A 121,896-nucleotide genomic window follows, 5' to 3' on the forward strand; every position below is an offset into this window, starting at 1 on the left:
TTTAAGAAAGAGGTCCCACCGCCACCAATTCATAGACCTCTTTCTGTACGGACATAACACCGTCCTCCTCACTGATAACGTTCAGACACATCTGTTCACATGAGCATTTGGGGGATGTCAGTAAATTAACAAGGCCGTTTGAGATGCTGCCGCTGGATTGTTTTGAATTGTGTTTACTGATTTACTGTGACTTTAATTATGTTTAAATTGATCGTGTTATGGGGTTTTTCTTATTAGACGTGTTCACTATGGGATCCTGTGGGATGAGGGGCTGTTTATAAATGTAGATAATAAATAATAGAAATGAACTGGCACACCCATTTAGAAGTCCAATTGAATGCAATTGAACCTACCTCAGTATTTCATCAGTCCTTATTATTATCTAAAATTTATTAGACACCTATCTGGCAGGTAAGACCTGTCACTCTAGGCGACGTACAATCAAATACATATCGAAATACAAATTACAGCATACTAAAACAAATTACAGCATATAAGTAAAACAAAAACAACATAAAAATCAGAATGAAATTATGACAGCCAGTCCACAGCCTACACTGAATGGCTATAACAGAATATCCCCACCAACTTAATCAAAAAGCCAGGTTTTCAGCTGCTTCCGAAAACACAAAAGTGATGGAGCTAGGCGAATGGCCACTGGCAGGGTATTCCAAAGTAGGGGAGCCGCAATAGAAAAAGCTTCAGACCTAGTGCCTGCTAGTTTAGCCACTCTAATTGAGGGAACCAGGAGAGATCTAGCTGCTGAAGATCTGGTACGACCACCTTCTCCGAGAAGAGAAAGTTTATTCTTCAAGTAAATCGGACCAGCATCAGAAAAAGACTTAAAGGTTATAACCAGTATTTTGAACTTCACCCTTGACACTATCGGGAGCCAATGTAGTTCCCGAAGGATTGGAGTGATATGTTCTCTCCAATGGCAACCCTTAATGAGTCGTGCTGCTGCATTCTGGACAAGTTGAAGTTTACGCACAGATCTCAAAGGTAAACCTACGTACAAAGCATTGCAATAGTCCAGGCGTGAAAGAACCAAGGCACTAACAACCGTCGGTAGAAGATATCAAGTACGCCTGTTTTCCTTGGTCAGATGTCAAAGGCTTTATGTTACACTCTCCCCCACCACACCCCATATACCTTCATGCCCTTGTGGACTCCCTCCAGATTCCTCAAAGAAAAAATAAACCTCCTTGCACAGAAGCCCTTGGCAATGGAACTTGCCATTCCAAAGCAAAACCTCGGGCCTGTGCCAAGATATTTGGAAAGGGCTGATAACTCTACACTGAGACAGAAGGTAACACATAACATAAATGGGCTGTTTGAAAGAGAAGCAAAACTAGAAGGACCCAATTGTTGGAAAAGGGCAAAGCAACTGTAGAGCATGTGACATGATTTTCTTCTGATGCAACCTGACCATTGCAAGCTATTCATCATTTGGGATCTAGTTTGGAATCAAGAGAATGTCCACGGAAGGGCTGATTAACCCTCCTAAAGGTTTTGTTTTGGAAGGGTTTTTGACACTTTTGCTATTTGTTATTAATGGTCTCCAAGTTGCTGGATTCATTCAGGTGAGATCAACTTTCATTATACAAGAAGCAAGCCCCAAGTCAAAGGCTGGGACTGGGAGTTACCTGCCTGGCTACCTCGGGAGTTTGTTGGCTGAAGGATTGCCTGGGGGATGGAGGAGGGAGTGCTGAAAAATTAAAATCCCTTGCAAAAGAGCACCCTGAAAACAGGCACAAAATGTCATCTGGGCTATTTTGAAATTGCCACCCAAATGTCAGCAGTACATTTCATGTTATAATGTTGCATATATTTAATGAATGGACGTGAAATTTGCACTACAGTAAAAATGCCATTATCTGAAACTTGAATCTCCAAAAGAGATTATTAGTGCTAGGTGTGTTCTGTGTGTCTGCGTGTGAAGTACTGCCAAGTCCAGACTTCTAAATCTGATGCGTAATTTGCTTTCAGATAATGTCTCTTCCCCCTCCCCCCTTTAACCCTTTTTATCACTCAGTTACTCGTGTTTGTGGCTGGAAGAAGTTTAGAGGGGTTGCCGTGGCAGAATGGTGCAAAGGGGGCTTTAAAACAGGTGACCTGTCCGACGTCCACACTCAGCTCCTGCCTTTCTGTCTCTGCTGTGAAGTCACAGAATGTTCAAAAACATTCTAACTACTGAGGATGACGGGCACAGTCACAGAGTGGTGGCAGAAAACATGAAACTGCCTTTCAAGGACGTCAGACCATTTGGTTGTCATTGCTGAATGGCAGCAGCAGCTGTCCAGGGTCTCAGGCATGATTCTCTCCCAGCTGTACCTGGAAATGTCAGGGATCAAACTTGGGACTTTCTGTCTGAAGTCCATATGCTCCACCATGGAGCTCCAGCTCTTCCCCAGACAAAGCCAGTTCAAATATTAAAAAGACGCCTAGAATGCTCAGGAATGACCTGTCGTTCCGTCCTTGCTTTTACTACTAATGTCTGAAGTGGGACCTATGGACCAGGAGCAAAAGAACTGTGCAACTAATTGTCTTTTACTCTATGATTCATACCATGGGGCAAGCAATTTTCAAGACTGAGATCAGCTTCCCAAAATAGTTGGTGATATGGCACAGGAGGATCTGCGCTTCAAAGATAAAAAGTAAAAAATGCAACAGAGGCAAGCTCTCACTAAAGAAGATATTTGGATTCCATTCACAGATCTCATCTGTATGGTAGTGCTTAAAGCTGCTTTCTGCGGAGCTGTTGTAGGAGAAACATAAGGTTGGGGCGGTGGGGAAACCTCATACGTAGCTTAGAACAGCCTTTCCCGACCCTCCAGATATTTTGGACTGCATTTCCCATCAACCCCAGCCAGCACTGCATGCATTCTAAGCTACATGTGAAGTTTCTGGCCATGGTGGCTACATGGAGCATCCAGGCAGTATACCATCAGTAATGTAGTGGCAAATTCAGACGTGCAGGGTGCCTCCACGATAGCCACAGCCACACACCCTACCCTCTCTTTTTTCTTTTGCTGCTGGGTTAAGAATGAGATCTTGTTAATGCCTTCCCCCACAATAACAGATGTCCATAGGAGCATGAAAGGGGAGAGCATTAGCTACTGAGAAGAGTCTTTTCAGTGGCTGACTCACCTCCTTTCACTCTGATTGGCTCCAATTAGCAGGAAAAGACAAGGAAGCAAGTTAGAAGACTCTTCGCAGTGGCTAACATATTCCCCTTTCATGCTGATTGGCTCATAGGACACTGGAGACATTGGGACCCTGCTCCTAAAAAAGCAAAGGGTCTAAGACCCCCAAAACATTGGATGACTACTCCCCTGCATGAATGTCAGTTGCTTCATGCCGTACTTGTGGGGTTGCCCATGGTATCTGGGCTGGCCACTATGGGAATGTTGGATTAGATAGGTCTTTGTTCTGATCCAACAGAGCTCCCCTGACCTCTCATGAGCCTATCAACAGTTGTTAGCCACAAAAGCTGAACCTCCATCTGCAGGAGCAGTTTATCTCTCTTTGTGCCAGATGCTGGGTACAACAACAGGGTATTGCCTTCTTGCCCTGCCGGAAACGTCTGATTAGTCTTAGCCAAACTGGTGCCCTCTAAATGTTTCGGATGACAACTTCTATCTGCACTGCTGATAGATTCTTTTCCAACCCCTCCCCACTTAATTAATTAATTCTCAGATTGTTTCCCAGAGCAGCTCTCCCTCACCCCTTTCTAGTGCTGAAGTGGTGCCTGTCCGCATCCATGTTAGTGATCATGCAAATGTGAGTGTGTGAAGATTCTAGCATGGATCCTCTTGCTCCTCACAGGACTCTGTAGAATCGAGGCAACTGGACAGGAAAGATGATTTGGCCAGAGTGCTGCCTCCTTCCCCGACACACTGCAACCCACTCCCTTGTCTGGCAAGAGGATACCCCCCACCCCCACCATGCAAATGCCTGATCTAGCATTGACACATAAGATAGGAACTGAGTGACTTGTTCTTCCAGGTGCTGGCTGCAGAAGACAATGTTCACGATACATTCCATATCTGTGCGATTGGGTACACACATAGTTGAACTGTACACTCATACAGTTATTCACACGTAATGTCCAATAAGTGTACAGTCGGAGTACCTGCAGACCAATGGCTGAGTTGCACAAATTAACTGTTATCCACGCACACATAGGGACAGTTTGTATCAGTGCAATATGTGAACCCTATTGCTTCTGCTCTGGGCTTTAAGGAGAGAGGGAGGACCCTTGGCTGCTCCTTGTCTTCCAGAAGCTATTCCCATCACTGGTGATTCCCGCCAAGCCCTCTTTCCCCTCCACGACTTGGGAAGTTTTGGTGTTTGAAGCAGACTGGTTTCCCAAAGCTTCTGTAGGGAGCGCCCTACTTCATCAGGTGCATAATACGGATATAAGCAGGAGCAGGTATGCTTGCGTTGCCCTGTGGATCATTGTTTTTGCAGAGGAGGGGAAATACAGCTTCCCACCAACGTCCTGTGGTTGGGCAAAGGAAGCTTTCGACAAAAAGGGCAAATTTGATAGGGTTGCCAAACTTCCTGTGCTCCAAGGACTGCCCCTTCTTGTCAGGACACACCGGCCCCATCGTCATTCCAACTAGGTAGGGAGAGCAGCAACTGTGTCAGTCGCAGAGAATGGGACAGGGAACATGGCTTTTGTTGGGACAAGGAGCATGTGTAAGGCTTTGGGTCGCACAGAGCTCTTCAAGTGGAATGGAAAGTTAGCTTATTCTGAGCAATAAAGGCAGCAAAGTTGGTCCCTACCAATGGCAAGGCATGTAGCCCAGAATAGAGACAGTTGCTGCTACACCATCCCGGATAAGTGCATGTTCACACATGCATGTGCCTGGTTCAGTATGTAATAACTTAATTTGCACTTGAATGACTTCCGTGGAGCAGCATTGCGTTTGAGGGAGATGCAGTGGACAGCCCCGATCTTGTCCCTTTAACACAGGGGCAGGGAACATTTTTTCATCCCAAGGGATGCCTTCCCACCTGGGCAACCTTCCAGAGACTGCATGCCAGCAGTGAGCATGGCCAGAGGCAACAGTGGGTGGAGCAAAGGGTGTGCCTCCTACCTCCAGCCAGGCAGAAGTCAGAGGTTTCTACAGCTGTGCCCACACCCATCGCCCTCCACAAAGGCAAGAGGCATGGTCAGCCTTAAAGGGCACATTCCAGGCAGGCAAAACACTCAAGGAAGGTATGAGACAGGGCCAGTGAGGGGGAGAGGCCTGAGGAGCATCACCAGGCAGAGGGGCCTGCAGGACCATATTCTGGACTTGAGGCTCCCCATTCTGGCTTTGACAGGCCAGCTTCTGTAGAACAGGACACTTGGGCAGGTCCAGCTGGTCACACTGAGTATGCAACTGTTAACTGAGGTTCTGGGGGTCCACCCCATGCTGTGCTGAACACCCCCATTGTCCCGGCCATCTTGCTTCCTTCTGCCCCCGGTGCCCACTGCCCGGGGTGTAAGACAGGTCTCGCTCACTGATGTCCTTTTTTCCACCATTGGACATACGGCCAGCCCAAGACATTTTGCCGCCTGAGGTGAAGGACAAGATGGTGTCCCCCCTATTCCACATACAAATGCTGACTGGACAGGCAGTTGAATTGTCTTTTGAGAACTGGTGATGAGTCTGTGTCCGCCTTGGGGTGGCAGACTAACTTGGGGGCAGGCGGTGCTCCGACACTTTGCCACCACTCCCTGCCCCCAAGCTTTTCCTGGCGGCTGCCTCACTCTGCCTAGTGGTAGGGCCCGTCTGCCAGCGGCTGCTCTGCTCTGCTGCCTCCCTCCTGCTGCCATTGTTGCTGCCCCACTATTTTTCTTTTTCATGAAATTAATCTTTATCAAATAACAAAATTACCAACAATTAGAAAAAGAAAAAAAGGGGGGGGAAGAAAGGGGATTTACAAAGATACTTCTCTTACAGCTTATGTATATGAATAACAAAAGGTATTTACTAATAATATATATCCATATGTAGCATATTATCCAAAATATAAGCATAGTTACATAGATAGACCAAAGCAAAGAAAATAGCTTGTATAGATACTTATTCTCCTGATACATTTGATTCCAACAAATAATGAAAATCACCCAGTTTTCTAAATATTTATTTGCCCATTGTTTCTCTTAAATAATGTTTACTTTGATCAAATTGATAGTATCCCAGATTCTGTTAAACCAGTCAAGAACTGATGCCTCCATTGTTTTGAAATTTCAATTTTTGTTAATGTTAATAATGTTGCAGTAATTTCTAAATCTGTTGCCATAACTACATATTTCAAATAGTTAATAAAATTATGTGCAGTTCCAAGGGTAGTCTATATCCAGTTATTTCATATATATATATATATATATTAGTATATTTTTCCAATATTTTTGAATTTTTTACGTTGCCCTCCTGCTGCCACTGTTGCTGCTCCACTGTTTTTCAAAACGGTTTAGGTGGCTGGGCTCATCCCCCCCCCCACATCAGTTGTCACTCGTTCTCTGGCATTATTTGAAGGCTCCCAGGCTGTGGGCCCTGGACATCTGCACTGAAGTCCACACCTGACGAAGCCACGGACTGCTAAAGGTCCAAATGCTCCGTTTCCTTTTTGGTTTATCGCCTAGGTCTGAACTGTTGTCAGATTATATGAAAGTTCTGTTTGTGGAATGTGATGTGGGAGGGATCCCACAACATACAATGCATGTGAGACAACAGCTGGTATGGTTAGCAGTGAGAATATCAGTCGAGGATGGTGTGGATGTGGTTTCAAACCCCCAACCAGCTATGAAAACTCACTGGGTGAGCTTGGGCCTAGTCATTCTCTCTTGGCCTAAGCTACCTCACAGGGTTGTTGTGAGGATAAAACAGGGAGTGGGAGAGCTGCATCTGCCACCTTGAGCTCCTTGCAGAAAAGGCGGCCCTGAGGGCCGAGATAGGCCTGAACAGCCGCATTTGGAGCACAGGCTGGAACACATCAGCAAAGGGCAGTGTTGGGGGTTCAGGTGTTCCTCCCCAGCCATCCCATGCTTGGAAATTGCCTGTCACCTGCTGTCAGGCCACACCTTAACGCCAGCACGTCAGGTGGGGAATTGCAGACTTTGGGAGGGCGCTGCTGGCCATGCACAGAGATGAAGAAGCTATGTTGGCGTGGGAACTTCTTACTATTTCATACTTTTCCTGTAAACTTTTCTTTCCCCCCCCCAACACCCACTTCCTGTTTTACACTAAAACATCAACAAACCCGGGGTACAGGAACTGATGTCACACAAGGCTTGGCATGATTCAGAAGTGAGGTGATAACCTGTCATCAAGCCAGCTGACGCTCAGAATGATTTCAAGTGACTCTGGATGTGTACACACCATACATTTAAACCACATTCCCCCCACCAAAAAAAAAAGAATCCTGGAAACTGTAGAGCGTTAAGGGTGCTGGGAATTGTAGCTCAGTGAGGGATAAACTACAGCTCCCAGGATTCTTTGGGGGAAGCCATGCACTTTCAATGTGTGATGTGCAAAAATACAGGTAACATTGCTATATCTGAGATTACGCAAAATGTAAGAGTTTTTATTTATTTGTTTGTTTATATATATATATATCCCTCCCTTTGTCCCAGAAGGTGCCCAAGGCAGCAAACTACAGACACACCACTAAAAACATCTTAAAACATCTCAAAAAGAAAACATGTTTAAAACATTTTTAAAAAACACATCTTTTAAAACTATCTTAAAAACAAAGCATCTTAAAAATTATATTTAAAAAAAATCTTTTAAAACAAGGTAAATAATGACTTACAGGCCTTTTACAGTTTGGTAGAACTTCATTTCATATATAACAATCTACGACATCGATTCTCAGCAGTACCTATGGAAATTTAGAGCCCATGACCGTATCTTGGTCTCTTAGACCTTAATTATATCTTTATTTTTGTTATCTTTCTTATGTTTATCAATGGAGGGCGTGTCACTGCCTCCCCAGGGATGTTGTTAAGTTTTACTGTTTAATTAGCTGTTTTTGTATTGCAGAACAGTTCCATAAAAATAACGTTTTTAAAATGTATGGTGTGTATGCAGAACTATTATTTAGGCGCAGGGTCTTCAGTACGGTTTAGATGGTTAGAGCGTCTGACGTAGGACAGAGAAACTGGTGTTCACATTCTCTGAATGGCTATAAAGTTCTTTTGGCAGCTTGGCGCAAATAATCTTCTCTCAATCCATCCCACATGACTCGGTGGTTGTTAGGGTTAAACATGGGACGATCCCTTATCTCAGAACAGGCCCAGATCAAGGCAGTGAGAAGCTGAAGGCTAAGAGGAGGGAAGAGCCTAAGTAGTATGTACTATGTATTGGCCCCCAAAATCATAAAGTCATCAAATAAATTATTTCAAATTAACAAAGGTGTTCAAGTTAAAGAGACAATCTTCAAACATAAATCATTCACTACACTCATTTCTTCAAAGTTCTTTATGAAGAAGTCCTGACAATTAAACCACTTGGGGAATTGTAGCTCTGAGGAAAACAGGGGTCTCCTAACAAGGATTCTTTGGGGGAAGCCATGACTGTTTCGAGTGGAATAAATGTAGGGTGTGAATGTGGCCAGTATTAATAGCCCCTGAGCAGTGAGTCAAAAAACTGTGGAGCAACAGCGACACCATGTGGCAATAATACAGAGTGCATCACGAGTGATATAATCCATTCAGGAAACTATATACAGAGAGGGTTTCCACCTTTTTCCTGGAAGGCTCTTAACTGCTGCACGACAGGAAAGTATTCAACAGGGGTGGCTTCCTCCTTCCCCACCCACAGTGCATGTCAGTGAGGGAATGGGAGAGAAGCTGCTCCTGTTTAATTGCTGCCTGTGGCAAATTGCACAGGTGAGAATGATATACTTAACATTTGTATAGTCTGTCTCAATATTTGTATATGACACTTCAAAATATTGTGAAAGAACTATTAACGTATCATCATCATCTATTTATTACAGTTAATACACCAGAAAAACAATAAATAAATACAAAAATAAAACACAGAATAAAATGCAATAAATGCAATACATAGTCAATAAGCAATCAGTTTTATATTATTTACTTGCCCCACAAGAAACATGTGCAAGTTAAAACAAAAAAACTTTATGCTTGAACTGAATTGAGTCACATGGGTAGCAGTTATAGCTGATATGGATTCTTAATCCATATCTTAATCTTGGCTGATTTTATGAAGCTTGCTAAGATGCATTAGGGAGCCTCCAACCTTTTTGGGCACAGGGGCACATTTGGAAATCTGTGGGCTCTACAAAATACCCATTTTGCAGAAGAACTGGCAATGCTGAGACAGCGGTCTCTGGGTTGCTTGGAACAGTCTCCTCCAGCCATCAAATGCCTGGGTAAACAGGAATATTTTTAAATTCGTCCTGAAAGTCAATAATGAGGTAGAGACGCAATCTCACAAGGAGGGCATTTCACCAGTGGGGAGCCACCACATATACAAAAACCAGGCACTATCACCACCAAACACCCCCCAAAGTAAGACAAAATAAATTTAAAAACATGAAAATTAAAAATTGGGTGGGGCAAAGAGTGTTTCAGCATCACAGTAGCACCATGAAATGGAGATACCATCATCAAAATATAATGTTGAGGACACAGCCCAATATCATAATGTAATCATAATTCCTAGCTCAGGGTGCAAACCAACTGCATCCAGGCTGAGGGGAGCTGGCTATGGCAGACCCCTGGCTGAGCTGGCTGGGTCCTGGCTCAGCCGGGCTGTAATGGGTTCTGCTGGCAGAAGCCTCTCATCCTGTCTACGCCATGGCTGAGCAGGGACCCAGCCGGTTCAGCCAGGGGTCCACCAGGGAAGTCCAGCCTACCATAAGGGGAACTGGCCAAAGCTGGCATAAGGCCCGAAAAAGGGGCGTTCCATGGTCATGCCTGAAGAGGGGCTGCAGGGTGTGTGTGGTAGCCCTACATTCAACTTGCTCCTGCAGGTCCCGATCCAGGTAAAAGTTACACTGGGAAAAAGGTTGGTCTAAGAAAATAATTGCAATGGAAGTCTATAGAGAGCACTTACTCCTCAGTAGAAGTATTGACGAGAGCCAGCTTTTACTTTCCAGTCCTTGAGGGCAGTTCCTGGCTGAGCCGGCATTCGACCAGCCCAGAGACTTCCGAATGGCAATTGGATGCTGTGGATCTTTCTGCCGGCTCCTTTTCTACCAGCAGAAGGCTTTCCCTGAGTTGGATTGCTCTGCCTATCTCTCTTGAGCCACTACCCTAGTCTCCTTCATCCTTATGCCCTCTAGATCAGGGGTCCCCAAACTGTGGTCTGTGGATCATCAGTGGTCTGTGGACCATCAGTGGTCTGCAAGCTTAATTCAAGTGGTCCGTGGCATGCCCACATTAAATATCCATATTGATTTTTAACTGCATTTTCATCACTTCTGTTATATCTTATATTGTATGTTATTGTATTACAGTTTGAATTCTATGGAATTCAGATTGTAATATAAAATACAATATGTAAGAAATAAAAGAAGCGATAAACATACAGTTAAAATCCTACATAAAATCTAGCACAGCACATTAGAATGGTGACAACAGGCCGGAAAATGTTTTAAGTGGTCTGCCACTCAGCAATTTTCAAGTGGTCCATGGGGGGAAATATTTGGGAACCGCTACTGCAGATGTACTGGATGACAGCTCCCACCAATCCCAGCCAACACAGCCAAACTGGCTAGAGCTGATGAGAACGTAGTCCAAAACATCTGAAGGGCACCAGGGTGCAGAAGGCTCTGTACTACAGTACACCAGCTGCTGTGTGTGTCGCCCCATATATAGCTGGCTGTCATGGCCCTAGTAGGCCAAACAATCTCATTTTGACTCCAGCTGCAGATTCTCAACCCGTCTTTTAGTTGTGCTGAATTTCACACACTGATTCAAGAAAACCCACCGGGCACATATTTGACCTCTCTCATTCATTATATGTTTTCATAGTCATTTGAACGTGGAGGCTGTACTTGAGAATATGGGGTGGGGACAGATTGGCTCAAATTAATTTCGTTTTTGTTTTTTTAAATCCCCAGACAGGCTGATAAAAGACAGATCAAACAGTACCGGGGCAATATGCTCTGAAAAAATGGTCTGCTGCTCCCGTCCTGGTTGCCACGTTCTTCACCACCTGCAGCTTCCACTTTTCAAAAGCAGCCCCAAAACATTTGGGGGCGCCTGGTTGAGGAAGTCTGTAACAGGCTAACTGGGATGTGAATGAGAGGCATGTGGGGGGGGAAATAGGCTTTTGCACACTTTTAGGGCACTGCACAGAGACATTGAGTTCCATGATCCTGAACGATCTGTGTAGCTCAACAACTGGAAGGGATGGGAATGAGGATTGTGGGAGTTAATATTTCTGCAACTTTCACGCCCTCGTTTGAGAACGGATACTTTCAGCCTGACCTGTCTGCTTGCTGCTGCTTTATCTCTTCCTGTAAAGAGAGCTGCAGTGTTTTCTCCCGCTGTAGTTCAGCAGTTGTGCTGACTTTACAGAAAGACACAGTTTCACTTTTTGTGACACGATTGTGCCGCAGCAGCTCGCATCAGAATTCGAAGCACAGATTCGGATCGCGAGCAAAGCTTCCCCCTTTGCCTTTTGTGAGCTTCAGTGCGCTCTGTGGGTCCGTGTCATCCCTTCCTCTCTTTTCGCCTTCAAATTCAACCAACAAGACTTTCAAAGACATTCAAGTTCAAAGTCTGAGTTTTCTCACAGAGAGTTTCAGGTCCTGCAAAGTGTCACTGCAGTTTCACCAGCTCCATGCAGTGATCCATGTGCAAGGTGTGAGCGTATCTTAGAGGCGTTGCTAGAGCAGGTGGTGGGAATCTCAGGCCTGGAGGCCACATGCCCCCCTCCCAGCCTGTCTATGTGGCCCTTGGAACGGTCTCCACACCCCTCGCTGCTCCTGCTGCCACACCCCTTGAGTGGTTTTGCCTGGTCAGGATGAGTCCTTGAACTCTGCTAATTCCTCTTGCTTTCTTTGATGGAGGATAGAGAGGGTGGGCGAGTTTGTGTCGAAGGTAACCTAGTGTAAAAAGCAAAGTGGACATTTATCGCTCTGCCCACATTTGCCTCTGGCCCTGCCCATCACCAGCACTTGAGCCTCAGAAGGTTACCCAAAGGAAATGTGGCCCTTGGGTTGGAAAACATTCCCCACCCCAGTGCTAGAGAGAGGCCCCGGGGGAAATTGAGCCCAGGTGTTTTGCAGCAGGACTTTGATTCCTTCCCTTTCCCCCTTTTTAAAAACTTTTTTTTTAAAAAAACTTCGCTTTTAGGGCTTATAGACATACTGCAAAAGCATAATGCTGGTTGGAAGCCACCCATCGTCTTAATTTTCCAGCAGCATCTATACCCCCAAATTAGCATATGCCAATTTCATGCACGTTTCTGTCCCAGCCTTGCGTCTGGAGGCTTTTAAGAACTTTGCAATGTCCCTGCCTTACCTAATTTAGATCAAAAGACAAACAGTGTTGTAGCACTTTAAAGACTTCATAAATTTATTGTGGCACAAGCTTTTGTGGACTAAAGCCTGAGGACAGAAACCTGTCTGTTTTGCTTATGCTATTCTTTAAAGCGTCTTATGGTATCAATAGCATATAAATAAGCAGGGCTCTTAACTGATTAAAGATTTTTGCAGTTGATTAATCATCTGCAGCACAGGCAGGTATTTAAGCTGTTTGCCCTTTCCACTCTCTGAAGTGAGTTTCCCAGTGTCTTGCATTAGGCACCTGACTTCCCAGGCTGAATTTCTGTCCAAAGATCAGTTGGCTATATATATACATGCCTAAAAATATCCCTGCAGTAGTAAATAGGAAATTAGATCTTTATACATAATTGGGGCTGTCACCAGCCTTTTTTTTTCTTTTTACAAAAATACTAATGTTTAATGCAAGAGTGGAATAAAACTAGTTGTATTTCTATGTGCTGTTTTTGAACAGGCAGCTCTGTGTCAACTCTGTCCTAGGGCACAGAACGTAAGATGGTTACAAAAAGGTGCCAAGGGTTTTGTCCTCCCCTGGGAAACAGCGGGGCTTCCCCCTTCAATCCGTTGGCTCTTCTGAGAGACCAGGCCGATGGAGTTGTCCTGCTTTCTTTCTCACTCAACAGTCACCTGGTGGCAGCCATTCCATCAGGCTGCAGCAGAGAGAGATGGGAAGCAGGACCACTCCATCGGCTCTGCTGAGAGACCGGCTCCTGTTGGCTTCTCTCTTTGAACTGTTTCTATCCCAGCTATTTGTTATAAGAACTTTTAGTGCCTGAATTTGCTTTGTGACTCCTCCCTCTCCCCCTCCCTTTATGCTATGTCTTTAAGATTGTAAGCCTGCCGTGTTTTTTAATTGACATGTAAGCTGCTCTGGGAAACTTTCTGGCTGAACAGTGGAATAAAAATGCTAATTATGCTAATGCTAATAATAATGCCTTGCGTTTAAATAAATTTGCTTACTCCTCAGTTTTTGGAGATATTGATGGAACCAAAATCAAGGGGTCAGAGAGACTCCCCTATGAGGAAAGTTTACAATATTTGGAGCTTTTTAGTTGTTGTTTTTAAACAAAGGCGAGTAAGCAGGGACACAACAGAGGTGTATAAAATTATGCATGCTATATAGAAAGTGGACAGGTAGAAGCTTTTCTTCCTCTCTCCTAATACTAAAACTCGGGACTGTCCAGCAAAGCTGAATGTTGGAAGATTCAGGACAGACACAAGGAAGTACTTTTTTCACACAGCGCGTAGCTAAATGATGGTTCTTGCCTGGCTGGAATGCGTCATTGAGGTCTTATCATGCCTCTTGCTTTCCCAGGTGGAGGACAGAGAAGGGTGTGTGAGCATGTGTTGAAATTAGCCTGCTTTACAAAGGTAACACTGTTGTTGCTCCACCCATTTTGGCCTCTGGCACGTGGCCCTTGGAATATGGCCCCCAGACTGAAAACAGATTCCCTGCCACGGCATTAGCTGAATGGCTGTTGGGCTAGCAGGTTGCCACACAACTGGATCTCACCCCTTGAGTTACTCCTGTTAAACAGGATAAAATCACAACCAGAATCCGTCGGAGCAGCAGAGTTATGCCAGACTAGCGAGTTTTCCACAACAGAGTTCAAAGCCTTTTCCTGTAAAGACTGTTGTACGTTGGCTCGACCTTGATTGAGGCTGCGTACACAGCATGCATTTAAAGCACATTTCCCCCTCCCCAAAGAATGCTGGGAAATGTAGTTTGTGAAGGTGCTTGGACTTGTAGCTCTGTGAAGGGTAAACTACAGCTCCCAGGTTTCTATGGGGTGTATGTATGTGTGCTTTAAATGTGTGCTGTGCATGCAGCCTGAGAAAGTGCATGTCTTCAGTTTGACAAAATTCTCAAGACAGCTTACAAGTTAATATAAAAAAATATGGGCATAAAATCAATATGCAAAATAAGATTGGATGGCTTAAAAATAAATGCTTCTGAATACCAGTTGCTGGAATCCACATGAGGGAACAGTGCTCTTGCGCTCAGGTCCTGTGGGCTTTCCATGGACATCTGGCTGGCCACTGTGAGAACAGGATGCTGGGCTAGGTGAGCCTCCATTGGCCTGATCCAGCAGGCTCTTCTGATGTTCTTAAGATGATAAATAGCAGGACTAGCTAAACATCACAACTAATGTGAAGAGTTACAATACTGTTGCGCACCTCCCCAATCTCAGAGCTGTGAGATTTCAGGGGTCCCTGTGCTCATCCAGGGTTTGGTTCCCTTTGGGAAGAAGGTCAGCGGAGACTGTGGTGTCTTTATGAAATATGGTTTATTTATTTACACACATTCCAACCTGAGCTTAGGATGGAGGGTTCAAGGCATCAGCAGTCCAATATCCAGTTTTTCCATCAGTGTTACAGGAGGCACCGCAAATGCCATGGTGCAGAGAGCCAGCCTCTCTGCTTGCCTCCAGTTCCCAGCAAATCTTCCCAGACAACTAAAAACACAAGCCTCTCCTAGGCTCCAGGAGGGGGGGAGGAGGCTCTTCTGAAGAGTTTCAATAACAAAAGGATCTTCCTGGCCCATTCAGCAGTTGCTAGGCACCTGATAGACCCATTACAAACCTGGCCATTCTATTTGTTTAACAAAAGAAATTCATCTGGCCAGCAGAGCCAGCCCCAAGGCACAGGATTCCAAATCAGAGGCTGGAAGGGGACCCACAGGGATAATCCATTCCAACCCCCATGCTCATAACAATAGCTTTCTTGTTTTCCTCTTCCATTTCCGGCCCTTTACCCTTTTGTGTGGCTTCTTTTAGATTTTAAGTCTGTATGAAGGGGCTGCCTGATAAAGTAGGGGTGAGGGGGAGACAAGGACCCAAGTTTGCCCTTCACCATATCATCACGGCCAGCTCTAAGCCACACTTCAAGATGGGTCCCACCATCCTCTCAGCAGTTGAAATTAACTTTCAGTCATGAGGTTGCCGGCTTTGGAGAGGATCTCCCAGGATTGTGTTTCTAAGATTCCTTGCTTCTGGGGGTAATAAAGGATCCTGAGTCTACTGCAAAGGATTAGTCCTGGCATTAGCAGCTGCTGTCATAGCTGAAGCATCAGCCTGCCTGTTGATTAATCTTCCAATGCTCCAGTCCCATGGGCGCTCACTTGAGAGTGCCTTCTGTGTAAACATAGCTAGCCCTGGAACATTAAACCATTTTCCTGCCTCAGCCACCCACCTTGCTCTGCACCAGAAGCTAATCTTTAACTTCCATCCCTTTGGGGCAGAATTCTCTAGGCACAGTTGATCCTCCTCTCTTCCTAATGTTTATCTCCCCATCACAAGGGGACAATGATCAACAAACACTGATAACAGGTCTCAAAGGAGTGGGTGTGTTTGGGAGTGACTGGCTTCAATAATGGCTGAGTGCAAGGGATACAAAAGACCACCCTACCCCATCTTCTGTGGGGAAATGCTATGAATCCATTTGGTCAACAGTGCCTAGAGGGCCTGATCTCAAACTCTTAAAGCCTCCAACTGTGATTCTGCTTTATGTATTCTATAAATCTTGCATTTTTAATTCTGCCTTGCAGCCAGGACCTAGAGAAGGTTCAGAAAAGGAGGGGTTGTGCTTCTGCCTCTTCTCCCATTACAAAATGTGCATGATTCTCTATAACATGATGAGAGAATCAATATAGTAAAATCAAACTTCATCTGTGTTAGTCTGCTTCAGCAAAAACAGCCCTAGGGTTGCCAGGTTCATGGCCTGAGACTGATCCTGTATCTTTAGGAGAAGAGAAAGTCAGCCAAGTGCAGGTGTTCTTGCAACACTGTAAACGGAAGAACCACAAAGTGAAAGAACACCTGCACTTGGCTGACTTTCTCTTCTCCTAAAGATACAGGATCAGTCTCAGGCCATGAACCTGGCACCCCTAAACAGCCCAGAACCTTGTGAAGCCTTACAGAGGCGTGCATCTTTGTCTTCTAAAAAAGATGCAGAATCTGAACGCCAAGGTATTTGGATGGCCGCATGACAGCAACCACCAGAGGGCATGCAATGCTCACAAAATTGGCAAGAGGAGGTGTGTCTGTGTACAGCAGTCACCAGAGGGAAACCAAGCAAGGTGGGGAGCAGAGAAGCAACTGAGCCTAAGCATTCAGCAATATCAAGTAGTTCTGCTGAGCTGACAGAAGAATGGACTCTTTATAACTGCAGGGTGGGGATACTACATTTGAATGCTCCCTATGTAAAATAACAACAATGTTACTCCTTGCAAGTAGAAAACTATCCCCTCCCAGGGAAAAACACTATCTTCCTGCTAGGCTAGCTTTTCACTTGCAAGGAATTTTTTTTTTTATTGGAAGGGCATTCAAAAGTGGAATTGCACACCACTTAAGTGGCACACAGCCTACTCTATTGTCTTAGGATTCCACCACTTAATTCTACTGAATGTGTAGATCCCCTGTGAGGGGGAAGAAAACCTTCAGTGTTCGGTTGGTGAGCACCCATTGACCTCAAGCAATGAGAACAATGCTGTTTCCAGGCCTATCTGGAATAACAGGAAGCCACTATGAGAACTAGCGAATTTTTAAAGTATCAGGGATAGTTGTGAAGTTTTCCAGTGCTACTGGAGAACCATGGTCTTGAGGTCCCGGAAATCCCCTTGGTTAGCATTTCTTAGAAACTTCACCCCTGGCCAGCCTCACCCATAGAATGGCGGGGGTTAGATTAATGACAGGCAAGGCCATGGAGAGTTGCAGGGAAACACAGAGGCACATATTTCTTCCCTAGATCCTTGATGTGCTGCCTCCACCCTGACCCAAGTGCAGAAGAAGCTAAATCAGATGGCCTGCTACCCAAACGAACATCTCAACATCTCACCGATAAGGAAGCACGGTTCCTCAAACTGATGGCCCACTTGTGCCATTGACAAGCGATGAAGAAGAAAGCAGGGCTTGATTTCCAAGAGGGAGAAAGGGAGCTGAGATATCTGTGCCAGACCTTACTTCCAAGCAGACATCAAAGGATTGGCCTGTCTACGGTATTAGGGAGAAGCAGGCCAGGCAATGGGTATTACCACTCTTCAACATGGATTTTTTTATTGTTGTAAAAAAACAACACACCACGTCATAGGCCACCCATAAATCTACATGGTTATATTTAGGTTACAGTTCTGTGCATTTCTTTAGGAAGTAAGTCCCATTGAATTCAAATCATGTCAAATGTGTTCAGCAGTTTGATTGCAGGAAACAAAGAACATTATTAGGGTCGTAATGATATACCTACTTTAGTAAGCTCTATTGAACTCAGTATTATTATTATTTATTAAATTTCATACATAAATAAAATAGATGTGTAAAGGATTGCACTGTCAAAAAAGTCTAATGCATCAAAAATGAATAGGGCAGCCGATTTGAATATATTGTAATGCAAGTGCTCATAACTGCATCTTGCAAGTCCCTCTTAAGAAGGGGTGTTTTCTCACACCCAGGGAGAATTTGAAAAGGGCACCACCAGCTCCAGCACAGGGGTGCATCCTCTGACCTCAAAGCTACCCACAAATTCTTGCTTCAGAAGCATTGCTTTTACAAATTGAATTGGTTACCTGCTTAAGAACTCCGATGATTAATCGACTAAATTTGCTTTCATAGGGCTGCTGCTCTCAGTGAAATGTACAAAAAGATCAGCGGCCCACAGCGGAGGTCAGAGTGATCTCTATGGCTGCCATCCTTTGCAGATGGGATGGAGCTGGACTCAACGGGACTGACTAAACATGCATAGATAGGAGGCTGCAAAGTAACTACAGACGCTGGTTTTGTGTGTGTGTGTGAGAGAGAGAGAGAGAGAAATCTTACCCGAATATCTGTGAGTAGGGACAAATGCCTCCTAACAAAAAAAAAATGGCAATCAGCATACCCCGAGCCGGAGGCAAATCCCCCGCCTGACTCTCACCAAAACACATGAAATCGAAGGGACGATCTTCCCTCCGCCTGTCCGGTTGTGTTTTTTGACACACACACACCTTAAGGTGCAGAAACTGGACCGTGTAACCCGTTCACCCCTGTACAACGTGGGCACGAACTCGACCTAGGAAACTTCACAGCCAGACCGGGGCGCCTGTAGCCATCATTGGCGGAGGGGGAGGAAGGAGCGTGCCCGCTAAAGATCCCGTAAGTGGCAGTGGGTGGGGTGAGCCCCGGCCGTGCGTGACCATCCCTCCCCGCTCCTCCTCCGGGGCGGTGCCAAAGGCGCACCGGGCGATTGCAGCAGGCACAGAGCGCAAGAGGCATCGCTGCGGTTGGAGGCACGGCGGAGGCGCTTCCCTCGCAAGAGACCGGTTCGAAGGGTGCAAGGAACGGTTAGCCCGCCGGAGGGACGCCGCGAGGAGCCAAGGGAGTCGCAGCCGGCGCAGAGCTGTTGTCCGGAGCCGCCGCTGCCCCATGGGCGCGCCTCGGAGTGCGTGTGCGGTCGCTACCCTCCTCTGTTGCCTGCTCTCCGGTAAGCCCGGCGCCGGAGCCATTCAGCCGGCCCGCGGGGGTCCCGAACAGTTCCACCCCCGGCTCAGAGTGGCTGGCTCTCCTAGCCCGACTCCCTCCAGGCTTCTTCCCTGGGTCTTGGGTGCCCTCCTTGGAGAATCCCCTTCCCCAGAAGCCGGATCCCGACTCCACCGCGGCGCTGCCTCCCCGCGACACGTTCTCCCGATCCTCTCCCCTGATCTGGACTCTGACCCCCCCCCTTCCTCTTCTGAACCTCGCCGGCTTTCCTCGGCATCTTAATTGCGGGATAAAGTTTCTTTCTCCTTCCCATCCTCCCAAGATGGCGAGGCCCAGGGAACCTGTTTCTCTGGCTGGGCGCCCTGGGCGAGGAGACGCCCCTTCACACTTTCTCACCTGGCCGGGCCGGGCCGGGCGGGGCAGCAGGGTGAGGGGCTCGCTTCTCTGGGGATCTGCCAGCCCCACGGCTCCCAACGCCCCCCTCCCTCTGTGGTCCTCCCCTACCCGCCTCCTCCCGCAGGAATCTGGAGAATTTCAGGAGAGGTGCCGAAACCCAGGACCACCCCCGGCTGCGCGCCCCCTTCTCGCTCCCATCTCTTCCCAAGGCCCCTGGTGACTACTTGTGGAGCTTCCAGCGCTCCGGTCTTGAGCGGCTCTGCTCCGGAGAGGGGAGCCCAATCCGCAATACGGGGGGGGGGGTTGCCTCCTAAGGGAACCCGCTGCCTTTTAGAATCCGCTGCGATCTTGGCTGATCCAGCTCTGTAATTTGTTTCCTTCCCATGCGGGGGGTTATATCGTCGGGCTCGGAATGGCGGGAACCTTTTTGTGGCTTCTAAATGGGCAGATCTGCATAAGCGCCGGGGGGAGGGGGGCGACGACGATGTACTGGTTGCATGATAAAGGCTGCTACCTGTAGATCTCCCTCCTGAAATCAGTAGTTGCTTGGATATGTTTCCCACCCAGAATCGCAAGGTGTGCCTCGGAGGAGCTGCCCGTGTCTGGTGCACTGCGCGGTGTGCATACACACGCGCGCGCGCGCAGACACCCATATAGCTCTGTTGCTTTTCATTTTGTGCCCAGTAGTGATGCTAAGCAAGATCCACTGTGCAGTCCCTGCTGCTCTTGCTTTGTGAGGAAGGGCTGCATGCGACAGTTTGGTGTAGCTCTGGAGCGAGTGGAGGTGGTTGCTGGGGGGGGCGGTTCCCTGCTCGCCTTGTAAGCGTCTTTGCGAAGGTACAGAAGACTCCGTTAAAAATGTCAGAATTACAACGTCGAGAGCAGCGTTTGCTAACTGGCGCCTTCCAGATGTTTTGTACTACAACTCCTCCAGACAGATGGGAGCTATAGTCCAAAACACCTGGAGCCTGCCAGGCTGGCAAAGGCGGGTCTAGGCGACAGATCACACTAGAAAGATCCGTCTTCTTAACTCGCACCTCTGCCTCTAACAGCGGCTGCTGGGATTCTGCTGAGAAGCGTGGTGGGCATCATCTCTTGCGGCTGTTTTTCCCTGTTGCTTCCGAGAGTGGTTTCCCCTCATCCCTAGCTATCATGGTTTAATAGCTACTTTTTAGACGAGGGTCCTTGAGGAACGGGCTGTAGCTCAAGTGGTAGAGCACATGTATTGAATGCAGTGGGCATCAGGTTGCGAGACATTTTTTCCCGCAAAAAGAAGCCCAGTGATGAGGTGAAATCCTTCTCTGCAAATCATAGCAGACAATACAAGGTTATGTGGATAGCCTGACCTGGCATAAGGGGTTATGGCATAATGGGGTTTTAAAATTCCTTTATTTTGTTCTTTATTTATTTAATTGATATCCCACTATTCCTCCCGAGGGAGCCCAGGGCGGCAAACACAACAACATTTTAACAACACCCCCCCCATTTTTTTTAAAAAGCAACCTAAAAACAGTAACAGATAAAAAGGTGATCTTCAGGTTGCTAGGAACAGTCTCCTTCTGCCATCAAATGCCTGGATAAACAGGAATGCTTTAAAAATTCTCCTAAAAGTAAATAATGAGGGAGACAGATGCACCTCACTCTCTGGGGATGGAATTCCACAAGCAGGGAGCCAACACTGTAAAAGCCCTATTATGGATCAGCACCAACTGGGCAGCCGCTGGTGGCAGGTTTAGGAAACCTTGTTTGCTGCAGAACCCATCAAGGAATTCCTGAGCACCACAGGATTCTGGAGCATTTCCTTAGGTGTACAGTTAATTTGTACTGCCTTCAAGTCAATTCCGACTTATGGCGACCCTATGAATAGGGTTTTCATGAGGCTGAGAGGCAGTGACTGGCCCAAGGTCACCCAGTGAGCATCATGGCTATGTGGGGATTCTAACCCTGATCTTCCAGGTCGTAGTCCAACACCTTAACCACTACACCACATTGGCTAGTTTACAAGGGCAGAATACAAGCTGACTGGACCTCCTTGTTGCTCCAGTATATAACCTAGTGCTTCTGTATGGGTGGAGGGGAAGTTGGGTTGTGGAGGGTGCGTCACTATTGAGGAAAGTTTGTCTGCCATGATGACTCATCTTCTCATTGAGGAACTGTGGACTTCCATGGACTAGACACAGTTCAGAAGCCTCGGGAAAGATGGTGAACTTCTGCATCTGTTTTTGAGGAGCTCCCATCAAATGTTTAGAAGAGGGGTTTCCAGTATGGTAACTTTGGGTGCTATGACACCCTTGAGATCTTCTCCTTGCACCCACAAAGCCTTTTGAGGTGGTGAGGATGGAAAGTACATAGAGCTTTCTGAAGGAGGAAGTTGGAAGAGTAGTTCTCTTTCCCACTTCCTCTTTCACCTCTATGTACTTTTCAAGACTTGGATTAATTCAGCTTTTATTTTGATCCCTTGGAAAAGCAAAGTATGTGCGCATGTGTGTGAGCGCATGTTTTCTCTCCCTCTTGAGGGGCATCCAAGGAAGGGGGGAAAGAGAAGTGACCAGAGGAGGTGCCACCTGCAGCACTTGCTCAGAATTCCAAACGTGCCCACAGACCTAAAAAGGTTGGTGATTCCTGGTTTGTAAGGTAGCCCAGCTAAACAAATATTCCAGATTTTCTAGGTGCCCAGGCAGCCCCGATTTCTGTCTGTAATTCTATGACTGACCTATAACCATTATTATTATTTGTTGCATTTATATAGCCACCCACCAATCAACATACCCTTGGTGGCTTACAACAAAATATTGGTACACAGTAAGAATTAAAAACAGAGAACAATCAGCAAAAGACAGCCCCAAAACCTTGCTTGCATAGAGAGAACATAAAATCATTGACAGCCCAGATCTAAAACATAGTTGAAAAGCCTGGGTGATGTCTGGGTAATTGTTGCCCCTGCCAGAGGGTGCATTCTTGCAGGATATTGAAGGTGGTGGTGGTGGTGGGGGACTTTTGTCAGGCTGTTGTACATGTGCATGTTCTAAGCTTCTGATTTTTCTTGAGGGTTGTTGTCTAATCGTTATGTGTTAGGCACTGAATGCATTTCTCCACAAAAAACAAAAAATGATTTATTGTTGCTCCTGCAGTGTTTGCATGCTCTTCCTGTTGAACCAAATGTATTTGGGAGGAATGCCTCAAGGGCAATTGATTTTTAATATTGATGCCATTTAAATTACCAAGAAAAAAAGTCCAATTCAAAATTGTTTATTTAAACTAACTTTCTAATCTTCTGATTCACATATCTATTCTGGACAAACATGCGTGTTAATTAGTTGCTATAACAATTAAAATATATCTGCTTGTTACCAAATAAAACAAAATAAAATATATTTATGCAGTGGCATATTCTGAAACCTCCAGTCAGGCAGCTCAGATGTCTTTTGCACTGCATACATATATTTGCTTAGAAGTGTAATTGTGAATGAATTGTTTGTTTGGAGTTTTCTGTACACATGTAAGGAGACTAAGCAAAATAATTTATTTGAAGATTATGTGCTCAGAATTTTTCAAAAGCAAAAGATTGGTCACCTGGCTAAAGTTGTCTCTCCATGACATGAAGACTAAAGGTCATTCACGTCTGGCTAACAGTATAAAAATACATAATTTGGGCAAAAATAAACACAATATATGACCCCCAAAGTGCCATGTGCTTCTTAAACATATCCCCTCCCTTTTAGACAGAAAAGTAGGCTTTAACTCTCTCTGTGTGGTAAAGTCATGGATTCTGTTTTTAAGATTGGACTTGCTTCCAGGAAAGTGCATATAAGGTGCATTCTAGGTGTATGTGTTGATATGGATGTTCTGATTGAACAGACCAATGTCATTTTCAAACCCAGTTAGATATAAATTAAGGGAAATATAACTGATTTTCTAATTTTTAAAAATCTGGTTTAATTTTTAAAAACCTGACTTACTAGTTTTAATTGGGGATTTTAATGTGTGTTTCCTTGGTCTAAGCTGTTTACTCTTAAGCACCCCAGATCTCATTTTGAGCGTATCTCTGAGGAAAGTAATAAATTACCAGGCTGTGATGTGTACTTCCCTTTCCCCATGTCCAAGTGCTCAAATAAGTTGTTCTGTGGTACTGGAGCATTTCCTGTTGAGAGAAACTACTTCCTCCTATAACCCATGGGCAATGTTTCACATCTATGTGGGGGTCTACCCCTAAACTGGCATGTGTCACGGTTTCTTTCGGGGTTCTGGAGGCTTGAAGGAGCTGAGGCCTCCTGTTTTCACGTAAGGTTTGAGGCCCGCCTTTCTGATAGTGAGCAGATCAACTCCGGAAAGAAAGGTCACTTGAGAGCACAGGTGTTGGTATTTGGCAATTGCGTCGTTGTGGGGCATCCGGTGTGTCCGTACACACCTTTCCTCTCTGCTCAATTTGGTGAGGTAATCATGAGGCAATTGTCTTTCCTTTCCAAAGGGAAAGGAGTCTCCTCTGGAGTCCTTGGAATGCCACGTGGTCTGTCCACTCATGCAGGCAAGTGACAGTAAGTGTGCTGGAGGGTTACAGAAGCCCCCCCCAAGGCCCTAGTGACTACACTCTTCTTCCACATCCGTGGTTGTTTTTACATTGGTAAACAGTGACAAAGTTCCTGATGCTGCTGCCCATAAATAACAATCTTCACTTTACCTGCCTGGCCCCTTGAAGAAACATTTACCTTTGACTGCACCTTCCTGCACCGCAGCTTGGTATAAATAGGGAATGATGCGGCTAATAGTCATAATTACTTTTTATGGTCTATAGGAGTACTGTGGTCTATAGGAGTACTTTCTCTCTCACCAGGCATCCTGTCCAGATGGCGACTGGTCTAGAGTGCCTCCACCTTGTGCTGGGTCAAGGAGACAGACTGGGAATCCTGTTGGTGTACCGCCCACCTTGCTGCCCAACAGCTTCCCTAGCTGAGCTGACAGAGATAGTCTCGGAGGTATTGCTGAGGTCCCCCAAACTTGTGGTGTTGGGGGACATCAACATTCATGCCGAGACTGTTTTATCTGGGGCGGCTCAGGACTTCATGGCCTCCATGACAACCATGGGGCTGTCTCAATTTGTTAGTGGCCCAACGCATGTATCGGGTCACACTCTTGATTTGATCTTCGCCACTGGTCATGGAAATGGTGATCTGGAGGTGGGGTGTTTTTCATCTACTCCATTGTCATGGACAGATCACCACCTGCTGAGTTTTAGACTTACGACGACTCTTTCCCTCTGCAAGGGTGGGGGACCTATTAAGTTGGTCCGCTCTCGGAGGCTTATGGATCCTATTGGTTTTCAGACGGCTCTGGGAGTTTTTCCAGCTGATAGTACTGGCGCTCCTGTCGAGGCCTTGGTCGAACTGTGGAATACGGAGATGGGCCGGGCTATTGACACGATTGCTCCCGCGCGCCCTCTTCGATGCAGAGCTCATACAGCTCCGTGGTATACCCCAGAGCTGAGAGTGATGAAGCAAGAGAGAAGGAGGCTGGAGTGCAGATGGAGACGAACTCCAGACGGATGCAGTTATGCTTTGGTAAGTGCCTCTACTAAGTCGTATATAAAAGCGGTAAGGGCGGCGAAGAAGTTTCACTTCGCTGCCTCTATCAGGACATCTCTCTGCCGCCCTGCAGAGCTTTTTAGGGTTGTACGAGGACTCTTACATTCTGGTCCTCGAGATACTATTGAAACATCTGAAGCTCGCTGTAACGACATTGCAGGGCACTTCCAAAATAAAATCGCATGTATCCGTAGGGACCTAGACTCCGATGTTATGACAGACGAATCCATTGAAGTGTCCAGAACACGGTCTTGTCTTTCATTATTGGATGAGTTTCAGTTGGTGCAGCTTGAGGAAGTGGACAAGGTACTTGGATTGGTGCGGGCGACCACGTCTGCTCTAGATCCTTGTCCATCTTGGCTAGTGAAGGCTAGCAGGACTACTACCACCGGCTGGGCCAAGGAAGTGATAAATGCCTCCTTGAGTGAGGGAGTAGTCCCTAGTAGCCTCAAGGAGGCAGTAGTAAGACCTCTCTTAAAGAAACCTTCCTTAGACCCAGATGACCTGAACAACTATAGACCGGTGGCGAATGTCCCCTTTTGGGGCAAGGTTCTGGAGCGGGTGGTTGCCGGTCAGCTCCAGGTGCTCTTGGATGAGACCGATTATCTGGATCCGTTTCAATCCGGTTTTAGGCCTGGTTTTGGCACTGAAACAGCCTTGGTCGCCCTGTATGATGACCTTTGTCGGGAGAGGGACAGAGGGAGTGTGACTCTGTTGATTCTCCTTGATCTCTCAGCGGCGTTTGATACCATCGACCATGGTATCCTTCTGGGGAGACTCGCGGAGTTGGGAGTTGGAGGCACTGCTTGGCAGTGGTTCTGCTCCTACTTGGCGGATCGTCACCAGAAGGTAGTACTTGGGGAACATTGCTCGACTCCTTGGACTCTCCATTGTGGAGTCCCTCAGGGGTCGGTTTTGTCACCCATGCTTTTTAACATCTACATGCAGCCTCTGGGTGCCGTCATCAGGAGTTTTGGAGTGCGTTGCCACCAGTACGCTGATGACACGCAGCTCTATTTCTCCTTTTCATCTTCTACAGGTGAGTCTGTGGATGTGCTGAATCACTGCCTGACCGCGATAATGGACTGGATGAGAGCTAATAAACTGAGACTCAATCCAGACAAGACTGAGACACTGTTGGTGAATGCCTTCCCTGCCCAGATGGTGGATGCTTACCCTGTTCTAGATGGGGTTACATTCCCCTTGAAGGAACAGGTTCGTAGTCTTGGGGTTCTTTTCGATCCTTCCTTGTCTCTGGAGGCGCAAGTGGCCACGGCGGCAAGGAATGCATTCTACCACCTTCGGTTGGTAGCCCAGCTACGCCCCTATCTTGACAGGGATGACCTCGCCTCAGTTGTTCATGCTCTGGTAACTTCTAGGTTGGATTACTGTAATGCGCTCTACGTAGGGCTGCCCTTGAAGACAGTTCGGAAGCTTCAGCTAGTGCAAAACGCAGCAGCCAGACTGCTGACGAGGACCAGCCGGTCAGCGCATATAACACCTGTTCTGGCCCGTTTGCACCGGCTACCTATTTGCTTCCGAGCCAGATTCAAGGTGCTGGTTTTGACCTATAAAGCCTTACACGGCGTGGGACCGCAGTATCTTGTGGAACGCCTCTCCCGCTATGAACCGACCCGGTCACTTCGCTCAGCGTCTAAGGCCCTCCTCCGGGTACCAACCCATCGGGAAGCCCGGAGGACAGTTACTCGATCTAGGGCCTTTTCTGTAGTGGCCCCCGAATTGTGGAATAGCCTCCCCGAAGAAATACGCCTGGCGCCGACGCTTCTATCTTTTCGGCGCCAGGTTAAGACCTGGCTATGCTCCCAGGCATTTTAAAGCGTTTAATGTTACAATTTTAAATCTCTTTGTTTCAGTTTATTTATTGTGATATTTTGTATTTCTGTACTTTTAATCTTTTGTACACCGCCCAGAGAGCTATTCGCTATGGGCGGTTTAAAAATGAAATAAAATAAATAAATAAATAAATAATAAAAATATTTATTTAAATATAAAATGCTGAGTAGTGTTGCATCAAACAGTGACTGTAGCTCTGGAGACTAGCTGTTTTCCTGTGCCTGGATCACATTGCTTCCCCCAAAGAATTCTGGGAATTGTAGTTTAGCCCTCAAGAGCTACAATTCCCAGCACCCTCAACAAGCTACAGTTTCCAGGATTCTTTGGGGAAGCCATGTGTTTTAAACGTATGGTGTAAATGTTGATTTCTGTATGCCTTTTCTGACTCATGCACACACGTGTTTCATGCACTCATATTGCCTCCTGAGTGCTCACTTCACTTGCCCGGGAGATGGGGAGGTTGCCAGCCCTCCAAATCTGCTTCAGCCTCTTCTAATTTGCCGTCCTGCCCAGGAAGTGAATCTGTGGTGGAACTGAGGACAAGCTGATTTCCTTTCTCTTCCCCCTGTCTGTCTTATTTTGAAATGAAATCCTCAGGCTGTAAAGAATATGGAAGCTTTTAAATTACGCAGAGCTGGTTTCTGTTTTTTCCCCCCTGCTGTACAGCTCTGTGTAACTTGGAAGCTTGCATGTACATCTGCAGGAGTATATCTGTAAGGTTTACCTGTTCCATACTGCTTGTGACAAGAGTATGGAGAGCGGGAAGAAGGAACCTGTGGCCCTCCAGATGTTGCTAAATCCCAGCACCTACAAGCCCCAGCCAGCATGGCCAATGGTTAAGGGTGATGCTAAACTACAGGTTCCCCACTCCTGAAGTAAGCTCAGTCCAAGTCTGTAGAAGGTTTTTCCCCCTTTCCATTATGCACAAAGCAATTTATTGTTCCAGATATTGACTTAACCTTGCACTTCTACTGACCTGTCTAAGTCTTAGAAGGAAAAAAAAAATTTTTTTTTAACCAGTTTGGTTCGTGGTAGATAAGGGAATAGCTGTCTGAAGGTGGATTCTGCTTCCATTTCATTGTTTGGTTCTGAGGATACAGTACTGAGTAGGGCTTGACAGGGTACACTGGAAGACGCAGATCTGAGGAGCAAGGCTAGCCAGGAGAAGTCCAGGAGCTGAAGGCAAGTCCACACGCTGCGTTTTCCTCTACACGGTGACCTCTGTGAAAATGAGCTTTATGTCGGCGGCTCATGGTGGTGGTGCCTTGTGAAGTGACCCTGAAACATCGCCGGTGCCAAGATGGCTGTGGCTGCATCAAAGGGTTCAGGTCAAGATGATTGTACAGGGCAGCCTGAAACTTGGGAGCCGATTGGATCCTGAGTGGGAGTCTGTATTAATCACACTGCTTTGTCAGATTGCTCACTAGCCAGAATGTTGTCTGCTTTTGACAAGTTACCAGAAAAACAGCATAAATTTAAGGAGGTGTGTGGGACTGTTGTCATTTGCTAGTTTCCCCCCCTTACTTTCTATAAGGTACAGGAGATTTTTGTTTTGTTACAAAAGCAGAGAAGGACTGGGGCCTGTTTAAGTAAGCAAGCAAAAATCTTCCTACCAAAAGGACAGGCACTCTACAAATACTTAGACATACTTTGACCTCAGAAAGAGCTTCATCTTACCAGGCAGGGGAATGCAGTCTGTGCATGATCAGAGGGTCTGAGTTGCCAGAAGCTCAAATAGTAAATGATGGCAATCCTACTGACAAAAAGTAAATAGAAGCGAGATACAAAAGCAAATGGAGTTGGCAGGCTCAAAATGGTGGACTCCTTCCACTAAGGCCTGTGTTGGTTATCACATTTGGAACCATTACTTTGACGTTAAAATGCTTTTTGAGGTTAATTGTGAGAGTGTGAACATTGATTGGTTTGTCCTGTTCCTGGTGTGGCCCCTCTGAAGTTGAGAAGAGGAACCAAAGTTGTAGTAATGATGATAGTCTGTAAACTTTTCAAGGCTGCAGCAGATAACTTGTATGGGAGGAAAGCCTATGAACGACTGTAAACCCCCATACATGAATAGCACTTTTGTAGAGGTATTTCTGTAGCATCTTCAAGAGCCCTCCTAATCCCAGGAGACTACTCCACTATGAGACAGGCTTTTAAAAATGTAAGACCAAACAAGTGGAAATGCTTATTCCACAAGCATTAGCAGCTGGCTGCTGTTGTCTGTTGTGAAAACAATGGAGTGTGTGTGTACATTAAAGCGTCACAAATATGCTTAGATCACACATAGGGGTAAATCCATATGCTAGTTAGCTAACTAGTGTATATAAGCCAGAGCTTGGAAAAGTTACTTTTTTGAACTACAACTCCCATCAGCCCCAGGTAGCATGGTGTTGGCTGGGGCTGATGGGAGTTGTAGTTCAAAAAAGTAACTTTTCCAAGCTCTGATTAAGCTATTCTTGTTTCCCGCTCCTCACTTCCCCAAGCAGTAAAATTGTTAATGCCAACTTTTTACAGGGTCTATTTTCTTGTGAGAATACTTGCTTTTGCAGTTTTAATTGATTTCAAAGACCTACAGAACAAGCAAGTGGAACACAAGTTTTAATTTAAACTAGCAGGGCTAGTTTTAATATAAAACCACTTCAGTCCTCCTCGAAAGCAACAGCACACTCTTGTAGCTCTCCAAGGCTGCTGCTTCCTAATTAGCCAGGTACAAAATCTGGGCCTTTTTTCTGGCTATAATCATACTGTGAAACTGGTTCCGTCAGCACCTCTACCCAGGATGGCATACATTTTGTTAGCTTGTATCAGCCCCCAGGCATCAAAGGCAAGCACCTCCTGCTGATGATTGCAGACACCTAATAATAGGAAGTAACTTACCTTGTAACTTTGTAGTCTATTTTGGCTATAGTCCTGTCTGCACTCACTACCTGAGTTTGCTGTTAGAGGGAATTGTAAGGTGCATTCCTAGATGCGTGGTGAATTGTAAATGGGGGAGACTTGATCCAGTTGGCTATGAACCTCGGTTGGATAAGCCACCATTTTTTCAACTTGAAAGAGGTGCTGGTTGTTTAATTTATATCCTGCCATTCCTCCTAAAGGGAGCCCAGGGCAGCAAACAGCAAGTAATAAAACACTGAAAGCAACATCTTTCTAAAGAAACTTAAAAACAAAACATCTTTAAAACAATTACAGTGTAGAAGCAGATTGGAATAAGATATCTACTTGAAAGGTTTGTTGAAAGTGGAAGGTCTACACTAGGCGCTGAAAAGACTGCAGCTGTCTTAATATTTAAGGGGAGGGAATTCCAAAGCGTAGGTGCCATGACACTAAAGGTGTACTTTCTGTGTGGAGAACAAAAGGAGACAAGTGGGACTTGCAACAGACCCCCCCCCCATTTCTGTTTAGAGTACCAGCAAACCTCCCTCCAGAGTACTAAGCTGTAAGGAACTCGAGCAGGACACTCCACTCCTCACATCTATTTTCCATTTTCCTTTTCCAGCTGATGGGCATGGTTCCATGGCTACTGAGCATACTCAGACGCTTCTTTTTTTAAATGGTTGTGTGTGTTTTTTAAACTATTGCAAACCCCAGATGATTCTTCACTCTTGCATTTCAGTTGCTTTTGGCTGGGGTCCACACTCAATATCTGAGTTTGCTGTTAGAGTGAGTGATAAGGATGCATTCTCAGACACCTTTCAGACTGAATAACTTCTAGTAGTTCCCATTAATTTTGGTTTTTAGCATTAAAGTATGTGTGCAGGATTCATCTAACAATGAAATAGATTTCCCAAATGGGCTATGTATGTATTCTTTCGTATCTGTGCACACACACTGGCAAAGCACAATGTTGTTTGAAGAAGCTTCGCTTCAGATTATGCCTTGCAATTTATTCTGGCATTACTAGACTTGTGTGCCTGTTAAACTGGGCAAAGACTCTGCTCTTGATTGTTTAAATTAAAACTTTGAACGATGTGGATCATTTCCATTTTCCCCCTCATATTGTAGCACAGCAAGACAAGAACTGTTGCAGACTGGCATCTTTTAATCACACATGCACCCGCTTATAAATACTCAAACTATGACTGGTCATTTTTGCTTTTAGAATTTTCTGCATTGCCATCTTTTTCTTCCCTCCTAGGAAATGCACATGCTATGAGCTCATTCACAAACCCTTGGAGCTCCAAACAGGTCTGCATATAATATTTTCCTCTTTCTTCCCAACCCCCACCCCCCACCCCCATCCCCATCCCCCACCCCTACCCTCCCTCTCTTCCTCCCCCTGTCTGCCTGAGAACCAGAACTCATCATTAGCATGAGAAAAGCCATCTGCAAGCCATGCCCCTCTGGAGGCAACTGCAGCAAGGACAGGGTTAACCCTCTCTTGCCCCTGCTGAGTTGTGGCTGACCACCCTAGGCAAATCCTTGGGGTTCCTTGAAAGATTTTATTTTAGAAGCCAAGCGTTCCCCACATGGTGTTTCTGTGCATGCCTCTTCCATTGCACACATCTCAGCGCTCTAGTGTTTTTTCTCTCTCCCCTCTTTTTCCCCCCCACAGAAACGTTTTGGCTCAACCCTTCCCCCTTGAGCCACTGTATCCTGGCAGACAGGCTTTCTTGGGTTTTGTACTATGCACTGAGTTGGAGTTTGCAAGTAGGTGGCTGGCATGTTGTGTTACACTGTGTGTGTGTGTGTGTGTGTGTGTGTGTGCACAACATTTAATGAGAGAGATTTGTCTTCTGGGTCCCTGTTGCTACACTGAGGTTTCCATATATGCAGCCTGTCCCTAAGAAGTGACAGGAACCTCCTTTTGAGAGCGAAGAAGCTATGAACTGCCAGCTTCCTCTATCGTGATTTCAAACTGTGCATAGGAAAGCTGGCAGTGGCTTTCTTGGGTTCCAGACAGGGGGTCATTCCCAGCCCTACCAGGATATGCTGTGGGGGGGGCTGTACCTGTGACCTTTTGCATGCAAAACAGATCCTCTGCCCGTGAACTGCAGTCCGGGTTTGGAGAAAGTCTTCCTCTTATCACACACATATTCAGATGTTGTAACTGTGTTTCCTGTAGCCCTGGAAACTCATGCCACATATGCCAGACTACACTCTTGTGCAAATTAATCTGGGCTAACTACTGTCCCCCGGTGCTGCTTTAAATTTTTCATGCAGGTTAGAAATCCTCTTTCGTGTGCTCATAGTCAGTGCATTCAAAGGGGGCACAGACTCCCACTGCATCTCTCCCCACTCTAGTCAGGGCACCCTTCCCTTGTAGAGCTTAAATGTATAAAAAGAGGTTCCTGGGGCTGGAAGCCCAGGTCCCTAGTTTTCACATGAGGAGAGCTGACTCTTGTTGCAGAGTAGGCTGCCAATACACTCTGTACATGTTTAAGGGCATCCTCTATTTATTCACATAGCCATAAGATGTTGGGACTTGCAAGACAGATTCCTGGGCTGAGTTCCACCCCATCTTTCTGGTAGGCCAGGAGGTGGATTCTGACAAACGAGTTGTGTCAATTTTGTCCTGCAGCTTCCATCTCCTCATTGCTATGGCAACCAAAGACTTTCTCTTGTAGGCCTTTTCTTTCCCCTCTTCTCTGTGAGGCAGATGAGCTTCTTTTTCTTGCAATCCTACAGGGGATCTGAATGCCCCATGAGGCCTTAAGGTGCAGACTGGTTTTTTTTTGCTGAACGTTATTAGATGCAGGTATGGCAATTCTGGTGTTATTGCCCCAAGAACTCTCCTGTGTTTCTACATTTAAGGCATTAACGGAGGACTGAAGGAAGCCCCAGACCACTTCTTGATGCAAATTTGTTGCTGCTGGGTTCACCTTGCCTCTCTCTTTTTGTTGTGTTGAGCTACCTGATGGCTTAAGGCCTTCACAGAGAAATTTGTTGTGTAGAAAGGAACCCCACAATTTCCAGAAAGGGTGGTTATCACTTGGCACCTTGTCCATAGGGTAGCCAAAATGATCCCTTCTAGCTTCCATTCAGCCCCAGCCAGCATGGTCAGTGGTCAAGGATGATAGTTGTTGTAGCCCACAATATCCGAAAGACTGTCTGGAGGACCCCCTGTTGGCTACCCTTGATCGGCCATCCCTGTTGCAACAGCCGTGGTTGGTCTTTAGGAAGAAACTGAGATGGGGGAAGCAGGGCTTGCTATCTATCTATGTAGCCATTCAGTGTGCAGAAGTTTTCTACTGTTCTAGGTTATATCAACCCCCTGAACAGGCCTTTCTTAAAAAAAAAAAAATGCTATATATTGAAAATTGTGTGTGTGTGTGAGTGAGAGAGAGAGCTGCTTATTTAGCATGCTTTTCACTTGCAAGGAACCAGGCTGCAATTGGCTTCCCCGTTTCTCCCAGCTGTGATCTGGGTCGACAGGCGGTGTTAGCTTGGCCTGAATATAAGCTGCCATAGCAAGATGTGTGGGAGCCCTCCCCCCAAAAATATCCCCCCCTGTATAAGCAGTGTGTATTCAGTTCTATCAGGTGCAGAGGTGTCCATGTGGGGCAACCATCTTGGTTTGCCTGGGTCATGTGTGTACATCTGTCTGTCTGGCTCTTTGGCTGTTCTTCAGTTAAAACAAGACCAGAGGAATCTCCTGCCTTCTCTTCCCCACCCCTTCAAACAGACCTTACTGATGAAACCTGTGCCATTCCTGCTTCAGGGGTCTTTCTTTTCCCCTCTGTTTTGCTTCCCATAAACCAAGCTTAATCCCAGCTCCAGCCATTGCTTTCTCTCCTCTGCAGATAACATTCCTCAGACAGTAGTTTGGGATCCCTCGCTCCCCCTTTCTGCATGATTGGCTCCGAGGTGCAAACTTAAGTATGGGGGGGGGGGTTGATGCTCCAGTGACCAGTCCTGACAAGCAGGAAGCAGGAGGCGGTGGCTGGATCCTGGACTCATGCATTCTAGCTGTGGCTTCAGGAGCCAGACTCTACCAGAGGAGTCAAGGAGATGTGGGGAAGGCTTGCTTCAAGACATCTGGAGCTCTGCCTAGCTTAGGAATCAGGACTGCAGGGTTCCAGGGGTTAAAAAACTCATAAGTCTAAAGCAGAGAGGCCAGAGGCTCTAAGGAGCCACAGCCTCTTAGGGCATATCAGTTGCACAATTACAAATGCTTTACGCATCTTTAAAAAGAGCCAGGGTGGTGTAGTGGACTACGACCTGGGAGACCAGGGTTTGAATCCCCGCATAGCCATGAAGCTCACTGGGTGACCTTGGGCCAGTCACTGCCTCTTAGCTTCATGAACACCCTTGAAGGCAGTACATTCACATTTTTAGTGGGAGAGAGTTTTCCTGCCCTGGTCAGCTGCAGCTAACCTTTAAGAGGGGCCATATTTTGAACTGAGCAGGGGCCGAAAAGCCAGGAATGTTGGCCCTCGCCCTTGCCGGTCTCTCTGCTAGTGCAGGAGTGACTCAGAAGGCTCTTCAGGGGCCCCTCAACAGCATTGGAGCCCCTCTCAGGATCCTCCTTTTCTGCCCTTCAGCTCCGCGTAAATGGAAATGAGCAGCTGACCTACATAGTGGAGGCCTCAGTTTCTGTTTATGCTGGAGAAGAGGGGCTTAAAGAGCCCTGTGCTTGTGTGCTTGTATGGGAGACAGTTGCTAAGGAGCAGGGACTGGGGAAGTATGCTGAGGGCCATCTGGTAAGTTCCTGTGAGCTGGATTGAGTGGGCCTGCCCTACCATTAGGCAGAGTAAAGTGGCTGCTTCAGGCAGTAGATGCTGGGTGGTGGGGGTGGAGAAGAGCAGCCAGGTGTTGGAGGGCAGCGCTGTGTGTGCCCTGTGGCCTGCCTGCAACCCCTAAGCCAGCCTCCTCTCCTGCCCTTGGGTGCAGTAGAAGACGCTGTCCCATGAGCAGTGTTGGAAGTAAAGATTCAGTTGCCAGTCTGAGCTTCCTTTTCTCTGAGTGAGGTTTGAGATGGTGAGGCAATGGGAATGTTTGTGTCTCAATAAAGGTTCTTTGCTTGGAAACCACTGTGTTAGTTAACCTTTCATAGTCAGTTGAGTTGCTAAAAGAACAGGTAAAAATGGACTTCTCCCCCCTCCCTTTTCTCAGTGTTCATATAACCAGTGACTCCTCCCTGTACAAAGAACATGGTGATAGTTGGAGGTGAAATGTCTGTGTTGCACTGCAATTTCAGCACCCCCGGTTTAGATTACTTAGCTGAAGGGGCAATCTGGCCTCCATCTCCTGCATTATAAATACCCCCAGCAGAGGTTCTTGCGTTCAGAGTTTTTGCTGGGAAAGGTGGGGAAAAAATGTCTTCAGCTTTGTTTCTTTCTGCTCTTCCACAACTTTGAGGCTTCTCTTTCTTATGCTGGGTGGCAGAGAGGGGGACCAGGAAGAGCAAAAGGCAAAAGGACAGAAAGCTGGCTGCTTGATAGCGAGATGGAAAAAAAAGAACCGCAAAGCGCTGCCTGGGCTAGTTGAAATCTCCACTTGGAGTCTGCATTGCCTGGGGCCCTGGGAAAAGAAGCACCTGTATGGACGTGGATGAGCTAAGCAGACACACACTCCCCTTCACACCCCTGTGCTGAGCTAATGCTTCTTCCTCTTGGAGACTTGGTTGGATCTCCATGGGTACCTAACTAACCACCACTGGCACACAACTGGTGTCTGTTGAAGAAGTGAAAATGAGTGGGTGCGGTCCCGTACGTAGTACTGGTGTAAGTTCGAAGCCCTGCTCAGTTCACAAATGGGTTGTTGTTTGCCTGCCCTTTACCCTAAGGTCCCAGGGGGGACACAGCAACTTAAAATACAACACCAACAGCAGTTTAAAACAAATAAGAACCACAAGAATAGGATGGGTCCTAAAAACAAACACCTCAAGTGTCAAAGGCCAGAGTAAAGAGGTCTGTCGTCAACATACAATGAAAACTGCATAGTGAAGGTGCCCGGCGCATCTCTGTGGGGAGGAAGGTCCACAGCTTAGGGACTGCCACAGGGAATGCCTTCTCCTGGGCCAACACCCCTGAGCTTCTGAGGGTGAGAGAACTGCCAAGAGGGGCCCCTCTGCAGATCTCAACACCCAAGAGGGTCTGTAGGGTACACTGAATTGAGGAGGGGGGTTTCAGACAGCAGCCACATTAGGCCTCTGTATGGCCCTGTGGCTGAACACCCAAGAGGGTAAGGTGATCCCTGCAGCTATGGCCTCCCTTGTTCTCTCCCCTTCATGCATTTAGTGTAACCTGTTCATGGTCTGAACAAGGTGCTGGTGGCTTGGGAGCATCGCTTTAACAAAGGAGTATTTAACAAAGACATTTTGGATCAGGGTGTCAGAATGTTGTTAAGGGAGAGGTAGAGGGGGCTTTGGCATGCATGAGAGCCCTACCCCTTAAATCGAAGTGTGTGGGATGTGGCTGAAGTTGCTAAGCAATGAAGGAAAAAGCATGCTCATTTCTCTATGTGCTTGTGACAGTAAAGAAGGGCATAGGCATAAATCAGGGAACATAAGGCCCTCCAGAAGTTTTTGGGCTACAGCTCCCATAATCACTGGCCATGCTGGCTGGGACTAATGAGACCTGGAGTCCAGCAATATCTGGAGGGCCATAGGTTCCCTACCTCTGACCTAGACAGACAACAGAACTACCTTGGGTAATCAATGTCGCCCTGGCTTCAGCCGTAGGGGCTCATAGCTTAGCCAAGTGGATTAGTAATGGGGGTCTCCATGTTCAAACTTCTGGAGATAATTTGACCTTACCCATTGTTTGATGATGCCATCCTCTTTGGCCAAGGGGTACGTGGCGAATGCGCACTTTTGGATTCCCTCGTTGGTCATGGGGGGGGGCAATGATCAACATGGCATCATCCAGGGTCTGAGAGCTGAAAAACAGCAAAGATGTGCCACCTGTAGAATCAAAGAATCATAGAATAGTAGAGATGGAAGGGGCCTATAAGGCTATCAAGTCCAACCCCCTGCTCAATGCAGGAATCCAAATCAAAGCATTAGTATTATATTATGTATTAGTATTATATGTCATAGTGCAAACTCTTTGATAGTTAAAAATATATATGCTGGAGTGAACTCTTGCCTGAGCATAGCCTGCCTTAATAGAGTGATTTTGAGAATTAAATTAGAGCACATGCTCAACCTGGTTTCTTTTTTGTTGTTGAAAATTAAATTTTTTCCTCTCCCCCCTTTTTTTAATTTCTCATGGCCTGTTGTGTTACTGAGAAATATAGGATCTCTCTAAGGAAAATTACTTTTTGTCTGTTGTTTTATTGTTTTATAATATTTGGTCATGTTTGGAAAATGAAATGGATTGCCTTCAAGTCAATTCCAACTTATGGGCAACCCTATGAATAGGGTTTTCATGGTAAGTGGTATTCAGAGGGGGGTTCCCATTGCCTTCCTCTGAGGCTGAGAGGCAGTGACTGGCCCAAGGTCACCCAGTGATCTTCTTGGCTGTGTGGGGATTCGAACCCTGGTCTCCCAGGTTGTAGTCCAACACCTTAACCACTACACCACACTGGCTCTCTTGTTCATGTTTAGCGGTCTATAAATATTTCAGATCAATAAATGCAGAATCGCTCTCTCTAATCGCTGCCAGTTGAGCATGTTAACAGGATTGGAGCCAAAACAGAGCTGCTGAAAAACAAGAGGGCCGATAGCCCTAACGTTTGCAGAAATATTAACAACCACTGCCACCTTTAGGAAAAAATTACAACCCCTTAAGAAGAGAGCATGCTCAGGAACTGTGCAGTGTTGAGTATCGGTTGGAGATGGGGATGGGAAATAGAGCACCACACCATGCTTGAACTCCTTGTAGTTTTATATTATCCTGGAGGAGCGCCTGGCTGTCTGGAACCCTGACAAGGAGCATTCCTGGGTTGGTGGCGGTGGGGATTATCCTGCAACAATTTGTTTTAGGTCTCGCTTGTATTCTTGGCATTTGTACTGAAGGGAAACTCTTAGTCCTCTGCAAACAATATGCTGGCTTATCCTATATAAACTTGAAAATGCATTTAATAAAATGTAACGACCTCGGGTTCTCGAGAGAGGGTGGCTGCAAGCGTTCCATATGATTGCAAAAACATTGACTCGGCTTTTCTGAAGGCATGTCCTTGTGAAGCATCCTTTCCTCTTATCGGTTTCCTTCGCCCTTTTCTAAGGTAGGGGTGCTGAGTTACGGAACGAGGGAGGGAAGCATAAGGCGCCCGAGTACAGTATATTGAGAGCTCCACAAGAAGTAAATGGTGTCTTTCCAACCCCTCAAGGACACTTGTCCCTTCAGCTTTACCTGATATTCTCTCTTGCTCTTCCCCTCCCCCACAGTTCTTAAGATCCGTCTTGAACATTCCTCTTTGCCATCTTTCTGTCTCTCTTGCAGCCTTAATGTGGGGCTTTGTACCTGCTTTCGCCCTCCGAAATACCCCCCCAACAGCTCGCTCCATTTAACCGCTTTGTTTGCAAGCTGCTGAACATCAAACAGCACTTTAGGCTCTGCCCTTGGCTCTCCCTCTTTCCCTTCCATTCTCTCTTCTCTCTCCCCAGCACCCTGCCCCCCCCCGTGTGCGGTGTCTCTTCTCCCACGTTGTTTATACACGCTTTGCATGCACTCTCATTCTCCTGTTAGCCTGCAAACGGTAGTGATGGTATGGTGACCTAGTTAATTCTCCCAGATAATTTGCATGTCTATTAAGATACGTAAAAATCCATCTCCTCAAGGGATGCGTGGTCTGTGGCTAAGCTGTATTGATTGTCTCTTGCGCCCATATTCTTCTTAGCCACATCGTCTCGTCCAGCTTTTCCCACATGCGAAAGGCCTGGTGAGCTGCTCCCCCGACGGTATGACCTTGTAAATGTGAGGGGCCGAGGATCCTGGAACCCTTGTTCTTCTCCCGCTCACCCTGACCTTGTAGGTGAAAACCAACAGCTCTTCTGCAGATGCAAATTGATTACATTTGTGGTCTGTGTGGCCTTCCTGAGCAGATTTGTGGCGAAAGAAATGTTTCTTAATCCACAGACGAAAGCTGGAAGAGAGAGAAAACAGAACTGGAGGAGAACTGAGATGGGGGAGCAATGTGAAAATGAAGGGGGAGATCAAATTAGACCTAAGCTCCAAGGAGCTTACGACATAAAGCTGAGGTAGCCAATGTCATCCGCTCCAGATTTTGCTGGATTCCATCTCCCGTCAACCCTGATCATTAGCCACAGCTGGCTGGGGAGGATGAGAGGTGGTGTCCAACATCATTTGGAGGATAACAGGTTGGAGAGGGCTGGTGAAGAGGGATGAGAAAAGCACAGATAACCATGTGAGGATTGTGGGGAAATGTGCCGTCACTGGCTGGGGCTGAGGGATGGGCTTCGTGGAAGAGGTAGTTTTGTGGAACCTGTGAGAAGAGGCGGGTATAGCGTGTGGATTGACAGGGAATTGCACTACAACTCGGGAATGGGCAGAATTGCCTAACGTCAGTTTGGGAGCGCAGGAGGGTGCCTGACAGGGTCATACAGTTTGTCCATCTAACTCAGGAGTGGGTGAGGAGACCTCAGGCCCAGGGGCCAAATGCAGCCCTCTCTATCTAACCGCTGGAACCCTCTCCAGGCCACCACCTCCCCTTGGCCCTGCTTTGCACCCGGGGTGTTTTTGTTTAGCTGAAATGTGTACATGAACTCCTATAATGCCCTTAGCTTGCCTAGAGAAAGAATAGAGAGGTGTGTGCGTTTGTGTAGATTGCCTCCCCAAAAATGTGGCTCTTGGGCTGAAAAAGGTTTCTCATCCTGATCTTGCCTGCTATTGCCTACTCTGACTGGCAGTGGCTTTCCAGGGTCTTGGGCAGAAAAGGGACCTTCCTGTTACCTGCTACTTGTTTTTTCTTATCTGGAGATGCCAAAGATTGAATCTGGGTTTGGCTGCATGCAGTGTTTTTAGTCGGCTTCTGATTGAGCTATCCTCCCCCCCCCCCAGTCAGGTAAAACAGTGGCACCCTCACCGTTCTTGGTCCAGTGCTGTGGAACAGGGTTGGATTGGAGCTTGGTGAGGCCTTGAGAGTTCAGTGCAGGGGTGGGGAACCATTTTCAGTCCGAGGACCGCTTCCCCTTCTCGGCAGTATTCCGAGAGCCACATGCCAGTTATATGCGCAGGACCGCAGGCCAAAGTGGCCAGAACAACAGTGTAGATTTCACCTTTGTGCTGTTGTCTGGTTACTACACACACCTGCTGTCCTCCAAGCAAGCAAAGAAGCATTATCCGGACACATTTCAGCCAGGCAAAAATACTTGTGGTGTGAAGCAAGGGCCGGTGAGGGGTGTGTCCTGCAGAGAGAGGGTACTGCCTGGGAAGATCACAGAGGCCTGGACATTCAGCCCTGAGGCTTGAGATTCCCCATCACTTTTAGTGGAACATTTGGTAAATTAAAGTGTCAAGCTGTTTCTTGACAATGAGAGGGTTAACAATGTTGCTTTTGCTTGGAGGAGGAGGAATCTTGTCTTGGTAGCACCTGGCAAATTTGGGGATATTTCTCTTCTTTTTGGCAAGAGTAACAGCTGCCTCTGGCTAGTTTGGTGGGGATGCATGTGTTGAAGCTGAAGGGGCCACCATATTTGACTTCATCCTTGTGTTAGCAAGCCATTTCCTTTCCTCATAGGGGAGGGTGACTCAGATGCAGTAGCTGCCTGGGTGAGAATATTCAGCTTGAGCATTGATAGCCATCAAGGGTAGTGGACCCCCTTATGGAGGAAGTTCTTAAGAAAGATAGAGAGAGAGTTGAGGCTGCAATTAACCTAAAGGCCTTTTCTGGCTTTGGTCAATAGATTGCTTTGAGCTCTACAAGCCCTGGCTCCTTTCCTTGTCTTGAGGATGGAATGTGGAAATCCTGCATCCTAGTCCAATATGCCAAAACTGCAAATGGAACCAAGAAGTCTCTACTTCCAGTCCTAAACTACATGGGATGTTGACTTTCTTCTTTTCCTTTTGGGATCTCTTCTTGTCCGTCTTGAGTTGGCCTACAGACTAAGTTAAGGCTCTCCTTTCACCTTTCAACGCCCATCTCTGTTGCTTCCTCAGCTAGCGTGCCAGGATAAATAAAGTTTCATTGGGTTGCTCTCTTCCACCCCCTTACATGTCTTTTAAGATTAAGACTTTGTTTTTGGATATCTCACAATTATTATTCATTTGACACATAGCTTCATACCCTTCTCCTTTTCCCCTGCCCCTGCTGCTGGGCAAAAGGGAATGGGAGTGTTGGGAGAGTTGTTGACTCAGTTTTTGAAGTTTACACACAACGCACCTTTTCCTTAAAGCTGGGGAAACTGCAAGAGTTTTTATAACTGGAAAAGTGTTGTGTGTTCTAATCTAAATGAAAAAGTCAGCTGGTAGTTTTATCAAACCCATTTTCTTTTATTACCATTAATAAAACTAGATAATACCAAATAGAAAGTAAAATTATGTGGTTACAAAATAATGGCACATATCATACTAAGGAAAGAGTAAAGGGCAATGATTTTTTGCTTATGGCAGGGGTGGGGAGCCTGTGGCCCTCCAGTTGTCTCTGAACTACATGCTGGCTGGAGCTGAAGGGAGCTGGAGTCCAACATCAACACCTGAAGGGCCACATTCTTCTCCTCCCTCCCCCCGGGACTTATGCCCCTCATTTTGGAAGGAGGAAAAATGTCATACAGGACCTGAGTGAGAGAGGAGCCATGTGTGTTGGAAAAATAATAAAAGAGCAAAGAGTAGGATTAAATAAACTGGCAAGCTGAGGGCTGGAAAACAGGGCATAGAGGAACCTGAATTTTTGGAGGGCTGGGAAAAGTGGGACCAGCCAGAGGCAATTAGTGAGCTGTGGAAGTCATCATGAAAGTAGGACATTAATTTCTCAAAAGTGCCTTGAGTTCATTTTTCTTCAAGGTTTTAAACAATAAAAACATCTATGAACCAACTTCTAAATAATTCATCCATATTAAGCAAAAAAAAGTTCATAGAGCAATGGATATTTTTTAAAAAATGAAGTAGTTTATTTGTATATCTTAAAGTGTTTATATTAAGTTAAAATTTAAATTAAGCAATAGCGATAGAAAATGGCAACCCAGTAACTTATTCATTGCCCTTTAAATCCAATGGCATAGAAACAAGCGGAACCCAAAGAAACGGAAACTATAACTCAACCCTTACGTACAAATACCGGTTTCAACCACAGGAAAAAACCCTGTCAAACTCATATTAATAGGGAGTTGAGTAAATAAGCTTCCTGGCTATAAGGCAATATAGCATACCACAGGGGAACTAATGTGGTACCTTCCGGATGTCGTGGATTCCCCGTTCAGTATGGCCAATGATCAGTGATAAGGGGAGCTGTAGTCCAGCAATATCTGGAGGGTACCTTGTTGGCTATCCCGGTCGTAGCAAGCCTGCCCTTACAGACGTGCAATCTATTGGCATGAATCTATAAGGAAGAAACCATTCTCCTCGGGGGGAGCTGCTGTTTCTTTCTTTTAGTATTGCCCTATTTACCAATGTGCCAACCCTATTTGTTCTTAATAAAACTTGGCTTAGTCCTTTTATTTTTACTTTTACATGAAAGAACTCAACAATAGTGGCAGGTTTATGAGGTCTTCGAGGCACAGTGTTGAGTTTTAAAATTGAACATCTCCATCCTTAGCAGATGCTTTGTCCTGTTTTTCAAGCAACTCTGAAAATGTGTGGTTCTCCCACTAAATAAATAAATAAATCTTCACTAAAGGAGTTCCTGGCTTTTCATTTTTAAAAAAATAATAATAGTTTTTTGCTTTGTTTGTAGGTATTTTTAAAAAAACTTTTCTCCCTAACCTATGTTTCATGCATGCAATATGGAATGGACCTCAGGCAGAGCTAGGGATGAGAAGGACCTGTGTTTTGCTGGCAAGAGATGGATTGGCAAAGGAATTTTGGATACTTAGGTGTACAGCAGAACCAAAGACTGGCTGCAGTTGGGTCTTCACAGCCTTACACTGATGTTTGTATCAGCCAATCTCCTCCTTGGCTGTCCATTTCCAGAAGTTTAGCTTGTGCTAAAACAGGAGTTTCCTTGCATGCTTTAGTCCAGACTGCCTAGTCGGTCCCTAGCATGTTTGAGTTCTTCGTCTGTCATACTTTTCCATCCTGCCCCGGGGTATCAAATGCACTGCTAGTTGTCTGCTTACCTAACAATTGCAACTTCATCAAGCTGCTGCCCTGATTTACCATCCTTCGCAGTGCTCGCATGGCAGCTGGCGCATGCTGGCTTTGGGCAGAGGGCTGGTGGGGGCTGCACAAAGGCGACTGACTGCCGCCTTGCTGAGGCGCCGCGGAACCCTGCTGGAGGTGGCTTGTTCACTTCACAGCCGTGGTTCCCATCGTCTTCAGTTAGCTCGGGAAGGACTGGCTCTCCCCGGAAGGGGGAAATGCAGGCAGATGTGATGGGCTTGATGGTTCCTTGCTAGCTCATATTCCTGGGTATCTCTGTATGGTCTCAGAGTGTAGACATATGCTAGCAAGTTGTTAAGACTCTGAAAATTCTTGGGTTCTTGGGTACCAGAATTTGAGTGGGACTGATGACCCATGATTTTTTTTAGTTGATTCATTGTTTTGCCTTTTAATCAACAAATTGATAACATTTATTTATAATGTGTTTGCAAATTACCAAAACATTAATAAGTTTTTTTTTTCCTGGATATACTGGAGAAAACTTAAGAGGAAAGCTGCTGTTTATTATTAAAGAGAAGTAATCTTTAACATTTCCTTAATTCCCTTTCTCATTCCTTATTACAATATGTGACAGCTGAAATGTCCTCAAAAGAGAAACAAGTATGCTCATTCAGATGGGCCATGGCTTCATGGTAGAGTACATGCATTGCATGCAAAAGGTCCCAGGTGCAATCCCTGATGTTTCCAGGTAGGTCTGGGAAATACTCTTTTCGGGAACCCTGGAGAGCTGTCAACAATACTGAGCTAGACGGACCAATAGTCTAACTCTGCACAAGGCAGCTTGCTGTATTCCACAACCTCTCCTATTAAATTTTGCCTCTGCACAATTTTGTTTTGACTAATGCTGTTGACTAAAGCCTACTTCTCACAAGAACCTTACTAGATCAAACCAAAGGTTGGTCTTGTAATAATAATAATAATAATAATAATAAACTTTAATTTATAAGCCGCGTATCTGGCCGATGGCCACTCTAGGCGGCGAACAATAAAACACGATAAAATACAATAATAAATATAGTCAGTACAGTACAATACAAAGTTTACAATATAATAGATTTATCAACATTTTAGTTCAAGGCTGATTCACCTTAGAGGTCTCAAAGGTTGCGAAGGCCTGATTAAAAAGCCAAGTCTTCAGGCCCCGGCGAAATATATCCAGGGAAGGGGCATGACGAAGATCTATTGGGAGGGAGTTCCAGATCGAGGGGGCCGCCACAGAAAAAGCTCTCTCTCGAGTCCTCACCAACCTAGCCACTTTAGTTGGTGGGACTGAGAGAAGGCCCTGCGTGGCAGATCTTGTAGGGCGGCTCAATTTGTGACGGTGGAGGCGCTCCATCAGATATACTGGGCCGACACCGTACAGGGCTTTAAAGGTTAATACCAACACCTTGAATTGAGCCCGGAAAGCAACTGGAAGCCAGTGTAGATTATAGAGCACTGGAGTAATATGATCATAACGGCGGCTATTCGTAAGTAAACGAGCCACCGTATTTTGTACCAGCTGTAATTTCTGAACTGTTTTCAAGGGTAACCCCACGTAGAGCGCATTGCAGTAATCTAAACGAGATTGTACAGCATCCTCTTCTCCCAGTGGCCAAACAGATACCTATTGGAGGCCCACAAACCAGACCTGAATACAACAGCACTCTTCCCATCTGTGAGTCCTATCAACTGGTATTTAGAGGCACACTTCCTCCAACAGCAGAGGTATAGATTTTTAGGTCTCAAAATAATTAATTAAATGAGAGCCACAGTAGTCTGGTGGATAATGCAGGGTTCAGATTTGGGGGGGGGGTTAGTTTTTACAGAAGATATTGCTTCAGTGAGCTGTCTAGGCCCTGGTGAACAGGTAGTTGTTGACCAGAGGCAAGAGACATTTTTATAGCACATGTGTGTGTGCATATTGCTGTTCTGTGCAAGAGCAGAATGTGTGTAGAATTCTACATCCAGAGAATATGAGATACGTTTCTGGCCATTGTGATCGGTTGCAAGTGCCGTTTCCACATCCATCTCCATCACTGGCAGTCTCATATAGTCATACCTCTGATTTTGAGATTGTATCAGGCAATACCTGTGTACTTTCAGGCCCATCTTTTGTAGCCTAAAGGATTAAAACCAGATTTATTTCTAAAATGAATACTTGGATTCTCAGAAAGCCATGTAGTGCACCCAGCACCATAGTCTCTGTATGTGTGTTGAATTGCAGAATATATATTGCCCAGTCTTTAAGTGACTACACCTTTTGGGATGCCTCCTGTCACCAGTGTGGAACAGTGGGGTTTTACCCCACACAGCTAGGTTTTAGGTTACTTGAAGAGATGGGGTAATAAGTCATAATTATAATTCTTGCCCCTCCAAATACACATTATGACACAAAATTAATCTGGATTCCTGGAGGGGGTAGGATGGGTTTGCAAAAATAAAACTGAGGAAAGTGGGCTGAGATGCCCCAGTATATTCTACGGGTAATCCTGCCATCTTCATCAAATTGGTGACTTCCAAAGTGGTGCACAGCAGCTGCTTTTAATGGCTGCAAAGTGACTTTTGAGTAATTCAGGATGGGCTAGAATATAGGGGAGAAGGGATTAGATTTAGAAACTTTGTGCTATGTAGTAATGCTCCAATAGTTATGCAGACTGGGCTGTGTGTACTTGATATTTTTAAAAATTGGTTGTCAAAGAAAATCGTATTGTATGGCCTGGATAAACATATGCAAATTTATACACATGCTTCTTCAATGTTTGTTTCTGCATAACTTATTCTGGTTTGGCTTTTCCAGTGAGGGGCAGTGAAATGCTATGCAGATTACTGAACCCTGGCCTTGTCTGCTGAGATCATGGCAAGTGTCACCCACAAGCATATTTTCAAAGGCATGAGTGCTAGAAACTTGTATGGTTCTTCTTAATGAATTCTGTGGCCAATACCATATTCTGCACTTCTATGGAATTGTAGCAGGCACACAGCCCTGTTCCTGCAACCACATTAAAAGTATCTGTGGCTTAAAAACCAGGATTGTCTATTTATAGCCACTTACGAAAAGTGCATTCTTTGGTATACCCACATCCTGTAGGGTTACTTCTTCCTATGTCTACCCCCTTTATCCTCTTTTAAAAACAACACCCCCACCCCTATGCAAAAGCTGAATTTTTAATGCTCCCGCCTTATACTCTAATGGAGAACATTTACACTCTCCGAATTGCCCTGACTGCAGCACAGGACTATGGACGGGAATGTCGCTTCCCATTAGGGGCAGAAGCCTGTGTGCTTGGCTCCTTGGGATAATTGTCCTAGGGTGGGATGGGCTTCTTAAAACAAAACACAACAAAAAACCGTTCAGAATGTGGAAGCTGCCAGTCTCCGGGAGGAGAGAGAAGGGGTGGGGAGATTGTTAACACTGTGACTATTTTTATAAAAGCCAAAGTGTGGCTTGCCTTGTTTCCTTAGCAAAATCTGTCTTTCAGAGTGAAATTGTCTGGATAAACCAGCCCAGAGCTTTCTTCTCTAGCTCTATACTGGAACACAGAGGAAAATAATTATCGTCTATTTTTAAAACAGAGTAAGGACAGAAGGACTGCCACATTGGGTCAAAGCAGTGGTCCATCTCAATTGCCGTCCTGCATCTCTGATTGTGACTTAACTATTTGTCATCAGATGCATATAGGGTTGCGTGGAACGTTTACCATGGTTGACTCTCAGGTCAAAACTAATGATTTTTAGCAGGGTGAAAACTGGCGTGTGCATGTTCACTTAGCTCAGTATTGGCAAGGGCTATTGCAGCTGCAACTTCCTCCTTCCTGGATTAGTCATGTTGGTGATGCTACTTAATTTGTGTCGCTGTCTCGCTGCTTATGTGCTGACACTGACCAGATTTCAGTTTTTAAAAATGGTGTGGCTCAACATAACCAATAAGATTTGGTTATATGATGACGTCCATGAGGACAAATTAATAAGCAGATGTTATTTTTTGTGAGGAGTACCAAAAAGGAGATGTTCGGGGGGGGGGAGACTTGTTTGTTTTGGCACTGCTAGAAATGTTCCCAGATAATGGCACATTTTAGATTCTGCCATGGTTGTTGGGGCTTTCCCACTCCTCCCATGTTCATTTCTGAGAAGCCTAATAAATTCACCTTGAGTGAATGTTTGAGGGCGTTGTGTACCCATCTTGACAAATCAAAGCTGTCTCTTAAAGGAGTTTGCGTTCTGTGCAGACCAGAGATTTTACGATTTGGCATTGAGCCTGACCTCTGGAGGCTCTTTGCTTCCATTCAGAAACCTACCCAAGCTATAGCTGTTGTGATCGCAGCGTACACTGAAAACGATACAAGCAAGGTGTGAGTGTTAACATTTTTTCAAAATTGCAGATTTTGGTTGTGAGAGGTAAAATTTCAGTGGATTGTATCCAACTGAGTTATACACAGAGTAGACCCATTTTAATTAATGGACCTAATTTAGTCATAGCCATTCATTTCAATGGGTCTGAGTAGGACTGGCACTAGACAGAACCCTGTGTCCTGAGGACATGGGGTGTTTTATTTATTTATTTATTTATTTTCATTTCTAGACCGCCCATAGCTAATAGCTCTCTGGGCGATGTACAAAACGAGATTAAAATACAATATAGAATAAAATCAGTAACAAAGAGGAACACATTAAACTAAAACATTAAACATAAAACATTAAACATTAAAATGCCTGGGAGTATAGCCAGGTCTTAACCTGGCGCCTAAAAGAAAGAACCGTAGGCGCCAGGCGTATTTCCTCCGGTAAGCTGTCCCACAATTTTGTGGGTGGAGGAGAGAGAACATGCCTGCTTGTAGAGATTTTTAGCAGAGGCCTTGCTCGCCACACAGAAAAAGGCTGCATTGCTTATGTCAGTAGTCTCCAGCATTTTCAAACCCAGACCTATCTTTCACCCAAGCATGCATCTTGAAACCCATTCCTTAAGTTTTTATCATATGTCTCTGTGGCCGTAATGCTGCGGTTATTGGGTCTAGCTGAAGACCAATGGCTTAGGGTGTAGAACTTCTGCCCACACTGGAGGCTTTCCAGTGTGCTTTTACAACTGTTTTATTTTGATCGGCTTTTGGCGTTGATTTTTCTTTCTTCCTTGTCATCCATCTTGGGTTTAATTTGAGATTTGCTTTCTGCTGTATTGTGCTCACTAATGTATTCTGTTTTCATTGTTTTGTGATGCATTTCTATATATTTTAAATTCTTTTTAGCTCCCTTGAAGCTACAGGCAGGAGAATAGTTTAGAAATACTTATAAAAGGTTTCCAGTTCTAAAAGTAGGCTTAAATGAGGACTCAAAAGCACAGGGGGCGCTTAGAAGGACACGAGTGCCGCTAGTTTAGTCCTTGCCTCTGCCTGTGTCTGGGAAAAGTGCTCATTTTGCATGATTTATTCTATATCTATGTAAAGTTACTTACTTTGCATATTTAACTCTAGGTTTTAAGATCAAGCATTGTGTGACACAAATACCGGATTAATTTTGACATACAATCTAGACTTAGTTAGGTGTGGAGTCTTTAAATGCCTGTATTTAAGCACACCCTGCTTAAGGGCCAGGTGGGGCCAGGGTTTTGTGTTTGGCTGCCATTTGCCCTCATCTTGTGCAAGGCAGAAAACACTCATCAGAACTGGCCCCTTTGAAGCCAGAAATGGTGGTGTCAGGGGGGGGTTATTACTGGGCAGCACTCATAGTAATAGGACTGAAGAGGCATTTTAAATCTTTCACTGACAGAGCAAGTTACCTCAGCAGTGTGGCACCTGCTGTGGTGTGGCTTCTTCACACCCACCTCTGGTATCCTAGGGACCCCAAGGGAATATGGGAGGGGCCTTTAATATAGTTAACTGCCCCTGTCAGCCTCACACCTCCCCATAGATGGGGGGCAGACTCAGACCCTTGGCCCTTTCACACAACAGCAGCAGCCTCATTCTTCACACGTGGTTTGTTTCAAAAGCACCCCTGTCTGTCAGACATTGCTACCCCAGCGAAGCACTGAGGGTGGTAAGTGTTTTTTTGAGGGAAACTCTTTCCCCGCGGGGAAACTTTTTCAAACGAGTGACTCTGCACATGAAAACCAGAAGGTAATAAAAGTCTCACAAGAGGCTTTTTTGGCCAGCCAGTTTGGGAGGTGTTGACAAGCCAGGCTTAGGCAAGGTTCACTTTAACAAACGCTACTGTTCTGTGGGAATTGGAGGCCTGTTGTCAGGCAGCTGTGGGTGATGCGTTTGACCTCTTGCTGCCTCTTTCTTTCTTTCGTTCTTTCTTTTTTCTCTTTTTAAAGCTTCCTTCCCTTCTGCTTAACTTGCTTGGCTGGACAGGAGGGTGTGGATAGATAGATGAGAGAGAGAGGAAAGCCAGGCAGATGGCAACGGAGACTGTGACTAAGCTAATACTCTGTTTTGATATTTTTATTTTTCAGCCCTGCCTTTCTGTGTGGGGTGCAGATATTAATTGAAGGCCCCTCAGATGCCTTCAGTCATTGTTAGCATTAACTATGGTAGTCACTTAGAACTCTCCTCTGTGTTTTCAGCTACAAAAATCTTGGTGATATATGGCAGCTCATGCCAGAAGGGATCATAAACATGGTATGTTAGAAGGGAACACCAAGGGGGGAAAGCGGACTCTCTTGAGGACTCTTGAGAGCTACTGTCCGATAGTGTCAGAGAGCAGGACTGTCACTGTTCAGATCCCACCTTTTAACCATTTAATCTTAATTTTTATCCTGCTTTTCCTCTAAGGAGCTCAAAGTTTTCTCCTCTCACCCTCCCCACACCTGTTTTTTCCACACAAAACAACCCTGTGAGGTAGGTTGGGTTAAGAAATAGTGACTGGCCAAAGGTTACACAGCAGGCTTTGCGGTCACGTTGGGATTTGAACCCAGGATGTCTGGGTTTGTGGGATGTCATGCTCAGCCACTATACCTCTTTTGTAAACCACTTAGAGGTTTTCACAATTAAGCGGTATATAAATTTGGATAGACAAATACACCTCAGCAGCTGTCTAGAATCACATTTACCAGCTAGCCCAAGAGGTGTTTCCTTCCTTGATTGCTGCCTTGCATTACACTGGGAAGAGTGTTGTAACACTAATGATGGTTGCCTTCTCTCACTCGCTGGGCAAGAAAAAACAGCCATGATATCTTCACAACTTTGAGTGACTTGGTTCTGGTCCTGGATTCGGAAGGACCCGTCTCTGCAGAACTGTACTGTGCCAATTCTTTCATTCCTTCCTTTTCCGTTCTGCCATCCATGGGTTTCAGTAACTACCACTTAATGCTTGAGTATCCTGAAGGCAGGCCAAGTTGAAGAGGAACTGGCATGCAATTACACAGCCATGTCATTAATCCAAAAGGCCTTGGGACCATTTAGAATGCTGGGCAAAAGAATCTTTAGAAGAATAGGAGTGACATTGGCATAGGACTGCATGGACATGCGAGGCTGGGTGGGGTCTTGCATGGGGGAGCTCAAAATAAAGGGTTTTTTTTAAACAACATTTTTTTATTAAATTTTTCAATAAACAACAAGAACAAGAATACAATTTAAACCCAAGAACCAAATACAAAATAAAATAAAGGTTTGATAATGTGGTTTTTGTCTCTGTCTTGCTGTACATATGTACAGGATATATGATTTAAGAAGGTCTGAGCAGCCACCAGTGTGAAATTCTTCATTTTGCGACATTTTTCTTATCACAGCACTGTAAGCATAATTCAGGGAAAACTGTATCTTTATCTCTCCTTGGTGGAATCTGTCATACTGTTTCTGATCTGTCTTTGTATAAGATTATTTATTCTTGAGGCCAGCTGTAAGCCATGGGGACGTCTTCGACAATATACATACACACTCTTCCTGTCTGTTAGCCCTGCAACCACCTCTTTGTGATGTTATTTCTGTTTTGTCCCAGCCTCTTAACTATGCTTCCCTCCTTCTCCCCTTAGTTCTGGAACTGTTGAAAGGCTGGGCTAGGGCTTAAACCTGCAAACTGCCAACCACACATCTGGGGTGGAAGCTGTAGCAGATGCCAAGGCGCTGCAGCAGCGGTGCTTGCCATCTAGTTGGGTTGCTGTCTCCTGTGGGGCTGGTGGGCCAGTGAATACGCTAGTGCCCATGACCTGCATGTAGAACAGAGTCAATGTAATTTTACTCTGAAAGGCTTGAGTTTTAGCATGATGTTACTTGGTGCTTTTTTGAGTGCTCAAAGTGGTTTCATGTACATCATCTGAAGCCGAGAGCACAGTGGCCTTAAGTAATGAGTTTGTGGCAGAGAGGAAATTAGGATTGGGAACTTAGTTCCTGATCTTGCACATTCGAGACTGCCCTTTTTTTAAATGGTGTTGGAGAAAATTTCTGGCGTGCTGTAAAATACCTAGTGAGCTCAGTGCTTGGGCCTTGTTCATCAGCAGCATTTGCTTCAGTGTAATTAACCTTATATTCTTCTTCTTTTCTTTTAACTTCTCCTTCAGTGGGGTGGGTGACCTTGGGACAGTCATTACCTCTCAGCCTCAGAGGAAGGCAGTGGTAAACCCCCTCTGAATACCGCTTACCATGAAAACCCTATTCATAGGTTCGCCATAAGTCAGAATCTACTTGAAGGCAGTCCATTTCCATTTTCAGTGGGGAATAGAGACTCTTCTTTCAGAGCAACACACTTCCTTCCTCATACATATATAGACCCTTCACCCCTTCCGAGGGGGTGTCCATGATGGGAGGGGGAGGCCATTTTCCTCTCTACATAACAATAAAAGGGGAATTGTGGGATGTTCTTGCCACACCTTCTAAGTCCCATTTAAAGTAGTGGAATAGGACTTAGGGCCATACATACATGTATATCACTTAATATCCATATGCTTGAGCACTGACAACAAACGGTGAATTTTTTATAGCGTTGGTTCTAGGTGTTGTATCTGTAGTGGCCCATTGGCACTTAATGGTGCAGTCCTTAAATGGTTTTAGTAGGAATTGCAGCCCAATCTTCTTCTTGCTTCCCCACAAGCAAGCCCTTCTGAGTTTAGTAGGACTTTCTCCTGTGTAGGTATGTATTAGATTGCTGTCCTCCACATGGTTCACTCTTGCTGGATTGGAAGATGCAGTCATGTGAATGCAGCTAAAGCACAGAATGTGCAAACTGATTTTTTTTAATTATTATTTTTGGCCAGAATTCCACCCTTTCCCCTGCAGGGCTTATGTGAGCTCTGTGAAAGAATCATCTCAATAGGCTATATCATGACATAGTGGTAGGTCAGCATTTGCTTCTCTCTTTTTTCTTTGTCCCCTCCCTCTCCCCCGCCCCCATCCTAAAATGTAGGAGGCTGGTGCTGTACCAAATGATCTGTCCTTGACGTGTGATTTCTCTCTGTCTGTTCCCTTTGCTTTTTACATTGTTCTGGGTGTCTTTGCTTTGAAAAGCATCTTCTAAGCCAAACAGGAAACCAGCTGCTATGGTTTGAGAGTGGCAGGGAGAAAAACAATAAATGTGAAAGTACAATCTGAATAGCTGATTGGGGCAAGCAGACTTTCCAGAGGGCTGTGGGAACCCCAGGAGGTTAACCTCTCAGCTTATCTGTTCTCTGGTACAGGTGTTTTCAGACCCTGTGTTCATTGTGTCTGGTGCTGACTGACTGGCTTCCTGCATTTCTGTGTCTAAATGTGCATGCAAGACAGAGGAACATCAGAACTGGGGTGTGGTTTTGTGGTACTCCCAAATCCCATTCCCTGCTCTGGCACATCCCTCCCTCAATTCTATGAGGTCTGGAGCATGGCTCTTTTGCTCCCACCCACCTCCTGTTGATCTGGCTCTTGCAAGCTGTTTTTTGTTCAGCTGTAGAAGCAGATAAAATTGGATCCACAAGTTATACAACTATATGCTATACTTTTTGACCTGCTTCCAAATCTTCTTTATTTTGATCCTATCCCCATTGCTCTCTCAGTTCCACATCTCCTCTTCCATTATATCATGCAGTGGAGTGGCAGCTTGATTCACATGACATTTTAAATAATAGTTAAACAAAATTATGGTTTAAATGTGAATGTTCAATGTGCTGGTGCACCTTACTGAAAACTTGGGTGCTTCGCTGCTCCCCCTCATCCTGCTGCTACCGGCATGCTGCTGAGAGCTAAACCATGTTCTGGCATAGTGTTATGCCAGAACCTGCACTCATGGTTTGTTTCTTCCTAAACAAACCACAGGTGGTAACCAGAATTCTTTTAGTTTGTACTTTATTTGGAGGAACAAACCAGGAGCCCGGGTTTGGATGTCATGCTAAGCTAGACCATGGCTTAGCTCCCAGCAACACAGCAGAAGTGAGGGAAGAGCCAAGCACCTGTGATTTCAGCAGTGTGATGGGCACGCTGCACATTCACATTTTAAACTAAAACTTAGTTTTAACGTGACATGAGGATGAGGCCAGTATATGCTTGTTTGGTGGTGCAAGGAGAAAGAACTATTGTAGTTCTGTGTGCTCACTGAGAGACTTTTAAAACTTTTTTTTTAAGCAGAGTAGGTGTTGTGCCAGTAGGAAGCTGTTTTTGAAACTCTGGGGCCTTTTAACAGTAGCACTTTGGATCCCAACCACCATGTTTGAGCTAAAACACAAAAACCAGGTTCTTTGTCAGTGTGCCTCCTCTTAATTTGTGCCTATTTCCTTTTTGCTGAGGATCTGACCAGCAGGTTCTGGTGCAGTAACGAGTCTTCCCTCCTATCCCACTCTTGAATATGTGCCTGCGAGTTGTCCCATCTCCCATCTCTTCTCTCCCTCTGCCTCCATACAGGCTACTTTGTAACAAAGCTCTATAATGCGAGCCATTGTTCTGCATGCTTGGTGCACTGATAAAATATGACCCTGGCAATCTACTGCACTGGCAGCTTTTGTCAACAGGAGTCTCTCTACACAGTTCCATCTCCTGACAGAATGGAGCTAAAATCCTTTGGCATGTTACAGAATGGGCAACATAGTGTGCCTGTTGGGGATGGCTGGCTAGTGGACTCCGGATTGCTGGATTCTGTTGTAGTCTGCTTTCAGAAATAAAGCAGTACAAGATTAATAACAGCAAGATGCGTAGAAAGGCTTCCCTACCTGTTTCTGCTGGGGTGTGAAGTGCTTATTAGTTGAAATGTTCCTTACCTAACACACTGGCACAAGCACGCAAGCACACAAAAACTGCCTCTAGGGTGAACATTATTTATTTATTTATTTATTTATTTATTTATTTATTTATCGCATTTATATACCACCTCATAGCCAAAGCTCTCTGAGCGGTTTACAACAATTAAAAATATTAAAAACAAATATACAAATTAAAAAAAACACATTTTTTAAAACCCATTTAAAAATTCATGCTAAAATGCCTGGGAGAAGAGGAAAGTCTTGACCTGGCGCCAAAAAGATAACAGTGTTGGCGCTAGGCACACCTTGTCAGGAAGATCATTCCATAATTTGGGGGCCACCACTGAGAAGGCCCTCTCCCTTGTTGCCATCCTCTGAGCTTCCCTCAGAGTAGGCACCCAGAGGAGGGCCTTTGATCTTGAACATAGTGTACAGGTGGGTTCATGTCGGGAGAGGCGTTCCATCAGGTATTGTGGTACCAAGCCATGTAAGGCTTTATAGGTTAAAACCAGCACCTTGAATTGAGCTCGGAAACATACAGGCAGCCAATGCAAGTGGGCCAGAATTGGTTTTATATGTTCGAACCGTCTGGTCCCTGTTACCAATCTGGCTGCTGCATTTTGCACAAGCTGCAGTTTCCAAACCATCTTCAAAGGCAGCCCCACATAGAGCGCACTGCAGTAATCTAACTTGGAGGTTACCAGAGAATGGACAATTGAAGCCAGGTTATCCCTGTCCAGATAGGGGCGTAGCTGGGCCACCAACCCAGTGCCACCAAGGCTACCTGAGCTTCAAGTGACAGAGATGGTTCTAGGAGAACCCCCAAGCTACGAACCTGCTCCTTCAGGGGGAGTGCAACCCCATCCAGAACAGGTTGGACATCAACCATCTGGTTAGAAAAACTACCCACTAACAGCATCTCATTCTTGTCTGGATTGAGCCTCAGTTTATTAGCCCTCATCCAGTCCATTGTCGCAGCCAGTCACCGGTTCAGCACATTGACAGCCTCACCTGAAGAAGATGAAAAGGAGAAATAGAGCTGCGTGTCATCAGCATACTGATGGCAACGCAGTCCAAAGCTCCACGACCGCACCCAACGGTTTCATGTAGATGTTGAACAACATGGGGGACAGAACTGACCCCTGCAGTACCCCATACTGGAGAGTCCAGGGTGCCAAGCAATGTTCCCCAAGCACCACCTTCTGGAGCCGAGCCGCCAAGTAGAAGCGGAACCGCCACGATGCAGTTCCTCCCACTCCCAACTCAGCCAGTCTTCCCAGAAGGATACCATGGTCGATGGTATGGAAAGCTGCTGAGAGATCAAGGAGAATCAACAGAGTCACACTCCCCCTGTCTCTCTCCCGACAGAGGTCATGATACAGGGCAACCAAGGCTGTTTCTGTGCCAGAACCAGGCCTGAAATCCGACTGAAATGGATCCAGATAATCGGTCTCATCCAAGAGTGTCTGGAGCTGGCCTGCAACCACTCATTCAAGGACCTTCCTTGTCACTTTCCCCCCAGACAGTCAAAGACTGGAAGTTTCCCCCCCCCAAATCTTAGCTAAATGCTACAGCATACCTGAACCATGTGAAAAATTGTACTACAAGATGTAATGAGGGTTCGCCACGAGGCTGGCTCTGCTGTGGGCCAGGCCTCCATGAACTTTGAAGCTGGCAGAGTCCCATAGCTCTGTGGAAGGCTTGAATTTCAAGGTGGACCCCTAATTCTGGAGTGGGGGATGCCTTTGTCGTCCTCCTAAAGTGGACTGCTCTATTGGATATTGAGGGTAGCATGCATAACTAGGTATCCTGAGCTAATTCTGCCAGTGTGTGATAACCTATGACATTTTGGCATCTGAAGCAGAAAATAAAGCACACTGAATGATCCCTTCAAAATCTGCAGCTGAGATGAGGATGGCCATTCTGTGGAGTAGGCCACACCCTTGCTTTAGATTGTCCTAAAATTGGGTCACCTTCTTTCTCTTTCTCTGTCTGTCTGTCTCTGTCTCTCTCTCTCCCCCCCCCCCAATCTGCAATGTGTGCCATGCTGCAGTGGGTAGATTGCAACCAGACACTCTTCATCTGCCCCCTGGACTGCTTATTCCCTTTTGGGTGGGGCAGGAAAGAACTTGTGTGCACGGCTACTCATGTTGGGGTGAGCCTCACAGTGGTGGCAGGTGAAGCTGATTAAAAAAAGGTGTAGTTTAGTATTGGGGCAGGAGGAGAAAACAGATTTAAACTTTTGAATTACAGAGCCCTTAATTCTTGCCGGTATATTATTAGGAAACATAAAGCATTTCAGTTAAATCCCTTCATAAACATAACTTGAAGTGCACCTAAGCTAAACTACCCAGCATAAGTGAAGCCATAATGGTTATGAGCTGGAGGTCCCCATTTAAAATCCCAGCCGAGCCATGAACTCTCTGGGTAACCTTAGAAAAGCTGCCATCTCTTATCCTTCCCCCATCCCCCCCGCTTCCTCCTAACTGCAATACGGGATGATAGGTCAGTATTATCTACAGGTTTATTGGAAGGATTATGAAGATAATAATATATGTGAAGTGCTTTGAACAATGTAAATACTAAGTACTTCTATTATTACTGTGAATGCAGCCTGAGTGTCTCCTCCCTAGCCTCGCCCCACTGGAATAGCTCATCTCACTTTCTGAGACAGTGTGTGCTGAATAACCCAAGAGTAGCCAGTTTTATGGGATTTAGTGTGGGCTAGTGAGGAAGATTGAGAGCCAGTGTGGTGAAGTGGTTAAGGTACTGTACTCCGACCTGGGAGACCAGGGTTCAAATCCCCACACCGCCATGAAGCTCACTGGGTGACCTTGGGCCAGTCACTGCCTCTCAGTCTCAGAGGAAGGCAATGGTAAACCCCCTCTGAATACCACTTACCATGAAAACCCTATTCATAGGGTGGCCCATAAGTCGGAATTGACTTGAAGGCAGTGCATTTCCATTTTCACTGAGGAAGATTAGGAGACCTGTGGGCCAAGGAAGAGAGTAGGAAGGGAGTAAGCAGGGCTCTGTTGATGCCATATCACTGTCATAGCCATGGATTTTGGGGTCTGGTGATGAATTGGCATTCTCTGAATCTGTTTAATTTATTTTTAAGTTCTAACCTCTATGGTAGTGATAATGAGCTTTCAAAATGTGTGGACAATGTCTGGTGAAAGCTACCGGTGACTTCTCAGATGAGCTAAAACAACCAGTGATTTGTGTGTGGATTTGAGGGGGGGGGGGACAACAAAATTTTGAAGCTTTGTATAGCTTTTCACTCTGTCACATTACTTGCAGAAGCTGAAACAATATCTGAAAAATGAGGTGGAAAACATGGTTTTTTAAAGTGAGATTGCTGGAATTGGTTCTTTTACAACAGGCACGCTTCATGCAAATATTCGGCTTTTTGTGAGTTAGTGTGAACTACACACACACAGACATGCCCTGTGGTGCAGAGGCTGGAGCACACATCGCTACCTTAAGAGAATAGAACTTTGCTTAAACATTTATCTCTCCTGTCTCCCCTCCCCACTGGTGACTGCATCCTGGGGGAAGCATCCATTTTCGCCGTTTAGCCAGTGAGTGCACTGAACAAAATGGGGGCAGGGTGTGTGTTAAATGGATTTGCTATTGTAACCCAGGCAGCCCAAATGCTGGTGCTAAGAGTCCCCTCTCTGTGTGCATCCCCTCCTTGCTTGGCCTGTGTGCCATTTTGAGTGTGCTTCACCCTCCAGGGGCAGAGTGTGGCAGCACTTTGCAAACTGCACACTCTCCTCCTTTTACTTATTCATGGCCTGCCCGTTGGAAGAGATCCTCATCTGTCGACTGTTGGTTGTCAAAGTGCTGCTTTTGGGCAACCTGGGATTCTCAGAAGACTCCTGCTAACCTGAACCTGACAGTCGGTGATTCAACAGTACCGTTTTAATATGATGAATAGAACCAAGCCTTTTTACTACAGTTTTGCAATGGTTTATCTCCCCCTTCCTCCGAAGCAATCTTCTTTATGTTTTGCTTATTCCCATTTTGGATTCTTCCTAAAGCAGGGATGGAGAACCTGTGGCCCTCCAGACGTTGTTGAACTCTTAACTCCTGTCAGCCCCAGCTAGCATGGGCAATATTCAGGGATTGTGGATGGTGGTGAAATTGGACTAATTTACAATCACTAGTACAAACTGAGATTTTGATGAACATTCATTGGAAGGCTGGAGCGGCAGAGAAACAGCTACTATTGGGCCAGATCTGTCCCAAGTTTGTTATCCACTCAACCAAATGAAGCCCACCAGCCATATACGGTGGCTTGCCAATCTCCTGTCTGATGGTGACTGGCCCAAGATCATTAGCAAGCTTCATGGCAGAGTTGGGATTTGAACCCTGGTCTCCCAGGTCCTAGTCCAACACTCTAACCACTGCACCATGCTGATTTGAAATATTTCCACTCCTAGATAGCACACAACAACAACAACAACAAAACTCCATTGTAGTTTAAAAGGGTTTGTTGTAATTACCCCTTTAGGTCTCAGGTGTTTGATGTGATGGCCCGTCTCTCTTTTTAAAATATATTTTCAAGCAAAGGAATTTGTGCCTTTGGCATGCAAGCCTAAGATACAGACTGTTGTTAGACACAATTAAATGAGCCTTTTGAGTGTGCGTAACTAGTAAGCTGGGCAAAATGTTGGAGTATTTCCTGCACCTGTGACCATGGGCAGAAAGTGGCCAGTGTGTGGTTCTACCTGAGGCAGCTACAGCACAGCCCCATTCTTGAAGGGTGGGGTGAGTCTGCCCAGCTAGACTGCCTTTCCATTGCAATCCTATTATTAAGACGTTGCAGTCAAATATTACTCACCGGCTTTTATGTGGCATGCTTTTGCGTGGTTGGTTGGATGTGAGAGCTGTTTTATGTAGGGATTTCTCACATGGGCCTGAAATGCAGAGCTAGCCTTCTAAACAGGCCTGCGTTGCCCTAACACTGAATGTGGTTGTTCCTGGGTCATGCTGCTTATGGCAATACCTAAAGTCGTGAACCATGAGCAGAACCTCTTGAACACCGTTCTCACCACCACCACCGCCAGTGATGGGGACAAACTGGGGGTGGGGAGAAGAGTCGGATGTCTCTATTACTCTTACTCATAAGTTGGCCAGTGTCGGAGACAGATTGTTGGGCTTGGCAGTACTTGTTTTGATCTAGCTTTAAATGGACGACTTGCTATCCTATGCAAGTATTTTGTCCTGCAATATGTAATTATGTACCTGTTCTTAGTTTTGGCTATTTCTGCTGCACAATAAAGCAGATGTGACCACTTTCTGTAACCATGTGAGTCTCATTCTAGATGTAGCCCTTTCTGGAGCAAGGATGGGGAGCCATAAGAACATACATAAGAAATGCCTGCAGGATCAGGCCATTGGCCCCTCTAGTCCAGCATCCTGTTCTCACAGCGGCCAACCAGATGCCCATGGGAAGCCTGCAAGCAGGACCTGAGTGCAAGAGCACTCTCCCCTCCTGCGGCTTCTGGCAACTAGTTTTCAGAAGCATACTGCCTCTGACTATGGTGGCTATGGTGACTATGGTGGCTAGTAGCCACCGATAGCCTTATCCTCCATGAATTTGTCTAATCCTCTTTTAAAGCCATCCAAGTTGGGTGCCTCTTGTGGGAGCGGACTCTATCGTTTAACTATGCGCTGTGTGAAGAAGTACTTTCTTTTGGCTTACGGTGTCCTGCAAACCAGGCCATTGTTTAATGCAAGGATGAGGAATCTGTGGCCCACCAGATATTGCTGGACTACAACTCCCATCATCCCTGACCATTGGCCTTGCTGGTTAGGGCTTGTGAGAGCTGGGGTCCAACAATATCCGGCCACACGTTCCCTCTCCCTGCTCTGGAGGGCTACTGCTAAGGTAGTCTTTCACCCTAATATGAGTAATATATTCTGAATGCTAAGCTCTGTAAAGTGGAATTTGTACTCTGCCCTTCTGCTGTCAAGCCCCACAATCTTTTAAATATTTGCAGTCAGCTACTGTGCCCTTGACTCTTGCAGCTTTGCAGTGTGAAGTCCTGACAAGGTCCTTCCCACTGTACGCAAACCTTCCAGCCCAGCTGAGCTGTTCTTAGAAAGCTTCTAGGACTGCTTTCCTCAGACTGGGGCCTCCAGATGTTTTGGACTACAACCCCCATCAGCTCCAGCTAACATGCTCCATGATCAAGGATGATGGGTGGGTGCAGTCCAAAACAAAAGTGGAGGGAACCAGGTTTGGGGGAGGGTGTTCTAGGTTCTCATCTAATTTCTTTGAGGGGCTCTTTCGCTAGCCAGGGAGTCCTACCTTTTTCCTCTCTCCTTGGGGTGAGCTAAAGGATGCCTCTAGAAGCTGGTGTAGGGCCTGAGGGGATCTTCCTACAGAAAGGGGAACACACAGGACTCAAAGGACAGAGGCTCTCCAACATGATGCATGCACACCAACGAGGCAGAAGCTCTCCTGTTGAGATCTATGGGTTGTATCCAATGAAGTTCTACTCAGAGTAGACCCATTGAAATTAATGGACCTAAGTTAGTCATCTGCATTAATTTTAATCGATCCACTCTGAGTAGAACTAGCATTGGATACAACCCAGCGTCAACAGCCTAAAGAGGAGGGGATGCATGGTGGAAAAAGAGAGGTTCATACTAATAAAAGCAATTCACATTCTGCTCCAAGAAAAGCTGGATTCTGCAGTCTGTCTAAAGTATACAAACAGAACAAGGTTGCCTTAATTTCTCTCTCTTGGGTTACTTTACGCTGGCTTTGCTTATGATGGGAAAGAGGCAAAGAGCTGAAGCCTATTTCTGCTTCCCAAAAATCATATTCACCCACTCTTCCTGCCTTCCAAAGCTTTTGTGTAGGTATCGCCTGCACACTTTCAAACATGTTTCTGCTGCCATAAGGCTGTATAATTTTAAATTAACGCTTGAAAATTCTTGAAGCTGATTTCTGTACCTGATACCTCATTTGCTCTTTTTCTCTGCTCCCTTTTTGCCAGTCATCTCTGCTTGTGCTGCATTATGCAGTACTTCTGCTACGGGTAGAACCACAACCAGGACTTCAGATGCTGTGACTTTTCCTGCAGCTGTTTACCACTCAGTGCTCCCCCTTCTCATGGATCCCTGAAATCTTCATTCCTGCTCCTCCTTCCTCTCTAGATAATGGCAGGAAAATGTTGGGTTTCCGTTATTGCAAATTCTACATCACTCATTAGGTGGCCTTAGGCAAGGCTGCATACTCTTGGCCTGAGTCCCCGCCATCTACAATATGAGGAATAATGATACTTACCTTACCTTTGAAAGGATGGGGAACCTGTGACCTTCCAGATGTTGCTGGATTCCAACTCCCATCATCCCTCACCTCAGCTGACGGCAGTTGCAGTCCAGAGTGCCACAGCTTCCCCACCCCTCCCTTATACAGTTGTATGGATTACGGCTAGATAAATGCAGGTGAAACATTTTGAAAATTGGAAAGCTACACCAGCAGGGTTATTTGCTCCCAGATAGACATGTAGCTGGGCTACCAGACCAAGCTGGTAGAAGACTTTTGTGTCACTAAGGCCACTTGTGCTTCCAGTGCCAGAAATAGATTGAGAGAACCCCTAAGCCAGCCTTTCCCAACTAGTGGGCCACCAGATCTTGTTGGACCACAATTCCCATCTTTCCTGACCATTGGCAATGCTGGCTGAGGCTGATGGGAATTGTGGTCCAACAACATCTGGTGGCCCACTGGTTGGGAAAGGCTGCCCTAAGCTGTGAGTGCGATCCTTTAGGAGGAGTGAAACCCCACCCAGAACAGGCTGAATGCTACTTATCTGAGGTGGTGAACCACTTCCAAACAGGGTCTATGTCTTGACTGAATTGAGCTTTCAGTTTTTACCATGACCAAATGCTGGTTCAGCACACTACCTCCACATCTAGTTGCGCTGACAAGGAGAAATTGAATCTAGTCTCAGGATATTAGATTCCACACTCATTGTGAAATTCTGCACTTGTGAGGAATTGCAGAATGTCCACAGCCCTGGCTTCTGGTCCAGTCTGGAGCAATTGTTTCATTATTTGGTACCCTTGTTTACACATGTTTGTTGTGTCTAGAACATCCCTGTTACATGTATGTAATGAAAAACATCACAATAGAGTAAGTCTACGGTAATTACTAGCCTGTGTGTCTCTGCTTACTTGTTAGTCCCTTTTGGACCAAATGGACATAGAGAAGAGTTAGAAGAACTAACTACTTGTAAAACATCCCTGCCAAGTTGTCTTGAGGTGCTTCACAGTTGCCACATGTAATAAGGCAAGGGGGCATCTGTGAGCCTGCTTTGAAGACATGAATGCACCAGTTTCTTAACTAGCTATTCTTTTCCTTCTTTCAGTTGTGATCGCCCAGAGTGTGAAAGTTCAAGATGAGGTCACGGGCTACCTGGGGCAGGATGTCACCCTGCCATGCAACTTTGCAAAGACCAGCTCTGCAGTCAAGGTCAGCCAGGTCACCTGGGTGAAGGAGGCAAGGGGCAGGAAACAAAATGTGGCGGTGTACCATCCGGAGCTTGGGCCCAGCTACCCGATGGAGAGGGACAGGGGGCGGATCCGCTTTCGCACTCAATCCTTGGAGGATGCCACGTTGATCATCGGCCCCTTGAACATGACTGACGAGGGTACCTACACCTGCGAGTTTGCCACATACCCTTTGGGCAATGAGGACGGCATCACCAACCTAATAATATTAGGTAAGGGCAAACCATCTACATAAATATGAACGTGGGACCCCATATTACTAAATGCACTGGGCTAGGCTATGAACCTCTCCAGTTCATCAAGCTACCCTGGTGTGAAAGAGTGTGCCTCAAAGTACCTCAGCTGCATGTTGAAGCCAGGAGTAGGGAACCTGTGGGGTCCTCCAGATGTTGTTGAACTCCCATCAGCCCCAGCCAACATGACCAATGGTCAAGGATGATGGGCATCAGAGTCCAGCAACATCTGGAGGACTACAGGTTTCCCTTCCCTAGCTTAGGCTCATAGCCCTGTTATAAACTGTCCTGGAAATTTTTAATGGAAAGACAGTATAAAAGTGTCTTAAATAGCAGGGAGAATTTAACCGTTTTACTGCATATCTATACCAGATGTTTGGTGAGCTGTACCGGTTCTTTTGTCTGAACATGGACAACTAGCTACAATAAGACTGTTCATCTATGCTTTTCATCTGGTAGCAAAATATCCCTGAGCATGGAGGCTCTACTTCTAGCTTATTGGGGCTTGTAGCCACTAGCATCTCCTTCATTATTTCATCCTACTCATGCTCCAGTGAGTTCAAGGCTGCAAAGACTGGGCCACCCTGTGAGGCAGGCTAGGCCTTCTGAACTAAGGTCAGCCAATGAGCTTCATGGCTAAGGAGGGATCTGGATCAGAGTTTCCCACCATGTTGAATTCCTAGCCCATCACTCTAACCACTACATTGTAGAATGTTCTGGGAATTGTTGACTAGGATGCATAGTCAATTGGTTCAAGGTGCTGGTGAGGCCTGTTAAGTTGCGGATCCATCCCCCCATAGCCCAAAACTGGGCTCTGGCTTGCTCTGCCTGTTGTTTTTGGAGATGCAAATTGCCTACATTTGGCTCTATTCTGATGGAAGGGGTTCAGTACATTTTTAAATTGCTTCCTTGGGGCCATTCTGAATCAAGCTGCTTAAATGCTTTCCCCGCCTTCCTGTGTTGCGAGGTAGTGGTGTGTCCTAATTCCTTGAATTAATTATGGCCAATTCATTGTAATGTTCTGCAACCAGGGAGCGTAATAATAGCGGTAACAAGCTCTTACCTAATAGGCTGTTTTGGAGCTAAAAAACAAACAAACCCAAAAAGGCTTTGGGGTACCAAGACCCAACAGCTTTTCCTGTTCAAATTACTGGAGTTTTCTTGCATGATTCTGCAATAAGGTTGCTGGGCTGTCATTTAGGACTCTCTTCTACTTTAATTTGAATGTAGAAGGAGCTCTTGGGGGTGGTGGATTCCCACCGCCATCCTTCCTACCTTGAGATTTCATTAGATTGAGAGTTCCTTGGATTATCTTTTTGTTAGGGGCTTTTTCTCAACTTGTCAAAGTTGATAGTTTAAAAAGCAAGGGCTGTGTGTGCTGTGATTCTGCAGAAGTGCAGAATGTGGTGCTGGGTGAAGAATTCAACTTGCAAAGGATCATGATTTTTCATTAAAAAAAAAGAGAGTGCATTTTTGTAGCTGTTACGGCCTCATGATCTGCATGAAGTATGTAGGCATTACCTGATGAAATTTCTGAATGTGGCGGCGGCTGAATAATGTTTCTAGTGGTTTTCTTGGGGGTGGGGGGCTTATTGTCCTATTAATCTTCTTGCCCCTCCTCATGAGTAGCAAAACCAGAATAACTTATGGCAATTATTTTGCACAAATTTGTATATAAAGGCTGCAGAATTCTAATATTCTAGTGCAGGAGTCCACACAGCCCTGACTGGTTTACAGCCAGGCTTTCCTGGATTCGATCTGGATCATCTGGAGTCTGTTTTTATTTTTGGCCCTTATGATTATGGAGTTTCTAGCCCCTATGATTATGGAGGAAACCTTGGAAACAGTTTCCCCCATCTCTCTGTTTATTTTCTTCTTCTTCTTTACCAGAAACATCTTCTTTACCAGAAGAAGAGAAATCCAAATTAATTTAATCACTTTAGAGCCAGGAATGATGGCTTATTAGCCATGATAACTGCTGCAGTTTTTCTTCCCCAAGCTGGAGAAGGGCTGTTTGGTTACCTCTCTTAGCGCTGGAGCTGAAAATGTTGCAGTGGAGACATGGGTGCTGACAAGCATTGAGGAAATTACCTGTGCTGGAAATTGTGCAAATACCTGTTCATAGTGGCAATTTTTCTGATGCAACTACTCAGGCTTCATGTTTACTCTATGTAAATAGGTTCTAACAGGGGACATGCTTCTGAGCTGAGCAAAGACTAAAGGACCAGCAACAGTGGCTTCTCCCATTGACTTGCACCAATCGGGACATGGGGAAAGGCTTTTAAAAAAACCCTTTCTCCAGTATGAATAGCAAGAGAAGCCTTGACAGAGCCATTCTATTATTAGGCTGTTCACTGCATTTCAAGGCAGAAGCAAAGGGCACTTCAATTCCTTCTCACTCTTGCATGCACACAGGCACCCATATGAAGAACGGCACCTCCTGTCCAGAACCCCTCATTTTATTAATGCTGTTTGCCAGAGGAGCCCAATTTGTATAGTTGAACCAACTGGAGGAGCTTTTCACTGGCTATGCCAGAGTGTGTGTGTGTGTGAGAAAGAGAGAGGGGGGGGGAGAGAGAAGCTCCTTGACTGGTGAAAAAACCAAAAACCTCTCACTGCAACTGATAGGGGAGAGTTCAGCCTAGTCTTCTCTCTGAGATGTAAGTTTTCTTTGTGGAGGGCAATTTTTTCATGTTTTTTTGAAACACGTGCCCCCCTTTTTTCCTCCCCGCAACTCAAAGTAGTACGGTCTAGCATCTCCCACTCTGCTTCACTCACCTCCCCAACTTCTGTCTTTTTTTCCAGCCAAGCCCACAAACACAGCCAAAGCCCAGGAGGAGAAAGCTGGCAACATCGAGCTCCCTGTGGCTGTCTGCACCTCTGCCAATGGAAAGCCGCCTGCCCGCATCACGTGGCAGTCAGGGCTGCATGGCAACCACAGTTCCTCAGAGGTGACCAATCCAGATGGCACAGTCACTGTCACCAGCCACTACAAGATGGTGCCCACCAAGGAGGCCAACGGGCAACGCATCAGCTGTCTCATTGAGCACAAGACACAGACACAATCCCTTCCAGTGGTTCTTTCTATATTGTGTGAGTGGTGTGGCCCTGCTTTAGTAACTAGAGATGTCTTTTGGAGAAAATGGCCTCACATGCCATACTGAACCACTGGTGGGTCGAGTTTGATCCATGGGCTGGACATTTCCCACCCTTTCTGAAAAGCGTGATGTCTTATACTTAGTGGTCAGAGATGAATGAGGGAATCAGGGCCGGCACCAAAGGGCAGCCAGGTCGGGCCCTGGCCGAGGGACCCTATGGCCCAGAGGGGCTCCTGAAGGGCCCCTCGTATGGATGGGAGAGTAGCGCTCCCCTGCCGCGATCCACAGCAGAGTCCCTGCCACTGATCATAGAGAGGGAACTTCTAGGCCATCTGCTCATTTGTTCACTCCACCTGCCTCTCCTGCTGCAGTGTGCAGAGCTACCATCAACCAAGATGGTGGTGGAGGCTTCTTTAAGGGACTGATGCCCCAAGGGATCTTGGTTGATGGCAGGCATGTGCGCTTGCACGTAGCGTACCACGCATGTGTGCCATCAAGCAAGATGGTGGCGGGGGCAGCAGCCCCTTAGAGAAGCCTCCATAGCCATCTTGGTTGATGGCAGCCCTGTGGGTGCAGCGCACACAGCAGTAGGAGACCGGAGAGAGGTAGGTGGAACAGGCAGGAGCTGCGCTTGGTTAGGCTGGTGCTCAAGGGCCCAGTCATGCCTGGCGTGGGCCCTGGAGGGAATGAGGATGGTTCTTTGAAAGTTGGCTTTAATATTTCAAAAAGATATATAACTGTTCTTGATTACCCATCCTGAAATTTGTGTGTGTGTGTGGGGGGCAGTTAAAGTAAGTCATAACTTTGCAGGATGTAGATAACTAGTGTACCTCGGCCTGTGTCTAGTATACCATTGGGTAGTGGAAGTTTGGGGCATGTTGGAGGGTAGGGAGTAAGACTGGATGGCAAGATCTTGTTCCATGGAGTGTTGTAGTGAGGTGAAAACTGAGGAACAGAGCAGGAAAGAAAGTGAATTCTATTCCTTGGCTGTGGGATAGTGAAGGCAAAGGGGAAAGCACCTTTGGGAAAATATAGAGCCTGGCACCAGTTGTGTTTTTGGCTGGGGAGAAAAGGAAGCAGGGTGTTGAGAGTCTTCCTAGTGCCTACACCCAAGAGAGACTGGAGTATTCTCTCTGGTTTTTCCCTACAGATCCCCCCAAGGTTACCATAGAGGGTTACGACAACAACTGGTATTTGAGCCGCAAGGAGGCCATGCTGAAGTGTAGCGCCAATGGGAACCCTGCGCCCATCCAGTTCACTTGGAGCACGTGAGTACCAAGCTGCACTCTCTCACTACCACCCCACTACACACACATGGGTACCAATCTTCAGAAGCATTTAGACACGAAGCTGACAAGGCTTAAGCTTATACACTTCTACACCCACCACAGGAGCGGTGTGCCACTAACAGGGAGAATTGGTACTGTGACCATCTCTTCTCCCTGCATTGGATGGGGCCTTCAGAATTTGAAATTGAGACAGTCTGCTTGGAAGAGCCTTTTCATCCTTCCCCAGTCTGGAACCCTCCAGATGTTTTGGATTACAATTCCCATCAGCTGCACCCAGAACAACCATGCTTTGTGTGGCTGATGGGAGCTGTGATCTAAACATCTGGAGGGCACCAGGTTGGGGAAGGCTGCTGTAGAAAATGCTGACTGGGTAGTTTTCACATTACCCATCTGTGCCCATGAGAACTAGAAACTTGCTGCTTTTCTTTTTAAATGTAAGTTGTTCCTAGTGTTTACTCCTATTTTAAGATGGGCCTGAAGAGCTTATGACCTACCGAGCAAAATGCAGCATTCCAGCCATGCATGAAAGGCCACCAGGGGCTTGAAAAATTGCCTGTGTTTGCTGCCTGCTTTGGACTGCGATAAGACAAACCAGGTGATTTTTCAAAACATAAGACAACATTTAACTTGGTGGGTTGAATGTTGCTCCAGAGAATGGCAGGATCAAGTCTCTGGGCTTGTGCCATTTGGCATATGGTTTTTAAGCCTCTTCCTCCAACCCAGGGAAGGCTGCTTATCTTTTCAGCACGGAATGAGGCTAAGCTGGTTCTGCTGGCTCTCCAAAGAAAAACATCCTTCTTCTCAGTTGACTGTACCTGGGGGCAGGAGAAGGACAGGAAAGCCTGGCTCTGAAGTTCTGTGTGGCCTTCTGTAAGGCACTTGGGGCTGAGGGGTAAAAGCAGAGAAGCACTATGGGGAGTGACCGCAGGAAAGGCTTTGTGTTTGTGGTCTAGTCAGGGCTGTACATATGACATGGCATGTAGTGGAAAAGAAGTATTCCATTATGAATTGATAATATAAACAAGCTCTAAACATTGAGGGCCCAAATAACTTTAAAAAATAATATCAGGGAAGAGTTAATCCATGTGTTACTCCATGTCCACAGCTTGCATGAAGATCCTAGTATAAAAATGAAAGAGCTTTATAGCAGAGACAGGGAACAACCTGTGGCCCTCCAGTGGTTGTTGGACTCCAGCTCCTATCAGCCCCAGCCGGTGTGGCCAGTGGTCAGAGATGATGGGGGCTGGAGTCTTACAACACTGGGAGGGCCACAGGTTGTTCCCTATCCCTGCTCTGTAGGATTATTGGTTTTCTAATTAATTTTCATTGATAGCTACCTAGTAGGCCCTTCTTTCTGGGCATGGCTACCCTTTCTTTTTTCTTCCCTATACCATGTATTCAGATTGTCTTTGCCTGGTTATTTTGTGTAGTATCAAATTCATTGCATTCTTTTTGAAAGAAAAGTGTTTGGTTGTCATGGTTTGTGGAGAGAAATCTGGGCATTCCATACTACAGTGATAGAATAAATTTTATGCTGATAAATGTTAAACATCTTTAAATGCAAAATACATGCTTTCTTTAATGGGTTTCTTTGGGAAACTTTGAGATTCCCAGATTCTGTTTCCTAACTAAATTGTGTCGCTCGCTCATTTTTTCCCATTCAGGGCCAGTGGGCCGCTTCCTAAGTCTGTGGAGGTCCAGGGCAATCACCTGTTGGTGCGTAATGTGGATGCATCTATGAACACCACTTTTATATGCCAGGCCACCAATCGTGTGGGACAGGTCACAGCAGAACAAGTTGTCTTTGTCCGAGGTGAGGATGGTGGGATGGTGGTGCATTGAGCATGCATGGAGCTTTTGGGTGAAGGAACACCTTACTTGGAGATGGGTGCCTGGTGGGCTGATGTTTTGTGCATATTGGGGCGGGGAGTGTGAAATCTTGCTGCCTTTTAATGTGTGTGTTTATTAAATGTCCTTCCTTCTCTGGGCTGAAACAGATTAGAAGTTGCATGTGATTTATCTGTTGTTGGCTACACCATTTTCCATTTTCTATGGAGGACTGGATGTTGTAAGTGCTTCTTCCCCCCTGCTGTCCCCCCCCCCGAAATAAGCCTTGCATACATAATACTTACACTCCAGGAAGAAGGCTTTAAGCCAGGGGTTGGGAATCTGTGCCCCGTCCCTCAAGTGGTGTTGGGCTGCAGCTCCCATCATCTCTGACTGTTGGGCATGCCGGCTGGAGCTGATCAGAACTGGGAGTACAGGAGCATCTGGAGGGGCAAAGGTTCCACATCCCTGCTTTAGGATCTCCTTCCCCTGGTATAGACCATGGGTGTATGTACTGAAGATGTACTGAAAGCCAAGTATATTGTGGAAACAGGAGGACAAGGAATGTCATGAGGCCTATTCAGCCTGGCACATTGGGCATACGTTGTGGCATAGGTTGTGCCTGTACCCAGGTGTATTTTAGGCGCAGAGGCAGCACACTGGGAGAAGAGAGCTAGCTGAGCTGCATCGCACTTGGGCAGACCTGTATGGAAGAGGCCCTCCCTGGACCCTCTTACATCCCAGTTCTCCTTGGACAACAAGGGGACTTGTTTGGCTCCCCTGTAAAAGGATCCCACCAGATTAATAGTGAGGGGGGGGGTCCCTGAGACCCTCCTGTGTGCCCTTTCATGGCTCCATCTGCAGCTCTGCCCCTTCCCCAGTGCTGGCAAAGCGAATGATGCACTTTTCTCTGAGTGACTCCCCCATCTTCCTTTCTTTACTCAGACCAGCCGGCGGAGAGGCAGAGCAGCAGCACTGGAGCCTTGGCAGGGTCCATCGTGGGGGGGATCCTGGCCTTGGCTCTTCTGGGGGCCATAGTCTTCTTCGTCCTGCGCCGTCACCGCCTCCGGGGCACCAAAGGCTCTTACGATCCCAAGATCCGGGTCTTTGGCAACGGTACGGCTCCACCTCCAGTCCGCGAATTTGCTGAACTTGACCGGCCCCTCAAAGCTGCTCCAGGAAGGCGGCCGGAAGAGGATGATGAGTACAATGAGGAAGAGGAGCAGGAGGAGCGCCACCCACCCTATGGCTACCCATCCCGCCACCTGGAGGATGAGGAGGAACAGTTTGATCAGCTGGGTCCTATGTTGCGGCTTGGCTCTGCTCCACGTGGCTATGAGTTTGATGACATGGAGTCCCAGCACGATGGCTCCATCATATCCAAGACAGCTGTCTATGTGTGAGCCCTGCCTCAGCTGCACCCTCAAGAGGAGGGGAAGAGAACTTTGGCCTTCCCAAAGACAACTTAGAGACTGTTTAAGAAGTTTTGGGTTTATTTTTAATTTATGGGCCCTGTGTGGCTGGACTCTGCTAGGGTGGTGTGGTGTGGGAAGCCCTCCCTGCGAAAGGTGAGGCAGCTGCAAAGGACATCCCTTGGGAACCAGGTGGGAGCCGCACAAAACAAGCTGGGGTTGCCAAAAAGGGGAAACTTTTTTTTTTAAGAGCATGGGGAATGCTCTTTGCCCTGAAGACTTCCCTCTTCTGTTACAGGAAGAAGTTTTGTGTGCTGCTGCCTTAAAAAAGGAATTTACATTTTTGTTTGTAATAAATGTTAGAGGAGATGCCGACTGCGAAAACTGGGTTTGGGGTAGCTTGGAAAGGGACTGCAATGTTTCCTGGCACATGTGGAAGGACCTTTGGGTGCTGCCTACCTTGTTTGACATCCCAGGTTCTGGCCTTTTTAAATCTTTCTCCTCAGTGGCTTGTTTCTTTTTGGTGCTATTAACCCAGTGGTCTTGGGTGGTGCTGAATCTCCCCAGCCTGGTGCTTGGGAGGAAAAGACGAGGCTCCTGTCTAAAAGTCTCTCTCTCTCTCCCTCTCTCCCTCCCTCCCTCCCTCCCTCCCTCCCTCTCCCACTCCCTCTCCCACTCCCACTCCCTCCCTCTACCCCCCTTCTATGCACACCCTACACCAGCCTTTGCCAACCTCGCAGATGTTAGACCACAACTCCCATCAGCCCCAGCCAGCTGGGTGGTGCAGGAATTTATAAAAGATTGTAAGCCCCCTTTGGTTTGTTCACAATGTGTTGTGTACATTGAGATGATGATGATCAGTGATATCCTGCTCAGGACACAGTCCAGTGTGGCTGTATGAGGGACTATTTTAGTAGAGATGGCTTGAAGTTAAAATTCTACTTCTTTCCATTGTGAGGAATGTTCAAATGAAGAGCTAAGTTGACTTAAGAGGGGATGGACTGTAGGTGGGAGGGGGCCAGGCCACAGACCTTTTCCTGGGGCTTTGCTTATGAAATGGGACATGCTGGAACCAGTGCTTAACCTGTAAGAGTGAGAGGCACCTAGAAGCCATACTTGAAACCTGGTTATGGTTTCTTAGTAGGGTTGAAAAGGGCCTCTGTGCATTTATTTATGTAAAGAAATACAAGCAGTGGTAGTTGTGCCCGCTGGGGCTGCTGGGACTTGTGGTCCGATGACATATGGTGGGTGCCAGGTTGGCGAAGGCTGCCCTGCACCTTGGCTCTATCTGCAGGTAACTAAGGCCTCTCTGCTCTTTGTACCGTCACCTCCTTTCATCGGAACAAGGCCAGGACTGAAGGGGGAAGAGGGGCTCACTGTCAGCCCTGGGTCTCGTTTTGTTTTGAAAATACTGTATCTGTTTGTCAATCTTGTTTGTAGCTGATTTGGTGTGTCCCACTTTCCCCCTCCGTCTCCCCTGGATTGTTCACCATCTATGTGCATGTGTTGGAGGGGGTTCCTGTTTGGACCGGGGGGAGGGGAAGCAGAGACCTTTTCTTTCTTCCACACTCATATGCTACCCATGCTGTGCCTTGGGAGGACCGGCAGGGGTTGTTTCCCCTTCATACCCCCAAATGTCTGTAAATACCCCGGCCTTTGAAAAAGGCACAGAGTTATTTTCATACTCTTTTTTTTGTCCCCGGTGGGCTCTGTCTTTGCTTTTGTGTGTAATTAAAAGTTTTCTCAAAACCCAACTCTTTGTCTGCCTGTCTTGGATTCACATGGCAAGAGGCGGTTTGGGGACTGGGGCAATGCAAGGAATACCTTATATTGTTGAAGGAGAAGGGATTCTTAGCACGGTGACACCAAATCCCTCATCCTTTGGCTTCTCTAGCCTGGTTGCTGCATGAATTTTTAAAGCTGCCTTGCTTGGCATAAAATTAACTGCAAATGAAATGTCCTAGAGGTTCAGGTTGAGTGTCTGGCTTGTCTGTGTGAGAGGAAAGAATGTGCTGGTTGGGGAAAGAAACAGAATCTCTCCTATCCCAAGTCTGGGGGCAGCTGGCTTTGATCTGTAGGCTCTGTGGGACAGCAGGAAATATTGATCTTGTCTTCTTTTGCCCCAGTCTTGGAGGGCCATCAAAACTGTGTATTCTTCTTAATTTTGAAATGCTGTCTGTTGCATTTTTTTAAAAAACAAATTGCTGCAGAGGCAAAATGTACTTCCTGATATATATTTCTGGAGAAAAAGCAGGGTGGGAGGCACCAGTCGATTGTGAACTGGGCAGTTGCATATGCTGTGAAGTACCATTTTATCAGGATCGGTCTGCATTTTCTGAACTCCTGTACCTGGTTTTGCCTTCCGATTTGTATTTTGGAAATGTCTTTTAGCAACTGACACTTCTTTGAAAGTTGCCATTCTTTCAGTTCCCTCTCCCAGGTCTCTAGAAGTTAAATCTCTGTGGATGCAGCATGAATGTAATGCACAGACATGTAAATTATGTGGTATTAACACCAGGGCACTGTCATCTGTTTCACACATTGCAGCTGGTAGGGATCAGCTTTTGAACAGTTGATAACATGTTGCACACTTATTTCTCTCTCCCCTGCCCCCCCAGTAGATCATTAACCAGAAACAACAGACAGTTCCTTTACTTTTTAAACAGTGCAGGCTGTTGTAAAATACATTAACATAACCAGTTGGAGAGAAGCCTTCAGCAGTGGTGGTGGTGGGAAGTCCTACTGCTCTAAAGCAGAGATAGCCTCCCACTAGCTCGAGCCAGCATGGCCCATGGTCAGGAATGATAGAGCCCATGGTGGAGGGCACCCCTACTGGTTAACGCTTCTCTAAATTGCCTGTACATAATAACAATGTTGAATGTCAATAGGATCTTCAAAGATGCTGGCACTGATGGCCTGTTTTGGCCTACTCTTCACAATCACTTCCCTATCTACCTCTCTCATTCAGTTGGTACTCACTGCCTAGGCCTCGCTGCTCTGAGGGGAGAACAGAACTGGATCAGTAGCTTTGCTCTTGGTCCTTATAAACAGGTCTATGCTTATTCAGCCAGGAAAGGTGTGTGTATGTGTGTGCAGTTTTTTCTCTTGGGTAAAAAATAAGGTGCTGGTATGCATATCTTGATGCCGTGGGCACCAGCACAAAATGGCAGCAAAAAAAGGGGGGTGATGGTACTCCATAATGGTGAGTACTGTCATGCAAAAAAGCACTTTGTGTGTATGTGTAGATAGATACACATACATAGATTTTACAGTTCACTCTATTACACTGCTAAAACCAACCTCCAAAATACCTCCTATTGTTTTAGAGAGGTGTGGGTGTTCCTTGGCAGCAGGTGCCTGTGGTTTAGAACCGGTCTGAGCTGTCAACTTTTGCATGTCTCCATGACCACCTGTCTGCCTCAGGAGGGAGCTCAGATTTCCTCCAACTCAGTAACAGCAGGTGTGGCCTAGGTGCTGCTTGGGAGAAACAGAGGACCGTTTAGTGTCTGCCACTACAGACATCCTTAGCTGCAGGTGCAGGCAGTGAAAATACGCCTTTGAAAAATGGACCACAGTGATGCTAGCATTTCCTTCTGGAGCAGGATTTCTACATTTCAAAACACTGGCCTTGCTCCTGTTCCTCTCTTAGCAGCCTGACGCATTGTAATTTTAGCTATGAATCTTTCTCAGGTCACTTTTTCCCCATGCCAGGAAAAAGCTTCACCAGCTAAACATCTCTGCATTAGGCTACAAATAGAGGAACAGGGCCAGGGAAACAGACAAAAAAACCCTGCTAGTATAATGCTTCTCTACTTTTATAGGAAGTGATCTAAATTTTTATCTTTGTAAACAGCCAGGGTCGTTTTTTCATGAAGAGTTCAGTTTAAGAAATGGTCTAACAGTAGCCCACCACTGACTTTTCAAATGAAGCGGTTGGGGGTGGGGTGGGGTCCTCAGGTGAAACATTTAAAGGGAAGTTAAAATGTCAATAAGACTAGCAAAATGTTCCTGTCCCAGGTTAAATATGCATCAGCTCCTCTTTCAGGGAGAAAAGGAGATGAAACGAGATGAAAGGAGGGGAAAATCTCCTGAACTGCTTGCATTTCTGTTTCCAGGGTTGGGCCTGCACCCCTTCCCAGGATTCCTCTGCCCTCTGTGGAGAGAGAACTGTTTTCTTTGGGCAAGCTGAGTAGAATTTTGGGATATGGCTACATCCCTTGGCAGAATCTCAGACAAGGGTGAGGAACCAAAAGCCCTCCTGATTATTTTTGGACTCCCAACTCCCATCAGTCCCGGCCAGCATGGCCAATGATCCTGGATGAGATGTAGTCCAGCAACATCTGGAGAGCCACAGGTTTCCCTACTCTCGTTTTGGGGGGAATCCTTTCTACTAAGAGCAAACTCATTCTCCGAGTGTAGATCCTTAAATAAAAACGGCACAGCCTATGCTGAAGAGGGAAATATTAGCCAGCTTGGTGAAATAACAAGGTTTGCAAAAATACAAAAATCTTTAACTAAAAAGGGGCAGTGGGGGCAGGGAACACACCCCAAAACAGCTCAATAAGGATGAGAATGCTGGTTGACTGATAGGGAGAATGTTAAACCAGGGGAAAGGAATGAAATGGAGTACCTGAAAGTTGGCATAACTTGCTGGCCAGGATCCTCAACAGGGGCGCTCCCCACTGCAACATTTTGTTGCAGGTCCCCTTTGCTCACTTCTGTACATAAAGCATGAGAGAACAGCACAGAAAAAGTGTTAGCGTGTGGAGTGCTTGAACTTCACCTGTGTCTCTCTGTGTTCACAGCGTGTCTGATGTAAGCAGGGCTTGAGGGAGCATGAATTCCCCAACTCCACTCAGTTAATCATTTTGTCAAGTGGGGTTTTAAGCTCAAAAAGAAGAGACTGGCTGGATCAAACTAAAGCCCCAACTGGTTTAGAAGCTTGCTTCCAATAGTGTCCAGCAGAGCTCATAAGCATGTCATGAAAGGAACCAACATCCCCTTTTGTTAGACACCAGCATCTTGTCTGCTGTCTGAATGGAGAGGTTCTCTGTCTGTCATGGCATGTCAGTGAATGGTAGGCCTGTCTTTCCTGATTTGGCCTGGTTCATACCACATGATATGTCAAGTCTTGGCTTTGCTGAGCATGGCACAGCAGTAAAAAGAACTGGGGATGAGTAAAATGGCTGTGAGTTTTTCTCTGGGAGCCCACATATTTACACAGTCCCTGTAAGCCACTGTTCGACTTGTGTGAACCAGGCCATTGTTTAAGCCAGGGATGGGGAAACTGTGACCCTCCAGATGTTGCTGGACTAGTTTCCATCATCCCTGACAGTTGGCCCAGCTGGCTGGGGCTGATGGGAGTTGGAGTCCAACAATATCTGGTGGGTCACAGATTTGCTACCCTTGATCAAACCCTTCCTTCCTTCCTTCCTTCCTTTCTTTCTAAAAAGGCTATCTAAGGTAGAAGGTACCACCACATCATCTTCTGAGTGAATCCCATAAGTAAATGATTTGTTTGATGGAAGTACTTTTTGTCTGTCCTGAACCAACTCAGTCTTCCATACGCTGGCCGTGCAATGGGCCATGTTGGCTTTCAGCAGGCTGAGAGCCTCAACCTCTCAGCCCAAATACTGGCATCTTTATTTCCCTCAGGCAACCTCATAGAACTTTTAACTGTGATCTCTCTCTCTCTCTCTCTCTCTCTCTCTCTCTCTCTCTCTCAGGATTCCTTGTTCAAAAGCAGCAGAGCTGTTCAAAATTCAAAGTGTTAGGCTTAAGGTATGTATCCCAATATTATGCAAATATTCTTATTTTGCATAAATGCTTTAGCATCCTTTAGTCTGAATTGGATGTGAGGGATGTTGGAGTTTTATTTTGTTTTGGTAGAACATAGATTTTATTTTACTTTTTTCTGCTTGTGTAAAAAGCACAGCTGCTGAAAGGCGCAGGAGGGGAGAGTGCTCTTGCAAGGACTCAGGTCCTGCTTGCGGGCTTCCCATCGGGGCATCTGGTTGGCCACTGTGAGAACAGGACGCTGGACTAGATGGGCCATTGGCCAGATCCAGCAGGTTCTCCTTATCTTCTTATGTTGTGTGGTTGAGGGAATAGTAGGTTAGGTGGACAGAAATGGCATCCCCAACAGAAGCACAAGATAGTCATGCAGGGTAGAGGAGCCCTTCCTAATTAGACTGTTGCTTCTGGAATGTTTTTAAAGAGATGCAGCAGCATGAGGGCTAGAAGCATGCTCTTTTGTTCTTCCTTCAAATCAGAGGTGGGCAACCTTTAGCACTCCAGATCTTCCTGGACTCCAGTTCCCATCAGCTCCAGCCAGCATGGCTAATGGTTAGGGAAGATGGGAGTTGCAGTCCAGCAATATCTAGAGGGCCACAGATTGTTCATGCCTGATTTAAATGAAGTTGAGCTTCTTGGGAATGGATACAAAGACAATACCTTCTATATCAAATACTAAAACTCATGTCTGCATGCTACCAGTACTCTGCCTTGGTAGAATTGACCTTATAGCCTTTATACAGCCCAGAGAACGGGTGAGGAACTTTCTTGGAGACTAGGTTTGCAATCCCTTCCGGGCAGCCTCCTGGAATCCACATGCCAGTTGGCAGAGGAATGGATATAAAACTTTGTACAGTCGTCTAGTTTCTACACACCCTTGTGCACCTTCCTCTCGTATCCTCCACCTAGGCAAGCAGGAGGTATCATCAGAGTTGAAGAATACATTCCGGTCAGCCAAAAAACACTTGAGGTGTGTGCGAAGCAAGCCCAGGGAGGTGTGCCGCCTGGGGAAAGTCCCAAGGGACAGAAAGAGTCCTAGAAAGCCGCATTTGGCTCAGAGCATGGGATTCCCCACCCTTTCCAAAGACTGTTACTAATACTGTTTATTCACTGTTGGTTTGTTGTATAAAATGCAGAATTGAGACATGCAACTGTGGTTAAACAACAAAGTTAACTCTCCCTTCAGGAAAAGATGGTGCCGTGCTCCATATATTCACAGCTAACGCTTATATAGTCCCCAGGCCTTGGTGTGGTCTTGCCAGTCATCTCCTACCACCAGGATGTATGTGACTGACACAAACCCGTATAGCGGGGAGAAAGAGAGCGACATTTAGAAAGGAAGGTGGCTAGAGCATTGTTTGTCTCTGAAACTTTCTTCCCTGCCAAAATTCATGGAGGATAAAGCTATCAATGGCTACTAGCCATGATGGCTATGCTCCGCCTCCACAGTTGGATAACAGGTTCTGAAAACTGCAAGAGGGGAGAGTTCTGTTGCACTCATGTCCTGTTTGTGGGCTTCCCATAGGTGTATGGCTCGCCACTGCAAGAACAGGATACTGGACTTCTGCAGCAGGCTGTTTTTATGTTCACTTCTCTAGAAATCTTGATTTTGCCCTTCAGTGGAGCATGACCATTTCCCATCTGCCATCAGCCCCATTACCTTTGCACTCACCTGCAGGCCAATGCTTAATCTGTAAGCAACTTGAATTACGAGCACAATGACTTCATGATTTCAGACGGCAGGCTTAGTCATACACACACGTTCAGAGGCTAATGTTTGGTAAGGCACTAAGCCCACTTACCTGAAATAACGACAATAGTGAAACTGGCCCTAACTTAAAGGGTTGCTGGGCACATAGGGGCAAATGCTAAAGGTATTATAGAAATGAGATGTTGGGGTTCAGGTTTTATGGGAGGCCCTCCTCCAGGAGTGGAGAAGCTGTGGCCCTCTCTAGATATTGTTGGACTCCAACTTCTATCAGCTCCAGTGATGGATCTAGAGGGCCACAGGTTCCCCATTCCCTGCCCTACATGTGGTTAGCCAGTGGTCTGGGAAAGGTGGTCTTTAGTGGGTTACTTCACATGCCATAATAATAATAATTTGCACATGTTCAGAACCTTTTCAAACATCTGTTTTAAAACAATCTGTGAAATAAGATTTGAACATTGACAAACAGAACATGTTCGCATTTCCAAGTGTTGGTAGCAGCACTTGAGTAGCAGCCAAAAGTGTAGGCGAGACCCTCTCCAGATTACGTTTTGATCCTTTGCCCACTGGCCACCCTAATCTACTGTTGGATCACAGTGGGGTATGATCCTGTTAAACCCTAGCATGAAGATCCAGTTAAGTCCTTCCCCACCCACAGATTTAGGGTTTACCATTGAAGGCCATAACTGATTCTCCTTATCCTTCACCACCCAGGCTGCAGCCTGGGAATAAAGAAGGGGGGGAGGGGGCAGCTGTTTTTACTTAGGCGATAAAAAGGGCTCAAGTGTCGGGCTCTATGAAGAAAGGTCAAAGTAAGGTCAGCTGCCGAAGTTCCTGATTCCTGGCTGCTTTGGGTGTGTGGCCCAACTGGGCACACAAAAGTCCTTTTAAATGAAATAAAATGACGTAAAATTGTGCAGTCTGAGTCTCAGGACTAGCGCTTGGTGCCAGCAGGCACTGCCTACAAACTTGAGAGGTGTAGCAGGCTAGGGCAACGGCTTTCAAATTTCCTTGCCTGCTGAGGAACCCATGCATGATGAAAAGGTTTCTGGCAATGGTGGTATGTTTTAGGGCATGGGGCTCAGTTCGTACTTGGGATGATGGCCAGTCCTACCGACCTGGCCGTCAGTCCACACTGAATGCGAGAAACACGCTAGAATATTTATTTACCAAATGTATATCCTGCCTTTCCTCCCAGGAGCCCAGTGCAGCAAACAAGCAACAAAACACTAAAAACACATTTTTAAAAATCTTAAAAACAAAACATCTTTTAAAAAATGTGCATCACCCTCCTCCAGCTCTACATTTCGGAGGAAGATCAGCAATGGCAGATGAGCTTTTCAAGGAAGCTTGTTTTCCATCGCTGAGAATCCTTTCATAAGCTTCCATGGAATGCTGAAGTTCCCTTTCACCACAGTTTGAAAGCCACCAGCTTAGAGCATGTACCTGTGCCAGCTTGTGCCAGCCTGGTGTCCTCCATATGTTTTGGACTATAACTCTATAACTGGGCTGGGGCTGATGGGAGTTGGCACCATATGGAGGGTCCCAGGTTGGTGAAGGCTGATCTAGGCTAACTGGCAGCCACAGTTAAGCATTCCCTTAGCAGGACTATGACTCAGGATGGGGCTTCTGTCATCCCTGACCATTCGGTATGCGTGCTGAGGCTGATGGGAGTTGGAGTCCAATTGTGAAACAGTGATTCCCCGTCCAGTCTCCTAAATTTTTCCAATACATCCGTTTGTGTACCAGAATACTTAGTCCTAGAACTGGAAGAGACTCGGGCAAATTGTTTAGGTTCCCCCTCCTCAAAAAAAAAACAATTGTAACTGTGTTTAAATTATAGTTAAAGTAGTTTATTGTAAGCTGCTTTGTGATTTTTTTTGCCTTGAAAAGTGAGATGAAAATGGTAATGGACTGCCTTCAAGTCAATTCCAACTTATGGAGACCCTATGAATAGGGCTTTCATGGTAAGCCTTCCTCTGAGGCTGAGAGGCAGTGACTGGCCCAGGGTCACTCAGTGAGCTTCATGGCTGTGTGGGGTTGGAACCTTGGTCTCCGAGGCCATAGGCCAACATTCTAACCACTACGCCACACTGGGTCTCAAAAAGTGATATAAAAGAACCTAAATAAATAATGATACAAAACACAAGAATTAAATGAAGAATTCTCAGCACCCTTGCCAGATCGCAGTGCCTAAGATTTTTGTTATTGTTGTTGTTGTTTTGGAGGGCAGGGGGGAAGGTGGTGGTAATCGTCAGTGCATTTTTGGTAAGAGATGAGGTATCCGAACTCACACCTTGATAAAAGTGTCATGGACGCCAGCACAAAATGGTTGCCATGGGCAGAAAAAAAAGAAAAAAAAGAGGTGATGGCACTCTGTCCCAGTGAGTAGTGTCACAAAAAAAAAAGCACTGGTGACTGTTGAAGTAGTTTTAAGTTTGTTGTAATAGATATACTTGGAAAAAAGACTCCTGTCCAGATACTATCTGAATCAAAACTCATGAGGTGGGGTGGTCTGTATTTTCTCTCCACCCTTTCATGGGAGATATCCCGATCCATCTACTACACAGGAAAGTTTGAAAACATATGGGGGTTGTGCCCTAATGCTAGTCCTACTCAGAAGAGACCCGTTGAAATTAGTGGGTATGCCTAATTCGGCCCATTAATTTCAGTTGGTCTCTTCTGAGTAGGATATAAGCCAGGACTTGATGCAAATGAACAAGCAGGAAAATGAAAATGTAAAAGGAGCCTTGCATGGGCTATGCCACTCTTTGGGTCACCAGAGACGGCTGTTGACATTCTTACACAGTAAATCACTGAACAGAGACTCGTCCCTCTTACAAGAAATCAGGCAACTTTCTTTATAGCATGGGGTGCTGTATGTAGGGATATTAATAGACAGCTTAAGATAGCAGTGTATAATTAACCTTGTGTAGTCATGGAACCTGGCAACTTATCAGGTATTGTAGGAAATGTTCCACATAGGAGCTAACTTGTGGTATGTCAGGGCTGCTGGGCTGTTCCTGAGTGAAAAATCCCACAAATGGGTGCAAATTTTACTGGCACTTTAAAACAAACAGGCTCTGCTGCTCCGCCATTAATTCCAGCTAGACGGACAAAAACTTGGCAGGCCATGCTTTTCTGTTCTCATGGTGGCCACCTTAGATGCTAGGACCTGAATGCAACAGCAACTCTCCCCATTCCTGATTCCCAGCAACTGGTATTCTGAGGCAAATGGAAGGCCACAGGTTCCCCACTTTTGTCTTGAAAGACTGCAGGAAAAGGAGGAATTCAGCAGCTGGAAGCTTTCCATGTCACAGCAAGAGGAATAGAACTTCACCGGTTGAGTTTCTTCCTTTTAGGCAGCTGTTAAAGACCTCTGGCAGCAATATTTATGATTAAGTTATGCATTTGTTTAATATGTCTTTTTAAAAAAAAACATATGCCATTGTAAAAAAAAGTATATGTCACTGTTCATGAAATACCATCGCAAACTGGGGAATGGTATCTTGGCCACGAGGGGGAAAAAAGCAATCCTTTAATTATAAGCTGCCCTGGATGCTTTAGACTGGCCCAGACATTTATATAAATAAAATAATTTAAGATTATAAACTCCTTGGTTTGTTCACAAAGCATCATGGACACTGGAATTATTATTATTATTATTATTATTATTAATGTCCTGCTCAGGACACAGGATATGCAAAGGACTATTTTAGTGGGAATTTGGACAGAAAGGACAGCTTGAAGTTAAATTTTTACTTCTTTCACCACAGAGGAATGTACAAAAGAGTTAAATTGACATAGGGGATGGATTGTAGGAGGGGAGGGGAGGGCAGGCCAGGCCAGGCCACAGACCTTTCCATGGAGCCCTGTTTATGAATGGGGCATAACAGAACCAGTGCTTAGTCTCTAAGAATGGGATGTACCTAAAATCATACTGGAAACCTGAGTATATAAATAGAGTGGGAAAGGATTTCTGCACATGCTCAGAAACACTCCTGTGAAGCAGGCTGTGAGTGCAGGGATAAAACATTATTATGTCATTAGGATAGGGAGAAGTCAGGCTTGGGGGGTAGGGCCCTCTAGAACAGGTTTTGGGGCTGGTTTTAGTGGTAGCCTTTCTCCAGATTGAAGTTGCAGAGGCACTAAAACAGGAGGAAATCCTGTGGCTCTCAGATGTTGGACTCTCAGCCTCCCTCAGGCCCAGCCAGCATGGGCAATGGTCAGGGCTGATGGGCCACAGGTTCCCCACTCTTGAAATAAAGTTTAGTAAGTTGGAGGACAAATTTTGTTCCTTTGGGCTGGGATCTATCCGTACTGTTGGCAGTTACTACTTAAATCTTTCTCTACAAGCAAGGAACAACAGTATTGAGAAAAGGTGCTAGCAGAGGAGTGGGGTGGGGTGGGGGGTGAGCCAATAGACAAACTTCTAGCATTGCCAACTTTTGTAGCGGCCCTTGCTCCTGTGCTTTAACAGCAGTTTTGTTTGCAGACGTTAGCATGTGCTAATGCTTTGTCTTTGTCTTCCTCTGTAGCTGAATGTAACCTTGTTCCATCTATTGATCGTACTATGATGTCAGTGTCCTCTCTCAACGTCTTTTAACATCTGTGTAAAAAGCAGAAATTGAAGAGATGACTATTTCCTGGCATGGAGAAGTGATAAATGGATAAAACTCTGTTTTTTCCCCTGGCTCCCTCCCCTCCCCCTTGTTGCACAGCTATTTAAATGCACACGACTTTTGTCAAGAAAAAGCTGACACCCCTGTAATGTCCCCTGTTAGAGAACTGATTGGGGTAATGACTGCAGGAATAATAATAGATAATAATGAGAGAAACAGCATGCGCATATTATTGTCTTGGTAAACCTTGCAACAGCCCTGTGGGGTAGGATGGCATTACCATTCCCCCATATCACAAATGCTTAGCCTGGGGCTTAAGGAAGTGGCTTGCCTAAGGCTAGGCAGAGACTTTCAAACCAAGGTTCATGCTCTGTGTGAGCTATTATGCTACACTGGCTTCCTGCCGCCAACCTGTTAGGGATGCAGACATGGACTCTGGGGAAGTAACACAAACTCCTTCCTCTGAGGCTGAAAGTGCAGCTTAGTCTCTTCGTTTGTCTAGTTTCATGTAAACATGGGCAAAGAGATTCCCAAGGGTGGGGCTGATACTGAGGGAGCACTTCCTGTTAAGGAAATGCAGCTGAAAGGGATTTTATTTGTACCCAGCAAGGGTGAGGCAGACAAGCCAAACAGCAGTCAAGCGCAGCTAGTCAGCTCCTATATTTGTGGGCTGATTCCTGTCCCAAGTTGGTCACACCAGTGGAAAGGTCTTTGAATTGAATTTTTAAAAATATGATGAAGAGGGGAAGTACAGAGGCAGACGGGTACTGCTGTTTACGTAGAGCAGAGGTGGCTCACCTCTGGCCCTCCAGATGTTGCTGAACTACAACTCCCATCAGCCCCAGCAAGCATGGCCAATGGCCAGGGGTGATGGGAATCGTAGTTCAGCAACATCTGGAGGGCCACACCTGATTTAGAGGCTGACAGCTTAGCCACCGCGACGCAGAGAGCTGTGACAGATGGTGCGTATGCGTGTTTGTATACACCTTTGGTTCTCCAGATGTAGTTGAACTACAGCTCCCATCATCCCTCACCAATGGCCATGCCGGCTGGGGCTGCGTCCTGGCAGGCCACAGTTTAACTACCCTTGTTTAAAAGTGTGTCACTCCGCCTTTCTTGAGAGCAGGTATGTGGGCTTCATCCACACCGGGGGCCTTTTGCCATGTCTTGGCCATTGCTTCTGTACGAGCCACCACTAACAGCAACACATGTATTGGGCAGGTGCCCTTAACAGCTCCTTAACCACCAGAAATCTAACAGGTGACAGTTTTCTTCAGCATTGCACTTCCGGGACCACAAAAACCTTTCCTGTTGAATTTCTTCTTGTGCAGCCATCAGAGACACAGGGATCCTGCTACGAAAAGCAACATTGGCACCTTTAGTCAAACAGTGGGGCTTACCCACCTTACAGTTTGCTTAACTTTAAGTAATACCCGTTAAGGTGGGAGAGACTTGAATCTGTGACTCACGGGATCAGATCTCTGGACATCACCTAAAGGGCCAAGGAGGCGACGTTGTGGTAATTCAGGATGGAAACTTGACACTTGGCTGGCTGCCTTTTCCGTGGAGAGGTGGGTGGGCGAGAGAGAGAAACTGGACTTTGCCTGGGAGAGGGTAGAGCAGAGATAAGATAAGCTTTTGTTCCCAGTTGTGTGGAGCATGAGAGAGAACGAAGGGAGGAGCGGGAGGGTGACTGTTCCAGTAGGCTTTGGGGAGGTGTGGGTTGATGCCCAGGCCTTTGTGTACGAGTGTGGGAGGATATGAGCTGGAATTGTATGGTGTGTATATGTGTGGTCATCCCTCTGGAATTTGAAACCTCCCATGTTCAGTTTTTAAAAAATGGTTTCCATTCTCTTCCCCACCTCTCAAAACCACTCTCCTTCCCTGAATGGAGAAGTTTCACTCTCATACACTCCTCCCCCTCCCCCCTTTCAATGACCACAGTGCGATTTCAAAATCACAGCTCAAGCCTGACTCATCTGTCCCTTTTCTTACTTCAGCCTCACATCACGTCATGCACACACTCCCTAGACAGTTCCTTTTGACCACAAAAGCACCAGTTCCCAATAAGGTAGATGATCCTTTCCAGCCTTACCTGTTTGGCAGGTATACCCAGGGCCTGCTTTCTTACTTTCATCTTCATTTGAAACGCAGCTCATGAAGGATCTGTCCTGGAAGGACCTTGTTACCCACAGCATCAGCCTGCACTTCAGGGAGCAGTATATAAGATCTCTGAAGCTCAGTGCTCAAACCAGGGAGATCAAAATGGTTGGGGTAGCTGTGCTTGAGTCTGAAAGAGAAAGAGCGAGAGCGAGAATAGCTGACAAATGTCACTTGTGAGTATTTCGTATGTCTGTATACTAGTGGCTTGGATTTGCAAGTGGAGAGAGTGCTGTTGTAGCCATATCCTGCTTGCGCAGCATCTGGATGGCCACAGCTGGAACAGCAGCAGGAATGACCAGAGGCAAAAGTGGGCAGAACAAGAAATGTAGGTTTTACCTTTGTAAATGTACTGCCTTCAAGTTGATTCCGACTTATGGCGACCCTATGAATACGGTTTTCATGAGGCGGAAAGGCAGTGACTGGCCCAAGGTCACCCAGTGAGCTTTGTGGCTATGTGGGGATTCGAACCCTGGTCTCCCAGGTCGTAGTCCAACACCTTAACCACTACATCACACTGGCTCTCTTTACCTTTGTACAGTAGGCTAATTTCTGTAGCTTGCCCACCTTGCAGTTTGCTCCCACACTCCTCTCGGTCCTCCGTCCAGGCCAGCAAGAGGCATTATTGGGGTTCAAGGAAACAAACCAGGTGTGAACATTCGGGATGCAAAGCAGAGCCAGGGAGGGGTGTGGCTCGGGGAGAGTTCCAAGGACTAAAGAGAGGTCTGGAGGGCCACATTTGGCCCCCAGGCCTGAGGTCCCACATTCCTGCTTTAGGAGGTGGTGATTGCTGCGCAGGAGTAAGAACAGCTGCATTTGTTGGAGTTTCTCCGTCTGCAGAAGCCAAAAGAACAGGGGCCTGAGCTCCTCCTTTGCATCTGAGCTGCCTAATCCCTCCCTGCTCCACTTGGCTTGGGTGTTCCATAGGAGGGTAATTCAGCGGCCCATCAGCTGAAACCACTTGCTGCTCTGAGGCCTGAAACAGCAGGGTTACCTGTTCAATCTTCTGAGATGCAAAGCGTCGCAGATGCTGACGCAGTCGTCCAGTCTCATCCCGAGTCATACCTGACAGGTGCTCAGCATCACCTGAATATGCTCAGCGCACCAGCATTTTGCCAGCCATGCAACTGGATGCATTCTTGTGCTCCAAGTTGGAACACTGGAGGAATGCCCCAGCAGAAACAGTGGTGAAATAGCACACCATGCCTACCGTGAGAGCCTCGGGGTTGCACCGCCAACCCAGGTGTGTGGAAATCAAACTCCACCCATTTTTTTTCTTTTAAAGCAAGCTCTGCTTGTTTAATGGTGTCCTGTGATGTCACCGCAATGCCCAGTCAGATAGGTGTGGCACGTTCTGAAAGATGATGAATGATTATTAAAAGGGGGGGAAGGGTTGAAGAGCGGACATCACAGCACGTAGCTTGTTGTTGTTATGTGCCTCCAAGTCGACTACGACTTATGGTGACCCTATGAATCAGTGACCTCCAAGAGCATCTGTCGTGAACCACCCTGTTCAGATCTTGTAAGTTCAGGGCTGAAAATCTCACTCTTGTCAGTCAGTGCAGATGACAATTTCACATGTTTCCCTACAGTGGTGGCATGGGATCTGTTCTGCCAGCAACAGCAGAAGAACCATCTCTCACCTGGCACAGAGCCCAGGCTGAGCCGAAGAGTGTTGAGGAACCTGTGGCCCTCCAGATGTTGTTGGACTCCAACTCCCATCAGCCCCAGCCAGCATGACCAATAATCGGGAATGATGGGAGCTGTAGTCCAACAAGATGTAGAGGGCTGCAGGTTCTCCATCCCTGCTCTAACCTACCTAGTTTCTGCGCCAATTGACCCCACCCGACTCCTGCATCCCTTGTGCTATCATAGGACACCTTGGAGGTGGGGCACTATTAGTTCTGGGTAGGTTTCAAGACGATGCTCTGCCGTCAATTCATGCAGGCCTGTGCACATTAGCCCCTTCTCTCCTTCTGCCCTCTCATACGATATACCTCTGGACACATTTAAGGGGGATCCCCTAAGCCAGCTTGCCCAAGGGCTCACAAGCCCTGAACCCTACTCTCTGATTGTGGATGTCATGGCCCAGTTGTGGTCAAGATGTTGTTTGTGATGGATTCTTTTATAGGGGCAGGGGGAGGGATGATGGGCTTGATGAATTTGCAGCCTCTCTCTCTCTCTCTGTGCTTTTTGTGATCCTCTGATTTCATATTCCGGATGTTTGCCTGTCATATTCCCCTGCAGTCATTTGTATTTCTAAGCTTGAAACAGTCTAATCCTTTAAGCCTTCCCTAGTAGCAGAAAACATTTCGTTCTTTCACCATCTTCCCACGTTTCCTCGGCTTCTCTTTTTTCTCACTACCTCTTAAGACACCTTCGCCAACGTGGTGCCCTCCAGATGTTTTATGCTGACTGGGCACTGATCGGAGTTGCAATCCAACACATCTGAAGGGTGCCAGGTTGGGGGAGGCTGCTGTAAGAAAGAAGGTAACCCAAACCACGCTTACATTTGCTTCTTTGTTCTAATGCCAGGAGATTGTACATTTTCTCGTCTTCCCCTCTGGATTTTGTATTCCTGACTGTGCCCGGCTCCTTGGCAGCAGAGCTGGCGTCAAAAGGATTCCTTTGGAAATCTTTTCCTCGACCTGAAAAATAATAATTTTGAGCTGCTGCGAAAGAAGCCACGAGCTGCCGCTTGCTCCAGGCTGGCCCATGCATAATGTATGGGGCTGTGTGTAATTATGGGTCCTCCCAGGAGAGCGAAGAGGGGATCGGTTAGTGGATGAACATGCCAAGCTGGCAGTGAAAAGATGGCCCAGAAAGGTCTATATTTCACTTCTCAAACTTCCACCTCTGGTCCTTTTGCCTCCCCACACAAAGGAAACCCGACAGATGGACTTTGATGGTGAGGAAGGTTTTTCCGCCATTATTGCCTTGGGTGTGGCCCTCCAAACATTGCTGAGCTACAACTCCCGTTATCCCCGGCCATTGGCTGTGCTGCCTGAGGCTGATGGAGCCCAACAGCATTGGGACAGCCACAGGTTCCCCACCCCTGCTCTAAAAGGAAGGTATTTTGGCCAATGGGCAATGAAGAATGGATAATAAATATCATTTATTTCAAGGGTGACAAACCTTTTTCAGCCTGGGGGCTGCATTCCCCTCATGGAGGACCTTCTGAGGGTCACATGCAGTGCTTTTTTGTGATGGAACTCACCAGTACAGAGTCTCACCACCTTTCTTTTGCTGCCTGTAGCAGCTATTTTGTGCTGGCACCCAGAGCACTTTTATCAAGATACAAGTACCGGCATCTCATTGTTTACCAAAGAAAAGCCCTGGCCACATGCCAGCGGTAGGCAGGGCCAGAGGCAAAACTGGGTGGAGCAATAGATGCGATTCTTACCTTTGTACACAAAAGTCAAGAGCTTTTTGCGTGCAACCACAAATACTTCTCTCCATCCACCCTTCAACGATACATCCCTACCAGACAAAAGCACTTGAGGGGTGTATGGAGCAGAGCTGGTGAGGGATACGGCCTAGGGAGAATACTGAGGGCCACATAGAAAGGTGTGGAGGGCCACATTTGGCCCCCAGGTCTGAGATTCCCCCCACCCCTGATTTGGTACCTAGGATTGCCAACTTTTCCCCTTGCGTCTGCTCTTGCGCCTTTGACAGCCACTTGATCTGCAGGCTTTAGAAGCGATGATGTTTATCATCAAGCCATGAAAGGCTTTGCTTACTGGTTTCTACACATTAGAATGCTATTAGAGGCACAGGAGCAAGATGGCTCAGGTTTTCTTTAGTCAGTTGTCAACCCTAATAGAATTTAAAAGTGCTCTGTGAGGTAGATCATTATTATTATTGTTATCTCCATAGTGCGGGATCGGGGGTTGGCCAGGGGTGAGGATCATTTTTTGTAAGGCCACCTAGTTCACTTATGGAGTACACGACTGAGGCAAGGCCTGAATAAAGAAGAGAGAGAAAAGAACATAAAAATAAAGCCCCCAGATAGCCAGAGCAATGAAGGGCAAAGGTGCTAGTCCTGATGGAGTTTCCACTGCAAGGGAGGAAACAGGAACACACAATGCCTGCCAGAACTCTTGCTAGCGTGTGTGTGGGGAAGAGCGGGGTGGGTGGGTACATTGCCTTTCCTTTCTGGATGGACTTCTTGCTAGAAGGGTCAGAAGTTTCTGGTGTGTGATGGGCTGGGATGCCCTGCGCCACGAAAAGCCCCAAGGCACCTGATGGTACTGGCAAACGATGGCTTGTCAGCTGGGCATGTTTAGCTTTGAGAAGAGAAGACTGAGAGGAGATATGATAGTACTCTTCAAGTACTCGAAAGGTTGCCACACAGAGGAGGGCCAGGATCTCTTCTTGATCATCTCAGAGTGCAGGACACGGAATGATAAGCTCAAGTTACAGGAAGCCAGATTTCGGCTGAACCTCACGAAAACCGTCCTGACTATTAGAGCAATACATTACCTAGAAAGGTGGCGGACTCTCCCAACACTGGAGGCAGCTGGACCGCCATCTGTAGGGTATGCTTTAAGTTGGATTCCTGCACTGCAGGGGGTTGGACTTGATGGCCTTAGACGCCCTTCCAACTCTACGAATCTATTATTCTTAAACAGGCAGCAATTAAGCAGCAGAAGGTTGTCCTGGCATGGAAAACAGCTGCAAAGAGACACTTTTATTTGCTTCGTTTCTGCCTGCCAGGCAGCTGTTAAAAGGCACAGAAGCAGACAGATATATAAGAACGTAAGCTGCCTTATAGCGAGCCAGATCAACGGCCCATCTAGCTCAGTACTGATTGGCAGTGAGTCTCCAGTGTCTCAGATGGGAGTCTTTCCCAGGCCTACTTGAAGATACCACTGATCAAAGCCAGGCTCTTCTGCATGCTCTGCCATGAGCTATGGCCCTCCACCCTAAACAAACTGGGAGAGAGAGGTAGCTCATGGCTGTACTGGCTGGGGCTGATGGGAGTTGTACTCTAAAACATCTGGAGGGCACCAGCTGAGAGACATCTGGACAGTCCCTGCCAGTTAGACTACACAATACTGGACTAGGTGAATGAATAATCCAGCCTGATTGAAGGCAGCTCCCAACCTTCCTAACCCTGGAGGAGAGTGACTCTTGGACGCTGAGTTAATTAATCCCGCCGCGATCACTCACCCCGCTCTTCTGTTCTGTATGCATAATGAAAAATGAAGATTAATGGTTTAACGCTGATGCCTGCAAAGCTTCTAAGCCTCACTCACTGCCCCCCCACCCCCTGAAAAGTACACAGAGCTGAGAGAGGAAGAGCAGTGATTTTTTCCCACTTCCTCTTTCAGCTCCATGCACTTTTCTGGGCGCGGAACAGCACATGAGGGACTAAAGGATTAAAAGTAAAAGGGGAGCAATCTGGGGGACTGGGGCAGGTGGGAATTGAGCAACTCGGGAGAGGCATAGAAGAGAAAATGGGGTGCCACAGGAGAGAGCGGGGTAGCACATAAATGTCCACACACATACAAGCTGGATCCAGTAAAGTGGATCCTCTTCAAATTTCATAATTTCCCCCCCTCCCCACCATCAAAGCACAGGCCACATCTGTTTCCATTGAGCCAACCATAAAAATCACTGATCTCTAGCACTGATCTGGTGCAAAAACATGGATCTGAGGCACAGATCCTTATGGATACTCATATTTTTTACAAGGGGACCCCTCAAAACTACGATCAAATAATAGATAATTTCTGTATCTACAGATGTGTTCTGTGATTTATTGGTGGTTTGATTGTCATCATAAGAACGTAAGAAGAGCCTTGATGGGTCAGGCTGGTGGCCCATCTCATCCACCATCCATTTCTCACAGTGGGCTGAGAATACGCACGCACACATGCACACTGTAGCCACTAGGCCTTGCTCTCTTCCAAGCACTGAGGAAAAAAGGGAAAGGCAAAATCCCGGCATCCACTATCAGGGCTGCATCTGCTCTTGCACTTAAAAAATAAATTGTGTGCCAAAGAAAAGCTGCACATTACAGAATGTATGCATTATGCACGTTGAGCTCATTCGCCTCTGTCTGTCTCTATTTTGCATAATTTATATTGCTCCTTGCTAACAGCAGTGAAAGGCAAGGAACTGTCCAGGGCACTGAAACCTGACTTTGCCACTAGCGGAAATCCTGATCTGTGCCTTCTGAGATTTTGTCAGGTGTTGCACATGCACTTTCAAATCTGAAGAATTAGAAACTAGATAGAGAGACAGAGAAAACTAAAAGCTGAGATTCTCTGGGTGCTAAATCCTGCACCTAATGCCTGTTTCTGAAGTTGCACTGTGCAGTTGTGGCATGCTGACTATTCTGTCACCATGCAGCCCTCCCTAACCACTAGAACCCTAACCCTAGAACTGAACTGGGGTCCTGGGAGCCCCACTGTACATTCCCTTTGGCTCAACATGCCACACTGTTTTCACAGAACAGGGGATAGCACCCAGGAATTCTAGCCCCAGAGGGTAGAGGCACTTTGCTCTCTTCCTCAGAGACATCTCCACCCAGATTTTCCAAAGGTCCAATTCCTGAGGTTGTAAGGGGCAAGACAGAACAGAAACCTGGCTGCTTCTGGCCCCTGCTCCCTCTGTGAGGTGAATGACAATCCATTCAATCTTCCTAGGTAGTTGGTGGTAGTAACTAACATTAAAACCCGTCGCTGATCCGCACTGCAAGATTAAGGTGCCACCTAGTGGCTGAAGGGACTTTAAAAAATGTAAAGGGTGGTGAAGGGGGCACAGTCCACACCTGAGCAGCCAATCCACACCTGCTTTGGTTTTGTGTGTTTATATCATAAAGATTAATAAATGTGTTGTGCCATAATTCTTCATGGACTAGAATCCATGCCATCTGTTGCACAAAGCATTATACTGTGGACTTTGAAGAAGCACGAGTACATGGTGAACGGGACAAACAAGCCAAGTGGAAGGCACGTCAAACAAATCCTCATCATTACCATCTTGCATCTGGAAACCAATGTCCTCACTGTGGGAGGCCGTTTGGATCCAGAATTGGCCTCCACAGTCACTTACGGACCCACCGTTAAAGACCTTATCTTGGAAGACGAGTGATCGCCAATGAATGAAAATACTTGGATGACAGGAATATGTGGGCTGTAGCTCCTATCAGGACTGAGTAGCATGGTCAATAGCCAGGAATGATGGGAGTTCTAGTTCATCAACATCTGGAAGGCTACAGGTTCCCCAGCCCTGCTGTAGAGAGACTGCAAGCAGTAGAGTTGCATGTCAATTACATGCCAAAAGGACCAACTGAAAACAGAATTATGGCTTACATTTATGCAAAATAAGCAGAGTGACCATTTGCAATGACAATAATTGGTGACCACCCATTCACCGTAGGATTGCTCAATTGATTAAAACCTGTAGTGGGGCAGGAAACCATTACCCCATTCACACCCAAAGGAATCCACTGAACATTTTTTAAAAAATTGGTTCTATTCCAGCTGTTTCCCTTTAAAGTTCCTGTATAGGAGGATGGCCTGGTTGCTGCAGGAGGTGCTGTGGGTTGCCAAATCCATCTCTTTGAAATTCTTAGCATTCATTTCTAGCCACTATGGTTGTGTGGGGAGGCTTGAAAACCTGTGAGCAATGGCCAGCCGAAATCTCTGAAGCAGTTGTTGCCGAAGGAGACTACCAATAACCAGAGACTCTGTATAGGTCATTTTGCTGGACCCTGTAACTTTGAAGGAAATTGTGCAAAAGAAAGACTAATCATGCAAGCTTAATTTTTTCATTTTTTGCTTATGTTATACAGGTTGCTGAATTCACCTTTTCCTGTTGCATAATTTGGATTACCTTGGTGCAGGGATTTATAAAGTAAATAAATCCAGTAGTGGAATACACTGTCCTGTGTGGTAGGATGGGTGACTCGAGGGAGAGGCGACCATATTGCCAGCACCCTCTGGCCCACTTTTTTAAACGTGTTTTGGTGTCGATGCACCCACACAGACCTCTCCTTTCCCCTTGGAAGCAGCTCAGGGGATTGGGAGCTTGCAGCCATCTTGTTGTTATTGGACTACAGCTCCCATCATCCCTGATCATTGGCCATGCGGGCTGGGGCTGACGGGAGATGGAGTCCAAAAACATTGTGCAATGCAAGTTTGCATGGATCTTCAGTTCACAGAGTTGCTCTCTCTCTCTCTCTCTCTTTTGGTCCAGATAAGCCCAACATAGACAGAGCAGGCACCACAGGGGGCATAATCGGAGGCCTCATTGCGGCCATTGTGGCTGTGGCCGTGGTGGTCACTGGCATCCTGATCTGTCGGCAGCAACAGAAGAACCGGATGGATCGTGAGGAGGAGTGAGTCCATTTGCTCAGGGAAGAGGGTTTGGATCTAGAGAGAGCTCAGGGGGCCTGAGGGATAAGCAAGCAGCAGGGCAAGGAGCACAGAACTCTCCCCCACTCCCCATGGTTCATTTGTGTTCAGACTGACACCTCAGTGGGTGAAGCGTAATCAGTGATAAGGACTGTAGGCTCACACAGTGGTAGCTGGAAGGAATTAAAATGGTTCATTGATGCACAACCCCACCAGACACAAACAGTAGAGAGCCATTATGACAGGTCTACAATGTAGGAACACTAATTCCATTTCTGTGGTATTAGTTCAGCCTTCGCCAACCTGGTGCCCTCCAGATGTTTGGGAGTGCAACTCCTGCCAGCCCCAGCCAGTACAGCCATGAGCTACCCCCCTTGCCAGTTTGTTTTAGTGGGGAAGGCCATAGCTCATGGCGGAGCACGCAGAAGAGCCCCGTTTCAATCACTGGTATCTTCAGGTAGGCCTGGGAAAGACTCCCATCTGAGACGCTGGAGACTCACTACCAGTCAGTGTAAGGGCACCAGGTTGGTGAAGGCTATATTCGTTCTTCATTTCTGTACTTTTCCGTTCTGCATTGCTTGAGTAGATAGTTTACCCTTCCTGTATTGTAGGCCTGCCGTACTGACTTTCTACTCTGTGTGTGGGGAGGACCTGCGCCCCTCCAGACACTGTTGGACTGCCACTCCCATCAGCCTTGACTATTGGCCATGCTGGCTGGGGTTGATGGGAGATGTAGTTCAGCAATACCTGGAGGGCCAAAGGTTGCCCACGGTTGCAGTGTAAGGCATAAGCTTCTTATGTTCTTGTGTTGGTAAACTGTGGCCAGATGCCCTGTGTGCCTGCTCACTTTGCTGTCCAGGTGCTCTCTGTGGGCAGGCAGCTCTGCCTTCTTAGGGTTCTTTATCTTTAAACTGGACATGGACTGGACAGCCCTTCAAATAAAGGACTGTCTTCTGTGAAGTAGGACATGTGGCCATCTTGCTGCTGTCACTTCTAGGACGCCTCACTCTGTCTAACGGTAGGGACGGCCCTGGAAACAAGTGCAGGTGCTCAGTGGCTAGCAGCCAGCTTCCTCCACTGATCCTCTTTCTTCCTGTCATCTTTGCAGTCTGGAAGGCCCTCCAGCCTACAAGCCACCCCCACCCTGCCAGTTGTCTGAGGAAACAGAACCGGTAAGTATCAGTCCTGTTCCACTCCTGGCCTACGACAGTCAGAATGACCTCCTCACACATCCAGGGACAAGGCATTGGGAGGAGGCAGATGTGGATTTCAAATCTCTTGAACTGAGTTTTTGCACACACAAAATTAACAGTAGCCCATGTGAGTTGCAGACCCAAGATATCTGCTAGGATGGCAGCGGGGGTGAGGCGTGACCTCTTTCAGCCCAAGGGCCACATTCCCTTCTGGACAACCATCCAGGGGCCACACGCCAGTGGTGGGCGGGGGCCAGAAGCAAAAGTGGGTTGGATCTCTACCAGGGAGATCTGGATTCAAACCCCTCCCAACAGCCATATAACTCATTTGGACAAAAAGACTGTCTCTCAGCTTATCCTGTCATGATTATGATGATTTACAATTCCCCCCACCTATAAATGGACTCCCCCCCCCCAGCTGCATGAGGTACCTTAGGATGAGAGACATTGACTGGCCCAATGTAGGACACCCATCCCACACCCACCAATGAGCTTTGTGGTTAAGTGGAGATTTGAACCCAGATCCAAGTCCAGCAATCTGTAACCACAACACAACTCCAGTTCCACGCTGGATAACTCCCATGTATACCATGCTGAACTCCAGCCTTTGCCCCCTAGATGTTGTTGGACTCCAACTCCCATCAGCCTCAGCCAGCAGGGCCAACGGTCAGAGATGATGGGAGCTGTAGTCCAGCAGCATCTGGGAGGGCTGCAGATTCCCCAGCCCAGAAAGAGGAAGGACTGGATTAAAAAAAATGTGACAGATTAAGAAGTCTCTAGGGCAGAGCACAGGACCAAGAGGCTGTATCCTTTTGTCCCTTCATTTTTAGCTCCAGGTTTTGAGGGGCAAGAGGTGCTCCTCGCTGAGGGCCCCCTTCCTCTTTGCCACCTCTCTCTGCTGCCCGTTCTCTTGCCCTCTCCCTCTGGGCTTAACCCACAGCATTGCCCAGGGGAAGAGCACAAGGGGAGTGGCTGGTGCGGCTCCTTTTGCGCAATCTTCATTGGCCTTGTCGTTGTCATTTATTTGCATGCTGCCTCTGCATAGTCAGCCATGCTCAAGGCAGCTCACAGCATGAACAAGTTTACATAATTCAGTGAACAGATACAAGACATGAGCAACAGGCTAACAAAATGCTCAGATTAATACAAAACAATCTATCGACAACTCATAATAAGGTCCAAGAAGAAAAATGAGAAAGTGGATTGTGCAAAAAAAAAAAAAGGAAAAAAAAGGCCATCTCCAGAGCTGAATCTACATGCACGCAGCAAGCAACAACCCCTAAGCCAGCTTTCACCAACCTGGCACCCTCCAGAAATTTTGGATTACAACTCCCATCATGGTAGTGCTGGCTGGGGCTGAAGGGAGTTGTAGCCCCCAAATCTGGAGGGTGCCGGGTTGGTGAAACCTGCCCTAAACAATACCCCACCTTGATGGTGTCTAGGCATCTTGAGCAGCAGAAGCAACCTTTGTAGGTGGAGTCAGTCAAGGCCCCTCCCCTCCCAGGCCAGACAAAGCAGAGAACAGATCTGGCAGGACTCGTCAACAGCTACCTGACAGTGCTGACCCTTCACACCAGCCCAGGCACCCTCTTGCAGCGAAGACCCGTCCCTCTCCTCTTAGCCTTTATCAGCATCCTCCTTTCCAGGGCTGTTTGTACTCTGTGCTGAAGGGGGTGGGTTAAAAAAATGAGGCAAGAAAAGCTGGATTTTAGGATCCACATTCAGACATTAAGAAAAAGCAAGTGTGTGAGAGATACCTTTTCTTTTTGCATATTGTCTTCTGTTTCTGCTAGTCTTGAGGCCAGGCAAAGAGATCTGTGGGGCATTGAAGCCCCATTCCTTCACCACTGGAAACCTTACTTGCCCATTCCCTCTGGCTGCTCAGATTTCAGCAGGGATTGTCCACTCTTATTTTATTTATTTATTTATTTTATTTAATTTATATACCGCCCTAAGCCCGAAGGCTCTCTGGGCGGTGTACAAAAAGATAAAAAACAAGCAATATATAAATACAATAAATACAATAAATCAAGAAAACAAAACAAACAAACAATAAAAGAACCAAACAACATCCAAAAATACAAATAATGATGAAAATACCATTAAAACACACATTAAAATGCCTGGGAGTATAAAAAGGTTTTCACCTGGCGCCGAAAAGATAGTAGCGTCGGCGCCAGGCGCACCTCATCGGGGAGGCTGTTCCACAGTTCGGGGGCCACCACAGAAAAGGCTGATCTTTGCAACCATAAGGGCTAGGAGCTGGCTTTTTAAAAAGAAAAAAAAAGGAAAGTTGGAAGTCTCAGGACTATGGAATTTTGTTCTCAGTGCCAAATCCCACACCTGAGCATCCCTTGCATGGCTGAGGATGAAGAAACAACAGAGAGTGTTGTATAACTTGTGGATGAAAGAGTTTTCTTGCAGTGGGTCAGGAGGAGGCTGCTGGCTCAAAAAAGCTCTTTAGAAAGGCATAGGCAACTGGGGGTAGGGAGGAAGTATCTGCAGCCTGGATGTGGTGGTGTCTGTCCATCTCTGGCTGAGAGTATCCTGGAATTTATTCTGACTGGGGAGGGAGGTCTTTCTCTGTCCTGGTTTCCTCTGGCAGCTTGGGCCATCCCCACCCTATCTTCACCCCACATCTCTGGTTTATTCCAGGTTCCTAACCCCACTGAGGCTGAGAGTATCCCGCTCAAAACTCCCTATTTTGAATCCAGCATCACAGACGATCTCTTTGGAGGGGTCACTACTACCACAATGGAGGTGAGGGGAAGCTGGTGCCAAGGGGGTTTTCTTTAGGGAAGATCCCGCGCTGAGCGCAAGAGAGGCGATCAAATCCTCTGAAATGGGATCATTTCAGCCTGAAATGCACTTTCCTGGCCTTGGTCCCATGTTGACCCTGAGCCATTGTGAACATCATATAGCAAACACAAACATACATGCACACACACATTAAGGTCATATCCACACCATACATTTAAAGCATATTTAATGTATCCTGGCAGCTGTAGGTTACCTTTAGTGGAGCTTCAATTCCCAGCACCCTTAACAAGCTACAGTTCCCAGGATTGTTTTTGGGAAGCCATGTGCTTTCAATATGCTTTAAATATATGGTATGGATATGACCACAACACCTCCCAGGGTGCATCCTGCATGCCTGCAATCACACTACTTAAAGGGATTTGGTTGTGGAGTGCACATCACAAAATCCTGAGACTCTTGGCTTTCTTTTTCTTTAACAATGCACATTTCTGGTCCTTATGGCTGTAAAGAGAAGCGATTTGTTTGCAAACTTGTGGGCAAGTTTTGGTGAGCTTTCAGAGTCTGTATAAATCTATGGTGCGGCCGCATTTGGAATACTGTGTACAGTTCTGGTCGCCTCATCTCAAAAAGGATATTATAGAGTTGGAAAAGGTTCAGAAGAGGGCAACCAGAATGATCAAGGGGATGGAGCGACTCCCTTATATGAGGAAAGGTTGCAGCATTTGGGGCTTTTTAGTTTAGAGAAAAGGCGGGTCAGAGGAGACATGATAGAAGTGTATAAAATTATGCATGGCACTGAGAAAGTGGATAGAGAAAAGCTCTTCTCCCTCTCTCATAATACTAGAACTCGTGGACATTCAAAGAAGCTGAATGTTGGAAGATTCAGGACAGACAAAAGGAAGTACTTCTTTACTCAGCGCATAGTTAAACTATGGAATTTGCTCCCACAAGACACAGTAATGGCCACCAGCTTGGATGGCTTTAAAAGATTAGACAAATTCATGGAGGACAGGGCTATCAATGGCTACTAGCCATGATGGCTGTGTTGTGCCACACCAGTCAGAGGCAGCATGCTTCTGAAAACCAGTTGCTGGAAGCCTCAGGAGGGGAGCGTGTTCTTGCACTTGGGTCCTGCTTGCAGGCTTTCCCCAGGCACCTGGTTGGCCACTGTGAGAACAGGATGCTGGACTAGATGGGCCACTGGCCTGATCCAGCAGGCTGTTCTTATGTTCTCAATCTAGAATGAGATGTGCAGGGATCAGGGGGATGCAGCTTCAGCATTCTCGAAAGCTTCATTGGTCCATCCCCCTTGCAGATGCAAACGCGTTATGCTGCCTACAACCTGAGGATGGGACCCTGGATTCTCTGCAACACTGCGTGGGATCCTGGGAGTCACCTCTTTCATTGTGCAGTGTTTCAATGGCACCAGTAAAAGTAGTGCTGCCCTTTAAACCCATTACTGTGTCAAACAACAACTTGTGTTTCCTACCCAGTTGGGCTTGCTGTGGGTATGTTTGACAGGTAACCTTCAATATTGGTGTACTCATTCTGTGCACACCAACATAGCCGCCCTGCATACAGGGCCAGGCCAGCCACTGGGCAAAGTGAATCAGGCATCTCAAGCAGTTTATTGTGGGTGTCATGAAAGGGTAATGAATTGTTAGATGTTGTAGTTTTGCTCCCAGGGAGAGAGACCTCTGGGATTTTCTGCCTTAAGTGCGAAAATATCTTGGCTAGCCTTGGATACTCTGTATCTTGACCTGAGGGAAGAGGCATCATTTGCTGTTCTGCCTTATCCATCAAAATATCTTGGGCCCATCCCAATTACCAGGAAGAACAAGAAATAGGAACCATATAGGTCACAGCCATGCTATTCATTTAAAATGCTTCTCCAAAGAACTGGGAACTGTAGCTTATGCCCGCAGAGCTACAATTCCCAGCACCCCTAACAAACTACAGTTCCCAGGATTCTTTTGGGGAAACCATGTTCTTTAAATGTACGGTGTGGATGTGACCATCGTCTATGACACGAGTCCCTTGTAACAGAGTTTGATAAGGACCATGGTTAACCAGCCCCACAGCTTGAACTAGGTACCTCCTAGCCTGAAAACTCTGGTGTGCCTGTTCTTCTGCGGGCTTTTCAGGCAAAGAAAGGGATGGAGGCCTGCAACATTGGCCCTTGCGATTGGCAGCCAGTATGAAGCCTCTGGATTGGCCAGGCCTGGGATAGATACTAAAGGCCGGGGGCCCTGCCTTTGTTTGGCCATCAGAGCAGTGCCGCTCGCACTTTAGTCTCTTGCTTCCAGATTTGGCTGCTCCTGGCTCTAGGCCAAGCCTCCAGTTCCAGCAACTGACTTCAGGGACCCTGGTCTGCAGTCGCAGCCTCCCAGCATAGAGCTTGGGCCAACCTAACTTTCAACAAGGGGAGATGCATCAAGGAGAGGAGGAGAAAGGGGGCGAGAGAGGAGAGGCAACAATAAATAAATACTTCCCTCCCGCAACCACCCATCCATTCCTTCCCTTGCAGGAGGCCCCACGATATCATGAGCTGCCCACGCTGGAAGAGCGGGAGGCGACAGGTGAAGCTGGCCCCAGCCTGGATGATGAATATTTAGACCAGATCAACCCTATTTATGATGCGCTCTCCTTTGCTGCCACTGAAGACGAGGCAGCCCTGACGCCCATGGCAACTGACAAGGCCTTTGTCATGTCCAGAGCCATGTACGTCTGAGCCTGGAGGCTGAATTTAGGCCGAATTTCCAGTTACAGTCCAGAGGGAAGAATGCTGCTTGTGTGGTCATAACTTGTGTTTGTTCTGGAGAAATGCTGCTTCTTTGACACCACATCCCAGTTAGGTGCCCAGGACGGCTCCTTTGAAATCCCAGGTTTCTCATGTGCCTCAAATGGACAGCCCTCTAGTGCCCTCCATTCCTTCTTCAGCCAGGCCAGAACTAGTGACCCCACGGTGTGCCTGCCAAACATACTTAGCCGCCTCATCCTGAATCTTTTGAAGTCAGCCTGGTGGTGGCTTCCTCCTCCAGCCTGCCCCAAAGTCTAGTGGGCCCTCCTGCCAAGTGATCCTGATTCTGGCCATCTGAGGCTGAATGCTTACGTTTACAAGGAGGCAAGAGCCCTCAAAACCACTCCCAGTGCACAGATGCAGGGGGCAAGTACCTCTTGCAGCTTATCCCCCACAGAACTAGACATTGCCCCATGCTATAGACTCCTACAGAAGCCAGTTTGGAGAAAGAGGTGGATTATGCCTTCTTAGGTACTCCCAATCCTCTTGGTGCCTCTACATCTCCTGCCTGGAAGCAGTCTGGCTGTCACATAGTAAAACTACAGCTCCTGGTCTTCACCACTTTATATTGCAGGTGGAGGTTGTATGATTGCTGCCCCCACCCCCAAAAAGAAAAGAATCCCAAATATCAAATCAAACTAATTCAATTGTACTAGCCAAAGGCCATGAGAAGAATCCCAAATACAGAAACTTGGCATGTTGGGAAAAAGGCTAGGTTAGAATCCTTTATATCATCTGGGGGAGGGGGTTGAGCAGAGAGTTTTACTGTTGGGGCAAAGATTCTGTTATGCAATTCCTCCCCCCCCCCAAGTTCTGTACTCTGAAATGGAACAATCCAGCAACAGTTTTACACTGGATGAGCTTGTTTGTCTCTAGACCAGACTCCAAGATACGACTGGAGTGATCTCACTGCGCTCACGACCACTTTGGAGAATGATTAGGCTCCTGTCAGAAGGCACAAGACATGTCTATGGGGAGCCTGGTGGCTCCTACACAGAGATAGCCACCTTTGGGGTTAGGCATGCTAGCTGTAACCACCATGGGGTAGAGAACTTGCAGCAGGGACTCTGCTTCTGGTAGCAGCCCCTGAAACATTCATGGCCCACCTTCCAACTGCGCCTGGCATATCCCACCCAGCACCCACATCCACGTCCTCACCTCAAGTGCTCTTGGGAGTTAATCACCTGGGGGTATTGCCTCCTCCTTGCCCAAATGCCCTGCTAGTCCTAAGGAGTCGGGGGTTTCCCACATGGATGAGTGCATGATTTTACACTCATGCCAAGTACAAAAGAGTACAGCAACCAGACACTGGATAATGTCTCCTGCTGTTAAAAGCTGGGCCGTCCTCTCCAAGCAAAACAACAGCAACACCACCACCACCACACACAAAAAAACTTTGGGCTGCCAGAGAATAAGCCGGGTGTGTGTGTGTGTGTGTGTGTGACATCTTCAAGGAATGGGTGGACAGGCATTTGCCATGAGTGCAAATTTTTTTTCTTTAAGGGTTAGGACGTCCCACCTTTTGGGTTGGGCCTGATGGCAGCTTCTCACACTGCTGACGGTGCCATTTAGCATCAAGTTGGGGATGTGCGAAGCAAAGGCCCCTAAGCAAGGGACGTGGAAGTGGGATGTGGACTTGTGCAGATTGTATTGCTGCAACACTCTTACTGGGACTGTGCTGCGTAGTTCTGGCAGAAGGCCTGGAACCCAAAGGGTGTTTGGGTGGGGGAGTCTGACTGCATGCTACTGCCCACCTCTGGCCAAATGAGTGAACTGCAGGGAGAACATCAAGGAAACAACTGGCCAGAGTGGGTCATGTGGTTCTCCCTAACCCCCTATAAAAGCTGGCAGGCACAGGTTTACACACTGGTCTGATAGAAACTCTTTTGCCTCCACACCCACCCACCCGGGTCAGACTCAGGAGTGACATGCCTGTGTTGACCTGTTGCCCCAACACAGAGCAGTTTAGCTACTAGGTACTGTCACAGTACAATCACAGTGCTGTGAGGCCTTTGGGTGTCTCGGACACCTCTGGCAAAAGTAAATCATCTGGATTTACTCCCTGGCCAGGAGTTTGAATTAGATTGGGAGTGGGGAACCTGTGACCCTCTGGATGTTGTTGAACTCCAACTGCCACCAGCATTCCTAGTGGTCATGAGTGATGGGAATCATAGCCCAGCAACATCTGGAGGTTGGTCATGAATGATGGGAATCATAGCTCAACAACATCTGAAGGTCTCCCAGCCCTGCATTAGATGATATCCCAGAAACATTCCGTATTTCAGAAAGAAGAGTTTTCACTTTGGGCAGAGAGGTTGGTGTAACAAACTCCTGCTGACTTGATTTTCCTAACATTCTAGCTCAGGCTCTGGTTGCTACTTGAATTTTGAATCTATACCCCAAAAGCTCAGGTACCACCTGATTATGTCTGGGTTTCTGGGCTTCTGATCTGAAAATGTGAAGGTTTTTTTTAGCTTTGCTGTTTTTAGCTTTTTTTAAAACTTGATACAAAATGAGTTGAGTGAACCAATCTAAGGCAATGTCTCCATAGGCTCTTTGCCACTGCTGCTGTTTTCCTAGGGGATACGTACAAGTTGGCGCCATGGGATTTTTATTGCTATTATGACTATTTTTTATTATTAATAGCTGCTCCTCCGATTTCACCAATCTGAATACTAACTCCCTGAATCTCAGAGTCTGGGGCAGGGAATGATTGAAACACACAATGCCTTTTCCTTTATGCCATTTTTGGTGCCTTTGCTTGACACTAAAGAATGGACAAATTTCAATAGGGAGGCAGAGGGATTTTTTAATAAAAAACTTTTTATTGATGTTGTTTTCTTAAAAATAAATGTTTTTCAAACCCATGTGATGGCGGTGTCATGCTTTGTGGATGAGGAGGACTCATGCAGGTTTTGACTTGTACCTTGGCATTGGCAAGGTATCCTTGGGAAGTGCCTAGTGAATGGAGCCATACCCTCCAGGATTTTAAGGAGGAAAAATAATTAAACTTGGGTCACATCCACACCATACATGTGAAGCACATTCAAAACATATAGCTTCCCCCAAAGAATCCTGTGAACTGTAATTTGTTAGGAGTGCCAGGAATTGTAGCTCTGTGAGGAGTAAACTAGTTCCCAGGATTCTTTCGGGCTTTAAAGGTATGGTGTAGATGTGATCTTGTTTTGCATTCCATGAAGAGGATGTTTAGGGTCACCAAATATGTGGACATATTTGCATTTGAGAGAAACTGTCGTGGGCACCATCCACACACTGCAACCAAGCACACATCACAACTTATTCTATTGGCTGGGATAGAATGCTGCTTTCAAGCATGCCCAGTGAAATTAGGACTTGAAGGGGAATCCTGGAAATTGTATATTAGGCTAGTATTTATTTATTAATTAAATTTATATCCTGCCCTTCCTCCCAGTAGGAGCCCAGGGTGGCAAGCAAAACACTAAAAGCACTTTAAAACATCTTTTAAAAACAGACTTTAAAATATATTAAAGCAAAACATCTTTAGAAACATATTAAAACACCTTTAAAAAAAAAAGCTTTAAAAAAACCTTTAAAAGCAGTTCCTACACAGAGACTGGAATTAAGGTCTCTACTTAAAAGGCTTGTTGAAAGAGGAAGGTCTTCAGTAGGCACCAAAAAGATAACAGAGATGGTGCCTGTTTAATAGTTAAGGGAAGGGAATTCCAAAGGGTAGGTGCCACTACACTAAAGGTCCGCTTCCTATGTTGTGTGAAACAGACCTCCTTGACTGGGCATATAAGGGGTAAGACGATCTTTCAGGTAATCCCGTCACAACCAAAGCTGCATAGAGCTTTGTACACCAACACCAGAACCTTGAACTTGGTCCGGTAGCAAATGGGCAGCCAGTGCTTCCTCCTTTTAAACACAATATGGCTTATATTAGTCTGAGTTCAAAATTCTGAGCTGTGCGTGAATTTGAGGGAAGGCAAGATGTCTACAAACCTCCCAGGTTGGTTACTATAGTAACTGTTGGCGCGCGGAAGAGGAGCCGGAACCAGTATTACTCTCAAAGGCGGCGTCGCCCGGTCTTTCGGCTTCTTCACCCCTTTCTAACTCCATGTTTTTTGCTGCTAACTCTGACCCATAAACTCTGTGGTCGCCGCGATGCACCTCGGGACACCCACCTGACCTTGCTCCTGTTCTTTGCAGCTGACCTTGCTTCCTTAACGGGACAGCCCGCCTTTTCATTAAGAAAATAACCAGTGAGAAGACGTCAGGGAACTCTAATCCCAGCCCCGTCTGAAAAACAACCAATGAAAACGAGAAGAGGGTTGGTGCCGGGAGGAAAAAAGAGACCAATAGCCGAACGGAGGCCAGATTTATTCCACAACCTGCCCAATCAGGATGGCTGGTACGGGTGACCACTCAGGTATGAGACATGAGCGCGAGGTTTGATGGGACACCAGCCAGTAATGGTGCGGCAAGGGTAAGCAGGGGTGGAGCCGAAGGCGATGCTGACCAATAGCATCAGAAAGGGGGCGGGGTCTCCGCGCAGGCGGGTTCGGGTGTCTCCCGGCTCCAGCCCTCGCTGCTGCTGCCGCCGCCGCCACCAGCACCTCCACCGCGTGAGTTTAGAGAGGGGAGTCCAGAGGAACGTCCGGAGCGGGCGGACGCTGTGTCGGGGAGGGGAAGGTGGCGCGTAGAAGGAAACAGGTGGACAGGGCAGGCGGGGAAGGGAGGAGGTCAGGCAGGCGGGCATGTGGGCGAGAGAGGATGGAGGGGAAACCAAAATGGATTCTGCGGTGGGGGGAGTGGGAGGGAGGAGCTCTGGGCAGATGGACCCCGGTGGGGAGGACCAGGCTGGGAATCCCTCGGATCCCTCCTGGCTGCGAGGAGCTCCTTTAGCCAAGCGATTGGTCCAGATAGAAAACTGGGAATGCCCCCTGCCTGAAACCTGGGACAGCTGCTGCTGCCAGTCAGTGAAGGCAACACTAAGATAGATGGACGAATGGTCTGACTATAAGGGTTGGTTCTCTCTCTCTCTCTCTCTCTCTCTCTGCTGTAGTAAAGAGATCAACACCTGGCAGCCTTATACTAGGTCGGGCTACTGGTCCATCTCCACTCACCTCTAGACCAGTCTTCCCCTGGTCTTGGGTTCCCAGATGTTGTTGTTCTCAGCCGATGTGGACGAAAAACATCATTTAGGGTCCCACAGTCAGGGGAAGGCTCCTTGTAGACTTTCTAGTAAGCATGCCGTTGGTGTGTTATTTAGAGTCCAAGAATACTACTGGTCAGCAGCTGCAGGTACATAGGAAGCAGCCTTTGGTCTGTCTGGCATGGTGTTGACTAGACTCACAGTGGCTCTCCAGGGTTTCAGACAGGAGTTTCCCCACCCTGGATTCAACCTGGGACCTTTTGATGCAAAGCGTGTCTCTTCAAGCTGACTCATACTACTGATCAGCAACTGGTGGCTGCAGATTGAGCCAGGCCGTAGTCGGTGTCTTTGAGCCTGATACTACTAGCAACTGGTTCCCTTGTACCAAGCCAAGTTGTTAGTTCACTTTTTCTAGTCCAGTGTTGCAAATGGTCAACAAGTGGTAGCACTTTGACCATACTCCAGGGGCTAGCCCAGAAGCAAACAGAGGAATGTGGAAGAAGCAACCAGTCTGGCACTGGGGCCTCAGGTGGGTTTGGGCCTTGAGCCCTGGCCTAATTCCCCTCTCAGTTATTGTTTTGCATTGTGGCTGTCTAGCAAAACCTGGTGGCAACCACAGTTGCCTCCTCTGATTAACAGTGGCTTTCTTCAGGGTCTCAGGGCAAAGCTTATTGTAGCTGAATTGTTAAGACGTGAGGAAGGCAACAGGGGTCCTGTACTGTTTACTAGTTGTGAGGAAAATGATATTTTGCAGGTGGTTTGTCACACACAGGAGGGCAAAAAAGTGAATTTCTGCTTCTCTCCTAGGCATGGGGAATCTTTGGCCCTCTAGATGTTGCTGAGCTATAGCCATCTCATCCCTAGCTATTGGCCATGCTTGGAGAGGGGCTGGTGGGTGGGGTATTTCAGCAACATTTGGAGGGCCAAAGGTTCGCACACCTGTTCAATGCAATTCCCACCCTGTACTCCATCGTCTTCCTTGAGATATTTTAAATAGGATTGTGCCTGAGACCATCACTCATTCCAGAGCATGTACTGAAGAATGGTTGCTGCTGAAGGGCTGAGGTGTCCTTGAGCAAAATCTGCCACTTGAGCAGTTTCTTTACTTTTTCCTAGTTCGTCACCATGGGTAACGTCCTGGCTGCTAGCTCCCCGGCGCCCCCTCCTGCAGTCCCAGGCTCTGGCCTTGTATCAGTTCCACCAGGATTCTCTATGCCCCCTGTCAGCGGGCTGGTTCCCCCAGCACAAGATCGTGCCACAGAAGACAAGTGTGACCAGCTTCCTAACCCAGGCACCTTTGAGGAGTGTCACCGCAAATGCAAAGGTAAAACACTCCCGAGCACCTGGCAAAGAAGGCAGCATCTATTTCGTGGGACTCTCACTCTCCAGACTTAAAAAAACCCTGAAGCTCCTTTGCCTGTGATGTAGAATTTCCAGCTCATTGAGTTCATAGTTTGTCCCACAAGATGCATGTGTGGAGCATGCCTCTGGCACGGCGACAGGAGTTCTGGGCTGTGCACAAACTCTGGGATCCTCTCATAGGTGGTATTTATTTCATGCATGTCCCATATTTCTTTCATCATGGAACTCAAAGCAGCATCCTGGGGTGGTCTCCCATCTAGACACTGACCAGACCCAGACCTGTTATGTGCCTTTAGACTGGATCCTGTGAGCATGGAAATAAATATGCCTAAGAGTACTCTGTGAAGATTGGGAATCCCAGTTTCTATTTTAAAAGGAAAAGCTTCATTGCTAGGTTTTCACTGTTGAAGGGTAACCACAGAAACCTGCAGAGGGGAAGGGGTGTTTCTTATTTTATTAACAAATCCCAACTTACATCTCAATGGTTTTCCTAAACCTATATGCCTTTATTTATTATTTAATTTGTGTCTCGCCCTTCCTCCCAGCAGGAGACCAGGGTGGCACCATTTAATATCAGTTATACCCTTTGAACCTGCAACTTACCAATAATACTAGTAACTGGGATGTAGGGATGGTACAAAGTCAGTCAGATACAGTTACTGTATTTACCAAATATGTTAATGTTTGTTTATTACAAGGTCATGTAGTGTGCAACCTTGTGTGGTTACTTTAATTCAGTACTGTCTCTTTAAATGGGCATACACTTTACTAGCTTGTTAAAACAGCTTATTTTACACTATTACCAAGGCAGGTTTGAGGACCCTTCTTTAAAACTCCTTTGCCAGATTCTACTTCTGTTTACTCCATCCCATTTGTGCCTCACCAAGACTATAACTGAGGACTCTGGTTGATGCCTCTGTTTCAGTCCCTACTGACCTGTTGACATGCAAATCTGTTTAATGCTATCCTGTCCTGGAATCTTCCTCTGGCTCTCCTACCAGACTCCAGAGCCTAGCAGGCCAAACTGCCTCTCCTTTCTTCTCCCTCAGTTCTGTAGACAGGTTCTCTCCTCGTCTCTTCAGCCTGAACCAATCCATTCTGGTACCCCGACAAGTCTCTGGCCACCAAGCCACTCTGCCTTCCTCTCAGGTCTGTCGCCTTCCTTGATCCTCTGCTGTCGTCATCTGCTTCTGGCTGTCCCCCCAAATGCCAAGCCCCAACCAGCACAGACTCTGTTATCTGCGCAGACTGACTGACTAGCACCCAGTCATATATACCCTCTATCTAGCCGTTTGAGTCCAGCCCCAGCCAATCGCATTGTCTCAGTGAGAGTTCTAGACTTCCACCCACCAACCAGAATATGCCTTTCTCCTGTCCTGCTTTTGCATGCTGAGAGTTCTATCTCCAGCCCCTCCTCAACTGTCAGTTAAGGTCCCCCAGTGACAATTAAACCAACTTTCACCTGACCAGACAGAAGACTTCCCCCAGCAAACACATTACTATGTACGTTACAGTATAAATGACCGAATACATTGCACAAGACCCATTAAAACATCTTTTAAACAATGAGGGTTTCTTCACGAAATCATAGCAGCAGGCATTCTAAAGGCTTAGAGATTGGAAGGTGGATGGGCCCCAGACTGCTTATCTCATCCTAGTCTTTTTTTTATGATATAGCGTAGCATTGGCTAAAAGAGGATCTGGCGAGTTTGATCCCAGTTATTTGACTTCTTACACTGATATCCGGCCTTTCTTTCATGACGGAGTTTTGTGGGGGCGGGGGGCTGTCTGTGGCTTTCCCAGGCGGTCATCCATTCAGCCACAGAGCAGGCCTAGACTTGCTCAGCTACGGCAAGGCTGCTGTAGACCAGATTCTCCGACGCGTCTGTATAATGTATCGAGTGTTTTGACCACGTGAAGTATGTATAGAAAGAGGAAGTTGTTATTGAAAGTGTTTCTTCCCCATCCACCCCTGTCTTTTGAGAGGATGTAAATGTGCAATAAGAGTTTATTTATTTATTATTTATTTATTTTATTTCATTTTTAAACCGCCCATAGCGAGTAGCTCTCTGGGCGGTGAACAAAACAAGATTAAAATACAATATTACAATAAAATTACAATAAAATCAGCAACAAGTTAAACGAAAAACATTAAATGAAACACATTGAACATTAAAATGCCTGGGAGTATAGCCAGGTCTTAACCTGGCGCCTAAAAGAAAGTACAGAAGGCACCAGGCGTATCTCCTCAGGTAGGCTGTTCCACAGTTCGTGAGAATCGTCCCTCAACATGAGCTTGCTGGCTGTTAAATCGGCTCAGGGTTTCTGATCTCTGGTGCGGGAAAAGTTGCTAAACTGTTATCTGGAATAACCAGAGGAAAGGGGCGGCTGTGGAGCCAAGAAAGACCTGAGGCTTCTCTAAGTACACCCGGACTAGGGAAAGCAGCCTCTGCCTTGACTCCCAGGCTGCAGGGTGGTCAGAGCCGCCGGACCTCTCCTTCTGCTCCTTCAGTCTCCATTTTTTGTCAGTTAAAGAGTTCCACTTGCTACCTCCTCTTCAGCCCCAGTCCTGGCTGAGATAGGCTTCCATCTTTGGGACTATAGATGAGGGGCTCATGAGATCAAATGCCAAAATAAAACTCCCCACACACAGAAAGCTAGCTTGCTAGGGGAAATAGTCAGTGGGCTCGGTGGGCAGGAGACATAACCACTGCAGTTCGCGTGTTCGCATCGATGTCCATTTGAGGTGAAAGGGTTTTTTATGTTCTTAGATAAATTCAGGGAGGGTTGGTACATCCAAAGCTCATGACCATGATAGCTCAATGGAACTCCACGTTCACAGGCAGAAGAATGTCCCTGGATATCAGTTGCTGGAGGGAGGCAGCAGGGTTGCCTTCATGTCTTGCTTCTGGACGACCTGGAGGGGTCTGGTTGCCCACTCTCGGAAATTGGATACTGGACTAGATGGGCCTTTGCTCTGATCCAGTGGGGCTGCTATATTTAATTAATTATATTTATATCCCACCTTTCCTCCAAGGAGCTCAAGGTAGCATACATGGTTCTCCTCCCTCTCCTCATTTTATCCTCACAACAACCTTGTGAGGTACATTAGACTGAGAGACGGTGACTGGCCCACGGTCACCCAGCAAGCTTCACGGCTCAGTGGGGATTCGAACCCTGGTCTACCAGGTCCTAGTCCAGCACTCTAACCATTCCCCACATTGGCTCTGTGTGTGTGTTCCCATCCACACACCTTGATCATCAGGAAGATTGTGGCCAAGACAACGTATAGGATCTTTTTTCGGCCCAAGGTCCACATTCCCTTCTGGACAACCTTCCGAGGGCCACATGCCAGTGATGGATGGAGCATTGAATGCAAATTTTACCATTGTACAGTAGGCTACTTTCTACACACACTCTCATACCTCTGTGTCCTCATCCAGACAAGCCAGAAGTGTTATCGGGGTTGAAGGACACATCTCAGCTAGGGAAAAACTCTCAGATTGCAAGCAGGACCAGTGAGAGGAGTGGCCTAGGGCATGTTCTAAGGGCCACGTAGAGGGGCCTGGAGGGCTGCATTTGGCCCACATGCCTGAGGTTCCCCACCCCTGGTATAGGACGTAGAATGGGCTGGGCTGGCCACGAATAGCTTGACCATGAAGTAGTTGCTTCAGGTAGCTGATTCCACAGGGGGTGTCCTTATCCTGCCTCCACTTCTGTCTTTGTATGCTTCAAAAAACTGATTAGTTGTAGCCCAGAGTGAGGAAGAGCTTTCTTTTTGACTTCTTGTTCCAGGTGCGAAAAGGGCTGATGGTGGGCATGGCATGTCTGGATTAACTTTGTTTCTGCAGTTTGAGTGATGAGGTGCCACCTGCTTCCCAACCTGCCATGTGCCAGCAGTCTGAGGCCCAGTCTCTCACATGCTGCGGAATGAGGTGGTTAGATTTCTATAGCACTAGAAGGACCATATTGCACAGGCCATAGGTATGTGGAGGGTGAGGGGTGGGAATCACATTTTGTATTGTACCCCTGAATGAAAAACTTGCAAGTTGAAAACTAGCACATCAGTGACGGGCTGTGTTAGAACTTTTCTTCCTGCCATGGTACTTTAGTTCAGAGGTAGCCAATGTGGTACCCTCTGACTCCCATCAATTCCAGCTAGCATAGCCAGTTGCCAGGGATGATGGGAGTTGTAATCCAACAACGTCAGGAGGACACCACATTGGCTACCCCTTCTAACTCGCAAGAGTTTTTTAATGGAAAGGAAGCATTCAAAAGTGACAATTCCCCCTCCCCTTTCTCTCTCTCTCACACAGCCAGAGCACTTGATGTCATATAGCAGGTGTGAGGAACCTTTGGTCCTCTAGATCAGGGCCGGCGCTAGAGGGTGGCCAGGTTGGGCCCTGGCCGAGGGGCCCCTCAAGGGCCCCTCCTTAGGTTGGGTGAGTAGCACTCCCGTTCCGTGATGTGTTGGCTCCTGACCCTGCTGCGGATCGCAGAGAGGGAGCTCCCAGGCACACACACCTTACAACCACGCAGGCCTGCGATGCCTGCCTGCACGCCCCCTACTTCTCCTGTTGTGGTGAATGCTGGCTACTCTGTGTGCGCATGCCTACCATCAATCAAGATGGCAGCCGAGATTTCCCTAAGGGGCTGATGCCCCTGCCGCCATCTTGGTTGATGGCAGGCATGCATGCACATGGGCCCAGGGCAGGCTGGTGCCCAAGCACCCAGTCATGCCTGGCAGCCCCGCTCCCAGTGTTGCTGATCATTCCAGGCCATTGGCCACACTTGTTGCGGCTTGCTGGGAGTTGTAGTTAAGCAACATGTGGAGGGCCAAAGGTTCCCCACCCCTGTGGTGTAGCCTTTTCTGCCACCTCATTCTACTACTTGTGTAAGCTAGACGTAAGCTTTCTTGTGCAAGTTTCAGATGCTGCAAATTAGACCTTTTCCTTTCCAAAAGCTGTTTGTTTTCTTAGGCCTCTAGCCAGAGGCCCAGAAGCTGAAAGTTCTGCCTGGTTCCCCCTTTTTCTTTTAATCTGCTTGCTTTCTACACTGAGGGCCAGCATGGACACTTCCAGACTGTCTTCTGATTATCTAATTTGTGTATCCTGCCCTTCCTTCCTTCCTTCAAGCTGTTCAGAATAGTATACACAGGGTTATCTCATTTTAGCCTTGCAACAACCCTTCGAGGTAGGTTAAGCTGGGTGCAGCTTGTGGCTTAGTGGGAATTTGAACACACATACTCCATAACCATACACTGGGCATCTCCTTGTTATACTGTAGTCTTTTCTGGGAGACACCCTAATATCTCTCATTTTGAACTTGATGGGGCACCATGTGACCATTTCTATTGATCTGGCTCCCCTTTTCTCACCATTTCAGAATTATTCCCCATCCAAATGGAGGGTGTGAAGTTGACTGTGAACAAAGGTCTCAGCAACCACTTCCAGGTAAGCATGACTCATTTGAATTTGCAGCCCCTTTGAGAGTCACTCTTGGGGCCAATCTGAGAAACACTGGGATGTATCCAACTGAACTTTACCCATTGATTTCAATGGATCTACTCCAAGTATGACTTTGAATGTAGCTATTGGCTACATTCAGATGTCACAGTAAGCCATGGTTTGTGACAACACAAGCAGGCATGAGCCCTGGGCTTCCATGCTTCCTCCTTCACTCAAAAGAAAGGGATTCCTATCCTGATGAGTGCCAAACCATGGTTAGCTCAGTTCAGGCACGACATCAGACCATGGCTTGCTTCAAACCAGGAAGGGAGGGGATGGGTACAGTATACAAATTGAGGGGGAAGCCTGAGGACCCTACCAGATTTGCCCATGAGGTGCCAAACTATGGCGTGGCACTATGTCTGAAGAGCTCATAAAGCCCTTCTAACTTCCTCAAGATGCTAAATTTGATGCTTAACTTCTTAAAAGATTTATGCTGGAGCTCAAGCCTGCCAGGAAGTTGCACATTCTGATCTGGAGGCTTCCCCCTTGCCCCCTGATTACATTGTGCCGTTATTCAGTGGTGAAGGGAAGGCACTCTCTTATCCTCACAAGTATTGTTGTCCCTGCTATTTCACATGTTCAGGAGTAAGCCCTGTCCTTGGAAACATTTTCTGGGGGTTAAGTCCCCATGTGCTCTAATTCCAATCCGTGGCTGCTGATTACGATTTGCTGAAAAGCTGTTAAGAGTTTTTGGGCATTCTTCCCCTGAGCTGTCATAATTTTCCATGGGCAGAGACAGAATTGCACTGCCTGCCCAGTCCTATCTATGCTGGTTGTTTGTGGGGCATCTGCCAGAGAGAGAGAACACTCTGAAATTAAAAAAGATTGCTTGTGTGGTCTCCTGAAGTTGCTAATTGTTCACCATAGCTGATCTGGCAAGCAGTTACTAAGGGCCATAGCTCAGTCATAGATCGTCTGTTTTGGAAGTAGAAGGTCACAGGTTCAACCCCTGGCATCTCCAGATAGGACTGGGAGAGATCTGTGTTCTGAAATCCTGGAGAGTCACTGCCAGTCAGTGTAGGCAATGCTGAGCTAGATAGACCAATGATCTGACCATGCAAAGTAGCTTCCCATGTCCCTAAGTCTTGGCAGTCACTTCCGTGAGTTGGTGGCCCACGTTGCTGTTTCACGCACTTGTTGCCTTCCTCAGGTCAATCACACGGTGGCTCTCAGTACGGTTGGCGACTCCAATTACCACTTTGGGGTGACCTACGTAGGGACAAAGCAGCTTAGCCCCACAGAGGTAAGTTTATATATGCAGCCCGGTGGGAACACAGTAGATGCTATCGCTGTACGTCTTCGATAGCTGAGCACTTGGGGCATCTTGACTGGCAGTCCATGCTCATCTGTGCTGGGACCGCCTTCTTCCGTTTTATTTAAAAGGCTACTTAACTATCCTTCATAAAAGATTCCAGGACAGTGTTCAAAAGGGGGACCATAGACATCTGAGATCTGTCCGGCAAGAAACTTGGTTATTTACTCAAGCTTCTAGTAATTTCCAGCCTCTGAGCTTAATATTGTAATGACTGTTGCTTATGTATCAAAATTCATTTTATTTTTTATCTGTTTTGTAGTTGGATTGTTTTAATGCTTCATGTACCCTGCTCTGAAATCCTTGGATATTATTTATTTTTAATTAACTTCGTTAGTCGCTTTTCTCACCAAAGTGACCCAAAGCAACTACCATTAAAACCAGGGCAGGTTATGAATGTTTAAATAAATTAAAATTCAAAGCCAACAAAGAAAACAAAGTAGGACAAAATAAAAACCCATCTTAAAATTGTTGTATTTCGGCACCTTTAATAACGGGTAACTTGAGGGTCCTTCTGTTGCTGTTCACATTTCTCTTGCACCTTTTAATTTGCATTTTAATTATTTTACAGTTATCTGAATTGTATTTTAAGTAATTATGATAGCTGCCTTGTAGACTGTACTGTAGAAAGTTGGAATATAAATATTTTCACTAAACAACCTGCTTTTTCTTTATCCTCTGGGTGTTCTTCACTCCTCTCAGGCCTTCCCCGTTCTGGTGGGGGACATGGATAACAGTGGCAGCCTCAATGCACAAATAATTCACCAGCTCGCAGACAAAGTCCGCTCCAAGGTGGCCTTCCAGGTACTGAGTTGAGGGCTGAGCTCTTCTTCTTCTTCCCTCTTCCCTCCCTGCCCTGGGCAGGTCGGTTCAGGGATTCAGGGGTCATGTCATGTCTGAGCCCTTTAGGCCACAGGCCACGATGCTGGCCTGTAATTCTGGCTTGGAAATAGCCGCCCTTTTCCAGTCACCTATGATGACCCAAGATTGCTTTCAGGTGATCAAGAAGGGGTTGCTTTACAAAACTAGATTCCTTTTTTTATTTTTTTATTGTTGAAAGAAAAAACTACCAGCTGGTGCAGGTGGGCTAGGGTCCTCTGTTCCATTCCTTAAGCTTGGCTGAAGAGTCTCTGCTCCATGTGCTGATCTGCCCAGGCCTTTTCCCTTTTATTTTGTTTATGATTGCATTTTAATTATCTGATTTGTAGTTGGATTGTTCTAATGCTTTGTGTACCCTGCTCTGAAATCCTTGGATATTATTTATTTTTCATTACCTTTGTTAGTTGCTTTGCTCACCAAAGTGACCCAAAGTGACTATCGTTAAAAAGTTTTAAACTTTTATGTCTTCTCTTTTTTGTCTGCCCTGGGTGTCCCTGAATGGAAAGGGGGGATACAAATTTTACCTATTCACAAGGCTATGCTAGCTTTGCTGCAGGGCTGCTTTGTAGCTACTGGCTTTCCACCCCTTCCTCATTCTCTACCCCCCCATGCCTCCCTCTTTGATTCAGGATGGGCAGGGGTTGTGGGCAGAGAGAGATTGACCCTGGGGTTCCCTGTTGTATGATTTGATACTGATTCATTCTGTCAGTTTCTCCTGATGGCTCTCCAAGGGCTAGTATGCCAATTAGAGTTTTAGTAAATTAGCAGAGTTTAGCTTAGTGTAGCTTGCTCTGTGCTCTGTGCTGCATGAGTGATTTTACCTGAGAGAAAGCAAGCTTTTATCTTGCTTTAAATCACTCAGACTTGGATTCAAAGTAAGAAAAGACTACTTTATTAACAGAAATACATACTGGATAGGAAAGGTGCTGCTTCTATCTAGCTAACTAAGTTGGAGGCTGCAGTGCCCATGCTTGGACTTTGCCCCTCATGCTGGAGGAGAGGAGACAAAGACAACATGGCTCCTTCTCCTCTGGTGGTCAGCAGAGAAGAGAGAAACAGGAAGGTGAGTCGGAGAGCTTCCTGAAACATACCAGTTTACACAGAAGGAAGACAGAAAAGGTGAGCACAGGTCAGTGGCAGCCTAGCCAGTTAGGAGGACTATCATTCTGTCGCTCTCCCTGTGCAAAGAGGACCAACTGGGAGTCGCTCTTGTCACACCTCTGACATCTCCCAACTCAGTTCATGAGGGAAGGGTGCCTGCATGTAAACCAGGGCCACATATTTGAGATACTTTCATGCAGGGTAGGCATCTTGACGCTCCATGCAGTTGGAAGCTTGTCTGTGTTGTGCCTCGATAGTCTAAGAGGAGGAATTGTCAAGGTTTTTAAGATTGCCCTTGAGGAACGGGTTCTGATGACCCTGAGTGGACATTTGAACAGTTAAGATCCATGCCGCTCATGGTTTTCGGTTTAACCTTAGTGCCTTGAGGGCTTTTCTCTCTCCTGGGTTCGGTGTGTTTTGGGTGCTTCCCTGTTGTTTATTCTGCATCTTAACAGTGGCCATTTCCGACTTGCTTTTTTGCTCAATTTGCTTCTCATTGCTTGGCGGTTTTGTTTGATCCAACAGCATTTGGGTGTTAAATTCCTTGCCTCAGGTGAAAGAATTGTGTCCTCTCTTCTCTCACATTCCAGACGCAGCAGTCAAAGTTCGTGAACTGGCAGGTGGATGGTGAATACCGGGGCACAGACTTCACTGCAGCCGTCACGCTAGGAAACCCTGATATTTTAGTGGGTTCAGGTAAGAAAGCTCCCCGACTCCTTTGTGGTGAACTCTTTCTCTCTTCCCAGTTGGACAGGCCTTTGGCTTGGGCCATTTGTCTGTCCTGAGGGTGTGGTCCAGTTGGGTATATTTCCACCTGTTGCATGCTGACCAATCCCCCTCTCTGCTCCACAGGAATCCTGGTGGCACATTATCTTCAGAGTATCACGCCGTGCCTGGCGCTGGGTGGGGAGCTAGTATACCATCGCCGCCCAGGAGAGGAGGGAACTGTCATGTCATTTGCTGGGAAATACACAGGTACCAACAGAATCTGCCAGATCCGTTTGTAAACCCTTCTAAAAAAATATCTTGAGGCGATTTCGCAGTAAAAGCATGAACAATAAAAACAATTCCATGTGTCAAAACAGCTTCAAATCCAAAACAGATACAGACTGGTATATAGAATTTAGGTCCAGTTTACACTTCATTTTCTGTACTCAGTTGCACGTAGCCTTGATATGAATATGCATGTGTAAGATTTGGGTTGTCTCTGAAAACAGGGCTAGAAAGGATTAGGTTCCAAAGTCATTTTTTCAAAAAGATACATGCCTGATTCTCAACATGCAGTAGGAGAGGGTGGCCAGTGCCAGTGCCTGAGCCTATGCAGACTTACACATAAGACAGTTACGTTTGAGTTTTGTAGAGTTTCTTTCTGACTTCATAGGACTTCAGCCTTTGACATTTTTGGTACTGAAAAAAAATCAAACTCTCCCTGCCCCTCTCGCTCTTTCTTGGAGTGATTGTTTTCAATGATGCTCAGAGAGTGAATGCAGGAAAAATGTGCTCTCTGGAGTCTTATTTTTAGACTCAACTCATTAAAAAAAATTTTTTTGTTGTATATTTGAAATGGCACCTTTCTACCCTGTTGGGTCCTCAATGCTCCAAGCTATTTGTCTTTGATCTGGGTTTGGCTGTGGCTTGGAGTGGAACTGGGACACGTGAACTCTGCTAGTCTAGTCCACCTAGGCCAGTATCTTGTTTCTGGCAGTGGCAAGCTGCCAGGGAGCCCATGCGCAAGGCACAAAGGCAAGAGTGCCTCTTTTTTGTCTTTTCTCCCCTCAGCAGCTGCCTCTGAACACGGCAGTTCCCTTTAGCTTGGGGATGGGGTGCCTGTGACCTCCAGATGATGTTGGCCTGCAACTCCCACCCTCCCTGACCATTAGCCATGTGCGTTGGAAGCCAGCAGCATTTGGAGGGCTGCGGGTCCTCCACCCCTGCTTTTAAGCTATTGCACTAATGTCCATCAATACACATTAATTTTTTTATTTATTTATAAAAATATTTGTATACCACTATTTTGTTAGAATTGAAACAAAAAACACGAAACATACGATAAAAAGCAAAGGTCAACTGTTGCAAAAAAAAAAAAAAAAAGTATCTTCTTAATTGCCTGATAGGCCTGGCAGAACAGAAAAGTTTTCAGCAGGCACTTGAAAGTTAAAATAGAAGGTGGAGGGAATAGACCCAGCCGGGCTCCTGGACTCTGAGATTCTTTCTTTCCCCCACTCCACAGCGCCCAACTGGATCGGGACCCTGACAGTAGGACAGGCTGGAGCACATGCCACATATTACCACAAAGCCAGTGACCAGGTTAGTAGCTGTTTGCAGGCTGCTTGTGCAGCAAGAATACAGCAAGTAATTCTATCTCGCCTGCTTTGCTATTCCCTTTAAATTGTTTTCCACCCCATGTTTGGGAGCTAAACTACGCATCAGGGATTCCCAAACTCTGGTCCGTAGATCACCAGTGGTCCACAAGCTTCACTTGGGGGGTCCGTGGTGTGCCTGCGAATTTGTGGTTGAAGGTGGGAAATGGCACACTTGTCACACTGAATATGTTGTATTGCTTTTATTTCTTGCATAGTATTTCATTGCATTACAATTTGAATTCTATGGAATTGCTACAACAGGCAGAAAAATCATTAAGTGGTCTGCCAAGACCCTCAGAAACTTTAAAGGGGACCGTGGGGAGGGGGAATTTGGGGGACCAAGTGCTATGCATGATGCAGGAGGTATGTGACTATATCTCCAGGGTTTTTTTAAGCCTAAAATTTGGGGGTGGAACTTGGCTTGGGAAGGCGGCAGCAGCTCTGGGGGAGAGGGTGTTTAACGCTTTCCCCCTGTGCTGCTTTTCCAGATGAAATCCCCCCTCCCAGCTGCTAAAAGCTTCGCTGGGGAGTAAAGACTAGCACAACATGGACACTTCTCCATGCTGCCCCCCAAAGGCCAGGTTAATAATAGCCACTTCTGGGGGAGGTATTTTTGGGGAAAGCAGTTTAGGGATTGTATCCAATATATACATTTAAATTACTGTATTGGTCTGAATATAAGCCGCCCCCGAATATATAGGCCGCCCCTTAAATGGGATCTCTTTGAATTTGAGAAAAAATGTGCTGTACATCCAGTGCTTTTTAAAATCTAAAAAAAATGTGCAACTTCTAGACTCACCTCACAATAAATAACTCATTGGGCAGCCAGGCCTACCTGTTCAGAAGGGCAGGTGACCCTTTTACAAAGGGTGCCGCAGTTCTGTGTGATTCCTGCAGTCTCATCTTAAATCACAGCTTCTTTGCCTATAAGAGCACAATTGTAGGCCGCACACAGATTTAAACAGGCCAGATTTGGAAGCGGGAAGGGGGAGAATAAGTGTGGGCTGTATTCAGACCAATACAGTAATGGTCTTGACTAACTTGGGTCCATTAATTTTGTCTGGTCTACTTTGAGTAGAACTTAGCTTGATTCAATGAAAGGGTTAAGAATCCTGCCCCCTCCATGGCTGCTCTAAGCTTTTTAAAAAAGAACTCTTAAGATCGTCTCACCTCTCCCACAGTGCATATTATTTGGCCCTTGGATTCCAGGCTGTGTGTGCAAGAACAGGTCTTAAAATAGAGAAAATACTTCAAAGTACTGTGAAAAGTTTTTTTCCTTTTATTATGGATTACCAAAAGTTTTGGCACAAATGTTAAAAAATAGCATCTGATGTGGTTAATAGTCAAAAGTATTGATGGGTCATCCTCTTAACTTCTGGGAAACATCATAGGGAGGCGAAGGGAAGGATGAGCATTATCAGTTACCTAATAGTTGCTGAAGGGCACCAATATTTGTATTGTCATCCCCCCCCCCCCCGATCCGTCTGGATCAGTTTCTTTCAGTGATTCCTGAGTACAGCTTTGCTTCAAGTCCGTATTGTACATGACAATTGTGTCTAGTTGTGTCTAATACAGTGGATCCTATGTGTCAGGGTCCTCGCATTCAGTTTAATGAAGCCTTAGTGCAAATACAATACAATTGCTCCTTATTTATGGAATTCTTGCTTGCCTGAAGCTTTAACGGAGTCCTAGCCTGAATGTCAGTCATTGAAGAACAACCCTGGGAGGGTGCTTTTGGCCTCATGTGGGCTTCCCCAGAGGCTCTGGTGGGCCACTGGTGAAACAGGTTGCTGGACTAGGTGAACTGTCTGGTCCAAGAGGTCAATTCTTAAACCTTTCTGTCAGAAAAGCTTTGGGTGGTGTCTCAAGGCTTAGCAAGTGAAAGGTTTATTTTAATTTACTATGAAACTTTTCACAACATGCTCTTAGTTCATGGATGGATGGATGGCTCTTGTGTTGCTTTTCTTGAACCTCCTGCTCATCTGTTCCGTCTTCTGGTGGCCTTCCAGTTGCAGGTAGGGGTGGAATTTGAAGCCAGTACTCGCATGCAAGACACGAGCGTAACGTTTGGGTATCTGCTGGACCTTCCCAAAGCCAACCTACTTTTCAGAGGTATGAAATCAGTCTCCCTCCCAGTTTAGGCCATGGGTTTATCGCCAAGGATTTGGAGTGAGGTGGGAAATCAGTTCTGTGTCTTTTTGTTTTAGTTTTGAATAGACTGTTTCCCGAGTCACACTTTGGAAATTTTCATATCATTTGGGATGGAGAGAGTCTCTCTCTCTCTCTCTCTCTCTCTGTAATTGTTATGCTTTTTTAACTGGCTTGTTTCAGTATTATATTTTAAATGTGGATGATTTTAATGCTTTGTTGGAATTGTTTTACTGCATATTTTAATTATGTATGGGTTTTACTGCTGATTTTATTCTTGTAAATCGCTTAGCAGCCATTTTGGCATGTAGGCAGTATATAAACAACATTTTTTCCCACTTTTCTTCCTTCAGGCTCCGTCGACAGCAACTGGATTGTGGGGGCAGCCCTGGAAAAGAAGCTCCTCCCGCTGCCCCTCACGTTGGCCATGGGTGCCTTCCTCAACCACCGCAAGAACAAATTCCAGTGTGGTTTTGGCCTTACCATTGGCTGAACCTCCTGCCCTTCCTCTTCCTCCTCATCCCCACCGGTTCTGTGCAGCTCGCGCCCCCTTTTACCCTCCACCTGCATCCTTGTTTGGCTAGTAGTAACCTCCATGGGGTGTATGTGCGTGCTGCCCAGAGAGTGTGATGGGATGGGACAGGAGGTATCGGGGCACTGAGAGCTTCCCCCCCACACCCTTTCACAAAGAACAGCTAGTTGGTTCTCAGGGAACTTCAAGGCAGGAATCTCTGTGGGAATTGGGCGAGAAGTTTCCTCCCGCCTTCCTTCAGGCTTCTGCCCAGAGGTACGGTTCGTGAGAGCAAAAGTACCCATGAAAAGTACCCAAAAGCAGCTGCAATCACTGCTCTGCCTGCCTGCTGCCACTAGAGGGGAGTGTTGCTTCAGGGATGGGGGAAGCATGCCCTTCTTTCCAAGGGAATCTATGGCTGCTGACGTGGCTGGCGGGGAATGCATGGTTTGGGGCTGGTGGGGCTTAGCTTAGGGTTGTGGTTCCTGGACCTGGAATGGGGAAAAGGGGCTGTAGGCCGTTTTGTGAGATGGCACCATCCCACGCCGTGGGTGCTTTTCTCTCCCCTCTGCCTCTCCACATTTCTTTTCTGTTCTACGAGAAGAATTACTTCCACCGGCCAGGAATGATCCAAGCTACTTTTGACGGTTTTTGTAAAAGCATCCAAGCAACTTAGTCTTAGCCTTCAACTGCCTGTAAAAGCCACCGCCAGTACTTCCTCAACCCTTCTTGCAATGTGTCCAGGGAGCATTTGGAAACCCAGAACCTGCCCTTGCTGGCTTTTTTTTAAGTGTGTTTTGTTTTGGGCTTCCTTTCTGTTTTTTCCCATGCACACCTCTCTTCTTTCTCCCCCTGCCATCTGTGTCGGGTTTTGCAGGTAGTGCTTTTTTTTTGGTGCTCCTGTCTTTGCTTGATGTCAGGGCGCCCTTTGCCCCTTAACTCCTCACCGCCCCAAACCTCCCATCCTCCGCACGGAGAAGTTCCAGGGGACCATCAGAGAGGGAGAGAGAGAAAGACCTGCCCTGCGTGCCTGCTGCCATCGCTACCACCACCACCCTCTGTGGAGATAACGGGGGAAATCTCTGCATGCCCTCTTCCCCTCCTGCCACCAGAGACTGAGTGTAAATCATGTTTATAAGTTAATGGGATCGGAAGGATCTTTTACAGAAGAAAAAACAAACCTGCAAGGTGAAAACCGCCTCCCTGCTCTGCAAAGTTGGGAATACCTGGTTTCAATTAAAACAGAAAACATCACCACCCTTCCTGCCTGTCTTCCTCTGTCTCTTTAATCATTTCCCTCTCTCACAGAGGATGGGGCTGTCAGAGATCTAGAGCAGAGGCTTATCTGTGGTCGCTTGCTGTGGCCCCAGGAGTATGGAGTGTGCATGTCTCCACTTTACAAATGAGAATTGGTGTAGCCCACTGGACATGGATGGTATTTAATGGGCCTGCTCTGAGTAGGGCTAGCATTGAAATTAATAGACATGACTAACTTAGCTTCATTACTTTCAGTGGATTTGTTCTCAATAATTTCCTCAAAACAACCCCCAGCTAATAATCTCTGGTTCCTTGGCTTGCAAGATGGAGTGACTCCCCTATGAGGAAAGGTTGCAACATTTGGGGCTTTTAGTTTAGAAAAAAGGCAAGGTGACATGATAGAAGTGTATAAAATTATGCGTGGCGTGG

General features: G+C 46.6%; 2 protein-coding genes and 2 long non-coding RNA genes across 10 annotated transcripts; 2 read left to right on the forward strand and 2 right to left on the reverse strand.

Annotated features, from left to right (window-relative positions):
* The first annotated feature begins 18,650 nt into the window (after positions 1 to 18,650).
* NECTIN2 (nectin cell adhesion molecule 2) lies at positions 18,651 to 102,761 on the forward strand. 4 transcript variants are annotated; one of them, XM_061597879.1, is made up of 9 exons: positions 18,651 to 18,996; positions 62,485 to 62,838; positions 65,665 to 65,952; positions 67,108 to 67,225; positions 68,911 to 69,059; positions 92,977 to 93,118; positions 94,243 to 94,306; positions 96,983 to 97,087; positions 99,615 to 102,760. In XM_061597879.1, the coding sequence occupies exons 1-9, from the start codon at positions 18,939 to 18,941 to the stop codon at positions 99,816 to 99,818; spliced, it is 1,482 nt and encodes a 493-aa protein (XP_061453863.1). In that variant the 5' UTR covers positions 18,651 to 18,938; the 3' UTR covers positions 99,819 to 102,760. The 4 variants fall into 4 exon arrangements, with proteins under 4 accessions (XP_061453863.1, XP_061453866.1, XP_061453865.1 ...); XM_061597880.1 differs by lacking the exon at positions 18,651 to 18,996 and adding an exon at positions 24,892 to 24,943 and having other exon boundaries at positions 99,615 to 102,761; XM_061597882.1 differs by lacking the exon at positions 96,983 to 97,087.
* LOC133370724 (uncharacterized) lies at positions 27,734 to 28,824 on the reverse strand. Its single transcript, XR_009759194.1, has 2 exons — positions 28,499 to 28,824; positions 27,734 to 28,131 (listed from the first exon to the last, which is right to left on the reverse strand). It is a non-coding gene; the product is annotated as an uncharacterized LOC133370724 (long non-coding RNA).
* On the reverse strand, positions 81,930 to 104,088 carry LOC133370940 (uncharacterized). Of its 2 annotated transcripts, none has more exons than XR_009759219.1 (6): positions 103,872 to 104,088; positions 87,279 to 87,416; positions 85,979 to 86,122; positions 84,704 to 84,898; positions 84,078 to 84,212; positions 81,930 to 82,595 (listed from the first exon to the last, which is right to left on the reverse strand). It is a non-coding gene; the product is annotated as an uncharacterized LOC133370940 (long non-coding RNA). The 2 variants fall into 2 exon arrangements; XR_009759218.1 differs by having other exon boundaries at positions 84,042 to 84,212.
* A 195-nt stretch (positions 104,089 to 104,283) lies between these two features.
* TOMM40 (translocase of outer mitochondrial membrane 40) lies at positions 104,284 to 121,469 on the forward strand. Of its 3 annotated transcripts, none has more exons than XM_061597884.1 (10): positions 104,284 to 104,355; positions 106,141 to 106,348; positions 111,772 to 111,839; positions 113,047 to 113,139; positions 113,911 to 114,012; positions 115,779 to 115,884; positions 116,041 to 116,163; positions 117,419 to 117,495; positions 119,561 to 119,663; positions 120,053 to 121,469. In XM_061597884.1, the coding sequence occupies exons 1-10, from the start codon at positions 104,308 to 104,310 to the stop codon at positions 120,190 to 120,192; spliced, it is 1,068 nt and encodes a 355-aa protein (XP_061453868.1). In that variant the 5' UTR covers positions 104,284 to 104,307; the 3' UTR covers positions 120,193 to 121,469. The 3 variants fall into 3 exon arrangements, with proteins under 3 accessions (XP_061453868.1, XP_061453867.1, XP_061453870.1); XM_061597883.1 differs by lacking the exon at positions 104,284 to 104,355 and adding an exon at positions 104,362 to 104,494; XM_061597886.1 differs by lacking the exon at positions 104,284 to 104,355 and adding an exon at positions 104,500 to 104,582.
* The last annotated feature ends 427 nt before the right edge of the window (positions 121,470 to 121,896 follow it).

This window comes from Rhineura floridana, chromosome 15 (assembly GCF_030035675.1).
Source record: "Rhineura floridana isolate rRhiFlo1 chromosome 15, rRhiFlo1.hap2, whole genome shotgun sequence".
Classification (NCBI taxonomy): domain Eukaryota; kingdom Metazoa; phylum Chordata; class Lepidosauria; order Squamata; family Rhineuridae; genus Rhineura; species Rhineura floridana.

Coding starts and splice junctions, on each gene's coding strand:
- NECTIN2 (XM_061597879.1), top strand. CDS start 18,939: ATGGGCGCGCCTCGGAGTGCGTGTGCGGTCGCTACCCTCCTCTGTTGC. Junction 18,997..62,484: donor CCTCTGTTGCCTGCTCTCCG/GTAAGCCCGGCG, acceptor TCCTTCTTTCAG/TTGTGATCGCCCAGAGTGTG. Junction 65,953..67,107: donor AGTGGTTCTTTCTATATTGT/GTGAGTGGTGTG, acceptor TTTTCCCTACAG/ATCCCCCCAAGGTTACCATA.
- TOMM40 (XM_061597883.1), top strand. CDS start 104,381: ATGCTGACCAATAGCATCAGAAAGGGGGCGGGGTCTCCGCGCAGGCGG. Junction 106,349..111,771: donor GTGTCACCGCAAATGCAAAG/GTAAAACACTCC, acceptor TCACCATTTCAG/AATTATTCCCCATCCAAATG. Junction 114,013..115,778: donor GCTCCAAGGTGGCCTTCCAG/GTACTGAGTTGA, acceptor CTCACATTCCAG/ACGCAGCAGTCAAAGTTCGT.